Source organism: Balaenoptera acutorostrata, chromosome 7, assembly GCF_949987535.1.
Source record: "Balaenoptera acutorostrata chromosome 7, mBalAcu1.1, whole genome shotgun sequence".
Taxonomy (NCBI): domain Eukaryota; kingdom Metazoa; phylum Chordata; class Mammalia; order Artiodactyla; family Balaenopteridae; genus Balaenoptera; species Balaenoptera acutorostrata.
In genome coordinates, this window is record NC_080070.1 from 6,755,829 (window position 1) to 6,883,418 (window position 127,590).

Below are 127,590 nucleotides of genomic sequence, written 5' to 3' on the forward strand. Positions count from 1 at the left end.
AGTTTGGGAAATAGCAAGAAAGTATTTCTTCCCATGGGATTAATAATGCCATTGTTTTCTTTGTTACCTGAAATTCTATATCTTTTTTTATTATCCATTCATCTATATTTTCAAATTTATTGGCATAAATTTATTCATTGAATTCTCTTAAAATTTTTAAAATCTCCTTTGAATATATAGTTACATTCTTTTTTTTAATGCTTAGTATTTTTATTGTGTTCACTCTCTTTTTTATTTTGATCCGTATTAGCAGAACTTTATTAGTCATTCCAAAGAATCAGCTTTAGTTTTTAAATTTTGATATGCTCATTTGTGCTCTTTTATATCTCAATAATTTCTGTTCCTTTCTTTATTATCTCCTTTCTTCTCTGTTCTTTGGTTTTACTCTGCTCTCCTTTTTAATTTTTTTGCTTTTTATTTTCAAGTATACATATTTAAGATTATGAATTTCCCTCTAAATACTGCTGTAGCTTAATCCAAAAGTTTTTATTTTTTCGTTGTTATTCAGTTCTCAATATAGTTTCATTCATTAGGGGAATTACAAACTACTCTGCTCTGATTTCTGATAAAACATGAATTCCCTGAATTCAGATGTATCTTTAAAATTTCAGTGAGAAGTTTATAAATTGGAAGAAGACCTAAATGTAGTTCAAGGACATACGCAGTGTGGGAAGGGGTGGAGGCCCTGGTTTATTCACACAACACTGACTTGAACTTCACAGCTGTTCTAACTGAGGTGCTTTCCCTTCAGCCCCTCCTGCAGGGCCAGGGCAGGGTGATGTGCAGAAAGGAAGGGAAGGGGGATTCAAGCCTCAGATTCTCAGAGCCGCCAGCAGGGCCCTGCTCCCTGAAGAACTATCAGCTGCCTTTTCACCTCGCCCGCCCGTCCCCTGTAATACAGGCCAGCTTCCTGCTGCTCTCCTCCCCTAGCCCTTGAGTTCTGTTCCATGCGTTCTGGGTCCTTACGTGTATCGCCGCTTTATTTTATCCTGTGTTTATGCCCTGTGCGTGGGGCTCATCCACCCCCCTAGACTGAGATCTTCTCTTACAAACACCACCGCACAGAGCTGAACACACAGGAGGTGCCTGGTGAAGAGCTGTATAAGGAATGCGATAAAATGGGATGAAATGGAAAGGGGAGGGATAGAGTGGCATGGACAGAGCCGGTCCTGTCTGTGAGCAGAGGCGTGACTTTACACTGACTACTGCAGGAAGCACCTTGCTCATGAGGACTCTTTTGTGTTGACACCATGGCCTCAGTGTCCCTTGTGAGATATGAACTTGCCGACAAAGAGTAGCCACGGGCAAAAAGTTGTAAGGTGAGAAATGCTGGTCTTGAGCGTGGATCCTGTTCTCTGGGCTGCCCCCACTGCACCCACGCCCCAACCCTCCCACCTTACAGTCTAACCAGGACCCCTTGCCCGCCACACAGTCCCCCGGGCCTCCTCTCCTCTCACGGCGCCAGGTCCCCAGGACTTCCTGAACTGAGGTTCCAATAATGTATGAAGGTCCGTTCTTGGCCTCAACATCCAAGTTTTTCTGATCAAAGCCTCAGGACCTCCAGATCAGGCTCCCTCTCTCTTCCAGAGCCATCTTGTTCTAGAAAGGCTACCTCAGGTGCCCTAACAATGGTTTCCACGCCCTCTCTCTTTGGGAACCAGGACACCAAAAGAGAGCTTGTGAGCTCTGGGTTTTCAGGGGTGAAGATTGGGAGATGAGGTGTTGCCATCAGGAATAGAAGTGCAGAAAGGAGGATGAAAAGATAAGCCAGATGTTCTAGAGAGTTCTCCCACGGCTGGTCCTGGTCACAAGCCAAGGTATGGGAGTTCTCATCACAGAGCCGTGGAACACATTCTACAATGTCCCATTCCATGATCAGTGGTATTCTATTTCCTAAAAATTTCTTCTAATTTGGATTGCTTTCTCCAGGCTTTGGGATCCCCAAATTACCATGTTGCAGAAGATGGTGATGAAGGCAAAGAATATCAACAGTGTCACCATCATCATCTTTACCACTTTTCTAGTTATCCTTCTCCATGAAGCAATTTATATTTTGGAAAATTCTCTTACCTCCATTGTTTTAATTGTTCTTCCAAGATCCCTGTGATACGGTCCAATTAGATATTACAATTTCTGATAAAATATTAGGAACCTGAGGTTCGAAGGATGTATTAAGGTCACACAGTTGGTTATGGAGTCGATGTCTAGTCCAGGCTTCTATTTTACCTATGTTCTCCTTAATTCTCCAGAAAACAACTAGTATTCTAAATAATATTGGCAACAAGGCATTATGGGCAGGAACCAAAGTGATATTGACAAGCTAGAATCCTGCACTAAAACCAGCTGAATAATTATTTTAAAAATTCTTAAATGATAGCTCTTCCAAAAATAAATTTAGAAGAACAGACTGGAGGTGTTAAAAAATAGGATATTTTCACTGTATACTAACCTGGAAATTTTCTGTGAGCTAACACTGAAGACGAACCAATGATGCAAAAAAGCTTTCATCAAAAATAAGCCCCTTTAACCCAGACTTTATTATCAGAAGCCCAGATCCGACAGGAAATAATACTGCCAACTGTTTGTGTTGAGCAGACAACACATAGAAACACATAGCCAATTCAGGGACTAGATCTTGGATGGTATTGACAATTTGGAGTATTCAGGGGAGTGTAGCAAAGCATATTTTTAAAGTGTATAAAATAACTATACAGAAAATAATGAAGGAACTGAATAAGAGTTTCAAGAAGAAGATACTTGGTAAGTAGGCAGATCTGAAGAAATTTGCTGGCTGTGGATGTGGAAAGCAGAAAACAGACAAAACGGCACATATTTCAGGATTTCTCCACCAAAAGGAGAATCTAAATAAGGTGTTCAAAAATGGAAGAGGGTACCATCAGCAAGAGAAGGTTACAGTTGAACAGAGACCTTGTAAAGTTTGATGATTTTAACCATGTGTAAAACGAGGTTAGGTCTTGCGTAAGAGAGTAATGTAAATGAATGTTAATGTGTTTCTCATTTTATAGTTGATAATTCTGATTTCAGTCTAACAACAAGTCATCTATAGCATTAAGACAATATAGGATTACTGCAGGATTTGAGAGCCAAACTTTTTGATCTGCCCCCTTCACCCTCAAAGGTAGCTCTTCTGCAAATATGCTCCAGTGCTTACATTTACATTACTCTTAGGAATCACTTGCTTAGGGTTTTATTAATTATGACTCCACAAACCCCTGGTTTAGCACATGTGAAATATTTACTAATACAAGATACATGGTTGTAGGGAACGGAGCATGGGGTGTGAGGGGGAGAAAGGAATGGGCCTGAGAGAAATGAATGCACACGAGGAGGTCAGGTTTGGATCTCTGTTCCGAGTGATAGGAGAGCCATCTCACCCACATGACCCTAAGGAGACCTTATGAAGGCATTACCCTCTCCAGTCAAACTTGACATGCAGGCTTGAAGGTTGAGTGGTGAGGTGCTGAATGGGGAAAATTGCACCCCATAGCCCCATCTGGCTATGAAGGATTCTGTTGTCTGGTCTTCCGGGGATATTTGCCCATTTTTGCACTGTGTTATTTCATGAGGCTCAAGTGAGAAATGGAAAGGACCATTAACATTTCTAAATGGTTAAACAAGGACGAGAATAAAAACAAACACATACCAAAGAAACGGTTATTGCCCAAAGTGCCAGTAAGCAATATCACCCAGAAACAAGGCTGACAGATTCCATCACGAACTCCTAACTTGAACAGCTGATGGTGAACATTTACCAAACTATGCCCACCTGTTCAGGGATCGCTTGTCTCTGAACCAGCCCTGCAGAGTGACAACTGCATTCCGACCGGCTCTCTGAGGATCGAGTCAGCTTTGATGGGTTTGTGAGCTGGGGACCGTACTCCTCGGTGAGCCGGGGTCTCAGGCTCCCTGGATATGGTCAGAAGTATTGGGGAGCTTTAATGTCACAGTAGGAAGAGGCCTTAGATCATTGGCCCCAACCCTAATTTTAACCATAAACAAATGATGTTCAGAGGCCTTATGAGTCTTGCCCATAAACCACAGTGGCAGCCTGACGCCCACAGTCTTCATCTTCTGCCCTCAACCCGTGTTCTTTCCACTCTACTTGTGTATTAACAGGAGGCACAAGTACTGAGGTGACAGTGGGAAAGTCCAACACTGAGGGGGCTCACAGGGGAAAACCAGCGACGCTGAGCTGACGGAAAAGTCCTAAAGCCACTCACAGGCATAATGAGTACTGTGGTGACACTCAGAGAGGGAAGATCTAATGTAATAGTAGGAAGAGGCAGAGACGATGTTAGGGAAAGTCTAGAAAAAAGTCCTTATATATCTTAATGCAGTAGAACAAGGGCTTTTGGAGTTAATACACTCCCCTTTGTTAACCCCAGTCTAGTTCTCCAGGTAGGAATTCAAGTTCCTGTCATTGTGTGAGTGTGTCTCACTGCCAGTGGGTCATGTTTATAGGAAAGGGGGCCTTGCAACCATCTCTAACCACCCTAGCTTAACAGTCTGCCTGCTCCCTGAAATGTCTTCCATCTCTTGGAAAAGGAAATCATGGCCCAGTGTCCAGAATAAATTAACTTCTGAAGCAAATTCCTCCACAGAGGTGCTAATCCTCAGAAAGGGTAAGACCTGAAAGCAGAAGAGGCTGGGAACAGGCTGGGGGCCGAGCACCACAGTAGGTGGGTGTGTGAATGTATGTGTGTGTGTGTGTGTGTGTATGTGTGTGGGTGTGTGTACTTCGGTTGCAGCAGTCTCTAAGGAGCAGCCTGAGCAGAGTCTAGAATGGCCTTTCCAGAAAAGCTAGTGCCTCTGCTCTACTCTTTGTGACCCTCAGACTCATCAATTCTGGAATCTGTCAAGACTGGAAACCAGGATTGAAGGGAAGTGTGTTCTCCTAAGATTGGGTACTTCAGACTCCCTGATGTAGTGGGGTAAGGAACTGAGGTCAGGAGTGTTAAAAAAGGCATTGTGAACCTAAATGTCCATCAACAGATGAATGGATAAAGAAGGTGTGGTACATATATACAATGGAATTCCACGTAGCCATAAAATAAAGAATGAAATAATGCCATTTGCAGCAACATGGATGGACCTAGAGATTATCATACTAAGTGAGGTAAACCAGACAGAGAAAGACAAATATCATACGATATCATGTATATGTAGAATCAAAAAAAAATACAAATAAGCTTATTTACAAAACAGATTCAGACTCACAGACATGGAAAACAAACATGGTTACCAAAGGGGAAAGGGGGGAGGAATAAATTGAGAATTTGGAATGAACAGATAGACACTACTATATATAAAAAAGATAACCAAGAAGGACCTACTGTATAGCACAGGAGACTATATTCAGTAGCTTGTAATAACCTATAACAGAAAAGAATCTGAAAAAAGAATATATATGTATGTATAACTGAATCACTTTGCTGTACACCTGAAACTAAGACAACATTGTAAATCAACTATACTTCAGTTAAAAAAAAAAAAGACATTGTGCAAGAAAGAAGGGAGGAAGTGAAAGAGACTGATACTGGGTAACACAGGATTGGGCGGAGTAAGAAAAAAAGAGGAAGGGAGAGGAAAATGGGAGTTCACGTAGATAGATGGTAACTTCCCTCTTGTCCCAGTTTCACTTCCTTAATTTAATCTCCATGTACCAAATCAAGATTATGCAACTCAGCTTTCTCATGTGTCTGTTGCTCAAGAGACCCCCCCCCCCACTATAGGTCACAGTTCATACTTCTTGGCCTGGAATTGACAGATTTACATCAGGCTGCAAACTTTATTCGCAGCCCCATCTCTTTCTATTTTGCTACCTTATAAAGGACACAGCGATAGGCTTGGGGTCCTGAAAGTTCTGTTCCCCGCTCCGGCCCCAAACACATTCTCTAAGCAACATTGTTCAAGTTATTCAATTTTCTGAATCTTATTTTTACTTCTTTAGATATGGAGATAATAATCTTTACTTCCCAGTGTGGCTGTTAAGTATTAAATGAGAAGAAGATATGAAACGCAGTGTTCAGCCAGAAGTAATTACATGGTAGCGTAGTTCATGCCACCACGTAGCGTAGTTCACCTGTGCACTTTTTCCCACCCGTGCAATGCTTACTTCTACCTTCAAACCATCGTTCATGCCATTTCCTCCCACCTGTCTGTTTGTCCCCAAAGCTCTCCACGTACCCCATCCTCCCATCCTTCAGAGAAAACCTCCTACGCGGCAACTGGAGATCACTGATCATCGTCCTCCCCTGTCAATCAGACACTCCCTCCTTGGCCACCTCTTTTCCACAGGTGTCAGTCCTTGTCTTCTCATCAATATATGAGGACACCTGTAGAGAGGAAGCCACGTTGGTGTCTTCTTTTTTCCCTTACATCATCCTCTGACGCGTGACAGGCACATCAGAGATATCTGAGTCTACTTACTGTTTATGGAAATGGCCACCTACTCTGATCCCCAGAGTCATGGAAACTACCCCGATGAGCTACTTTGCAGACTTACTGTGTACTAGGCCAGCGCTGCTCAAAGTGTGGGCCACGGACCAGCAGCAGCAGCATGACCTGGAAACTCGTTAGAAATGCAAAGTCCTGGGCTCCCTCCCAAACTTACCGAACCAGAAACTCCGGGAGTCCAGCAATCTGTGTTTTCACAAACCCTCCAAGTGAGTCTGATGCAAGGTAAAATCCCAGAACCACTCGGCTAAGGCATTTTCTATAGAAGGTCTTTCACCTCGGATTAAATCAGCTAACGGGAGACCATAAACGGGATAGACAAAGCACATCTGAAATGTAAAGGTTTTGGGTGAGAAAGTCAGCATTGAACCCTCTCATCTGAGATGAACCTAAAAGAAAGAAAATGTAGAAGTGCTTTGGGCAATCAGGAAATGTCCTAGATGTCCTATGTAGGGAGAAAGCCAGAAAGTTAAGGTGCCTCAGAGATAAAGCCCCTTCTTCTGTTTATAGTTGGGTAGAGGACACATGATGGTAACCCAACTTCAACAATAAAAATGATGACAATGCCCTAGGGCAGCACTCCTCAAAGTGAGGTCCTTGGGCCAGTAGCATTAGTATCACCTGGGAACTTGCTAGAACTCCCACTTTTCAGGCTCCACCTAAATCCTACTAATTCAGAAACTCCAGGGATGTTGCCTAGTCCTATGTGTTTTCCCAAGTTCTTCAGGCGATTCTGATGCCGTCTAAGGCTTGGAAACCACGGTGCTAGGTGCTGGGGTTACATGCTTTACATATATTTTTCCATTTAATGCTGACAATCCTATCAGTAGTTTAAGTTTTTTCCCATTTGAAGATGAAGGAAATTAGGGTCAGATTTGCCTAAGGACACATAGCTGGTTAATGGCCCAACAGGAATTGAAACGGTCAGATTCCAAAACCCCATTGAGTATACGGAGGATGTCTTTTGGTCATCGGTGGTCACTGATGGGCCCTGGGTAACTAAAAATGACGGAGCGGTTTGGGGGGACAGGTGGAAGACAGGAAGTTAGAACTAGAGCAAATAGAGCAATCTGTACAATTTCAATGGATAATATTCAAATTCAGGACCTGGTAGCAAGTTAGATCTGAGGTGCCCATCTCTTTTAAAATATCCTGCACATCTGAGAGCAATGGGTCATAGGCTACACTAACCGAACCTTCCAGCCTATACCTGGTGTTTGAGGACTTGAAGCGTTAACTCTTCGCTTGAACTACTTCAAGCCCCTTTGACATCCTTCTAAGTCTCTCCCTGTGTGTTGTTTTCTTTGCCTAAGCACCCTCCTGGTGCAAGAGCTTTACTCAGAAGAGAGCAGTGACAGTTCAAGGATAGTGGGCTGCAGCTGATGTTTGGCAGAGGGGATTTCAGTCCCTTCAGATCATACCAGATAAATAGGCTTTCTGCCCTCTGGCAGGGTGGAGCTTGCCTCAGGAGCAGCTCGGGGTCTTGTGGTTTCCTTTCACAGACAGAATCGCAAACAGTTATTTTTCACTCTTGGTTAAAAAGAAACACCCAGACACCAAGTTCTTCTCAAGACATAGTTGAACTTAGAACGAAAAGTGAAAAATGAAAGTCTTATGCAGGAAGTGGTTGGAAAGGAAATGAAGGGCTGACAGGGTGCTGAGCACTGGGGAGGGTGTTAGGAAATAGATTGGGGCAGAGAGTTCAGTGGGCTCACCTCAAGGCTCACAGCCAGGGTCCTTCTCCAGCTCACTTGAACCACAATAGTTCTGTTTCCGTGCACTGAGGGGGTGGGGTGGGTGGGGAGGCAGAGGATGTGAGAGAGGACATTGAGGAGGACCCCAAAAAAGATACCCAAATGCAGATGATGTAAAGCAGGATAAGGGACAAGGCCTTTGAATCCATTCTTCACATAACTCACAATCGGGGCCATGGCACTATGACCCAAAGTCAATCTCAGAGTGAGTTTCCATTGTTTTGCAAGAAAACATTCAGGATCCAAACTTGACAAATGCCTGCCTCAATCTCCAGCCTCATTTCTACACAATCTGACTTCCTGCCTCTAGGTTCTAGCCATCCTTGCCTTCCTTAATACCTGAGAGTTCCATGCTGTCACTTGCCTTGGAATATGCTGCTACTTATTCCTGGAAACACCTCCAATCCCTTTCCTCACTCACTCTTCAAGTTCAGCTCAAACAATTTTACTTTTTCTTAGAAGTCTTTCCCGGCTACCCCCTCCCATTAGTTTAGTTTATCCTTTATACATTCCCAATGGCACCCTGGCATTTTCCTTCATAACATTCACTATGCTATAGTCTTTGTTCAACGTCAGGCTTGCTGAAGAAAGGAAGAGGTGATGGTGAAAGGTAGTGATGGTAAAAATCTTGTTTTCTTAAAAGATAGAACCAGAATTCTTCTGGAGTGCAAGTATCTATTCGAGAAAAACACCATGGTTGATACGTTTGGAAGGAAAATGAGACACCAAACCAGATACAGCTAGGACCAGGGAAATCAACGGTAAAAGAATTTCTTTGTTTTGGAAATGAATAAGATCACTCATGAAGAAATGCAAAAATTCTAAATTAACTGTTATCAAATAGAAGCCAGCAATAACTTAGATGAGAAAAATTAGTCCCAAATATGCAAAGAAGGTTCAATATCAGGAAATATTTTCATATAATTTAATGTATTATAAAGCTGTGGAGCAACATAATCCAATTATCACCTTAGCGTTGGAAGGTAATTTGGTAAAATTCAGCATCTAATAACTGGTTACTTTTTAAAAATAATAAAAATTTCCATCTCAACCTCAAAGCCCACACCTTATTTAACTGGAAGCATTGAGGTATTGCCACAACAGTGAGAAACAAGTTAAGGAGGCCTACTATATTGGGATTATTGAACATTCTTCTGGATACTAGCCACAATAAACTAACAGTGGACAAAATTGGATGGTTTTTTTCAAAACTCCAAGAGGAAGAGGTAAAATGATCATTTTCGGCCACATAAAGAACTTCTACAAATCAATGTCAGAACGATTAACAACAGAATTTAAACATGAGTAACAAACATATGAGAAATAATAAAGGAAGACATAGTTCTTTAATATACGAAAAATAACTCGACCACATTCATGTTGAGTAATGCATATAAAAAAATCACATGAATACAAGTTTTCATTGATCAGATTGGCAGATAAAATTATAAACAAGGATATAGGGAAATAAACAGAATGCTGGTGTAACTAGTTTGGTTAAAATTTTTATTGTGGACAATCCATTAATATCTATCAAAATTACAAATGCATCTACCAATTGTCTAGCAATTCCAACAATTAAGCAATTAAAAACATAGCTGGGGCTTCCCTGGTGGCGCAGCGGTTGAGAATCCGCCTGCCAATGCAGGGGACACGGGTTCGAGCCCTGGTCTGGGAGGATCCCACATGCCGCGGGGCAACTGGGCCCGTGAGCCACAATTACTGAGCCTGCGCGTCTGGAGCCTGTGCTCCGCAACAGGAGAGGCCGCGATAATGAGAGGCCCGCGCACCGCGATGAGGAGTGGCCCCCGCTTGCCGCAACTGGAGAGAGCCCTCGCACAGAAACGAGGACCCAACACAGCCAAAAATAAATAAATAAATAAAAAAAAAACATAGCTAAGCAACATGGGCAGGAGACAGGATACTGTCAGGAAGCAGCTGAGATAGGACCGCAGTTCACTCTATATCCTCTTTCCCAGCCTCACATGCAATGTGATCATTTTTACTAGTATGAACAGTCGGATTTGCTGTAATGGATTTTCAATTCAGATAATGAATTTGGGGTAAAGCTGTTTATAGCAAATGTTCAAATTGATACTGTATAGCAAATGTTCAAATTGTGGGAGTTTGGACTGTGAGGGACACCTATCAGTACCTGTAACTGAGTCTAGGATAAACCCAGACACCCACGGTAATCAAAGGGAAATGAAAAATTATTTTTAGAAATACTGAAAAAAGTAAATTGTCTGGCTATAAAATGAATTCTTTAAAATTTATTTTATTCCTCCATACAAAATAGAAGCCCTTTAGAAAACAGAGTGAAAGGGGAAATTATGACAGAATAGCAACACAAAAACTTAAGTTCTAAGGAATAAACTTGGTAAGAAATATGTGTGCTCTACATAGAGACATAATATTCTAGTGAAAGACATAGAAACTGCCAGACATTTTCCCACAATGTTGTAACACTTTACACTCTCACCAACAATGCAGATTTCTGATTGTTCCACATCCTCCTCTGCTGTCTATCTTTATTTTTTATTTTTAAAATGTTTACTTTTTTCCTCCAGCTTTATTGAGATACAGTTGACAATAAAACTGTAGAAATTTAAAGTGTACACCTTGATGATTTGACATAGGTACATTTTGTGAAATGATGATCACAATCGGGTTAATTGCCACATCTATCATCTCCCATAGTTACCTTATTTGTGTATGAGGTGAGAATGGTAAAGATCTGCTGTCTTAGCAAATTTCAAATAGACACGGCATCATTATAGTCACCACGCTGTATGTTAAATCCCCACAACTTATTTATCTCATAACTGAAGGCTTTTACCCTTTGACCAGCATCTTCCCAAACCTCTAACCCCTGGTAATCAATCACCACTATACTCTCTGTTTCCATGAGTTCCACTTTTTCTTTTTAGATTCCACTTATAAGTGAGTTTATACAGCATTTGTCTTTCTCTCAGTTAATTCACGTAGCATATGCCTAAAGTTTCATCCATGTCTTTGCAAATAACAGGATTTCCTTCTTTCTCATGGCTGAAAAATATCCCATTACATACAGCTTAGACATATTTATCCATTCATCCATTAATGGACACAGATTTTTTTCCCATATCTTGACTAGTGAATAATGCTGCAGTGAACATGGGAGTGCAGGTATCACCTCAAGATTCTGATTTTGTTTTCTTTGGATGCATACCCAGAAGACAGATTGCTGGATCATGCAGTAGTTCTATTTTTAATTTTTTTAGGAATCTCCATACTGTTCTCCATAGTAGCTATACCGATTTACATTCCCACCACCATGTGAATTCTCCACATCCTCACAAACACTTCTCTCCTGTCTTTGTGATGATAGCCATCCTAACAGGTGTGAGGTGATATCTCATCGTGGTTTTGATTTGCATTCCCCTGGTAATTAGTGATGTTGAGCACCTTTTCATGTACTTGTTGGCTATTTGTATGTCTTCTTAGAAACGATATCTATTCAGGTGCTTGGTCCATTTTTTAATTGAGTTATTTGTCAGGATACTTATCCAATAACTTTCTTTTATAAACCAAAAATATTTTGGTTATTCAAAAGAGCAATATTTTAAGCTTTTATTCTAAAAAAATGTTTTTATATAAGTACTTTAGTGAATTTTACATGTGATTTAGAAAATTGATGGGTTTTGAATTTGATATTGCATTATATCTGTTTTCATATAAAACAATAAGAAATAGGTCCCTGTTAGTATTTTGACACAGAATGGTTTGTTTTTAGGAAGAGATTACTGATATTAAGTAGAAGACTGCATAGCAAAGGATGTGGAAGAATGCAAAACAGTGATAATAGTTAGTGTGTGACAAAGCAGTGGTGTCCACCCGTGTCCCGGGACTCCACTGCGTTTCCCAACCTCTCTTATACTGAGGTCGGGACCTGTGATTTTTTCTCATCAGTGGTTGGGAGAGAAACCAAAGTGCATCACTACTAATCTGAGATATTTAAAGGCTATCTAAGTCCCACATTTTCTCTGCCCCTGCTGTGGTGAACGTCATATAAATAAGGGAATAAAAGCATTTGAGTGATTTCAGCTTTAACCCCTTGGGTCATTCTTCCTGAATGTAGAGACTCAGATTATTATTGTAGACACTGCCTAGATCATTGCTTCCCAGGGGTGCCTCCCTGACATTGCAGAGCTGGGCAGGAAGGAAAAGCAGGGAAATCACGAGTGAGTTATTTCCAAATGCGCTGATGGACATGACTGTTATAGTCAGACAGACATGGGCTTCTCCCGGGTTCCCCTTTCTGTACCCTCCCCGCTCTGCACAGTGCCCTGTCCTGTGCGCCTCACACCCACGCTCTTTCTGCCCCCAGCCCAGCGGCACTTGCCTTTAGGACAGTCACTGCTGCGGTGTGGATGAGGTGTCATTCCTCCTGGGGGGAGTTGAGGGGTGTTCATTCAGGCAAACCTGTAACTGCGGGGACGAGCCCGGGTGGGAAGCAAGCAAATCTACCAGCATCCCTGGCGCCCCTTTTTTTCCTGTCCAGTTTAAATGATTCAAACATTGGTTTTTTCACTATTGAGAAAAAACAGTCCACGTGACAACAAATTATTCATTAAATTTTGCCATTTTAACTATTTTTAAAAAGAGAATCACAGGCATGTGCTGGGGTTCACTTGCACTGGGGAAACTCAGTGGAGATTCAAGAGAGGAAGAAGCAGACTAGGTTTCCTGTTTTCTGGGTTTTTTTTTTTTTTTTTTTCTCTTCAAGCTGAACGGGCAAGTCACAGATTTCACTGGGGAGGCTTCTGTTTCTTTCAACAATAACTCAGGTAAGCCCACACTCAAGAAAGTTCTGCAGTGTTGATTTCTAGCTCCCAGGCTAAAGAAAAAAATTTTAAACAAATTTGCCCTATTTTCAGGGAAACAATTTAGAGTGATGGCATTTGGCTTAAGTGAAGCCAGTTTACAGGACCTGTAAACTTCATGGAATTTAGATTAACCATTACTGGCAAAGAGAGCTTCCTCTGCATAGAGCCAATAAAAAGTGCTAACTGGGAAGAATTTGGTCATTAACGCATGCATTTTCTCTGCCTTGTCGCTTGGTACAGGCTGCCAGTTTTAAGTTATTTCTCTCTGTGTAGGAAAAGGAACTAAATGGCAAGGCTTCTTCATGGAAAGAGGAAAATTCAAGTAATTAACGGATCAAATGAAGTGTATTTCTGGTTTAAAGGACAGTGTACTTTTCTGGAGTCGTGTTCTTAATTCATTGAGCCTCTCAGCAAGGACTCAGCGTGGAGGGAGGGGTTGGGTGAGGTGGGGAAGGAGCGAAGGAAAGAGCAGTCTGAACCTGGGACCCAAGGCAGACCTAGAAAGGAGGCAGAAGGAAGGGAAGGTGTGTGGCCACGGAAAGCAAGAGTGGGCAGGGAGGTCCTGCAGGGAGGAGGGAAAGTGGAGGAGAGGTGGGCATGGAGATAAGAAGTAGGTGGGGTGACAAGCGAAACCCATTTTCTGACTCACTGGGTTGACTCTGAGCAAGTGACTAAATTTCTCTGTAAAACAGAGATAGTACTTCTTTCCACCCACCTCCTCAGCTTTTTGTAGACAAATGAGGCATGGTTGTGAACGTGCTCTAGAAATATAAGGTTCTGTCATGAGTCGTAGCTCAAAAATGATAGTTTTTTAATTGGTCTCTGGTCTCTCTGTCCCTCAGGAACTGCCATGGGCCAAAAGGAATGCAGTCACTCTGGTAAGAAAGTGACTTCCTGTGTGTGCCTGTTTTACCCATTCTGTGCCTATTTTGCATAAAAATCATGCTATCCTCTTGAAGCAAAGTATAAGCGAGCAGCAGTTTCTTCACTGGAGAGAATCATTTCACAATGCTCATTTCAGTATTTTCCTGGTCCAACCATTTCACTGGTGGTCGGGACCACACCTCTGCCCAGCCACGGTCAGAGGAGCAGTCTCTGGCCCTGGAACAGTCAGGTTACTTTCCCCACCTGGAGATGGAACCCACAGTCTTGGCTACACGTCTCTCATCTCCAGAAAATTTGCCTTTTACAGGGCCAGAACTGGGTGATATAGGCAAGCTTTGAATGACAAGGTATGATTTTAATTCTAACTCATCCTCCAAATATGTTTTTCTAGGAGCCAACATGGCAATGCCCTGCAGACCTAGAGAAATCTAGAGTTTTAAAAACCATTATTTTATTTGATAACAGAGTTAGCTTCTATTTCATAAATACCATACATTGTGAGAGTGTCTTTTCCCAGACTTTTCCTTATCATTAAAAATATTCCATTGGTATGATCAGTGTGGTAATAACAAAGCAAGCTTGCTCTATTTTTTTTCACCTTTGCTTTTTTTTAATTGAAATATAGCTGATTTACAATGCTGTGTTACTTTCAGTTTTACAACAAAATGATTCAGTTATACACACACACACACACACACACACACACGCACATACATATGAATAGATTTTTAGATTCTTTTCCATTGTAAGTTATTACAAGATATTGAGTATAGTTCCCTGTGCTGTACAGTAGGTCCTTGTCGGTTATCTATTTTATATATAGTAGTGTGTATATTTTAATCCCAAACTCCTAATTTATCCCTCCCCTGCCTGTTTCTCTTTTGGTAGCTGTAAGTTTGTTTTCTATGTCTGTGAGTCTATACCTGTTTTGTAAATGAGTTCATTTGTATCATTTTTTTAGATTCCACATATAAGCGATATGATGTGGTATTTGCCTTTCTCTTCTAAGTAAACTTGCTCTTAGCAGGACCATATACAAAGAGCCAACAAGCTCAACATGCCAGAGGATCGGAGCTGAGAGTCATTCTGGTGGGCAAGACCGGAACCGGCAAAAGTGCTACAGGGAACAGCATCCTGGGGAAGCAAGCATTTGAGTCCAGGCTGAGTGCCCAGCCCTTGACGAAGACCTGCAGTAAAAGTCGGGGAAGCTGGGGAGACAGAGAGATGGTTGTTATCGACACACCAGACATGTTTTCTGGGAAGGACCCCTCTGATTCCCTGTACAAAGAGGTACACAGGTGCTACTTACTCTCCGCACCAGGACCCCACGTGCTGCTCCTGGTGACACAGCTGGGCCGATTCACCACCGAGGACCAGCGGGCTGTGCAGAGGGTGAAGGAGATCTTTGGAGAGGATGCCATGAGGCACACAATTGTCCTCTTCACCCGCAAGGAAGACCTCAAGGGAGGCTCCCTGATGGATTACATCCATGGCTCAGATAACAAAGCCCTAAGCGCGCTGGTGGCTGCGTGTGGGGGGCGAGTGTGTGCCTTTAATAACCGTGCTAAAGGGAGCAGTCGGGATGAGCAAGTGAAGGAGCTAATGGCCTTGACAGAGAGCCTAGTGATGGCGAAAAGGGGTGACCACTACAGCAATAGGTTGTACAGCCTAGTAACAGGGTCTGAATGTGGAACTGTGCAGTCAGAGGAGAGATTACAGGATTTCAAAGAGAGCTTTATAAAGTACATGGAAATTCAGAGACGTTCAACCGTGGTCAAAGCCCTAATCCTAATAGTGATGTGTATTTTATTGTGTATTCAGGTGTTTGTCAGATTGCAAACTCTGTTATTTTGTGTATTGCACGGAATGTGCAATTTCTTTTACTGCTTACTGTTTAGCATGTGCAATTTATTCTGTAGCTTACTGTTAATTATACCCCAAAATTTAATGATAATTTTTAGAAAGACCATTAGACTGGAATGCAAGACTCCTATATTATAGTTACAATCAGTGGTTCTTTATCCACTGTCATTTAGTGGGTGAATCACACACTGTACCTCCCCTGTAAAATACAGTGCCTGACAGCACTAAACGTTTGAGATTCTGTGAAGTGCTTAAGTCTTAACATCATTCTATTTGTTAGGGAACCAAATGATTTTAAAAGTTACTGTTTGTTTTGAAATATATCTTTTGAAAGTTGTAAACATAAAATTCCTCTCATTTGCAAATCTCTAAAGTCAGTTTTATGTTCCTAAAAACTCCTTTTCTTCATTATACTATTACTATTTCTACTGAATATAACAAAAATAACAATAAAATTTCTACTGGGTGCAGTAAAATAACAAGTAAGCTGTAAAGTTCCTGAGATCACATGTCTTTAAGTCTGTGCTATGGTTTTACCCTCAGAAGATGGTAAGTGAACACGTGGCTCGTTTCTGTAACACAACTAATTCATGCTCAACAATCACACACGGACACACTCACACATCAATAGTCTGTTTTATGTGCATCAAATTTGCTTAACATTGAAAGAGGCTCAGCCAGATTTTATCCCTGGTACCCATTCCCAGTTAGCATTGAAACACACATAGAGGCTTACGCTTCACACAAGATGATGGACTGAATATTTTTGGGCATCATCCTGTTAAATGCAACTAGAATTTTTAAAAATAAACACAATCTTTATGACTGATGAGCTCACTAGAAAATTAGGAAAACTCCAAGAAGGAAGCAGACAATACACATAAAAAGGATGTGGAGCTAAAAGGGGAGTTGAGAGCCATGAGGACAGGCAAACCCAGAAGGCAGGGCTGACCTACAGACAAACGCCTACGTCAATCCCCAGATGAAGAAACTCAGCCTTGGGTTGTTGGTAAAGTTAGAGAGCTGATTCTGAGGTCTCCGATCCCCAGACCCAAACCTATATTAAACCTTCCCTAATATTATAAATTCTAATGTTATAAATTAATATTTAAAGTCTTTTTTAACCAAATGTGCTGTTTTTTTATTTCTTCTTATGCTCATTTTTGTATGCTGTGCTTTTCAAGGAATTTTTCCATTATACTTAAGTAGTTGAATTTATTTGCAGAAACATAAAATATTTTATCATCCCTTTAATATGTACAAGAACTAAATTATTGGGTTGGCCAAAAAGTTCGTTTGGGAACCCAAAAGAACTTTTTGGCTAACCCAATACTTGTTCCTCTTCGAATTCTGATATTGGCAATTTATGATTATTTCTTTTTGTTTGATCAGCCTGGCTAGAAGTTTAATTTTATAAGTTTTACAAAAATCTAACTTTGATTTTCTCCTTTATATTTTCTCTGTTCCATTTCATTGCACGGTTTTAAAAATGTCTTTTGCCCAGAATTTTTTAATTTCAAAGAAGTTCAACTCATCAATTTTTTCTTTCATAAATCATGCTTTTAGTGTTTTATCTAAAAAGTCATCACCAAACCCAAGATCTCCTAGATTTTCTCCAGTGTTATCTTCTAGGAATTTTATAGTTTTACATTTTACATTTATATCCATGATCTCTTTTGAATTGATTCTTGTGAAAGGTATAAGGTCTGTGACTAGATTCTTTTTTTTTTTTTTTTTTTTGCATGTGGATGTCCAGCATCATTTATTGAAAAGTCTGTGCTTTTTCAACCTAAGTGTCCACTGACAGATGAATGGATAAAGAAGATGTGGCACATATATACAATGGAATATTACTCAGCCACAAAAAGAAACGAAATTGAGTTATTTGTAGTGAGGTGGATGGACCTAGAGTCTGTCATACAGAGTGAAGTAATTCAGAAAGAGAAACACGAATACCGTATGCTAACACATATATATGGAATCTAAAAAAAAAAAAAATGGTCATGAAGAACCTAGGGGCAAGACGGGAATAAAGACACAGACCTACTAGAGAATGGACTTGAGGATTCAGGGAGGGGGAAGGGTCAGCTGGGACAAAGTGAGAGAGTGTCATGGACATATATACACTACCAAATGTAAAATAGATAGCTAGTGGGAAGCAGCCGCATAGCACAGGGAGATCAGCTCGGTGCTTTGTCTTTTCGTTTTGTTTATGGTTTCCTTTCCTGTGCAAAAGCTTTTAAGTTTAATTAGGTCCCATTTATTTATTTTGTTTTTATTTTCATTACTCTAGGAGGTGGGTCAAAAAGAATGTTGCTGTGATTTATGTCAAAGAGTGTTCTGCCTATGTTTTCTTCTAAGAGTTTTATAGTGTCTGGCCTTACATTTAGGTCTTTAAGCCATTTTGAGTTTACTTTTGTGTATGGTGTTAAGAAGTGTTCTAATTTCATTCTTTTACATGTAGCTGTCCAGTTTTCCCAGCATCTGTTATTGAAGAGGTTGTCTTTTCTCCATTGCATATTCTTACCTCCTTTGTCAAAGATAAGGTGACCGTAGGTGCAGGGGTTTACCTCTGGGCTTTCTGTCCTGTTCCATTGATCTATATTTCTGTTTTTGTGCCAGTACCATACTGTCTTTATTACTGTACTTTTGTAGTATAGTCTGAAGTCAGGGAGCCTGATTCCTCTAGCTTCGTTTTTTTTCTCAAAATTGCTCTGGCTATTTGGGGTCTTTTGTGTTTCCATAAAAATTGTAAAATTTTTTGTTCTAGTTCTGTGAAAAATGCCATTGGTAATTTGATAGGGGTTGCATTGAATCTGTAGATTGCTTTGTTGCCCCATATTTTCATTGTTCCTCTTTTTTTCATTTTTGTGTGTTGATTTTTTTCAAAATTATTCCATTTCCTCTCCTCTTTTGCCCTTTTGTTTTTTAAGTGGTTGCTCTAGAAACTAAAGTATTTATCCTTAACATATTATCCTCTACCTTGAATTAAGAGTGGACCACTTCAAAGAAGATATTAATAAAAGAACCTTATGAAAGTGTACTTGCATCTAATCTCTACCCTTCCTTTGTGATATTGTCATTTTTTGCTTCTTCATATGTTAGAAACTCACAATAGGTTATTAATATTTTGCTTTAGTCAATTTCATTTTTAAGAAACTAAGCAATAATCATACAGTGATGTGGATAAAATTGATGACTGATTAAAAAAAGAAAAAAGAAAAAAGAAACAGTAAAAAACAAAAATAAATAAATAAATATAGACAGTTGTTATTTGTCAAAGATAGATGAAAGTAAAAAGAAAAGAACTTTGTCTTGCAAGGCAAAATGAAGTCACGAGCACAAGTTTATTTTGACTTTGATTTTGATATCCCAGCTTATAACTGGGACTGTACACTGAATCTTAGAATAAAAAACAAATTAAAAAAATAAAAAAATAAAAAAAAAGAAACTAAGCAATAATCAAAACAGCAGTCTTTTCATATTTCCCACATATTTAAATTTTCCAGAAAACTTTATTCTCTCCTGTTGATCCAAGTTTCTATCTGGTATCTTTCTCCTTCAGCCTGAAGAATTGTGGGACAAATTCTTTTTGCTTTTCTATCTTAAAATGTCTTTTTTCAATCTTCATATTTGGAGGGTAGTTTTGCTGGGCTGATCTTTCATTTTCCTTCAGCATTTTAAATATATTGATATTCCAATGTTTTCTGGTTTGCATTATTTCTGATAGGAAATTGTTATTCTTATATTGTTTCCCTGTGTGTAATGTGTCTTTTTTTCCTCCCCTAGTTAATTTTAAATTATTCTCTCTCTCTCTTTCTTTTTTTTTTTCGGTTTTTGTTTTTAGCAGTTTGACTGTAAAGTGCCTGGATTTTGGTTTTCTTTGTATTTCCCACATAAAGTTAAAATTTTTGGATTTATGGGTTGAAGTTTTTCATCAAAATTTAAAAATTTTGGTCATTATATATTCAAATATTTTTTCCTACCAGTTCAGTCTTTTCTTCTCCTTCCTGGATTCTAATTACATTAGACTGTTTGATACTATCCCAGTGATCACTAGTGCTGTGTTTGTTTATTTTTTATATTTTCCTTTTATGCTTTAGTCTCAATAAATTCTCATGGCCTGTCTTCAAGTTCATAGGTCCTTTCTTCAATGTTCAATATGTTATGAGGTCCAGCCAATAAATGTTTTGTTTTCCAAATATTTTATGTTCTATTTCCAGAATTAATGCTTTTGATTTTATATGTCTCTCATGAAATTCTTCAACTCTTAACCCATTATATTTATTTTTCTATAACTTCTTTAACACTTTTATGATAGCTATTTTAAAGTCCTAAGTTCCAATGAATGAGTCATCTGTGGTTCTGCTTCTAATGTTTAATCTTTTGATTATGAGCTGTATTTTCCTGACTCTTCATATGTCACATAAATTTATATTGCAGACAATAAAACTGAAGTCTAAAGCTTATGTTTCCCCGGGTTTGGTTTATTTTATGGATAGTGCAAGTTCATTTATCTGTCTAGTGATTACACTGATCACATCATTGGCTCCAATGCTTGAGTTGAAATGAGAATGAGCCACCATTAAATCGATTAAGTTCACTTCAGATTCATACTACACATAACAATCTCTTATCTAAGCAACATTTTATCTAATCAACATTTGAACTGAGAAAGGTGTAAGGCTCTAATTTCAAATGGCTTTACCTCACTAGCAGGGCCTAACGGGATAGAATAATTTCTCATTATTTTCTTGACCCTTCCCCATTGCTGCTTTCTTAGGAAAAAATATTGTGATGAGAACAGGAGGAGTTTTCCAGATAGACAATTTAGCATTGCCTTTAGGATCATACAGATTCCAACCTATTTAGATAACCCACATTGTTGTCAAATGAGCATCTGACTTCTCCTCCACTCTGCAAAATCTGTCTGTGACAAGCCAATACCTCCAAATGTTTATATCCACACCAAGTACTTACCCCAGGTATAGAAGGCTCCCCAGCTCTCTCCTCACCTATAAAGGGCTCTTTTATATCTAGAATTCAGTTCCTCAGTGCTTCCTTGCTTCCACCATCCTTTGACATACAGAAGTATATTTTCATTCTGTCCAATTCTTGTTCTCAGTGTGGAAGCTGAGGGCTTTTGAATCTTTCTCCAACTTAACCAGAAGCAAAAAATCCCACATTTTAATGGATTCTTTTTCTTTTTCATATTTTCTGTAGCTTGTCTTTAATAACAACACACTTTTCAGCTAGCATTCCACTTTTCAAACATTTGTACTGTTTTCCTCTTAATGGTTCCAGAACTATAAGGTCTCTGGTGTTCTATTCTCAGTCCTTTTTTCTTCATATCCTACACATTTTCTCTGAGTGTTTTTTGCCCATTCATTTGTTTTTTGGCACGCTGGTATTGCTTCAAATATACCCCCTCCCAGTCCTTTCTCCTGGTCTTTTATTAACTGAAACTCATCCTAAGTTCTTGCACAAGTCTCAGTTTGTGTTAACATTTGCATCTCTCTCACTTGGAACTTTTATTTTCTATCTTGGACTCCAGTGTCCCATTGTACATAACATTGGAATATGAAACACACAACGTTTTACTTCTGATTTGGCTTATAAACTTCCATCTCCTTTTATGTTATGCTATCAAACTAGGAAGCTTGCCCTGGTGCTTGTCCTATGAAACTGAATCCTGGATGACACCTACTTCACTGGTACTTCTAACAAGTAAAGCTTGGTGGCCACAACCTCTCTCTCTCCCACAAAAAGAAAGTAGGATCTACATGACACTAAAATAGTCCTTCTAAATGCTGGTGCATAGTGGGGCCAATGTCTTTCAGATAGTCAATATTTGATTGAAGATATATTTCCCTATAATCTCCTCTCCTGAGATGATATTTGGATAGTTCTTATTCCTTTCTAGCCCTGGGGATGCTGATAGTTGAGCTCTTGCCATATCTAGAAAAGGCAGGGAGACATCAGGGATGAAGAATGATCCCAGAAAATTTGAACTTCTTATTATTCTGTTCTGAAGGTCTGTTCAGGAAGGATGTTTTTCTTCTGTGTCATTTTTACTGGATTTATAAGGATAGAGAAGAAAATGATAAACATGCAAGTCTGAAAGGAGAAGAAGGAAGAATGGAAATAGGGAGGAGAGGAAGCAGGAGCCCTGGATGGTTCTGAGACCCAGGAGTCTCAGGGCCTTGGCCTTGGATAGATTTCCACAACCGATGGCAAGTCGGAGAATACCAGGGGACCAAGCCCAGAGACAATGGCAAATAACCAAAAGCTAATCAGAATGCAGAGGAAAATGGCGACAGACAGTTACTTTGGAGTAGGAAGGCGATCCCAGAAAGCACTAGTAGGGCTGTGGGAATGTGAGACAGGGAAGGGAAAGGAGCCGCCCCAGGTTGTGTTATTGAGCATGTTACCACTGTAGACAATGGTGAGGGGGTTCCCACCACAGACAATTGGGTCTCCGTCCTGCCAGGGACCACAGCAGTTGGTCCAGAATATACCTCAGAGTTATCCCACTTGGTGGGCAGTGCACAATTTAATAAGCAAGGAAACTGGGGCATTTATCCACTAACTTCTCACTGTCACAGATTGAGGTCTGCTCCTGGGGACCTTAGCTCTCTGATGACTTCAGGCTGCTCTGTGCACTAGCCAAGCATCCTCTCGTAACCAGGTAAATCCTCAGGCAGAGAGTCACAACTGGTTGAAGGAAGACACCACATGCGTGCATGAGAACACTGAATGGCGAGGAGATGTCAAAGAGGCACTGAAAGCATCTTCATGAAAGGTACATGTTGGGTGTCAAAGACTTAGTCAAGACTGGTCTATGTGGCCTGGACTAGGGTGCAGCCAGTGAGGAGACATATGCACCTCAGTCCTAAGGAAGTACTCACTCCCAGGGCCCTTCACCTGTAGGGTTGGCACTTGAGAGACCTTGGCAGTGAGTGCCTCCTTCAACTTTGTGCCCTGGACACCAAACTTGCCTCACACTAGTCCTGGCCCTGCTGATCTAGTGGGAGAATGAGAGACTCCTGGCTTCAACGATGCTGAATGGAAACAATGGGAGCGTCAGTCACTCGAGAGATTCTGTACCTGAAATAAAGAATGGAAAAGAGTGGAAGTTGGGTCTCTTTCCTACCTGAAGAAATGGGCTGGAAAGAAAGAGATGAAAAAGCAGGCCCCATTCAGTAGAATAGGGCTCAGGACAGCCCTCCTTCCCACACACAGGGACAGTCAACTCCAGAAAGTTTGAGTTAGGTTGGTGACCTGACCAGTCCTAGGGCCAGTCCTTTTGTAGCCTGTTCACCACACCACTGGCTCTTTTGCTGACCTCACTCTCACGGCCCTCTTCAGAGAAGACAGAATAACTAGAATTGCTGATACCAACACAGATGACCAGACTAAGCCTCCTCGTAAGGCTAATTTAGGAATTGTGTAAAGGTATCCATCCTCAACATACCGGCTAGCTTCAAGTCCTTCAGTACCTGAGACTTCCTTTCTCAGATAAAACTCTGCTTCTGGATTTTTCTGACAGACTGGACCCCAGAGGAGCACTGGCCACATGGGTGTCCAGTCAATGGACAGCTGTTGAGAAAAGCTACCATGTTCTTTGTTCTGGGCCAGGAGGCTCTCTGGACTTATTTGATATGGGGGAAAAAATGCCTACAGGGTAAAAAGTCATTGAAGATTAGGTCACTAAACAGTTCTAGAAGGAGAGTCAGGCCTCGGGGTCCTACAACACCCTTCCCTTCCTCAGGTGTGACAAGATATTTGGTATCGAGGGGCCCTGCTGGAGATACACACCACTTGAGTCACAACAGGAGGGAGGTTTTGTAAGGGAAATGCTTTAAGCCCACAATGAATGTTCCTGTCTCTTTAAGTCGTCACCACCACCTAACCCTCCCTCTGCGCTTTCCAGAGCTCTGAGTCTCAAAGGCCTGAGACTTCCTCTGCGCACACTGGGAGAAAACAGCCTGCCGCACTCACAACCGAAGGGAAAGCAGAGATCAGGGCTTTCTCAGATCACCTGTCAGAGTCTGTCACCAGGAAGGGCGAGCCCCGGCAGGGGACAGGAGCTGCGACCAAGCAGAAGGAACATGGCTCTGAGAGCATTTACTGCCTGAGCACCTGGGTTCCAGCAGGTACCATGCGGGTAAGTAAGAGCCGGAGTCATTAAGATGGGGCGTCCAGATCTGTAAAGATGTCACAGGTTTCCAGGAGAGGAAGTTCAAAAGAAGGTTTATGAGCCTCTTCTCCAGGCTGGAGGACACACATTCCTGTCTCCTTCCACACTCCCTCCATACAGTAAGAGAAGTGTGTGCTGGAACCATATCTAGGAATAAAATACATTTTAAAAGGCATTCAACATTGCCCAAACGGCATTTTCAGCACAGGCAGAAGATATTTCTGTGGCCCCCAAAGCAGTCTAACTTCAGAGCAAGTTACAATGTGGTGAGTCAGGATACCATCAGAATTCACCCCCCAGATTCTCCCTCTGTCCACAGGAGGGGACGCTCAAGAAATTTAAGATGTCCAGAACTAGGTCTTCAACCCCTCTCCCTGCATGACCCCTTACATGTCTGCTCCCTAATTCAGGTCGCTCCCACACCAGCTGCAGGGACACCTCAATTTCATCATCTGTACAGTGAAGGGGTCTGAATAAATAGCTCGTTTCCAAACTCTGATTTGTGAACTGATTACATCAGATACATCAGGTTCATAAATCGGAATTTCTGAGCATGGTCCCCCCAGAATGGACATTTTTAAAGAACACTCAAGTAATTCTGAAAAACAGCAAGTCTGAGAGGCACTGAACTACATGAACTTTGAATTTTCAGAGTGTTCCGAATACAGGATTCTACATGTTTTACGTAGTTCAATAACTAAGAACAATTTGTCGTCCCAGATTGCAGTGGGAGCTCACCTCCTTCCTGAAAATTATTTTAAATGATTTTAACCCCCATTTCAAACTATATGGAAAGTCCAGTCACCTACTCAAGAGTTCTGTGGATTCCCTGTAACTCACTTCCTCATTTCCAGCTTTGACAAGGACATCTTGCTTTAGCTAAATTCTTCTTCTTGGCTCTGAACCTTGTGGCTCTTTCTTCATTTCTGCTCTGGTGTCAATTATGGGAGTTTGTTGATTTCTAGACACAAAATAACGAATCACATTATGTGATTTACCCCTGGGGTAAACTTTACAGAAAGCTTTGGGCGGGGTGTAACCAGGGGCAGCGGCAGGAGAGTTACTGCAGAAACACCGACAGCTTTGGTTTGAGTTCCAGGCAAAGCTGCCATCTGAGTCCTTTGGCCAGAGACAGGTTATTCAGCCAACCTCTCCCTTTGCTTTTGCTCCGTTGTTGGTGCCAGTAGGGGGTGAACACAGTTACCTGTAGGAACCAGGTGGGCGACATGAAGAGGTAGAATTTGAAATGGACGTTGAAGCACAGGACAGGACTCAGGCAGAAATGTGTGGTGGGATGAATGGTCCTAGGAATGAACGCACGAGGTGGGTTGGAAAAGGCCCTGAAATCTGCTGTCTGTGGAGGGGCTGACCGGGGAGGGGATTAGGTGGAAATGAGGCTGGAGTAGACGGAGGAGAGACTGTGCTCTCGTGTTCAGGCGCTCGTGTGATCAGGCAACCTTGACCACAGAATGTTTAATTGTATTAAATAATGTTTGAGTGGGTAAGCTCACTTTACCTTGAGAAGACTCAGGTTTGAGGCAAGAACATAAAGAGCTGGGGGGAAGCATCCCAGGCTCACCATATGTAGACATATTAGGACGAGCCAAGTCATGTGGTTCTCTGAGAACAGGAGCTCTCCAGACCAGTTTGGGAAATACGTCAGTCCTCCGATTTCCAAAAACAAAATTCCAATTTTCTTCTTGTTTGTTTCCCAGGCCAACAACCCTAAGGTAGGTCCTAAGTCAGCGAGCAAACTTTCTTGTTCTCAGGGTTTTCCAAAGCCCCCCACCCCACCCCCAGCTGCTGAATCTCCAGGGAAAACTTATTTTCTACAACCTACATCACTGACATAGAATTACCTGGGAAAATGAACATCAGAAGCTTACTCATTGACATAGAATAAGTGTTGTCATCTCCCCTCCGCTCTGTGCATTTCGAGGCCCTGAAAAGACAGCACAAGCTCACCAAGTGTTCTCACAGTATTGTCCCAACCACAGACCAAGCTCTTCCACTGTCTTCCCTAAATTCTGATGCTCGGAGAGGGCAGGAACTATGACTTTTTCACTGTGGTGTCACCAGCTCTTTGGACTTTGCCTGACACATTGGAGGGAGTTATACTTATTTGATGAATGAATGATTGAAAGAGTTCCAAATGGTGTTTGGGACTCTTTCAGTTAATCATGAGAGGACAGAAGACAGCAAGAGATGAAGAAAACGCCTATGGTAAGAACACGCCTCACAACGCGTGTTTGCCCCCAGGTGTGAGCTCTGGGTAGTAAGGGGGACGGGCTATCTCAACACTGAACAGAGAGAAGCCCCAGAGGTTTCTCAATGCTGGGATGAAACAGCAAGAGCCCTGGGGCTGGCATTTGACCTAGATCTCTGCCCCTGACCTGCTGTGAGATATTGAGTTCTTTGACTAACCTGCACCTCCATCCCCAAGGTAAAATGAATAAACCTCCTCTGATCTCCACAGAAGGGGATGTAGAGGGAATCCAACTGTACACTAGAGGGAACATGATCCACCAGGTAGAAGGTGTTAGGGAACAAGGATGGAGGGTTAACCAGGTATCTTATTAGGCAGCAGGTTTAAGAGAGAGGAGAGGAAGAGGAGGGCAAGAGGGAGGGAAGAAGAGATGGTCTCATCTTATCCTCCCAACAGCCTTATGAGGACAGCGCTACATTATTGATCCCATTTGTGCAGAAGAGGTTTAGCACTTAGGTTAAGCAGCTTCCCAGGGTTACAAGGCTGGCAGGGGTGGGGCTGTGATTCAAACCCAGGGTGTGGGACACCAGACAGCCCTCATGGCCAGGCCCACTGCCCCTCCTGCCTTTCTTCAGTGGCAGGGTATCTGGGAATATATGGCAGAGGCCACTGAAGTTGTCAAAAACGGTCCAGCTCTGCACAGTGTGGATGACAAATAATTTACAGCCTTTTATTTGAAGAGGAAAGTAATCTACTGAGAGTCAAGTGATTTTCTAAGGGTAAAACGTGGCAAATCAGAATTGGAACTTATTTTTCCTTACTGTCCTATAGGAAGAGTTTCCTTAACCGGATACAGAGTCAAAATACCAAAATTTCTCAAAAACTGTCTAAGTGAATATATATATATATTCATATCAAACACATACATCTCCTCTCACGTTTTCTTTTATCTCTTCAAGCTTAAAAATTCCTTGATCATGTACTGATGAAGTTTCTTTCATATTTCCATGCCCTGCTGCCTGGATCTGCTGCATTTTATCTAAAGAGTTTCATATTTGGCTTACTTACGAGAGTTGTTTTTGGCCATGATGAGTTTTTCAAGCAGAAGATTTCAAACAATGCATACCCTCTTACATAGTCTTGTACAATATTCAGTATTGTACAATATTCAATATTCTTGTATAATATTCAATATTCAACTGCCTGGCTGGGCAGACGCCACTACTCTTTCCAATGGATTGAATTCCCTAGAAGAGGAATTCCTGTAAGTCCTTGGGGAAGCCAGAGCTAGGCTATGACCCAAGACTCATTTTTTTTTGAAGCTTTTTTTAAATTTATTTTTTTAAATTTTTATTGGAGTGTAGTTGCTTTACAATGTTGTGTTACTTTCTGCTCTACAGCAAAGTGAATCAGTTATATGTATACATATATCCCCTCTTTTTGTAGATTTCCTTCCCATTTAGGTCACCACAGAACATTGAGTAGAGTTCCCTGTGTTATGCAGTAGGTTCTTATTAGTTATCTATTTTATACATAGTAGTGTATATATGTCAATCCCAATCTCCCAGTTCATCCCACCCACCCCCGTCCCCCCTTGGTATCCATATGTTTGGTGTCTACACCTGTGTCTCTATTTCTGCTTTGCAAATAAGTTCATCTGTACCATTTGTCTAGATTCCACATATAAGCGATATTATACGATATTTGCTTTTTTCTCTTTCTGACTTACTTCACTCTGTATGACAGTCTCTAGGTCTATCCACATCTCTGCAAATAGCACTATTTTGTTCCTTTTTATGGCTGAGTAATATTACATTGTATATATGTACCACATCTTCTTTACCCATATTCCTCTGTCTATGGACATTTAGATTGCTTCCATGTCCTGGCTATTGTAAATAGTGCTGCAATGAATATTGGGGTGCATGCATTTTATCTTTTTGAATTATGGTTTTCTCCGGGTACATGCCCAGTAGTGGGATTGCTGGGTCATATGGTAGTTCTATTTTTAGTTTTTTGCGGAACCTCCATACTGTTCTCCATAGTGGCTGTATCAATTTACATTCCCACCAACAGTGCAAGAGGGTTCCCTTTTCTCCACACCCTCTCCAGCATTTATTGTTTGTAGATTTTTTGATGATGGCCACTCTGACCAATGTGAGGTGATACCTCATTGTAGTTTTGATTTGCATTTCTCTAATAATTAGTGACGTTGAGCATCTTTTCATGTGTTTATTAGCCGTCTGTATGTCTTCTTTGGAGAAACGTCCGTCCACTTAGGTCTTCCACCCATTTTTTGATTGGGTTGTTTGTTTTTTTGGTACTGAGCTGCAGGAGCTGTTTGTGTATTTTGGAGATTAATCCCTTGTCGGTGGCTTCGTTTGCAAATATTTTCTCCCATTCTGAGAGTTGTCTTTTCGTGTTGTTTATGGGTTCCTTTGCTGTGCAAAAGCTTTTAAGTTTAATTAGGCCCCATTTGTTTATTTTTGTTTTTATTTTCATTACTCTAAGAGGTGGGTCAAAAACTATCTTGCTGCGATTTATGCCAAAGAGTGTTCTGCCTGTGTTTTCCTCTAAGAGTTTTATAGTGTCCAGCCTTACATTTAGGCCTGTGATCCATTTTGAGTTTATTTTTGTGTATGGTGTTAGGTCTTTTTTTTTTTTTGGTGCTCTAGGAGCCTTCATCTGATAGTGGCAATGTTTGCCTTTTCTGATACAACTGCATTTGCACTTGTTTATTCCAGCAATAAAATATTTTGAGAGTTTTTCTAAATTTGTCTTTTACCTCTTTTTTTTTTTTAAGTAGTTGTCTTCCAAAATGATGTAGTGTTTTGTTTTAATTATTATTTGGTGTCTTAATTATTTTTATACCTTACATTCAATCTCATTCTTGGCCCAATTCTTGTTTATTTTATGTTTCCTTTCACTCTTTATACCATTAATTTTAGGCACTCCTTTTTACTTTGGAAATTGTGTTAAATCGTGTATATCCCCTGATTTACTACATCTGAAAACACCTAAGATCTATTCTTCCACATGCTAGCGAAATAGCTCATGGATACGCTGAAGAGAACTGCTTACCACTCCTCAAATATCACACACACACCCCCAAGAAGAGACACCCAACCCCAACAAACAAAAGACAAGGGTAGTCACTCTCTGACTCCCAGCCCTGGGGAGTTTCTGGAAAGGAGGAAAGCTCCATTCTAACCTGTTCCACATCTGGGCTCCAGCTTTTCACGAAGGTAGAGAAGTCCTCCTTCCTGAAAAGCCAGTGATTCTTTCTTGTGCCAAAGAAAATAACTAATTTTCTCAGTAGGTCTCTTTGTAGGTGCTTTCACAGGGAGACTCAGATCAGCAGGGTCTGCGTTAGAGTGAGAGGTACTGGACTCAACAAGAGAGATGAAACGTTGATCTTCCGGGAATGGTGGCCGGAGAGCACCGCACGCCCGCGGAGGCAACAGGGGCCTTTAGCAACGGGGGAACAGGCGGGATTGGGGCCCGTGTTCTTCTCTTTCACGCTCCGAACATCACTTCTTTCCACACGTCTTAAAGAGGAAGCGGCAGGGGGCGGGGCGCTCGCGGGCTCCGACAGGAAGCATCCCATTAGGGGGGCAGCACGCTCCGAGCTCGCTGCTCTCCGGTTTCCGCGGCAGCAGGTTCGCCCCAACCGGAGGGGGTGTCCCCAACTGCGGGGACAGGGGGCGCACTCCGTTAGCCCCATTTTCCTTCTTGCCCTGCAGCCGTGCCCTGGAACCTTCGGCCGCGCGCTCGCGCCGACCCGCCGGCACCCAGGCCGCAGCGCCGCGCCTGGTAAGGGGAACCCGGCGGGGGTCCCAGCGTCCTGGGTGGAGACCCGGGGTGGGGGGTGGGTCCTGGAGCCCGCGGTTGAGTTAGGGCTACTGATTTCTCGTGGGATCTGACACCGGTTACCAGACTTCTGGGCTCTCCCATCAGTGAAACGGGGCGCCGATGGTGAGCGTTATGGGCAACCGCGGATTCCTAGTGGGAGGGAAGTGGCTTCGGGAACCGCTCACCCCGCGTTCACGGCCCATCGCTTTCCACAACGCGGAGGTCTTTTCCGTCTAGTTGCCTACTTCTTAGCTCTTCTGACTTTCATAAGCTTCACGGGGTTTCATAAAGCTTCACTAAGACTCTCATCCCATTTGACAGATGAGAAAACTGAAACTCACTAGGTGCCCAAACTAGGAGGGGCGTACGTCTCAGTTTTAGCTCTTAACTTCCCCCGTACCAGCCCCACCCCCCATCCCTGACAAGCACCATGCCCCCGAGAGGCCTGGGTACCGGGAATCTATTCCTAGGGCTCCACAGGACAAGTACGGGATCATTATGTTCCCACCCTCACTGAGCCACGTGCTCCAAACGAAACCTCTCAGTGAAATTGTTCTATTGGTCTTCTGAAAACCAGCCCATTCGCCCCCAAATACCCCACACTTTTCCTACGACACGATGTCGAACTCGAACCTATGGCAGACAGATTCCAGTGTGTACAGGAACCATCCCTTTGTCTGCTAAACCTGCTGTGAGGGCCGCATTATGAAATCACAATGCTAAACTCTGAAACAAGTGATACCAGGAAACAGAGGGAGGGGGCAGATGAGCAAAGGAGAATATGAATAAGGCAGACAGAAAATATTTTTATCTTTCCTAAAACAGCGTGAGAGAGCCTGCTTTCCAAGGGTTTGATAAAGTAAGGTACCGTCAAGATAAAATCAGGTTCGTATAATGTAAAAATCAGGAGGTACATTAGGCTCATTTGCTCCAGCCTCCTACCTAAGCTAGATCCCCTTGCTGTTCCTGTCACATACTCTTATAATCTCTGCTCGCATACTGCCCGCGACTCTCTCATGATTCCTGATCCCGCCTGGGGGAAGATTAGAAGGGTTTTTCTTGTGGAGAAGAAATCTGCCTCCATTCCTGATTCTCCCACTTCTGTCTACTATGTGATTGACACGTGTCTCATTTTTTCCGGTTTAGGATGCTTCCCGATCTTTTTCTAGGCTTGATTCTGTCCTTTTAATATTCTATGACTCATTTTAGCATCTCCATCAATATCCTTTCTGACTAGCCTCTGCACACTTTGTTATTTGTTAATATCTGCCCAAAACAATCTACTCCTCGGTGGGACGTGTCTCCCCCGGCAGCCTGACCCACTCGGAAGACGGTTCAGGAGGACCGTGCGCGCCTCTGCTAATGTAACCTGAACTTTGATTGGCTTTTATGACAGCCACAGAGCTCCATTTGGGTCACACTGATCATCAAGTCATGGGAAAACACCAGATTGCTTTAAACTGAAATACTTCCATTCCGAGCAACTTCTGCCCCCTGCGATTTTATCTTTGAATAATCTTTTTTTTTTTTTTTTGAAAATGTGCACTCAAGATTTTGCAATACAGTTCTCTTTGTTAATTTTAGGGTAAGCTTCCAGCCTGTCTGCCTCAGTTTATGTCCTGACCATGGATGGCAGCATGGTATGTGGTGTTCCAAGAGGTTCATTGACTTTATAATCACTTTTCCACCCTGATAAATCTAGGAGAATACACAGGCAAAATGAGCCATTCTTCGGTCTTAGCTCCATGGCAGTTGTGTGATCGTGGGCAGGTCAGTTTCCTAATATTTTAATAGAAATTTTAATACCTATCTTGATCACATCATAGGGAATTTAGGAGAACAATTAAAAGAATGGACATGAAAGAAACGTGAAAATTACTAATGGCTGCACAGAGGATTATTACCATGGTGAAGTTCATTATCAACATTGTCACCACTGTCGTCATCGTCTTTACCACATCGATATATTGATTCCAATATATAGAAACTGTCATCTGAAGTAGAAAAGATGTCAGAGAATTTGAGCAGTTTTAGCAAAAGCTGGAGTATTATTTACCAGAGGCAAGGACAGCATGTGGGAGAATGTGGTGAGGAAAATGCTCTTCTCTGGGCTTAAGGTAAGGAAAGTGGTGCAGAAGGAAAAGGAAAGGAAGGAAGGAAGTTGCCTTAATAAATTCTAATAATGTGACAAGGGATGGTTTCCCTAGTGACGGCCATTTCTATTCTTCCCTACTGAGTGAATAGAAAAATGTGAAAAAGGTAGAAATAACAGAATCAACCTGAATAGCAAATAAACTATGAAAACCGTTTTGAATTCAATGTTAATCAATAAAATGCACCTTTAAACAAATTAAGACATCCTAATATATGCCCATCAGGGTGACCAAAAATTAAAAATCTAATATCACCAAGCGTAAGTGAAGATTTGGGGGTTTCTCACCCATGACTGCTGCCAGTATGACTCAGCACCAGCTTCTTGGAGTCATATTTGGCAGTATCTTGTCAGGTGGAAACTATATATCCCAGAGAAATCGTCCATGTGCACAAGGGGACGTGTGGGGGGATTCTCCTGCAGCATTGTTTGTAGTGGCAAGCACGTATTTTGGCACACCAAATGTTTGTTAATAGAGAGTTGGATAAAGTGCTACGTAAATAATGTCACTGACGTAAAAGATTAAAATACCAGAAAGTACTATATATTACCTGTACATACATGTGTATCTCAGAATATTGGTTGCCTCTGAAGGGAAGAGGGAGAATGAGACGGGTTGGGGGGAGTCAAAAAATAAATAAATGGAACTATATGCGTAATGTTTTAACTTTTCCAATCAAACCGAACAGCAGCAGTAAAAATGCCAAAATACTTAGATCTGTTCATTGCAAATAGTGGGCATTTGTTTCATTACTCTGTGTATTTCTCCCCTTAAAATGTTTGTTTCATAACTGCATAATCTTTAAAACTGAATAAATAAAATACAGTCTCAGAGATCATCTTAATTATAGTGGCATATTGCATGCTTGCCTTTTCTAATGCATGCTTACCTTTTCTAGCACCAAGAAGAATGACACGATATTATGCCTCATCTGAATGAAACTTTTATCCCGATAGTTTTGCCAGTTTCTGGTCATATCTACCGGAATTTTTTTTAAGTGGGTATTGGGAGACCCACAAGGAAGGACACTTGGTTTAAAACTGAGCAGGAAATGAACTTATCTTGAATTTGTCCTGAATGTGGACTCTGTCCCTCAGTCATGGTACCAGCTTCTCCCCACCAGCTGCTCAGAGGGGAGGGAGGATGGTGGCCGTGCTCCGCCCTCTTTCCCTTCGTCCTCTCATGTCCATCCTCAAAGGAGCCGTGGATCCCCCAATTCCACACTCCCATTGGAAGGTACATTGTACTTTGCTCTTTGCCACTGGGATATCCATCTGATACAAAGAGTTTCTGGGACTGGAAATGGCCAGTACTTCAAACAAACCGATGTCATTTACAGCAAGGCAATTTTTATTCTCTAGTCTAGCAAGTTTGCTTACTTTGATTCCAATAATAATAGTAACAATAAAACAATTTTTAAAATCCTGCTTCTCATTCAATAAGAGAAGACTTTCTTTATTTCATGCCTTTTCAAGTAGAGGGGAGATAATCAACTGATTTGTTTTCAAACATTTCATGCTTTCCTATAGGATGAGGAAAAAGCAAGAGTTCATTGAGTTAATATAACCTAGCATCACCTGGGTTGCTTAAGGTTATAAATGGATATTGGAAAGTAAAATATAAGTTAGAAAATTAGCAATGGAAACAGCTCATCTAAGGATAATTATTCTCGGCTGTCTGAATTGGAGGTGTTCTTAGGCCTTACCAAGTCCCATATGGACACTTGCTTTTTATTCCTTTCCTTTTTTTATTCCAGAAGAGAATGGAAGGACTTCAGAGGAGCAGATACGGGACTATGGCTGAAGGTAAGAAACCCTCCAAATTCTCAAGAGCTCTAGGCATCAGGGAAGAGTCACTGTTTTCTCTCCTCCTCTCCCTCACCTCTAACACAGTGACAGAAAAGAAACCCAGTTATTTTCAACTGCAGAAGAAAAAGGCAGCTATCATGTTCTTTATCTTCCCTACCATCATCACACCCACACACACCCGAGTGTGAAGCTCTCCCCTGTGCCGTGATGTATGGGAAATGAGGAAATGAAACTTCAAGTCAGAAGTCAGGGGACTTGGAAACGAATTGTGAAAATGATATCCTTCCCTGCCTGCACTCAACTGAAAAGAGGAAAACTTCCCCATAGAGATTTAGTAATCATGTTTGCAAAAAAAAAAAAAAATCCAGAATACTTAAGAAAAGGAAGAACCAACACAGAGTAAAAGGAATAACAATAACAGATTTTAGGAGACTAAAATGAACTTAATTCATTTGAGCTCATAAGAACTCCAGAAATCCTTGGATTCTCACTCTCTTCATCCCTTGAAGATTTTAGCTCTTGATGCAGCGTCACCCTCGACAACACCAGTTTTGTTATAATTTCCCATAATTCTATCAGCCAAATCGGTGATCTTTCCAACACATGTATTTCTAATGGTCTTATCATCTCTTCTTCAGCCACCGATCCAGGGTCATCTATCAGACTCCGTCCTTGACTTTAACGACAAGCCTTCTGTAGGCTCACTTCCGACTCCCCACCCAAAAAGCAGACACTCAGGGACCTTCAGCTGATCCTCAGTGGGAGGTCACTGGAGCTCTGACATCTGAGACTTCCTTTGCCCCCAAGGTTCAGATGAATGTGATTAGCAGTCTGTGTGCCTGGGAATTGGTGGGTGGAGAAGAGGTGATAATAGTTTCTCATTTGTGACTTCTCATCCTCCCCCTCTGTCTAATCTCACATTTATTTAGCATGAAACTGGCCTAAGCACCATCCCTGGAAAAGCACAGGGACCACTTTTCTTTCTGAAAAGCTGTGTTTTCCCTTGTCCTGATGAAGTCCTTGGAGCATCCGTCATAGTGTAGCAGTTCTTACTCTTGGCTATGGGTGCAAGTTCGGGCTCCCAGTGTGGGCTTCCTGCCATTCAAGAGTTTCCTAAAGTTGTATGCAAACATTTGTATGTATTTAAATATAACTATTTGGCAGGGAGAGAGGTCCATAGCTTTCATGAGATACCATGAAAGGTCCGTGACCTAAAAATCTTAAGAATCACTAACTTTACCTACAAGGACCTACTGTATAGCACAGGGAACTCTGCTCAATATTCTGAAATGACCTAAACGAGAAAAGAATTTGGAAGAGAATAGATACATGTATATGTATAACGTAATCATTTTGCTGAACACCTGAAGCTAACACATTGTTAATCAACTAAACTCCAAGATAAAATTTTTTTTAAATCACTGACTTAGCAAAACATGGAAAACTCTTTTTTTTTTTATTAGGCAGAACAGAACACACGCGGTCTGCAGCCTCGTCCTCACTGAGGATCGTCCTGGTGGGCAAAACAGGCTGCGGGAAAAGCGCCACCGGGAACAGCATCCTCGGCCAGCCAGTGTTTGAGTCCAGGCTGGGGGCCCAGTCGGTGACCAGGAAGTGCCAGGGGGCCACGGGCACGTGGAACGGGAGGAGCATCCTGGTGGTGGACACGCCCCCCATCTTTGAGGCGAGGGCCCAGGACCAGGAGGTGTACGAGAACATTGGGGACTGCTACCTGCTCTCGGCCCCGGGGCCTCACGTGCTGCTGCTGGTGACCCAGCTGGGGCGCTTCACAGAGCAGGACGTGGTGGCCGTGACCAGGGTGAAGGAGGTCTTCGGGGCGAGAGCCCTGAGACACATGGTCATCCTGTTCACCCACAAGGAGGACTTAGCGGATGGATCCTTGCATGACTACGTAGCCAACACAGACAACCTGAGGCTGAGGGGCCTGGTCCGGGAGTGCGGGCAGAGGTACTGCGCCTTCAACAACCGGGCGTCCGGCGACGAGCGGGGGGAGCAGCTGGCCGGGCTGATGGCCGTGGTCGAGGGGCTGGAGAGGGAGCACCAGGGCGCCTACCTCAGCAACGACCTCTTCTTTGATGCACAGCGGCTCCAGCAGGGCGGGGGCGACCCCCACGGGGAAGGTCACGTGCGCTACCTGGCCAAGGTGCGGTCGCATGTTGCAAAGCAAAAGCAAGACCTGAAAGAGGCCCAGAGAAACCGTGTCTTCAAGGCACTCCTCCGAGTCAAAAACTGGATCACTTCTCACATCAGAATATTTGCTGTTCTTGTTATATGCTTTTTGATTTTTCTTGCCATTTTAATTAGCTTGTGTAGTACTCACGAATGCTGAGCATTTTCAGAGGATACCTGCCATCAGCTTCCATTTTTTCAGAGTCAGCGTCTTTATCTATGTTGATAAGGAACTTTATTTGCTTTTTACATAATTTCACTTTCAATGTCCCTTCCTTGCATCAGACACACCATCCATTTTCTTCAGTTGCTTTTTATTTTCCATCCACCTGACCCATCCGTAGATCAGTCTAGAGCAGCCTGTTGCCTGATGTCTGGAAACAGTTCTTTTACACAGGCATACCTCGGAAACATCGCAGGTTTGGTTCCAGACCACCACGACAGAGTGACTATCAAAAGTATCACACCAGGCTTCCCTGGTGGCGCAGTGGTTGAGAATCTGCCTGCCAATGCAGGGGACACGGGTTCAAGCCCTGGTCTGGGAAGATCCCACATGCCACGGAGCAACTAGGCCCGTGAGCCACAATTACTGAGCCTGTGCGTCTGGAGCCTGTGCTCCGCAATAAGAGAGGCCGCAATAATGAAAGGCCGGCGCACTGCGATGAAGAGTGGCCCCCACTTGCCGCAACTAGAGAAAGCCCTCACACAGAAATGAAGACCCAACACAGCCATAAATAAATAAATAAATAAAAATTGTATAACTTTAAAAAAAAAAAAGTATCACACCAAGTTCTTGGTTTCCCTGTGCACATAAAAGTTATGTTTATGCTACACTGTAGTCTATTTAGTGTGCAATAGCATTTTGTCCAAAAAACAATGTATATACCTGAATCTAAAATTACTTTACTGCTAGCCATCATCTGAGCCTTCAGTGAGGCATAATCTTTTTGCTGGTGGAGGGCCTTCCTCCATGTTGATGGCTGCTGACTGATCAAGGTGGTAGCTGCTGTTGTGGGGCAGCTGTGACAATTCCTTAAGATAAGACAGCAGTGGAGTTTGCCACATCAATTGACTCTTCCTTTCACAAATGATTTCGCTGTAGCACATGATGCCATCTGATAGCATTTTACCCACCGTAGAACTTCTTTCTACGAGTGGGTAGAAAGAAGAATTGGAATCAGTGCTCTCAAACTCTGCTGTTGCCTTATCAATTAAATTTATGTAATATTCTAAATCCTTTGTTGTCACTTCAACAGTGTTCACAGCACCTTCACCAGTAGATTCCATCTCAAGAAACCGCTGTCTTTGCTCATTCCTAAGAAGCAACTCCTCATCTGTTAAAGTTTTATCATGAGGTTACAGCAATTCAATCGCATCTTCAGTCTCCACTTCTAATTCTAGTTCTCTTGCTGTTTCCACCACATCTGCAGTCACTTCTTCCACTAAAGGGTTGAGCCCCTCAAAGTCGCCCATAAGGTTTGGAATCAGCTTCTTCCAAACTCCTGTTAATGTTGATATTTTGACCTCTTCCCATGAATCATGAATAGTCTGAAGGGCATCTAGAATGGTGAGTCCTTTCCAGAAGTTTTTCAATTAACTTTGCCCAGATCCATCAAAGGAATCACTATCTATGGCAGCTATAGCTTTACGAAATGTATTTCCTAAATAATAATACTTGAAAGTCAAAATTACTCCTTCATCCATGGGCTACAGAATGGATGAAATCTCAAACTGCTTAGAACTGCTTTTGCTGCATCCCATAGGTTTTGGGTCATTGTGTTGTCATTTGTTTCTATGTATTTTTTTATTTCTTCTTTGATTTCTTCAGTGATCTCTTGGTTATTTAGTAGCACGCTGTTTAGCCTCCATGTTTGTGTGGCTTTTACAGTTTTTTTCCTGTAATTGATTTCCAATCTCATAACATTGTGGTCAGAAAAGATGCTTGATACGATTTCAATTTTCTTAAATTTTCCGAGGCTTGATTTGTGACCCAAGATGTGATCTATACTGGAGAATGTTCCGCATACACTTGAGGAGAAAGTGTATTCTGCCACTTTTGGGTGGAATGTTCTATAAAAATCAATTAAATCTATCCGGTCTATTGTGTTATTTAAAGCTTGTGTTTCCTTATTTATTTTCATTTTGGATGATCTGTCCATTGGTGTAAGTGGGGTGTTAAAGTCCCCTGCTATTATTGTGTTACTGTCGATTTCCCCTTTCATGGTTGTTAGCATTTGCCTTATGTATTGAGGTGTTCCTATGGTGGGTGCATAAACATTTATAATTGTTACATCTTCTTCTTGGATTGATCCCTTGATCATTATGTAGTGTCCTTCCTTATCTCTTTTAACAGTCTTTATTTTAAAGTCTTTTTTATCTGATACAAATATTGCTACTCCAGCTTTCTTTTGATTTCCATTTGCATGGAATATCTTTTTCCGTCCCTTCACTTTCAGTCTGTATGTGTCCTTAGGTCTGAAGTGGGTCTCTTGTAGACAGCATATATATGGGTCTTGTTTTTGTATCCATTCAGCCAGTCTGTGTCTTTTGGTTGGGACATTTAATCCATTTACATTCAAGGTTATTATCAATATGTATGTTCCTATTACCATTTTCTTAATTGTTCTGGGTTTGTTTTTGTGGGTCTTTTTCTTCTCTTGTGTTTCCTGCCTAGAGAAGTTCCTTTAGCATTTATTGTAAAGCTGGTTTGGTGGTGCTGAATTCTCTTAGCTTTTGCTTGTCTGAAAAGCTTTTGATTTCTCCATTGAATCTGAATGAGATCCTTGCTGGGTAGAGTAATCTTGGTTGTAGGTTCTTCTCTTTCATCACTTTAAGTATATCCTACCTCTCCCTCTGGCCTGCAGAGTTTCTGCTGAAAAATCAGCTGATAATCTTATGGGGATTCCTTTGTATGTTTTTCTCTTGTTGTTTTTCCCTTGCTGCTTTTAATATTTTTTCTTTGAATTTAATTTTTGTTAGTTTGATTAATATGTGTTTTGATGTGTTTCTCCTAGGGTTTATCCTGTATGGGACTCTCTGTACCTCCTGAACTTGGGTGACTATTTCCTTTCCCATGTTAGGGAAGTTTTCTACTATAATCTCTTCACATATTTTCTCAGACCCTTTCTTTTTCTCTTCTTCTTCTGGGACCCCTATAATTCAAATGTTGGTGCATTTAGTGTTGTCCCAGAGGTCTCTGAGATTGTGTTCAATTCTTTTTATTCTTTTTTCTTTATTCTGCTCCTCAGCAGTTATTTCCACCATTTTGTCTTCCAGCTCACTTATTCCTTCTTCTGCCTCCATTATTCTGTTATTCATTTCAGTTATTGTGTTGTTCATCTCTGTTAGTTTGTTCTTTAGTTCTTCTAGATCTTTGTTAAACATTTCCTGTATTTTCTCAATCTGTGCCTCCATTCTATTTCTGAGATTCTGGATCATCATTACTATCATTACTCTGAGTTCTTTTTCAGGTAGATTGTCTATTTCCTCTTCATTTATTTGGTCTTGTAGGTTTTTACCTTGCTTCTTCATCTGTGACATTTTTTTTGCTGTCTTATTTTTTTTTTCCTTTTTTATATGAGTGGGATTGTGTTCCTGTCTTACTGGTTGTTTGGCCTGAGGCTTCCAACACTGCAGTTTGTAGGCTGTTGTGTAGAGCTGGGTCTTGGTGCTGAGGTAAGGACCTCTGGGAGACCTCACTCCGATGAATATTCCCTGGGGTCTGAGGTTCTCTGTTAGTCTAGTGGTTCGGACTCAGAGCTCCCACCGCAGGAGCTTTGGCCTGACCGCCAGCTCGTGAACCAAGATCCTGCAAGGCGTGTGGGGCAGTAAAAAAAAAAAGAGAACAATAACAAAGTAAAAGATAAAATTAGACTAGGAAATTAACAGCTATATTAGAAAAAATATAAAAATAAAAATATAGATGAAACAACAATCAGAAGGTAAAACAGAAACACAATAGTAAAAAAGAGGAGGATGAAAAGAGAAAAAAAAGGTGGAAAAGACCTTGGCTGTGGAGGGCGGGGCCTAAGCAGGGGTGAGGTTTGGGTGGTGGGTGGGTCCTATGCTTAGGACCCACAGGGTTGGTAAAGGCGGGGGGGGAAGGGTGGGGCGAGGGGTGAAGGGGGTGGGGCTTAGGCTCAACAGAACAGAAGGGACCCAGGCATGCCTCCTGCCTCTGGTCTCAGAGGGCAGGGGACCCCACCCGGTAGCCCAGCAGGCTCCCTGTGCCCAAGTGGCTGGGGCAAATGCCCTCTGCTCCTTTCCCGCTCCTCCAGTCCTGGAGGACCCCTCCCGCCTGCCTCTTTTATTCTCTCCCAGCCTCCCTCCTATGCCTCCAGGACCAACCCAGCCCAGAGGGGACCTCTGTGGGCATAGGACCTGGCCCGAGAGCTGGGCAGACTTCCCGGGCCGATTGGGCAGGGGAAATGCTGGGCCCACTCCCCACTGATCCGAGCCCCTGAGGGTCCCTCCAGGTGTGGGAACCCCTCTGCCCTCTCAGCCACCCCCCAGGGGCACTGGTCCTGTCTGGCCTCCACTTCTCCTCCCCCCTCAGTCCTCCCATGTCCTACTGGTACCCTTGGGGGTTCTTACCGTCTCCTTGGGCGTCAGTGTCCCCCACCAGCGACCAGCAGGCACCCTAGTTGTGGAGAGATGCGAACTCTGCATCTCCCACACCGCCATCTTGACTCCGCCCCTCCTACCTTGGCTTTTGACATGCCTTCCTCACTAGGCTTAATTATTTTTAGCTTTTGATTTAAAGTGAGAGACATGTGCACCCTTCCTTTCACTTGAACACTTAGAGGCCACTGTAGGGTTATTCATTTCAATATTTTTATTTCCTGGGTGTAGGGAGACCCAAAGAGAGAAAGAGACAGGGGAATGGCTGGTCGGAGGAGCAGTCAGAACACACACATTTATCAATTAAGTTCACTGTCCTATATGGGTGCGGTTTGTGGCACCCCTAATCAATTATAACAGTAACCTCAAAGACAACTGATCACAGATCACCGTGATGGAGGCGGGTATGGGGAAGTCATTCTGGCTTATACGTGATTTAACTTGAACTTTATGCTCGCTAGAACAGCCTGTTTTGTGGCATATTAAATGTACATTGTACATCTGCTTTAACCATTAAAGAAAAGAATGCATTTAAAAATCACAATGGAGGCAATTTCCTGGTGGTCCAGTGGTTAGGGCTCTACGCTTCCACTGCAGGGGGCATGGGTTCGACCCCTGGTCAGAGAACTAAGATTCCACAAGCCACGCAGTGCAGCCAACAAATAAATAAGCAAAAATAAAAATAAAAATGGAATTAACTGTGGTTCAGGCATTCAAAATGGAGCCGGGTGGCCATTGTGAATGTGGTTTCTGACACACTCTGGCATCACTGAGAGCTTGAATCTGCTGAAATGTATCAAGCTCAAGGATACCACCAGCTGTTCTCAAAATATATCTTCTAGCCACTGCCAGCTGCACCTTTATGGCTTCAAGGTCCCCCTTGTAACTGTGAAACCATTTTGGACCCCAACCAAACCTTGCTTAACAAGCACCTTTACTTCTTGCCAGCTTCAATTACAATTCTTTGCCTTTATAAGCCCCCCATTTTGTAGTAGCAGAACACAATTTGTAGCAGAACACAATTCAAATGCTTTTGGATCTGTGTCTCCCAGGCTATAGTTCTCAGTTTGGCTCAGATAAAACTCTTTTCTATTCCTATTGTAGACTGTTTCTGGATTGCTCCCATCAACACCATAACAAATATAATAATATTGAAAAAAGTTATGAATATTGTGAGAATTACCAAAATGTGACATAAAATGAGCAAACACTATTGAAAAAGTGGCATTGATAGACTTGCTCCATGCAGAGTGGCCACAAATCTTCAATTTGTAAAAACCACAATATCTGCAAAGCACAATACAATGAGGTCTGCCTGCATATTTTTCTCTAGTTTTCTGCTTGTTAATGGAAAAAAGTAAATGATAATACTAGTTACTCCATCATAGCCGAAACCAGAAGACTCCTCCCTCATTTCTTCTTTATGCAAAGTATTAATTGAAGACACTAGACATTTGTACTATTGATTTCCCCACATTCTGAATTTTGCTGCTTACATCATTATGATGTCATTTAACGTGTTCCTCTGCCTCACCCTTTTTGTAAACTGGAAGTTAGTTGTGGTTGGTTTGATCAGACAGATCAGAATAAAGTTCAATTTTTTTTACAATGTTACTCAGAGATGATAGTCTATATTTCCATAGGGGGTACTCAACGTCTGGCTTTCCCTCTTTTTATGTTAGCACTCATTGGTGATCATTGTGTAGATCCATTATTTTAATAGGCATTAAAAATGGTGATATCCTATTCTAAAATTTCTTTTTCATTAAGTAGCTAGAATATTTCTATTAGGATATTCTTTCCTTCTTCATGTATTTAGTAACCTGAAGTATAGTTTCTGCAGGAAAGACAAAATAAATGCTTGATAAACACCAGGATATATTACAAATGAATAAATGATTTAAATGTTAGCAAAAAGGAAAATTTTAAAGTCCTAGAAGGAAACAGAAAAGTATTCCACTACATGTAATCTGTACTTGTGGAAGGTCTTTCTAATGGTGACTGAAAAGCCAGAACACACAGATAAATTTATTGATTAATTTGCCTATATAATAGTGATACATATCTACATTACAAAAGTAAAATTTGAGGGACTTCCCTGGTGGCGCAGTGGTTAAGAATCCACCTGCCAATGCAGGGGACACAGGTTCAATCCCTGGTCCGGGAAGATCCCACATGCCGTGGAGCAACTAAGCCTGTGTGCCACAACTACTGAGCCTGAGCTCTAGGGCCCGAATGTGGCAACTACTGAGGCCACGTGCTGCAACTACTGAAGCCCGCACACCTAGAGCCTGTGCTCTGCAACAAGAGAAGCCACTGCAATGAGAAGCCTGCGCACCGCAACGAAGAGTAGCCCCCACTCGCCGCAATTAGAGAAAGCCTGTGTGCAGCAACGAAGACCCAACACAGCTAAAAATAAATAAATACATTTAAAACGTTAAAAAAAACATTTTTTAAAGTAAAATTTGAATGACAAGCTAGAAAATAGTATTTGTAACTCATCTAATAGGCAAATGTCTAGTCTCTCTAACATGTAGAGTTCCTAGGAAATTGAAAAATAAAAAACCAACAACCCATTGTAAAAATGGACAAAACAATATAAAGAGAATCAACAGAAAAACAAATATATTAAACATATGAAAATAGGCTTAATGCCACTCACATGGAAAGAAGGGTATATCAAACAATTCTTAGATGTGATTTCTCTCCTATTTTGTTTTCAAAACTCGAAAGTATGAGACAAACAGGTGCCTTCGTATTTCATTAGTGAAAATACAAAACGGCATAACACATGTGTAGGGAAATTTAGCAAAGAATGCAATGTTATTTCAAATAGCAAAGGCTGGAACAATCCCCAAAGGGCCATCAACTGAGACATGTGAAAAAATAACCCCCTGCATAACTACACAAAAGACTACTATGCAGCTGTATAAAATGAATAAGCAAGCACTCTAGATACTGATATGGGAAAATCTCCATGACATATTGTTACATGAAAAGAACAAGATGTGGAGCTGTAAAAATAGTACACTACTTTTTACGTTTAAAAAGGAGAATAAATTAAGAATATATACTCAGATATGCTTATATTTGCAGAAGGAAACAGTGTAAGTATACTCAAGAAATAAAGTGATTAATTTTAGAGAACTGTGGGAGAATCAGGTGGACAAGGTAGAACCAAAATCTCTTAATATATGCTTTTCCATAATTTTTTATTATGGTAAAAAACACATAACATGACATACACCCTCTTAACAGATTTTTCAGGGTATAGTATGATATTGTTATCTATGAGAACAATGTTGTACAGACCTCTAGAACTTTTTTATCTTGCATGGCTGTAACTCTGTACCCATTGAACAGCAACTCCCCATTTCCTCCTTCCCCTAGCCCCTGGCAAATACTATTATACTTATTGTTTCTAAGAACTTGACTACTTTAGATATAAGTGGAATCACATAGTATTTGTACTTCTGTGACTGGCTTTTTTCATTCAGTATAATGTCTTCATTGTTCATCATATACTGTAGCATTTTAACAAGATTTCCTTCTTTTTTTTAATCACTGAACAACATTCCATTGCATATACATATATATAGTATATAATATCTCTTCACACCTGTTACAGTGGGCTATTATCAAAAAGACAAGAGAGAAATTGTGTTGGCGAGAATGTAGAGAGAAGGCAATCCTTGCGTGCTGTTGGTGGGAATGTAAATTGGTGCAGCCACTATGGAAAACACTATGGAGGGTCCCCAGGAAATTAAAAATAGAGCTATCATATGATCCAGCAACCCCACTTCTGGGTAAATATCCCAAGGAAATGAAATCAGGATCTCAAAGAGATATCTGCACCCCTATATTCATTGCAGCATTATTCATAATAGCCAAGATATGGAAACAACCTAAGTATCTACTGATGGATGAAATAAGATGTGGTAAAAACTTACAATGGAATATTATTCAGCCATTAAAAAAAAAGGTAACCCTGCCATTTATCACAACATGGATGGAACTTAAGGGCATGATGCTAAGGGAAAAAAGCCAGACAGAGAAAGACAAATACTTGTGATATGACTTATATGTGGAATCTAAAAAAGCCAAAGTCATAGAAACAGAGAACAGAATGGTAGTTGCCAAGGCCCAGGGGAGTGGGAGAAATGGGGAGATGTTGGTCAAAAGATATAAACTTTCAGTTATAAGATGAATAGATTTTGAGGATCTAATGTTCAGCATGGTAACTATAGTTAACAATACTGTATTATATACTTGCAAGTTGCTAAGAGAGTATACCTTAAATGTTCTCACCATCAGAAAAAAAGGTAATTATGTGAGGTGATGGAGGTGTTACCAACCTTATTGGGGTAGTCATTTTGCAATATATACATGTATCAAACTCTCATGCTGTACCCCTTAAAGTAATGCAATGTTGTATGTCAATAACATCTCAATAAACCTGAAAGAAAATTCTTTTGGATAAATATCCAGAAGTAGAATTTCCCACTTTTTGAATTTTGAATCATTTGAATGTATTTTTCTATTCAAAAATTAAATTTTAAAAGGAGTCCCCAATCTTCTTTACAGTTGTATTTTTTATATTTACATTTTTAATTTTATTTTTTAAACACAAAAGAACTTGAATGTAAAACGTATGCTGGGGCTTCGCTGGTGGCGCAGTGGTTGAGAATCTGCCTGCCAATGCAGGGAACACAGGTTCGAGCCCTGGTCTGGGAAGATCCCACATGCCGCAGAGCAACTAGGCCCGTGAGCCACAGTTACTGAGCCTGCGCGTCTGGAGCCTGTGCTCCGCCACAAGAGAGGCCGCGATAGTGAGAGGCCCGCGCACCGCGATGAAGAGTGGCCCCCGCTTGCCACAACTAGAGAAAGCCCTCGCACAGAAACGAAGACCCAACACAGCCATAAATAAATAAGTAAATAAATAATTTTAAAAAAACATATGCTGTGTTGTAGGTATGAGAGAAGGCTGCCCCAATAACCAGAGTTATTATTATACCTACATATGATTATTCATACGGAATTTAATTCTCAGATTGAACCTCAAGACTTTTACTATCTGTTTTATTTTAACTCACAAATACAAGAAGAAAACATGGATTTTTCAGAAACTATCACCCATTAAAACCTTAAGTCTAACACAAATATCAGAAGCCCTAGAAATCATTAAAAGATTTTTGTACTGGAAGGAATTAAGTAGTTGGTAGCTGGATTAATTCCTTCCTTCATTCATTTTTTTAAGAAAGGAACATATTATAATGTAAACAGTTGAAATCAGAGCACATTTTGAGGAAGACAAATGAGACTGTAATATTTTGATAAGTTCTTGCAGTGCCTAGGCCACCAAACATGACCCCTGACAGCCTTAGAAAAACTTTAGCTTGCAATGTCGTTGGCTTTGTGCAAAACCATTTTCTAAAATATTTGAATCTGAATGTTATCTTGATTTTTCTCTTGTAACTAAACATATCTTACTTCCCTAAGGACAGATGGGTGCCTCAGACAGACTTTATCCACGTTCACGTGCTTAGAAAGACAAAATAGTAAGCATGTTCATAAATTTTGAACTACTATTCACATTCCAGATGTTACTGTTTAGATTCAGAGCGTCAGTGAGCCCCTTCTTCCCTCCATAGCTTTGACTCACAGCCATGCACACAAAGAACTGGCACCGCAGCCTGCAGCTCCTGTCTTCCTAGCAGCACTGCCTGGGCCTCCAGAGGCAAGAGGCTATGGCAGGAGCTGATGACCCTCAGAATGTCTGATTTGACAGAGGAATTTCTACCTTCCCTGAAGCAGACAACTTTTTCAAATGGGCGAGGACCATCCATGGCACAGCTGGCCAGTGTATGAAGACCTGAGGTGTATGCTCTCCCTGGAGGTACCCAGGGGCTATCTGTCCACCACAGTGATGGTCCTCACACCCTGCTACCACCCCATCGGGGACACACAGGGTAACATCTGTCTGAACATCCTGAAGGACAAGTGGTCCATCCTGTACGATGTCAGGACCATTCTGCTCTCTGTGCAGAGCCTGCTAGGAGAACCCAGCACCCATAGCCCTTTGAACATATGCTGGTAACCTCTGGGAAAACCCCACAGCCTTTAAAAAATACCTGCAAGAAACCTACTCAAAGCAGGTCTCCAGCCAAGAACCCTGACCCAGCTGTCTGGCTGCTCTCCTTGTATTGTCTTTTTAATATTTTCCTTAGATGGTCTGTCCTTTCCTTGATTTCTGTATAGGACTGTGTAACTGAAACTGTGCTGTTGAGATAGGCTGGGACCTGGGACGCTTTACCAGAGTGCTTGCACTTGGACCTGGACAAACAGCTACTGCAGCAACAGCATACAAAGAAACTATAAGGAAGTAAAAATAACTGCACGCATGTGCAGTCGAAGTCGGGGCAATTATGAACAATAAGATACACTTCTGAGTAGGGTACTGGCATGACCCCTGCACACAGCATCACCAAGGGGGAGGGCAGACCACCTAAGCCACCCCTCCAGCCCGACCCACCGATCTGCCTCTACCCTCACCCCATTTAAGGGACCAGCCTGCCCTCCTCGGAGAGTGAGCAAGGGCACCTGTTTCTTGTTCTCACTCCCTCCTGCTGTAGCATGAGTCCCAATAAAACTTTGCCTGAATTTCTCATCTGGCTTCTTATCAGTTTCTATTGATTAAAGTGTCCAAGGACCTGGGTTGGTAACAGTGTCATCTTTGTTTTGTTTCTGTTTTTGTTGTTGTTTTGTTTTGTTGTTTTTTGAGATGATTTTTTTTTGAATTTTATTTTTTATACAGCAGATTCTTATTAGTTATCTATTTTATACATATTAGCATATATATGTCAATCCCAATCTCCCAATTCATTGTTTCTGCTGTTTAATTTTAAGTCTCTGTTTGAGCCCTTGTGATGAATATATTAAATCAATACATTTTGGATTTGGAAAACAAAAAACAAAAAACGAGTCAACTGGGCCAACTATCACCTTTTCATCCAAAGCACAGAGCCCCCTAGTGCTGGGGTGAAGAAATGCAGCAGGAATCAAAGGTCATAATGGCATTTCCCAAACCACCTCCCTGAATGGGAGAGGGCTGGTCCAGAGTGGTACCCAGCTAACATCCAGACCATGTGAGACTCAGAAGAGTAAGCCTGAGGAGGAGAGACTAACCTGAGTCTGCCAGAAACAGATCTTCTCTGGTCAACTTAGAGCATGGAAACAGGGAGCCCCAAGCAGACTGCACATGGGCACAGGGAGACCCAGGAACACAAGAGAGGGGATGTGGCATCTGCTTCCTGATCTGAGGCAAAGAAACTGTTGCAGAAACTCGGCCTCTGCTCACCCGTGCCGAATAGAAACGCGGAGACAGGGTTTTGGGTGACGTAGAAAAGAGTAGCTTTTATTGCTTTGCCAGGCAAAGGGGGCCACAGTGGGCTAATGCCCTCAAGACTGTGCGACCCACCCTGGAGGGGGTAGTGAGGAGTTATAGTGTTCAAGGAGCAGGGTGTAATCAGCTCATGGACAATTCTCGGATTGGTTGGCATCAAGGTGAAGTTTCAAGCATCGTCAACCTTCTGGTTCCAACCAGTCTGGGGTCTATGTGGTTGTGGTCAGCAGTTTTCATCTGGTGGGTCAGCTTCCTGTACAAACAACTTAGGAATGTGTGTCAGGCCTTTATCTGTGTCTTTTTAGGGAACTGGGAGTTCCCTGATTCTGCGATGTGGCAGAATTATAGTCTAAATTGTTACCAGTTCCCCAGCCCAACAGCTATTGTCTCTACATCTTCACATTTGCCAATCATTCACTCTTGAGTCAGCGTTTTGCTTCAGAAGACAAGGACTTTTGTACACAGTTTCAAAACACTAGTCCAATGTCTGGATCAGTGGATGTCAGGCTTTCCCCCAAGTTCTTCCCCCTAGATTACTCCTCATTCTATGAGAAGGAGTGAATACTCTTCCCAGGGAGTGGAATTTAAATACGTATTTCTCTCCTTTGGAAACTGAGGTGCAAGCAATTCTCTCTGAAAAGACTAGGGGGTTCTTGGAAAGCTGTTCTTTGAACAGTCCCTCTCAGAAGCCAGCTGCCATGCTATGAGAAGCTCAAACTGTATGAAAAGACCACACACATGTGGGCCCTAGGGTAACATCCCCGGCATCACTGACCAGCCATGTGAGTGATGCAACTTGTACATTGCAGCTCCACTGAGATCCCAGGTAACTGCAACTCCAGCCAACATTACATGGAGCAGAACCAGCCAGCCAGCCCTGTCAATCCACAGATTCTTGAAAGATAATAAAACGTTGGAAATGTTATAAATAAATTATGACTATATTAGATTATATATTACATATAAATTTAATTGGCAAAAAAGATCAATGCTTTTGTATTATCCCCAGGACCTCAACCGTACAATTGGATGTGTATGTTCCTGAAAATAAGGGTACGCCTTATTTTATTAGAGTAAATCTGTACCTGACTTTGGTGGATATCATGAAACTTTAGCCACAAAAGTGTCTACAGACAATAAAAATTCAGAGCTATAGAATGTAAAACTACTGCTGTGCTGATAATAGCTAGCACAGATGTTGACAAAACAATAGTTTCCAACTGTGGATAACAAACATCCTTCTACACTGCAACAAATGAAGCAAGTGCAGTAAAGCAACTACCAAAAAATGACCCCATTTATGATGAGTTTGGCCTTCTAGCCAAACTCTTGTCAAAGCAAAAATTTGCTTGTTGCCACTTGCTATGTGATTGTAAATTTCACTTTGGAACTGGTCTTGTAATGCAGTCTATTGAAAGCTTTCATCCAGCCATATTAGTACTACATGGGTTTGGAAATCAAGGAGACAAAGGGAGGTGTGGGGTGTAAAAAAAGATATTTTCAAACCAGTGGCCTCTAATTTTACAGACTTTGGTTGGTGCCCAGATGAGGAGGGGCACAATGTAACTGCATTCTACCAGCTTTGTTTTGCATAGACACAACCTGTAATCAAATGCAGAAATACAGCCGCTTTCTTAGCAAGAATTTTCTTAGTATTTCCAGTGGAATCAGTAATTTACAAAGCAGTTCTAAGTGAAGTACCCAGTGAAGAGCCAAGATTGGAATGACTTTTAGAAATCCAGCTCTAAGAAACGAACAAGTACTCTTCTCAAGCTGCATGAGAAACCACCCCAGAATACGAAACCACAAAGGCAAAATAACAAGCCTTATAAACAGCCCCTACAAAATACAGAAGAATGAGGCCAAAAGCTGCAAAACAGGAAGCACATCACAAAATATCTTCTCTCAGTCAACATCATGAGACCCTGAGATAAAGGGGGAAAAAAGTCAGGAACCTAGAGAAGAAACTGAAAGTGTTACTGACCAGCGTTCTTGACCTTCCCCAATCAATAGAAATTGACCAGAGGCCAGACGAGAAATTCAGGCAAGACTTTAATCGGGGCCCCTGCTGCAGCAGGGGGGAGGGAGAACAAACAGCAGGTTCCCTTGCTTGCTCGCTCCCCGAGGGAGGGGCAAGCTTGTTTCTTATATGGGGTGAGGGTAGGAATGTGTCTGGGGGTCGGGCCAGAGGGGTGGCTTAGATGTTTTGCTCGCCGCTCTGGTGGCGTTGCGTGCAGGGGGCATGCGCAGTACCCTGCTTTTGCTCCCGACACCCTGTTTTTGCTCCAGGCTCTTCAAAAGTGGCAGTTGCGTGGGTTTTGGGGTTTTTTTTTGGTCTCTTTGTATCCTTTGGGTCCAGAATTTGCCCCAACTGCGCATGCACGCAGTTATTTTTAGTCCCATATAGTTTCTTTGTATTTTGTAGCTTGAGGAGAGGTGTGTCCAGATGCAATGTTTGCAGCATTGTAGCAAAGGGTCTCAGGTCCCAGCAAAAGGTCTCAGGTCCCAGCCTGTCTCAAAAGCAATCAAACAACTTGAAAAAACAGGCAGCAAACAGAAAAAAAAAAAAAAAAACAGTTGGAGAAAATTCAAAAAGAGACAGACCTTCTCCAGGAGCTAGAAGATTTAGAATTGAGTCTTTTAAATATTCATAGAAAACAAGTTGGATACCAGAAATAAGTACAAATATATCTCCTTGTTAAACCTGATGGAGTACCTCAAACATTCTTTGGCCCACATTTGATGTTCATCTTAGTTTATTTAATATTCTGAATACACGGGAAATGTTTCAATGTTTGTTCAATTGATTTTTCCAACCTTTCAATATAATGTGGGAAGGATGAGGAGTAAGGTCTTTTTGTTTGTTTAACTAAAGCTTGATGAACTAAAAGAGAGATGTCATTATCTACTAAGTGACAGAATCTCATACACAGGAGTTAAAACGACTTAAATTTTTGTTTTTTTCAAGAGAGGAGACCAAGGAAAAGAGAGTGACCAAAAAGGGAGAAGAATTCTGTGTGCTGACTCTTGTACTCCGCAGAACCTCTGGTAAAGTTTCTAAAACTGAAAAAAGAAAGGAAAGGCTGAATATGAATAATTGTGTGTGAATGCTGGTTTTTTAAAAAACAGTAAAAACACTGCATTAGAGTCATAGGCTGAAATAGAAACAATGCAAAATTTCATAGGAATGAGGAAACAGAGAGAAAGCTGAAGAAGAAGTAAAGAGAACTCTTGGAAATAGTGGGGAGGACTTTGAACTCTTACATTTGTGTCATTATAGCTTGGACCAAATTTCACCAGTTCATCAAGGAATGGGGGATCTCAGCTGACATCTGAGTGACAAATTATAAATTGAGGGCTTTGGACGTATTAAATATCAGGATATAATTTAACAAGGAGTCTTCTGTCACCAAGGATTTTATAATATACTTGGGGATACACACAAGAAATAGCAAGCACTGATCTGGCTGTGCATAGAACATGACAGAATCAAATAGGGGCACATGAGTCAGCCTTGGGTGGGTCAGGAAACTTTCCTTAAGAAAGAGATGAGATTTAAGATGAATCCTTAAACCTCCATGATGAATTGGGGTAGTCATCCACAGCGTGTGTGTATGTCTGGGGAGGTGGGGGAACTGGGAGAAGTGCGAGAGCTGCTGTAGGAAGCAATTCAGGCAGAAGGGCAGGATGCTTGGGTCTGACTATAGGAGTGAGAATAGTGGGGATCTAGATGGATGCCCCAGCATTAAGAGCTTTGCTTAAAATACCAAGGAGTCTGGGCTTCCCTGGTGGCGCAGTGGTTGAGAATCTGCCTGCCAATGCAGGGGACACGGGTTCGATCCCTGGTCTGGGAAGATCCCACATGCCTCGGAGCAACTAGGCCCGTGAGCCACAACTGCTGAGCCTGCGCATCTGGAGCCTGTGCTCCGCAACAAGAGAGGCCGCGATAGTGAGAGGCCTGCGCACCGCGATGAAGAGTGGCCCCCGCTCGCCGCAACTGGAGAAAGCCCTCGCACAGAAACGAAGACCCAACACAGCCAAAAATAAATAAATAAATAAATAAATATTTAAAAAAAAAAAATACCAAGGAGTCTGGAATTTGTGAGGGCAGTTTAAGAAGCATAAAAGGATAATCAGCAGAAGAATATCGACTATATTTCTTCCCGGTTTATCGAGTGTTTTTATCATTAAATGGGTGTTGAATTTTGTCAAACTTTTCTTCTGCCTCTATTGAGATGATCATGTGATTTTTGTCCTTCATTCTACTAATAAGGTAAAACACATTGATTGATATTTATATATTGAACCAACCTGGCATTCCTGGGATAAATCCAAGTACATACTTCTTTTTATAAGTTGCTGTATTCTATTTGCTAGTATTTTGTTGAGGGTTCTTATGTCTATATTCGTAAGGGATATTGGTCTGTAGTTTCCTTTTCTTGTAATGTCTTTGTCTGGATAATACTGACCTCATGGAAAAATTGTGAAGTCCTTCCTCCTCTCTTATTTTTTTAAAGTGTTTGAGAAGTATTGGTGTTAATTCTTCTTTAAATGTTTAGTAGAATTCACCAGTGAAGCCATCTGGTTTTTCTTTGGGGGCAGTTATTTTAATTGCTAATTTAATCTCTTACTTACAGGTTATAGGTATATTCAGATTTTATTTCAACTTGTGTCACTTTCAGTAGTTTGTGTCTTTCTAGGAATTTGTCCATTTCACCCAAGTTATCTAATACATTGGCATACAGTTGTTCTTAGTTTTTCCTTATATCCTTTTCATTTCTGTAAGGTCAGTAGCACTGTATTCTCTTTCTTTCCTGATTTTAGTAATTTTAGCCTTCTATTTCTTGGTCAGACTAGCTAAAGATTTGTTGATTTTGTTGATTTTTTTCCCAAAGGACCAAGTTGTAGTTTCGCTCATTTTCTTTATTGCTTTTCTATTGCCTGTTTCATTTATTTCTACTCTGATCTTTATTATATCCTTTCTTCCACTTGCTTTATGTTTAGTGGCTCTTCTTTCTCTGATTTCTTAAGGTGGAAGATTACTTTATTGATTTTTTAATAAAGGCATTTACAGCTTTATATTTCCCTCTAAGCATCATTGTGTTAGCTGCATCTCATAAGTTTTGGCATGTTTTCATTTTCATTCATCTCAAAATATTTTCTAAATTCCCTTGTGATTTCTTCTTTGACCCATTGGTTATTTGGGAATGTGTTGTTTAATTTCCACATATTTGTGTCAACAAGAATTCAACCTATTTTTTAATTGGATGGTTTGATTGTGGTTTCTTTTATATTGAGTTGTATGATTTCTTTATGTATTTTGGATAATAACCCCTTATCAGGCACATCATTTACAAATATCTTCTCCCATTAAGTAGGTTGTCTTTTTGTTTTGTCGATGGTTTCCTCAGCTGTGCAAAAGTTTTTAAGTTTAATTAGGCCCCGTTAGTTTATTTTTGCTTTGTTTCCCTTGCCTGAGGAGACAGATCCAAAAAAATATTACTAAGACTATGTCAGAGTGTTCTGCCTATGTTTTCTTCTACAATTTTTATGGTTTCCAGTACTACATTTAGATATTTAATCCATTTTGAGTTTGTTTTTGTATACAGTTTGAGAAAATGTTCTAATTTCATTCTTCTACATGTAACTGTCCAGTTTTCCCAATGCCACTTATTGAAGAGACTGCCTTTTCCCCATTGGATATTCTTGCCTCTTTTGTTGTGGATTAATTGACCATATGTGTGTGGGTTTATTTTTTGGCCCTCTCATCTGTTCCACTGATCTATGTGTCTGTTTTTGTGCCAGTACCATACTGTTTTGGTTACTGTGGCTTTGTAGTATAGTCTGCAGTCAGGAAACATGATACCTCCAGCTTCGTTCTTTTTTCTCAGGATCTTATCTTGTAGGGTAGCTCTGCAGATAATAAATTCTTTCCACTTCTCTTTATCTGGGGATGTTTTAAATTTCTTCTTAATTTTTGAAGAACAGTTTTGCTAGATAAAGAATGTGGGGTCGATAGTCTTTTCTTTCAGCACTTTGAATGTACCATCCTATGGACCACTGGCTTCTATGGTTTCTGATGAGAAATCAGATGTTAATCTTGTTGAGGATCCCTTGTATGTGATGAGTCACTTCTCTCTTGCTGTTTTTAAGATTCTTTGTCTTTTGTAGTTTGATTATAATGGGTGTGGGTCTCTTTGAATTTATCCTACTTAAAGTTCATTGAGTTTCTTAGATGTGTACATTAATGGTTTTCATCAAATTTTGGAAGTTCACAGCCATTATTTCTTCAAATATTCTTCCTACCTCTTTCTTCTCTCCTCTGGCAATGTACATCACATTGCTCAGCCCACACATTCCCCACCTCATGCAGGTCCAGTGTCACCTGCTCAATCATGGGTAGCACTCTGGGATCTGTTCCTGCCTTCAAGCTGAAGGGAAGCTCTGGGAAGAGGCACAGAATGTCTTCTAGACTTTATTCTTCCCATGTACCTGGCTCTAATACTGGTTACATCTGTTTGTCCTTGCTGTAATGACATGCTCAGAGTAGAAGATTCCTGAACTGGCAGAGGCCTAGTGAAGTGACTGTCACCCAGTTTAAAGGTCTTCAGGCATCAAAGATGCAAAAACTTCACCAGAGTCAAGGTATTTAAACATTTTCATTTCCTCTCCATGGAAGCATGCTCTTCCCCCAAGTCAGAAAAATAGGAATCAGAAGGAGGACGTGAATTCATAATATAATTCATCTTTATTATTTCACTCAACTGAATATATTTACACACACTTTCCAGAATTTGTCATATTAAGGGTTATGCAGACTACAAAAGTATTAATGGTGACAGTCCATGCTCTTATAAATGGGTGAATCTGGAGGTAACCTGATACTTTGAAATTTTAAAAAAGCTGATGATGACATAGATCATGTCCTCAAAGCATGTGTAAAGCGGTTAATATTGAAAACATCTGACCTTCCATCTAACTGGGAGGAGACTCCATAGTTCTCATATGTCACCCACACCAGGCAGCTCTCAATATAACCTGCTCAGCCATGAGCAGGACACCACCATCTTGGAACCGTAAGAAGCAAACTTAAGTAAGGAGGCTGCATGCCGATGGGTGGGGGCAGAAAGGCAGAAAGAAGCTGGAACGTCGATGCCACACTGGTCCCAGGCTGCCTACTCCTGGACTTCTTAATGTAAGACACTATAAACCCCTAATGTGTTTAAGCCATTATTATTTGACCTCTTTGAGTTTTAACCTAATTCCTAAGCCTCAGGGACAAGGGGAGTGGGGGAGGGAGGGAAAAAGAAAGAGAACGAGAGAGAGAAGTATAAAGGAGTTTTCAATAGCTTTTTCTAGAGGAAATCTAGAATTTTACTTAGAATTTTAAATTTTTGCAAGATTGTCTAATCTTGGCAATTTTACCATGCTTCTAATTTTTGTTCCAGTCTATTTCACTGGGAATGATTGGCAATAAAATCTTCTGATACTTCACAGACTCCTGTTCATTTCCTCAGGGACAGCAAAGGAAGGTAGACTAGGTCCCACTTTCCATTCCAGCTTGGACTGGGGAAAGAAGTAAGGAGTAGCCATCATGTGATGAAGAAAGGAAGGCCTGAGTGCTGCCGCAGTGGAGACGGAGAGCTCAGGGCACCTGGCAAGCAGTGCTGGGCATCACAGAGGCCCACACGAGTCCAGCTTCTCCATTCTGCCACACCCAGGAGTTGACTGGACATTGTCTTACCTTCATGTATCTGAATCCTCTGGTTCTTATGTGACTATCTGTATTCTGACCTCAGGCTGGCCTTGGCCTCAGTCCCAGTGTCTGTCCTGACTCCGATCTGCCTACACAGATGAACTCGATTCTGATCCTTAATATCAGCCTAATCTCTGAAGCCTTTTCCCAGATTTCCCCACCTTATTTTTTCTTTCTCCTTTATTATCCCCTACTACCTGCCACAGCCTGACAATTTACTTACAAAGAGCTGAAGCACCACAATGTGATATGCATTTACCTCTCAAGCCCTCAAAGTCATGGACCCTCTTCCCATCCCACCAGTCTTACCATGCCCACCCCCCATGCTCGTAGCCTGAGGGTATCTCTAACTTAAAGAGACCCCAGGCATTTCAGCTTGCTATAGCAACTTACCTTTTAAATTATTTACTAATGTGGGGCTTCCTACAGTAACCTACCCTTTAAGTTATTTAGTAATTTTACAGTAACGTACTTTTAAAATTATTTAGTAATTTTTGGGGCTGAAAATTTTTCATTATTTTGCCTACATTCCCCCATGGATGGGGATATTCATGCTCTCCACGGCGCTTTATCAGGTTACTGACCTCTGACAAAAGCTCTCTTGCCTGCTCTTCCCTGGCTTGGCCAGTTTCTTTGTTATTAAAAGCACAATATCTCCCCTTACATTTCTCAATGATGTCCCTAAGATATCTGTTATCTGTGTTTTTGACATAATCTTCAAGCTTCCCAGTCTCTAAGTCTTCCTTCCGGGTAAACAGCACAATCGTGTATTTCATAACTTCCTCTCCAAAGATGGTCTTTAATTCCGCCACTGCCTTTTTGTCCTCTTGAGTGATCCGTCCTAGCTGTAATACCAGGACCAGAACCGTACTCCCTTCTTTATAGTAGGACAAACAGCGTCTGACCTCCTCATCTAGCTGGGATGGACCCCCTTCAGCTCCGGACACCAGGCAGGGCAAGGGAGTGTCCACAACCACAACATCCTGCCCATCCCACGTCCTCCAGCCGCTCTGGCATGTCTTGGTGACCAGCTGTGCTGCCAGCTGAGAGTGGAACTCCGGCCTCCCGAGGATGGTGTTCCCACTGGCACTCTTCCCAGCCCCGCTCCTCCCCACGAGGATAATACACAGGGACTCTGTTGAAAAGAAAGCAGGAAAGATTCATGACCACGCGCTGATCTGGGTACAACTTTCATCTCCAGACTATTGCCATTAATTACAGCAGAGGATTCTCAGAAAGTTCCATCTCCAAGCACTGGAACAGCCTGTCAAAATTACACAGTCTGTAAACTCAGAAGCAGGACGTGGACCACAGTCTCTGCTCAGTGCTCATCCGTTGACACAGCACTGTACCCATCTCTGAATTTACTCTGCTTCCTTTTTCTGGTAGCTTCTCTGACTCCCTGACACCCTGTGAGTGCCAGTGGCTTTATTACTCTTCACCTGCTTAGCCAGGTCCTGTCCATACACCTCATCTCTGTCTTCTGTTCCTGCTCTGACTATGCCTTCCTACTGCCAATTAATGCTAACTGTGGCAAAATCTCCTTGATGTATTTGAAAAATTATTCCATAGAATTGACTTTTCATGAAAAAACAACTACATGTGTCATTAATGGATTACCAGTTCCTTCAGCTGGATCGTGCTAAAATTCATTTCTTGTTAAAACCACATTCGTCTTTTTTTATTGAAGTACCGTTGATTTACAGTGTTTCAGGTGTACAGCAAAATGATTCAGTTATACATATATACATATATATCTAAAAACCACGTTACTCTTAATTGTGTATAACTGTATCTTTCATCAATGAGTCAAAAGGCACTCCCTGGTTATAGTAATGAATATCCACTAACACTGTTCTGTGGGGGGTCAATAATGGAGAATAAATTTCCCTATAAATGAGATGATAGATGCACAAAGATCTTACAATATGTGTTATTGGGGTTTTCCTTATGACTTTGCACTTGTACTGTGATCTCTCTCTTCCATTCAGGTCTCACAGTTCTCGATTGTGAGTTTTTACCAAGTTACTGATATCTGCCTCAAAACAAAGAGAGAGGAAAGCCCATCCCACGTTCTTCCTTCTGGGAGAAATTATTCAATTGCTTATCCTGAACCCACAATCTCATAGTTAAACATACAGGATTTAAAAATAGATTAAAAGTCCCTCTTCCATGCCCTCGGAGGGTGTGGTTCTCACCCCCTCTGCAATCTGGTCTAAACTCCCCATCCCACATCTAGAGGTGTGAGCCCTCATCTCCATCGAGACCACACCCCTTTGTCCTCTCCCAAGTAGACGCTCAGTTCTACCTCCTTGCTTCCAGCTGCTAGTGCACTCTCTGGAGCTTTGTACTCAGCCATCCAAACTCTACCCGTTCTCCAAAGCCTGCTTCAAATCGTGCTTCCTCCACACAGCCCCTCCTGACTTCCCCACATGTCTGTGCTTTTAGGAGGCTGCCCAGCACCTGGATTCCCATTAAGAATGTGAAAGCGCACAACAAACAGACCTGCTCCTTTTGCTCTGATGTTCTTCCTAGGTGAGGATCTTTGAAGCAGAAGAGAATGGGATGAGTAGAATGGGAAGAATCTCAGCTCAGGTCAATAGAATTTGTAGCACTGAGTGGGCTACAAGGGGGCTTCTGCTTAAGCAGTAGGTAAGGTAGTGTGGCTTAGGCAGCAGGTGAGGTGGCGTGGCTTAGGCAGCAGGTGAGGTGGCGTGGCTTAGGCAGCAGGTGAGGTGGCGTGGCTTAGGCAGCAGGTGAGGTGGCGTGGCTTAGGCAGCAGGTGAGGTGGCGTGGCTTAGGCAGCAGGTGAGGTGGCGTGGCTTAGGCAGTAGGTGAGGTGGTGTGGCTGGACTAATAAAGTCCACCGAGTGCCATGTGGGGCATGACCATCATGAGCATTCAGGCTCCCTGCCCTTGTCCGGTCAAAACAGCCCCCCTTCTCCAACAGAGGGAAGAGTAAAGAACCAAGAGAGTAAACAAAGAGGTCAAGAAAGGCGGAGGGCAGGGAGGAAAGGAAGAAGGGGGGGGGGGGTGGGGAAAGGAGAGGAGACCGGAGGAAGAAGGGAAGGGTAAAACCAATGAACCAGGACTATCTCAGCACCAGCACTGAGCGCTAAGCCCTGGGCAACAGATACGCTGTGGGGAAGACAAGAGACTGGAAAAGGCCAACTCCTTCCCTCAAGATGTTCAGCAACCAGTTGAAGAGATGGGAGAAAAGTCGGGAGAAAATTAAAGACCAGGTCAGGACAGTGCATGCACAGGCACATAAATTTAGTAAAATTTGAGATAGAAAGGAGAAAGAGTCAGTTAATAGTAAGAGACCTGTCCTTTTGACCTCCGCTGTGCCCTTCAGAAAATAAAGTTCTTGTACATTTATATCTATTTTTAAGTATGCAGAAAAGGTTTTCTAGACATCGTTTACCTTTCCCCCTGAAGGAGCAAGGCTTGCCCCCATTCTGCTGCACCGTGCTCACAATTTTTTGCAGGAGCTCATCCACCTGGCACCGCTCCTCTTCTCCCGTTGCTCTATAGTTGAAGATGCTGCATCGGTTTTTACATTCCCTGATGAGCTCGTCGAGCCTTTTAGCTCTGGTTTTTAAGAACGTATCTAGATCCTGATTCCCTAGATCTTCTTTCCTGGTGAGGAGAACAATCATGTACTCAACAAATTTATCTCCAAAAATGCTGCGGATGGTATGCAGCACCATGCAATCTCTCTCATTGAAAGAGCCCAGTGGGGTCACCAGCAGGAAGGCGTGGGGACCTGGAAAGGTGCTGTTCAAAAGGTCTTGTTCAACATCCTTTGGAGATGAGAAGTCTGGAGTATCAATGATCAAAACTTTCCTCCCTCTCCAGGTTCTGCTCTCGGACTTACACCTCTGGGTTACTGGCTGTTCACTGTATTGGGTCTCAAAGACCCGCTTCCCCAGAAGGCTGTTTCCAGCTGCACTTTTCCCCACACCGTGCTTCCCCACGAGCAGGACCTTCAGTGCTGACGGCCCGTGGTTTGGCTCACATCCTGTAGCCTGGTGATGATCCTCCCCTGACCCTGGGACAAAAGTACAGATTCAGAGTCTCTTCTTACATTTGAATGCAGAGATGTGGACAGGTTTTAGGATTTCTCATACATCTCTTTTGAGATTTTAAAAATCTCTTGTCAGTTTTTATAGAGAATGGCAGTGGTCCTCTGAACCAGTAGAACTCTAGACCCAGTCAGAAGCTACCCATCAAAATGAAAGCCATGAAAAGGGCCATGAACAACTTAAGAGAGGTGTAAAGGGCTTAAGATTTCCCAGGAACATGAAAATGTTAAACTTGGCCTTCACTGGTCTTGAGCCTCAGGATTCCTCTTATTTTGCTACCGAAGTTAACTACTGGGGCGTGAAGTTCGTGGGCTAAGGCAGAACTGGGGAGGATGAGTTTAAAATGCATCTTAGTGGGGGGCTTCCCTGGCGTTCCAGTGGTTGGGACTCTGTGCTTCCACTGAAGGGGGCACGGGTTCGATCCCTGGTCAGGGAACCGGGAGTCCCACATGCCGTGAAGGGCGGCCAATCAAATAAAAAAACAATAATTAAATTTTTTAAAACTTAAATTAAAAAATGCATCTTAGTGGTATATTCATAAAATAGAATACAACTCGGCAATTTAACAAAAAGTGATGTACTGATATGCAGCCTGGATGGATCGCCAAAACATGCTAAGTGAAAGAAGCCAGACACAAAACCACATGCTACATGATGTCATTATCTGAAGTGCAAGAACACACAAAATTAATCCATGTTGATAGAAGTCTGGAGAGTGGTTCCCTTTGGGGAGGGACAGTAAGAACTTCTAAGGTGATGGAAATGCCCCATATCTTTATCTAGATGATGGTCACATATGTGTAGATATGTAAAAAACCCTCGAGTTGTACACTTAAGATTTGTGCATTTCACTCTATGTAAATTATACCTCGGTAAATTACTGTAATAACCTACACCACAAAGCTGTCTCTCCACACATACACTATCCCCACCACTTCTCCCATGATCCCAAGTCAATACCAGACCCACTGGGCACATGACAGAGCCCACAGTCACAAGGATAGTCACTGAGTCTGTATCATCCAGGGCACTATCAGAGTGGGTGACACTCAGCATCTGAGCCCCAAGTCCGGGAAGGGGAAAGAACACAGCATTTAAAGAAAGCAGCTGAAACGCTAGTGACGCCATGTCCGTGTTATGTTGCCTTGGGAGAGTTTCTACTTTCCCCCAAATCACCTCACACAAGCCCACATCCTATAAAAAGTCTTCGTCAACACCCTCATTCTGAGATGCTCCTTGGTCCCCACGATGTGCTATATCCTCACTGCCACAAGCCATTCCACCCAGTTTTGTTCAGTAACAGGAATATTCCTGGGGGTCTTGGCTGACGGGCATCGACAGAATTTTAACTCCCTACTGCTGTCTAAATTCACGTATTTCTGGCTAAATTTACTCAACTGTAAAACAAGAATAATGAAAATAACACCTTCTTTATAGGATTGTTATTAAGGGCTATATTGTGAGGTTGTTATGAGGATTATATATTATATGCTACGAGGATTGAATAAATTATATATATATATATATATATATATATATCTCCCAGCATATAATGCCAGTTGCAATAATTATCATTAAAATTGTAATTTTAATCTTAATTATTATTTTGGGAAGTCCTACAAGGACAGCGATCTCATCTATCTTATTCACTGTGAAATATTCAGTTCTTGCACAGAGCTGGCCCGGAAATAACCTGAAAGTCCAACAACAAAGAGATGGGTGAATTTGTCGCGTATGCCCATACCATGTACCACATTACGTCCACCGAACAGAACAAGGTAGATCTATGTGTACTGACTTGTGCAGTGTGCACAATGCACCATTAATGGCAATCATCACACAGATACTGAGCTCCATCACTGAATTCTGCATGTGTTATTCTGTTTAGTGTTATCCATGAAGGAGTGATTTCTGCCTCCCGGTAGGAGTCCAAAATTGGGTAGTGCTGGATCCCAGGCTGGGGAGAAGAGGCTGAGTCAGGAAAGAAGCTGCAAGAGACAAGCCCAGCTCCGTAACATTTCAGGGAAGGCCGGGGACACCCGCGCGGTGTCCAGAACCTCTGCTGGTGCTGCACCTACTCACAAGTGTTAGCAGTTCCCTGGGAGACAGATTGTGGGCAACAACCTGAGCTAGGGCTCCAGGGTGCATTTTTGTTCTGACTTATCTAGATAATATTTCCACTTCATTTTGATGCATGATGCATTCAAAAGAATACAGATATGAGCTTAACATTTTTTTAAGAATTATCTTACCATGTGGGTGGTCCTCCCTCTGAGATGTAGCTTCATTCTCTCTCAGGTCTTCAGGTTAATATACAGTTATCTCCCTGGGTTGAAGAGGTACCACTGAACTATGATGTATACCCAGAAAAGGATATTGACAGGGAAGCTCTTGAACAAATACATTTATACAAGATTCCCTAACACTACAATAGTCCTACCTCAGTGTAAAATAATTACAAAATAATTTAAAAGAAACAGAACCCCAGTATCCTAACACATATTTTTTCTGTATATTCCTTTCTAGTCTTTGTACATATGCTTACATATTTGTAAATAGTTGTATGTGTATATATACAACTTTGTGTGATAATTTGATTAAAATATTTGTGTGAAAAAATAAAAAGAATTTTCTTACCATGTGGACGGTCCTCCCTCTGAGAGGTAGCTTCATTCACACAATCCTAGAAAGAAAATAAAGGAGAATATGATGCACACAGATCTAAAATCTCAACTTTTCACAAAGTAAAGGAATGGAGACACAAGTATATAGTTCAGAGTAATTCGATGATTAGGATGTGGTCAAATGAAGGTCATGGTCATGGTCATGGTCATGCTCGCTGCTGGCATGTGTAGTCCTGTCCATGATGAAGCTGACCCTGAGACCCCACTGCTGCTGCAACAGGTTTCCCAGAAGTAAGAAGGTGGGTTTTGCTCTCACTCAGAGAAGCCCCACAAATGCCATCTAACCCAGGCATTGTTCCTGAAGCACTTTCTAACTTTACTTCTCCGCAGTCCCCAGTAGTAATAGTAATTCTTTCCAGAGTCTCCCAGAGTTCCTGCTATTCCTGGAGAAAATCCAGAAGCTTAAGAAAAGCTTCTGGACTCCCTGGAAGAAGAAACTAGTCAAGTGATGGCTGTGTGGTGCATCTGAGGGACAGGGGAAGGGAGAAAATTGGAAATCAAGCTCCCCATGTATCTCCAATGTCTTCTTCCCTTACTGCACCCCCAGTATAGAGATGAAGCTTCTTCTAACGTGAGATCCAGTAAAATTTGGAACCTTCCCCATCCAGATGGGCAAATGGAGACAATGAAGGATGAAGAGCCAAACACATAATTAACATCCTCTTCACCTGCCTGGGGAAGCCTCACTCCCAACATTTAAATTGGCATGAAATCAGAAGTTTTAAAATCAACTAAAATATCACTCTGGCTATTGTGTGTGAAATGGATGGGGGTGGGGAGGGTAAGGCACAAGAAGGAATGAGGGGGAAATTGTTATGCGAATATGTGTAAAATAGTACGGGCAAGAAAAGAGGCTGGCCTGGACCAGATGGTGGTAGTGGAGACAGAGAGAAGCAGGCGGATTCCAGGTGCCTTAATCACACAAGACGATGATCTCCTGGAAATCAGATGCAAGCTGGCCGTGGTATCAAAGCTGACATCTGGGCTTAGGTTTGAAGAGCATGATAAGCCGGACAGCCATGGACAGAGCTGAGAGGAAAAGTGAAGTCTCAGAGATTCAAGAGGGAAAAACCAAAGTCTGGACATGTCAACTCTGAGATTCTTTAAGAGAGCAATGTCAAATAGCAATTGGATGGACAAAGGAGTCGGAACTCAAGAGGAAAGACCTGGACTGGAGTTACTAATTTGGAAACTATTAGCAACAGATGAAGCTCAAAGCTGTAAAAACGTGGAATCACCTGAGGACACAAGTATAGAGAAGGGAGGAAGGGCGAGGTCCAAGCCCTGAAGATGCCAGCTGTCAGGTCATTAGAGGAGGACTCAGCATTCTCTGGAGGAGCAAGCGAGGACGAAAAAGCAAGAAGAGGATAGTTTTACTGAAGCCAAGGGAAGAGAGGGTCTAATGAGTCATTTATGTGTCCAATGCTATGAGGGGTAAAGTCAGATAAGCTCTTAAATATATCCAATAATTTGCCAATAAAGTATAATACTCAAAGTAGCCTCATCTTTCCAGTTTACGGATAAATATCCCTTTAAACAAAGCCTATGCAACATTTCACTTATTTGTGCCTTTATCCCGCTAGCTCTAACAACAGAGACCCTTGGAGACCTTCACAAGAATCCTCACCTGGAATCTACTGTCTTCATTTCTGAAGCTCACCCAGTATGGTCCTTGGTTCTCATCCACCAAACACTTGACCTTGCAGAGGAGGTCCTTCACCTGGGCGTCCCGCTCATCCTCGCCTGCCTTGTTGTTGAAAGCGCAGTATCGGCCGCCATAGTTTTGAACCAAGTCCCTAACAGACTCGTCACTTTCAATGTAATCTTCCAGCAAGCCGTCCATCAAATCATCCTTCCAAGTAAAGACTAGAATGATGTGCTTCCTGGCTTTAGCTCCAAACACCTTCTGGATGCCCTTGATTGTTTCTCTGTCCTCCACCTTATAATGGCCGATGGGAATTACCAGAAGCAAGGCGTCGAGGCTGGGAGCCGAGAGCTCCAGGCAGCGCTCAATGTAGCCCTCCTTGTCATTGGCACAAGTTATTGAGGAGAAAAGGTCAGGGGTGTCGATGACCACAACCTCCCTCCCCTGCGTGGCCCCACTCTCTCTCTGGCACGTTTTCGTCACCATCTGCTCACTGAACCTGGACTTGAACACAGCTTTGCCCAGAATGGTGTTTCCTGTGGCACTTTTCCCTGCGCCATGTTTCCCTAAAAGAAGAAGCCTCAGTTCCGACACGGCGCAGCCCGGCTCTGACTCTCTCTCCTGACACAGGTTTCCGCTGGTTCTGTTGGGACGAAAAGCAACACAACAATGTTCAACTCACAAGCAGAGTGGATAGAGGAACAACAAGAAAGTACTTTCTGTTTCTTTTTTTTTGTCAATAGATTGAAGTTTATTTATTTATCATATACGTCAGTCATGTCTGACAACTGAGAAAATGCTATTTACACAAAACACCGTAGATTAAAAATACATAGTATTTGTATTTTTATACAATAATAGGGCCCCAGAATACAAGCAAGGAAAATAAAGGATACAAACTTGAAAAATAAAGAAACACAGCTGAAGAAAGTGAAGGAGAAAAGCCCCTTTTCTGCGTAGCTCTTTGAAAGTTCACTCCTCTTTCAAGAAGAGTGTCACTGGAGTGTGAGGAAGGAATCAGAGAAGGAAGCAAAGGAAGCACGTACACCTGCCCTCAAGAAGCTTCACCTCAGAGGAAACGTACGGCTGAGGCAGGGAGAATCTCATCAGGGCCAAGGATGGAGGCCTGGGTGCCTCCTACAAGCGTCTGGATCTCTGCACAGTGCAACAGGCAAAGCCCAGCTCAGCTCAAAACACGCACCTCCAAGGTTATGCCAAGCCGAGAAGTCCAGTCACTGTCGGGACGAGCCTCTTCTGACCCTGACACACCCCCATATAAAGAAAGCCTCACCCTAACTCCCCATATCCTGACTCTCCTTACTGTCGTCATAGCACTGTTTCTATCTGGTATTATTTATTGTGTCTACTTTTTTCATTTTCTCTTTGCTGTCCTTAGTATGAAACTCTCTAAGAGCAGAGACCATGCCCATCTTGTTCTGTGTCCCTAAGTCCTAATATTGTGTCTGGCATATAGTAAGTGCTCAATAAATGGTGTGAAATGAGTGATGGTGAGAGTGGGGGATGTGAGGAAAGGAAGAAAAATTGTTTTTAGACGTGGAGAGGGAGACTGAAGCGACGTCACTTTGAATAGTAAAAGAGAAGTGACTTTATGTTGTTTCCCAACCAAGGGAAGAAGTAGTATATTTTTGTACATTAATTTTTTTTTTAAGACACTAGTGAGTAAATAAGGTAAAGGAAGCAGAGATCTCCAGCAGGTCAGAAAAAGGAATTTATTTCCCAAGTACACACTGTTGTTTTATATGGTTCCCCATCATGGTGTGACGAAATGGATGAGCGTTTATTGTACTCCTTCCAGCTAATGACACCATATCGAATCAGAACTAACTCTCTTTCTCTTTCTCTTCCCCCCTCCCCCCCTCTCTATACATACAATTGCCCACCTGTACCATTTTCTCCCAAGGGTACAGAAAATACTTTTGAGGACAAAAGGGAACCAAAGCTCTCCCCTCCCTCACTCTCTCCCTGATAACCCACATTTCCCTCATCATCTCCCAGACCACTCTGGAGACCCCAGCAGAGCAAAAGAGAGAAAAAGAAAGAAAGACTGCTTTCCTTTTGCACAGCAAAGGAAACTCTAAACAAGACGAAAAGACAACCCTCAGAATGGGAGAAAATATTTGCAAACGAATCAACGGACAAAGATTAATCTCCAAAATATATAAACAGTTCATGCAGCTCAATATTAAAAAAACAAACAACCCAATCCAAAAATGGGCAGAAGACCTAAATGGACATTTCTCCAAAGAAGATATACAGATGGCCAAGAAGCACATGAAAAGCTGCTCAACATCACTAATTATTAGAGAAATGCAAATCAAAACTACAATGAGGTATCACCTCACACTGGTCAGAATGGGCATCATCGGAAAATCTACGAACAATAAATGCTGGCGAGGGTGTGGAGGAAAGGGGACCCTCTTGCACTGTTGGTGGGAATGTAAGTTGATATAGCCACTGTGGAGAACAGTATGGAAGTTCCTTTAAAAACTAAAAATAGAATTACCATATGATCCAGCAATCCCACTACTGGGCATATACCCAGAGAAAACCATAATTCAAAAAGACGCATGCATCCCAATGTTCATTGAAGCACTATTTTCAACAGCCAGGTCATGGATGCAACCTAAATGCCCATCAACGGACGAATGGATAAAGAAGATGTGGTACATATCTACAATGGAATATTACTCAGCCATAAAAAGGAATGAAATTGGGTCATTTGTAGAGACATGTATGGACCTAGAGACTGTCATACAGAGTGAACTAAGTCAGAAAGAGAAAAACAAATATCGAATATTAATGCATATATGTGGAATCTAGAAAAATGGTACAGATGAACCAGTTTGCAAGGCAGAAATAGAGACACAGATGTACAGAACGAACGTATGGACACAAAGGGGGGAAGGGGGGTGGTGGTGGGATGAATTGGGAGATTGGGATTGACATATATACACTAATACGTATAAAATAGGTAACTAATAAGAACCTGCTGTATTAAAAAATAAATAAAATAAAATTCAAGAATTTTTTACAAACTTAAAAAAAAAAAAGAAAGAAAGCTTTCTCCAGAACTCTTGCTGAGATTCTAAAGCAGCCTCCACCTTCTTCTCAGGATATAGCCCAAGGGGACGTGGCTTCAGGCATCCAAGCAAAGCTTCCAATGATGTAGGGATTTGTCCCACATCAGGGGCAGTTCAGGTGCACAGAAAAATGGTGGTCAGAGAAGCTTCCGGAGCCCGGCCTGGAGAGAACTCAGTCCCAGCCCAGCAGGAGGAAGGAAAAGAGTTCATGGGTGAAAGCCCAGGAGGCTTAAATTTAGATAAAATCAGAAAGAGTGTTTTTGGCAAACACTGACCACTTTCAATGCTCAGTTCATGGAATCCTAATTGTGCAAGAGTTGGGAAATATCGGGAGAGTGAATGTGGAAAATCAGTGTCCAAACGGCCAGCTTCCCTGCCCGCTTCTTCTCAAGGAGTCAGGCAGCTCCCGCTGACTTCCCCGGGGTGAGGGTGGGAGTTTGCTTTGTGTCACAGTCGTGAAGTCAGAGGACGCCGGAGGAGCGGGCCTACCCCCCTTTCTCTTCCAGGCCTTCATCTCAGCCCTGGGTGGGGCGAGCAGCCCCCTCCCAGACCCGCCTCTTCCTAGGAAGGCTGCCCACAGGCACGACTCCCCGGGGAGGGGGGGGGGGTGACCTCTGTGCCCCCCCCAGGCTGGGGAGACCTGCGCTGGAGCGGGAGGAACATCCCAGAGCCCCTGAAATCAAGCCCTCCAGATGGCTGTCTCCCCGCCCTGCGTCGGCCGCCTTCCCGTCCTCACGTCCATGTGTCCAGCACAGAGACCACCACCACGCACGCACGTACCTCGGGCCTGTCCCCTGACCTGTCACGGTCTCAGAACCTCCAGGTTCCGCCTGCATCGCTCGGCTGGGTGAAGCGGCTACTCTATCTCCTGAGGATGGAGCACCGCGCGGGGAGAGGAAAGCAGGGGCTGGACCAGCTTCGCAGGGTCGGGATCTTCCTGACATAGTGTTTCTGGGGAGGAAGAGGTTTTTAGAAATAGGTTTCCAATGCAGTCGGAGGGGAAGTTCAGAAGTGATGCCAGACCACAGGGTGAGAACGTCTGGGGCACGGAGGTCCGAGTCAGGAAGGGACCGCGCCCACGTACCCGGCGCGGCCAAAGGCTGGTGGGAGGGGGAGGGCGGAGGCTCCGCTGGGGCTGAGGGGACCCGGGCTGAGCCCCAGCCGAGCCTCGGAAGGGTCCCTCGAGAAGGATCGCTGTGCCGACAGAGAACAATCTGGGGCCTTTCAAGGCTTTGGGCGAGCCGGGGGCGGGGGGGCGGGGGGGGTTAGGGCCCGGAGCAGGTGTTTCCGCTCCCAGCAGGTCCCCGCCTTCACCGCTCAGCCCCGCCCTTTCCCGAAACTGGGGTGAAAAGCGACAGACATAGTTTACCGTCTCCCACCAGCTCCTCGCCCTGCGTCTGCCCTGCAGCAGCCCTTACAGCTTCAGCGCCTCTCCTGCCTTCCAGAGGGCTCTCCCCGAACGCCCCCGCCGGACAAACTCGGGGCCTCGGACCAACGTTGCTTCCCAGGAGAAAGTGTTCTTTCCCGGAGCTAGCCAAACATTTGAAATGCTAGAACTTTGATGCTTTCAAAGAGTTCATAAAACGAAACCCTATTGTGAGCCATAAGCGTTCAAAGCTTCCTTCTAGAGAAGGAAGTGAAACACAGAGAAAGACCTTATTTTATTTTATTGTGCTAAAAAAAACAAAAAACAACCACCACACATGTAACATTGAATTGACCATCTTAGCCATCTTTAAATGTACAGCTCAGCAGCTTCAGGTGCATTCTCGACATTGTGCCAAGAGTTCCAGAACTATTCCATCCCCCAGCCTGAAGCTCTGGACCCATTAGATGCTAATCCTCCTCCCCCCTCCCCAGCCGCTGGTAACCACCGTCTACTTTCTGTGTCTATGATTTAGATACTTCCTGTTACTGGAATCAGGCAGTGTTTGTCCTCTGTGACTGGCATTTTTCACTTAGCTTAATGTCCTCTGTGTGAGAGGACTTTCAGTCACGGTGCAGAGGCCCTTGAGCTCACACTGTCACGCCAGGCTGGGTCTATGAAATGTCTGAGGTGGGGCTGAGCCTTCCAGAGACCCCATGGAAGGAGGAGCAGTGTGGGCTGAACTGGGATTTGAGGGGCTGCCGTGTCTCCTGGGGTCCCCCTCCCCTCTGGTCTTCAAGTTCAGTCTGCTGGCACTGCTGCCAAGGGCTGGGGTGACACGGCTACACCTTGGAGGGGAAACCGAAAGAGGGTCTCCCATCCCCCCACCCCCTTAGTAAGGAGGACCAGGTCCAGGAAGAATCCCCACCCTCCATGGGGCACTAGGTCAATTCACATAAAATCAACACATCAAAACCATCAGACAGAAGCCTGCCACATGGCCAGTCAATCATCCCAGCTGTGTCACTCCCAGAAGTGGAGGTCAGGTCAAGGCAGGGTCACAGGCCTGGTGGGATACCATTTCCCCAAAACAGAGAACACAGTAAACTGAGATCAAGAAAAGCTCCCTCCTTCTTAGATGAAATAGGAAGCTTTGGGGAGCACTCTGAATAAAACCAAAGCCTCAAATAACTCCTCGATGAGTTAGCAGTTGATTATTTGCTGAGTCGACGATTTTGCAAAATGATCCTCAGCACATCAGCTTTTGGAGAATGGACTTATGTGGGGAAGGCGGCTGATTGTGGCTGGGCCCCAATCTAGGGAAGTGTGGGGCTTTCCTGCTCCCTAGTGGCTGTGTGGGTAATGACAAGGGCAGCAAAACCACTCCCCAGGTGGCTCTTGCAAGGACTCTGCAGGTAAGACACCCCTCTTTCCCCTCCCCCTCCCAGACTCTCAAAGGGGGCGGGAGGGAGAGGGACTGGACTTCCAGAAAGTACACATGTAACATGTGTACTTCCTCCTGGAAGGCACAAGTTATGCGAGCAAGGAGGAAGCTACCAGGACCCAGCACTGTCTCAGACACAGAGGTTCAAAGACTCTCCAGACGCATCCCTGGCTCAAGGAGCTCAATCAAATGACGGGAAAAGAGACTAAATCTATGGCTATGAAAAGTGTACATGTGCTGCCATAGAAGCGTGTTCAGGAGGCCATGGGAGCAAAGAGGAAGCCTGTCAACCCCGCAAGATGGAGAAACAACCAAGTGGGAAGCAAACTTATCAACAAACCCATAAGCCAGCCCTTTACTGTGCCAGGGACTTTAATGGAGGAGATTAGCGGGCACAGTAGAGGCAGAAGCTACACGGGGGAGCTTAAGCCTACCCGCAGTCTTGAAGGGCAGGTAGAAATTTCCCTGGGAAGGACACTCAGGCAGAGGGGGAGTGGCAAATGCCACAGGCAGTCAGAGTGATGAGAGCAGCTTGGGCATGTGGAGGAAATGGGGTCAGGTTGCCAGACCAGTGAGAGGCTACTGCAATAGTCCAAGCTAGAAACAAGGACATGAACGAAAACAGTGACAGTGAAAGTGGATGTGGAAAAAGGAACAGATTTATGATAGATTTAGGAGCTAGAAACAGCACAAGAATAAAAAAGACTCATTCAGGGTTGCTCTTACAAGTGTTCCAAGTTGTCACATCAAAGGGAGTGCTACTCACAACATAGACATTTCTTATTTCGAAAAAAAAAATTTATAAGTTGTTTTATTTCCAAGATAGGACATGTGTGCTTACTACAATTTTGGCAGATGGCAGTAAAAGTGTCTTGTAACTAAATTTGTATATTTTGACAGTTTTCAGATGGAATTAAAAGTCTTATTCAAACAGACTCCTTGTTTGTTAAAATATTTATTATTAAGAAATAATATGCAACCCTGAACCAAGATTGTGAAGTAGAAGGACGTGCTTTTGCTCCCTCTTGCGAGAACACCGAATCACAACTAGCTGCTGGACAATCATCGACAGGAGGACACTGGAACTCACCAAAAAAGATACCCCACATCCAAAGACAAAGGAGAAGCCACAATGAGACGGTAGGAGGGGCACAATCACAGTAAAATCAAATCCCATAACTGCTGGGTGGGTGACTCACAGACTGGAGAACACTTATACAACAGAAGTCCACCCACTGGAGTGAAGGTTCTGAGCCCCACGTCAGGCTTCCCAACCTAGGGGTCCAGCAACGGGAGGATGAATTCCTAGAGAATCAGACCTTGAAGGCTAGTGGGATTTGATTGCAGGACTTCAACAGGACTGGGGGAAACAGAGACTCCACTCTTGGAGGGCACACACAAAGTAGTGTGCCCATCAGGACCCAGGGGAAGGAGCAGTGACCCCAGGGGAGACTGAACCAGACCTACCTGCTAGTGTTGGAGGGTCTCCTGCAGAGGTGGGGGGTGGCTGTGGCTCACCATGGGGACAAGGACACTGGCAGCAGAAGTTCTGGGAAGTAGTCCTTGGCGTGAGCCCTCCCACAGTCTGCCATTAGCCCCACCAAAGAGCCTAGGTAGGCTCCAGTGTTGGGTTGCCTGGGGCCAAACAACCAACAGGGAGGGAACCCAACCCCACCCATCAGCAGTCAAGCGGATTAAAGTTTTACTGAGCTCTGCCCACCAGATCAACAGTCAGCTCTACGCACCACAGGTCCCTCCCATCAGGAAACTTGCACAAGCTTCTTAGATAGCCTCATCCACCAGAGGGCAGACAGCAGAAGCAAGAAGAACTACAATCCTGCAGCCTGTGGAACAAAACCCACATTCACAGAAAGATAGACAAGATGAAAAGGCTGAGGGCTATGTACCAGATGAAGGAACAAGATAAAACCCCAGAAAAACAACTAAATGAAGTGGAGATAGGCAACCTTCCAAAAAAAGAATTCAGAATAATGATAGTGAAAATGATCCAGGACCTCGGAAAAAGAATGGTGGCAAAGATCGAGAAGATGCAAGAAATGTTTCACAAAGACCTAGAAGAATTAAAGAACAAACAAACAGGGATGAACAGTACAATAAATGAAATGAAACCTACACTAGAAGGAATCAATAGCAGAATAACTGAGGCAGAAGAACGGATAAGTGACCTGGAAGACAGAATGGTGGAATTCACTGCTGCAGAACAGAATAAAGAAAAAAGAATGAAAAGAAATGAAGACAGCCTAAGAGACCTCTGGGACAACATTAAACACAACAACATTCACATTATAGGGGTCCCAGAAGGAGAAGAGAGAGACAAAGGACCCGAGAAAATATTTGAAGAGATTATAGTCGAAAATTTCCCTAACATGGGAAAGGAAATAGCCACCCAAGTCCAGGAAGCACAGCGAGTCCCATACAGGATACACCCAAGGAGAAACATGCCGAGACACATAGTAATCAAATTGGCAAAAATTAAAGACAAAGAAAAATTATTGAAAGCAGCAAGGGAAAAACGACAAACAACATACAAGGGAACTCCCATAAGGTTAACAGCTGATTGCTCAGCAGAAACTCTACAAGCCAGAACGGATTGGCATGATACACTTAAAGGGATGAAAGGAAGAACCTACAACCAAGATTACTCTACCCGGCAAGGATCTCATTCAGATTCGATGGAGGAATCAAAAGCTTTACAGACAAGCAAAAGCTAAAAGAATTCAGCACCACCAAACCAGCTCTATGACAAATGCTAAAGGAACTTCTCTAAGTGGGAAACACAAGAGAAGAAAAGGACCTACAAAAACAAACCCAAAACAATTAAGAAAATGGTCATAGGAACATACATATCGATAATTACCTTAAACATGAATGGATTAAATGCTCCAACCAAAAGACACAGGCTTGCCAAATGGATACAAAAACAAGACCCATATATATGCTGTCTACAAGAGACCCACTTCAGACCTAGGGACACATACAGACTGAAAGTGAGGGGATGGAAAAAGATATTCCATGCAAATGGAAATCAAAAGAAAGCTGGAGTAGCAACACTCATATCAGATAAAATAGACTTTAAAATAAAGAATGTTACAAGAGACAAGGAAGGACACTACATAATGATCAAGGGATCAATCCAAGAAGAAGATATAACAATTATAAATATATATGCACCCAACATAGGAGCACCTCAATACATAGGGCAACTACTAACAGCTATAAAAGAGGAAATCGACAGTAACACAATAATAGTGGGGGACTTTAACACCATACTTACACCAATGGACAGATCATCCAAAATGAAAATAAATAAGGAAAGAGAAGCTTTAAATGACACAATAGACCAGATAGATTTAATTGATATTTATAAGACATTCCATCCAAAAACAGCAGATTACACTTTCTTCTCAAGTGCGCACGGAACATTCTCCAGGATAGATCACATCTTGGGTCACAAATCAAGCCTCAGTAAATTTAAGAAAATTGAAATCATATCAAGCATCTTTTCTGACCACAACACTATGAGATTAGAAATGAATTACACGGGAAAAAACGTAAAAAACCCAAACACATGGAGGCTAAACAATACGTTAGTAAATAACCAAGAGGTCACTGAAGAAATCAAAGAGGAAATCAAGAAATACCTAGAGACAAATGACAATGAAAACACGATGATCCAAAACCTATGGGATGCAGCAAAAGCAGTTCTAAGAGGAAAGTTTATAGCTATACAAGCCTACCTCAAGAAACAAGAAAAATCTCAAATAAACAATCTAACCTTACACCTAAAGAAACTAGAGAAAGAAGAACAAACAAAACCCAAAGTTAGCAGAAGGAAAGAAATCATAAATATCAGAGCAGAAATAAATTAAATAGCAACAAAGAAAACAATAGCAAAGATCAATAAAACTAAAAGCCGGTTCTTTGAGAAGATAAACAAAATTGATAAACCATAGCCAGACTCATCAAGAAAAAGAGGGAAAGGACTCAAATCAATAAAATTAGAAATGAAAAAGGAGAAGTTACAATAGACACCGCAGAAATACAAAGCATCCTAAGAGACTACTACAAGCAACTCTATGCCAATAAAATGGACAACCTGGAAGAAATGGACAAATTCTTAGAAAGGTATAACTTTCCAAGACTGAACGAGGAAGAAACAGAAAATATGAAAATATGAACAGACCAATCACAAGTAATGAAATTGAAACTGTGATTAAAAATCTTCCAACAAACAAAAGTCCAGGACCAGATGGCTTCACAGGTGAATTCTATCAAACATTTAGAGAAGAGCTAACACCCATCCTTCTCAAACTCTTCCAAAAAATTGCAGAGGAAGGAACACTCCCAAACTCATTCTATGAGGCCACCATCACCCTGATACCAAAATCAGACAAAGATACTACAAAAAAAGAAAATTACAGACCAATATCACTGATGAATATGGATGCAAAAATCCTCAACAAAATACTAGCAAACAGAATCCAACAACACATTAAAAGGATCATACACCATGATCAAGTGGGATTTATCCCAGGGATGCAAGGATTCTTCAATATACACAAATGAATCAATGTGATACACCATATTAACAAAATGAAGAATAAAAACCATATGATTGGGCTTCCCTGGTGGCGCAGCAGTTGAGAATCTGCCTGCCAATGCAGGGGACATGGGTTTGAGCCCTGGTCTGGGAAGATCCCACATGCCGCGGGGCAACTAAGCCCTGAACCACAACTGCTGAGCTTGCACGTCTGGAGCCTGTGCTCGGCAATGGAGAGGCCGCGACAGTGAGAGGCCCGCGCGCCGCGATGAAGAGTGGCCCCCACTCGCTGCAACTGGAGAAAGCCCTCGCACAGAAACGAACACCCAACACAACCAAAAATAAATAAATAAATAAATAAATTTATTTAAAAAAAAACCATATGATCATCTCAATAGATGCAGAAGAAGCTTTTGACAAAATTCAACACCCATTTATGATAAAAAACTCTCCAGAAAGTGGGCATAGAGGGAACTTACCTCAACATAATAAAGGCCATATATGACAAACCCACAGCAAACATTGTTCTCAATGGTGAGAAACTGAAACCATTTCCTCTAAGATCAGGAACAAGACAAGGATGTCCATTCTCACCACTATTACTCAACATAGTTTTGGAAGTCCTAGCCACAGCAATCAGAGAAGAAAAAGAAATAAAAGGAATATAAATTGGAAAAGAAGAAGTAAAACTGTCACTGTTTGCAGATGACATGATACTATACATAGAGAATCCTAAAGATGCCACCAGAAAACTATTAGAGCTAATCAATGAATTTGGTAAAGTTGCAGGATACAAAATTAATGCACAGAAATCTCTTGCATTCCTATACACTAATGATGAAAAATCTGAAAGAGAAATTAAGGAAACACTCCCATTTACCATTGCAACAAAAAGAATAAAATACCTAGGAATAAACCTACCTAGGGAGACAAAAGACCTGTATGCAGAAAACTATAAGACACTGATGAAAGAAATTAAAGATGATACCAACAGATGGAGAGATATACCATGTTCTTGGATTGGAAGAATCAATATTGTGAAAATGACTATACTACCCAAAGCAATCTACAGATTCAATGCAATCCCTATCAAATTACCAATGGCATTTTTTACAGAACTAGAACAAAAAATCTTAAAATTTGTATGGAGACACAAAAGACCCTGAATAGCCAAAGCAGTCTTGTGGGGAGAAAACGGAGCTGGAGGAATCAGACTCCCTGACTTCAGACTATACTACAAAGCTACACTAATCAAGACAATATGGTACTGGCATAAAAACAGAAACATAGATCAATGGAACAAGATAGAAAGCCCAGAGATAAACCCACGCACCTATGGTCAACTAATCTATGACAAAGGAGGCAAGAATGTACAATGGAGAAAAGGCAGTCTCTTCAATAAGTGGTGCTGGGAAAACTGGACAGCTACATATAAAAGAATGAAATTAGAACACTCCCTAACACCATACACAAAAATAAACTCGAAATGGATTAGAGACCTAAATGTAAGACCGGACACTATAAAACTCTTAGAGGAAAACATAGGCAGAACACTCTTTGACATAAATCACAGCAAGATCTTTTTTGATCCACCTCCTAGAGTAATGGAAATAAAAACAAAAATAACCAAAAAAATAAACGTGCTGGACCTAATGAAACTTCAAAGCTTTTGCACAGCAAAGGAAACCATAAATAAGACGAAAAGACAGCCCTCAGAATGGGAGAAAATATTTGCAAACAAATCAACGGACAAAGGATTAATCTCCAAAATATATAAACAGCTCATACAGCTCAATATTAAAAAAACAAACAACCCAATCCAAAAATGGGCAGAAGACCTAAATAGACATTTCTCCAAAGAAGACATACAGATGGCCAAGAGGCACATGAAAAGCCACTCAGCATCACTAATTATTAGAGAAATGCAAATCAAAACTGCAATGAGGTACCACCTCACACCAGTTAGAATGGGCATCATCAGAAAATCTACAAACAACAAATGTTGGAGAGGGTGTGGAGAAAAGGAAACCCTCTTGCACTGTCGGTGGGAATGTAAGTTGATACAGCCACTATGGAGAACAGTATGGAGGTTCCTTAAAAAACTAAAAATAAAATTACCATATGATCCAGCAATCCCACTACTGGGCACATACCCAGAGAAAACCATAATTCAAAAAGACACATGCACCCCAGTGTTCATTGAAGCACTATTTTCAATAGCCAGGTCATGGAAGCAACCTAAATGCCCATCGACAGACGAATGGATAAAGAAGATGTGGTACATATATACAATGGAATATTACTCAGCCATAAAAAGGAACGAAATTGGGTCATTTGTTGAGATGTGGATGGATCTAGAGACTGTCATACAGAGTGAAGTAAGTCAGAAAGAGAAAAACAAATATCGTATATTAACGCATATATGTGGAACCTAGAAAAGTGGTACAGATGAACCGGTTTGCAGGGCAGAAATTGAGACACAGATGTAGAGAACAAACGTATGGACACTAGGGGGGAAAGCGGTGGGGGGTGGTGGTGGGGGTGGGATGAATTGGGCGACTGGAATTGACATGTATACACTGATGTGTATGAAATTGATGACTAATAAGAACCTGCTGTATTAAAAAAAGAAAGAAAGAAAGAAAAGAAATAATATGCCTATTTATACATTTATTTATTTATTTATTTTTGGCTGCCTTGGGTCATTGTTGCTGCACGCGGGCTTTCTCTAGTTGCAGAGAGCAGGGGCTACTCTTCATTGTGGTGCGCGGGCTTGTTGCGGAGCATGGCCTCTAGGCGGGCGGGCTTCAGTAGTTGTGGCTCGCGGGCTCAAGAGCGCAGGCTCAGTAGTTGTGGTGCACGGGCTTAGCTGCTCCACGGCATGTGGGATCTTCCTGGACCAGGGCTTGAACCCGTGTCCCCTGCATTGGCAGGCAGATTCTTAACCACTGCGCCACCAGGGAAACCCAATATGCCTCTTTATAAACATTTAACTTGAAGAAGAGATATCATTTTCTCATTCACATAAAGGTTAGTGGTCACCCCAGGTTGACCGGCTGTGGGATGTCAGAGGTCACAGCACTTTCTAGTGGCCTTTGTGCAGCTGGGGCTGTGAGAGACCGGGGTTTTCCGGGAAGACAAGCGCCTCAGCTTGGGGACACTGAGTCTGAGGCACTAGAGGCAGGGCAGGCAGAGAAAGCCAAAAGGTCATGACTGATTCCTGTTTCCCATGTTATTCACGCCAACCCTCCCACTGAAAACAACTAAAACAAAACAGGATAAAGATGGGTATGTATGTATAACTGAGTCACTTTGCTGTACAGCAGAAATTAACACAACATTGTAAATCAACTCTACCTGAATAAAATAAATTAAAACAACAACAATAGCAACGGCTGCAGCAGACAAAGGCGACCAGGCCGGGAAGACTGTTCAAGGCTCTGATAACAGGGCAGCGAGGCCAGAACTAAGACTGAACCCACAGCTGAAACACCAGGAAGGATGTTCCGGGCTGGGGCGAGCTTCTGGAAAAGTACTGGAGCCCATCAGAGTCAGGGTTGACCCCCCCCCCGCCACCCCACCCTGGGGAGAAGGGAGGTGGGGCGCTATCTCCCATGGTGGTTACATTTCAAAGGGATGGACCGCTCCCACATCCTTGAGAAAGATAGATCTGGGTTGTAAAACTGGCAGGAGGCTTTTAAAAAGAGTTACATCTCAAAGGGGCAGAGAAAGAGTTTGCAATTACAAGTTTTCTAAAGTAAATGCTCCAAGGAAAGGGAGGTCAAGAGTCAGGAAGAGGGCAGTCTGGGGCTGTCAGGCGGAGGAGAACATGAAAGTGCTGGGAGAAACGTGGCGCCGATTCATCAACACCACGCCTGCGCCTGCGCCGCTGAGGGCGCCGAGGGGAGACACACAAACCTACCGGCGGAAGTGACTTTACTCTAGGATCACCATCCTCAACGGGCTCTGACGGGGCATCTCCCTCTGTGTCGTAGTGCATTCACCTCCCCCGCCTCCCAGCCCCATAACTCTCCTACCTGCCCCTCTCCCATCTTTGAAAAAGAATATGCTCCCACCCCGCTTCCCCCTCCAGCTGCCATCTAATTTCTCTCCCCTTTCCGGCACACGGTGCTGATGTAGGTGTCTCGACGCAGCGTCGCCTTGGGAAGAGGCGTCTCTCGGGGCTGTCGTCCCCTCGCTGGGAGGGAGGCCGGATGGTGAATGCCAAGGGCTGCTGCTACATCCGCAGGTGCTATCACCACATCTGGCAGGACTTTTCTACCACCTTGGTATTCTCAGAAGGACATCTGTCCCTGCCATCCAGGCTGCTGGCTGGCGGGGAGGCCAGAGCAGGATTTTTAATGAGCAAGAGGAAGGCGACATGGGTGCACCAGTAACAAGTGGGGCCGAAACACAAGTGAGAAGCCAGGGACTTCCCTGGTGGCGCAGTGGTTAAGAATCCGCCTGCCCATGCAGGGGACACGGGTTCGAGCCCTGGTTCGGGAAGATCCCACATGCCGCGGAGCAACTGAGCCCGTGCGCCACAACTACTGAGCCCACGTGCCACAACTACTGAAGCCCGCCTAGAGCCCGTGCTCCACAAGAGAAGCCACCACAATGAGAAGCCCGCGCACCGCAATGATTGCTCACCGCCCCTGCGCAGCAACAAAGACTCAAGGCAGCCAAAAATTAATTAATTAATTAAAAAAAAAAAAAGAAACAGGTGAAAAGCCAGGAGCCAGAAGGGACCTCAGAGGCCGATTGCTTCTTGCATCTTAAACCCAGGTGCTCCTGCTTCATTGGCTGAGGGCCAGTGCCCGGCTCAGACAGACCACAGCCCAGCCATGGCCCACCTTCCAGAGCATTTTATTTATTTTTTTAATATTTATTTATTTGGCTGCGTCGGGTCTTAGTTGTGTTACGCGGGATCTTCTTTGCGGCACGTGGGATCTTTCATTGCAGCACATGGGCTTCTCTCTAGTTGCAGCGTGCAGGCTGGAGAGCGAATGGGGCTCAGTAGTTGCAGCACACGGGATCTTCTCTGTGGCACAGGGGATCTTTCATTGCAACACGTGGTCTTCTCTCTAGTTGCAGCATGCAGGCTCTAGAGCATGTGCACTCAATAGTTGCAGAGGGCGGGCTCTCTACTTGTGGCACACGGGCTCTAGAGCACACAGGCTTAGTTGCTCCGTGGCATGTGGGATCTTAGTTCCCTGACCAGGGATCAAACCCGTGTCCCCTGCATTGGAAGGTGGATTCTTAACAACTGGACTGCCAGGGAAGTCCTCCAGAGCATTTTAGATAAGTATGGATAGATAATGAAGAACAATTCAACACTCCTAAGAACTTTTGAGATAAACAAAAACATCCCCAAGAGCCTAGCTTTCAGCCAGTGGCCTTGGGGTCCCCACAAGCCTCTCTCTTTGGTGGCCAGGACTGAGTCAGCACCTTCTGAGAAGCAGAGAATGAGGTTAACCACATTATATACTTGAGAGTCGTTAAGAGATTAGATCATAAATGTTATCACTACACACACACAAAAAGGTGAGGGGCAGAGGTGTTAACTAACCTCATTGTAGTAAACATTTTGCAGTATATACGGTTATGAAATCATCTCATCATACACCTTAAACTTACATATATAATATGTCAAGAATATCTCAATAAAGCTAGAAAAAATTAAAAATTAAAAAGTCACCCCTCTATTTAAAAAAAAATAAAAAATAAAGTTCACCGCAAAGGTGTGACACCCAGGTCCCCTGACTTCTGGTCACAATGTTTTCTGTCTTTCATTACATGCGTTCCAGAAGCCTAATGAATTATAAGAGAAGCCAGGCATCAGGCATCCAACCTTCCTGCAGCTTCTCCAGGGCCCCACAGAGCACCTGGAATTAGTTGTTCATCAGAAGATGTTGGAGACTCTCCTAAAAATAACCCACCAAGTAATCACAATCTGCATCAGTGAAAACAGGAAGCAGGTTTTAGTATCTTGCTTTTAGAAAGGGGGAGCTTGCCTGGGGAGGTACAGAAAAACCTGCGGGGTCCCAGCTGGCAACAGTGGAGCAGGTGTCTGGCCACTTCCTGCAGCTCTGGGCTTCCTCCAGAAGTGACCCCTTGGTCGCCAGCTGACGGCATCACCCCTCCTTGCATTTGGAGGACCTGTGGATCCAGAGCACTCCTCAGGCTCAGCGCCTCTCTGCCCTCTCCCACCAAGGGGATCCTGGCTTTGGCCCCGAGCATCTTCCCCGCAACCTCCAATCCCGCCCTGCCTGGAGCAGCCTTCCAGGCACACTTGGTCTGCCTTTGCCCTTCTCTCCTCCAACTGCCCAGGGCCCAGAAACCCGCTGGGCTGGGCCTGTTGCAAGAGGCTGGCTTGGGTGGACCCTCCTTTGGGTTGGTTCAGGCGTTTCCCCTTGGAGCCCAGCACTAGGCTCTCTCCACACCCACCTCCTGCATCCTCTCTCCATCTCCACACCCACCTGCATCTTCTCTCCATCTCCACACCCACCTGCATCCTCTCTCCATCTCCACACCCACCCTCCTGCATCCTCTCTCCATCTCCACACCCACCCTCCTGCATCCTCTCTCCATCTCCACACCCACCCTCCTGCATCCTCTCTCCATCTCCACACCCACCCTCCTGCATCCTCTCTCCATCTCCACACCCACCCTCCTGCATCCTCTCTCCATCTCCACACCCACCCTCCTGCATCCTCTCTCCATCTCCACACCCACCCTCCTGCATCCTCTCTCCATCTCCACACCCACCCTCCTGCATCCTCTCTCCATCTCCACACCCACCCTCCTGCATCCTCTCTCCATCTCCACACCCACCCTCCTGCATCCTCTCTCCATCTCCACACCCACCCTCCTGCATCCTCTCTCCATCTCCACACCCACCCTCCTGCATCCTCTCTCCATCTCCACACCCACCCTCCTGCATCCTCTCTCCATCTCCAGGCCTACATTCTTTGCATCCTCTCTCGGTCTCCTCCACACCAGCCCTGTACGTGGTTTTACTTTTGTGCAATGAACTTACAGCACTTCCCTCAAACATCTTGTACATTGCCTTCAACCAAGATATACCTGTTACAGCTGAGGCCTGAGACCCAAACAGATTGGGGTCTTTCCAGCCCAATTGGACCTCCTCAGCTCCCCTGTTTCTGGATGGCACAGTGCCCACCGCAGCTCACGGGCTTCCTCAGATCTCATCTGGCCCCAGGACGATTCCAGCCAGAAAGGAGGGATCTGGGCCTCACCAGGTGGGACTGCAGTATATGGAAGGGGAAGATGAGGTGCGGGGGGCACTTCAGACTCAGCACCCCACCCAATTCCGGGGGACTAACAGCTGGAAGGTGGCACCAGTAGAAGGGTTTCAGGCACTAAGTCCAACCCAAGGAACATTTGCCTCCATTATATTCACTGTGGAAGTGAAGAAACGTCTGGAGCCCCAACTTCCATTTCTATAACCCCTCAAATTAGAGAAACAGAAATTGCTCATTTTATTCTTCCAGCCTCGAGTGAAAGTTCTGGAGGGTTTATTGGGGCCTTTTAGAAGTCCTGGAAATCTCAAGCCACTGACAATTCCATTTCCATACCCCTACCCAGGTTCAGAACCCTAGGGCCAGCCATGCCCCTCCAGGCCCTAGGGTCCCACTGATATTCCCCATCATGCACCTCCTCCACCTGCTGGGTGGGAAGCAGGTGGCCAGGAGGGGGTGGTGCCTATGCTCAGCTGGGACAAGGATTGAGGGGTGCAGCCTGGAAACGGACATCGAAGGAAGTGCTTTGGAAAGAGGGGGACGCAGCATACTGAGTGAAGTAAGCCAGAGAGAGGAAGACAACTATCATATGATAGCGCTTACATGTGGAATCTAAAAAGATGCAAATGAACTTATTTACAAAATAGAAATAGACCCACAGACATAGTAAACCAATTTACGGTTACCAAAGGGGAAGGGGGGAGGGATATTTTAGGAGGATGGGATTAACATATACACACTACTATATATTAAATAGATAACCAATGAGGACCTACTGTCTAGCACAGGGAACTATACTTAATATTTTGTAATAACCTATAAGGGAAAAGAATCTGAAAAAGAATAGATATATGTGTGTGTGTGTGTGTGTGTATATATATATATGTGAATCACTGTGCTATACACCTGAAACTAACATGGCATTGTAAATCAACTGTATTTCAATTTTTTTAAAGTTAGCAATAAACAACAAAAAAAGAAAGAAAGAGCGGGACGCTCCCCAACAGGCACTCGCGCCTTACTTCGGGCAACCTTTGGGGTGCAGAGAACCAGACAATTCCTGTTAGGAGCCAGTTTCCCCAAGATCACAGCTAGAAGTGGCAGAGCTGGAATTCTAACCCCGTTTTAACACCAAGACCCATGCTCTTCCTACCACAGCCATTTCTGTCTAGTGGCCACTGAAAAGTCAGCGGAAGCCTCTTCAATCCAAATACCTGCCTCTATCAGTCCCATGGCATCACCCCCTGCCCCACCTTGCCCAGAAAGAAGACCCAGAGTGTGGAGCCCAGAACCTGTCTCTACTGGAAGTTGACATTAACGCTGCATTTCTTGATGTGATCCCTAGTCATTTCTAGTGTTCCTCAGAATTTTTCAAATTAGGGCAAATACGGAAATTACTTCCAAAAATTCACTCGCAGTGTTCTGTTACAGCTGGGCAGCAACCTCTGAAGTACTGGCAGGGGGCTCAGGGTCCCCCACCTGCCCTCTTAGTATTCCAGAGGCACCGCGCTGCCCTCCCGGATCATAGTCACTCTAAAGAACTGGGATTCTCTCAGAAATTATTTATGTCATTTTTCCTTTTAAAAACATTTAGTTCAAAAACAACAACAAAGACCCTCAAAGCATTCCAACGTAGAATTGCCATTCTAGAGGTCAAAAGTCGGTTCATACTCAACTATCTGACGGACAGCAAAGAGGTCTTTGCTGCAATTTTATTTCCTCAGTAGCATTTGGAAAACTTTTCAGATTTTCCAGTTAATGTATCCGTAAGTCAATCCGACCACAAAATGATTTGGCTCAATTATCTAATTAGATCATCTTTCCCCATCTTGAAAGGACTAGTATATTGACATCACCCCCTATGTAAATTAAGCAGGGCATCCTCTCAGCCCCTCCCCCTTCTCAGCCATCCTGATCTCTTGGACAAAAGGAAAGGGCTCAAAACCAACACTCCCAGTCAGCCCCAAACACCTCCTCTGCCCCAAAACATCCACAGCACTTCAGTTTTTTCAGGAGTCTTAAGAAGGGAACTTTCAAAAGGCCAGAAGGATTAGGCACAAACATACCTCAACTTGTTATTACGGAAGTTTTCCAACACACGACAATGGTAGACAGAAGGCTGTAATGAGCCCCGGTCCCCTCTCGCCCAGCTTCAAATCATCAACACACAGTCAACACTGTTTCATCTCTAACTGCACCTTCTCACGCCCATGCCCCAGACGACTCTGAAGCAAATCCCAGAGAGCATTTCATTCCCTATGTATCTCTGAAAGCTAAAGATCCTTTTATTACGTAAGCACAATAACCTAATTGTAACTGAGAAAAAATTAACAATTCTGTATTATCGAGTATCCGATAAGTGTTCAAATTTCCTCAATAACATCTACATTTTATCAATATTTTTCATTGAAGTATAGTTGATTTACAATGTTGTGTTAATTTCTACTGTACAGCAACGTGATTCGGTTATACATATACACATTCTTTTTGTATATACTCTTTTCCATTATGATTTATCACAGGATATTAAATTTAGTTCCCTGTGATCTACAGCAGGACCTTGTTGTTTATCCATTCTATATATAAAAGCTTACATCTGCTAACCCCGACCTCCCACTCCATCCCTCCCCCAAGCCCCTGCCCCTTAGCAACCACCAGTCTGTTCTCTATGTCTGTGATTCTGTTTCTGTTTCATAGATAGGTTCATTTGTATCATATTTTAGATTCCGCATGTAAGTGTAACATCTACATTTTAAAGATTTGCTTACAGATGAAAACAGCCCACAACTTTTCAGCTGGTGATTGTTTTTCCCGCTCTTATTACGTGCTTCCTTCTCTCGCATCCTGTGGTCGACTCAGCCAGCCGATGGAGTTAGCGTATCAACCCCTTTGGGGTCTACTCCCTTTTTAAAAGTCCCTCTAAATACTTTCATGAGCAAACTTTCATTGCCGGCTTTTTGGCTCATTCTGTTTGGAAAGTTACTCTATGTTTTCTTCTTCTCCCTTCTGGAAACTCAGAAAAGAAACATGTGTCGAATTTCATTACCTCCAAGTTTCTCTTCTCCCCTGTGTTAGCCATCAACCTTCACTTCATCTCTAAGGGGACAGTTAACTTTACAACTCTTCTATTTTTTTTTTTTACTCACTTCCATAGGGCACTCTGAAAAGCCTCATGGTTCTATTTATTCATTCAGCAAGTATTTACTGACCGCCTACATGGTCCCTGACTTGTGCATTATAATAAAAACGTGGCCAGGCTGGCCTTAGAGAACACAAGTCCAATTCACTCAACATCAGTTCTCCAAATGTGCGCTAGAGGGCGCCACTCTCCCATTGGCCTCTGTTAGAAAAGTCTGCCGTGACTAACTCACTATGCAGCCTATGTAAGCTCTCTATACCTCAGCACATAGTCAACCAAATAATCTCACACAACTTTCCCCTTAAAAACGAAATAAATTCCATTTATTGGATGCACAGACAAAAAGAGAAATTACATAATTCCCCCAAATAGGTCCCTTTTTCCATTAGACATCATAGACAGAAAGCCTAGGGCTTATAGGTTTTGCAAAATTATAAAAATGTTGCAGACTATTTTTTCATTGCAAAATACCAAAAGAAAACTGAAAAGTTGAAATCAATTAATGTCTACAGAGAGCAACACATCAACTTTGCTGTTACATGTAGTCTCAAAAGTATTTCATTACATTTGAAACTATTAATAAGTTTAATTTGCTATATTATAAAATTTCCTGAATATGCCCCAGTAATGGCCAAAAAACCCGTGTCAGTTAACACAACAAATATTTATATAGCACCTGACGTGTGCCAGGCATTGTACTGTTCTTGGTGCTTACATCTGAAGGGGGAGATAATGAACAAGCAAACAAATAAATAAACAAGGTCATGTTTGTGATAAATGCAAGAGAGAAAATAGAGCTGGTTGATGTGAAAAAGAATATATGGGAAGTTATTGACCTAGAGTGTTTAGAAAAGGCCTCCATGAGATGACAGCTATACTCATACCTCAGTGACAAGAGAGCCCTGGGAATATCTGGGAGCAGAATATTCCAGAATATTCCAGGAAGAGGGATCAAAGGCAAAGGCCTAGTGGGAGGGAGACGCAAAAGGGAGGAGATATGTGGATATATGTATATGTATAGCTGATTCACTTTGTTATAAAGCAGAAACTAACACACCATTGTAAAGCAATTATACTCCAATAAAGATATCAAGAAAAAAAAAAAAAGGGCAAAGGCCTACCCATGAAAGTGTGATAAAGAAGAGTAGGAAGACCACAACAAACAAGTGCTGGAGAGGGTGTGGAGAAAAGGGAACCCTCCAGCACTGCTGGTGGGGAGGTAAATTGGTGCAGCCACTATGGAAAACAGTATGGAGTATCCTCAAAAAATAAAAATAGGGTTACCATATGACCCAGTAATCCCAGTCCTGGGTATATATCTGAAGAAAATGAAAACATTAATTCAAAAAGATACATGCACCCCAATGTTCATAGCAGCACGATTTACAATGGCCAAGATATGGAAGCAACCTAAATGTCCATCAACAGATGAATGGATAAAGAAGAAGTGATGTATATATACAATGGAATACTACTCAGCCATATAAAAGACTCAAGTTTTGCCATTTGCAGCAACATGGATGGACCTGGAGAGTATTATGCTCAGTGAAATAAGTCAGACAGAGAAAGAAATATACTGTATGTTATCACTTATACATGGAATCTAAAAAATAAAACACGTGAATGATATAACCAAACAGAAACAGACTCACAGATATAGAGAAATAGTAGTTACCAGTGGGAAGAGGGAAGTGGGGAGAGGCAAGATAGGGGTAGGGGGACAAGAGGTACAAACTACAAGAGGTATAAAATAAATAAGCTACAAGGATACATTGTACAGCACAGGGAATATAGCCGATATTTTATTATAATAACTTAAAGTATAATTTATAAAAATTTGAATCCTTATGCTGTACATCTGAAACCAATATGATGTTGTAAATCAACTATACTTTAAAAAAATTTTTTTTATTAGAAAAAACAAAGCAGCAGAGGAGGAAGGTATAGTGTAATGGGAAGGGGGGAGGATTGCACAGAACAGACAACAGAGGTAACCATAGAAAGAAGCTCTGTTTGGGCTTCCCTGGTGGCGCAGTGGTTAAGAATCCGCCTGCCAATGCAGGGGCACAGGTTCAAGCCCTGGTCCGGGAAGATCCCACATGCTGCGGAGCAACTAGGCCCGTGAGCCACAACTACTGAGCCTGCGCGTCTGGCGCCTGTGTTCCGCAACGGGAGAGGCCGCGATAGTGAGAGGCCCGCGCACCGCGATGAAGAGTGGGCCCCGCTTGCCGCAACTAGAAAGAAAAGCCCTCGCACAGAAATGAAGACCCAACACAGCCAAAAATAAATAAATAAATAAATAAATAAATAAATAAATAAAAAGAGCAAGGCACAGAAGGAAGGTTCTGGAGTGAGCCTTGGCCATGACCAGGCCCAGCCCCTCACCAGGAACAGGAGGAAAATCGCTCATCCAAGTCTCGGCAACGCGGTGGCAGGCCTGGCGTAACTCCACTCTCCAGAACCTTCTGCTGCAGAAGACTCCTGGGCTGTGACGTGTCAGCGGCCAGGCCCACCTGCAGCAGGAGACAGTGGCAGGACAATGACGGCAGCCCCTGCCCCTCCGTGGGGCTTTGCAGCGCGCACAGTGTAAATATACACTCATCCGATTCTCACAACCCACGAGGCAGGAGGAGCAGATAAGAAGACCAGAGCCAGGAGAGAGATGCGACCAGCCAGGGCCTCTGGGTGGGGATGGGCCAGCCCTGGAGTGGCCCAGCACTCAGGTGCCGAGGGAACCACCTCGAAGGTTCTCAGCAGGTCTGCCTCGCTGTGCATTGAGCAAGCTGCCGGGGGGCTACCCCAAGGGGCCCCGGTATCCACCACTCACACCTGAGTAGTGGTCATTATCCGTGTGGGGGAGCTCGAGCTGACTCACTGCTGTGGCTTTTGAGCTACGTGACCCGGAACGTAACTCCTCAAGAAAAGATGGAGGCAGAGCTGGAGGCCACCTCCCTGCTCCCAGCGGAGCCCCAAATGACCACGCCTCACACGAGCTGATGTTGCGAGAACACTGATTCCCCTTGGTCAGCTCCAGCAAGCGTCAGCAACCTATGGAGACGTCCAGCCTGGACACCCATTGACACACTCCTGCGGAGTCGATGGGGGGGCTCTCTCCTGCCCCACTGCCCCAAGGAGGGGAGAACCCAAGGCCTCCTGCGGCTGTTATTGCCCAGGAAAGCCAGCCCACAGCCACTAAGATACACTCACCAGAGGACTCACGTCCCTCTCCCCGTTCACACCTCCCATCACCTCCCACCCCACAGCCTCCAGCACTGGACCCACCAGCCAGTCGGCAACTACTTCCTGAGTGTTATGAGCCCAGCCCTGTGCTAGACCCTGCTGGGGTTCAAGACGGAATGACACAGCCCTTGCCTTCAGGGAGCTCCCAGTCTCAGCGGAGGTTTCACACACACACGTGCGTGCGCACACATGCACACACACACACACACGGGAAACAGGAGTACCGTAAGTCCCCTACACATGAATGGGTTCTGTTCCAAGAGCACGTTCGTAAGTCCAATTTGTTCGTAAATCCAGCAAAGTTAGCTTAGGTACCCAACTAACACAATTGGAGGGCAGGCTGCAATTTCACTCACGCCTGACGCTGATGGAATGCACGTTCGCATCTTTGAAAGTTCGCAATTTGAAGGTTCACAGGTAGGGGGCTTACTGCATAAGACTCCACACGAATTTCAGGCGTGTGATAGTGTGTTAACACAGGGACTGTGTTAGAGAAGGGCGGAATGTGGGCCTGGTGGTTGGGAAGGCAGCCTGGTGGAGAAGAGGGCTTAGCCGGGGGGAGGCAGACGGGCACAGCCCAGATCAACAGCAGGGGAAACAGAGGCAGGACCGAGGAGGGAGATGAGAGGAGAAGGGGCATCTGTGAGGGTCCCCCGGGTTGGGCCAAGGATCAGAGAGAAGGAAGTTCCAGAAGCACAGGGCCTCATTTCTCTGACCTCCCCCAGAGCGGCCTGTTATCCCTGAGCCAGGCATATGGCAGACGGTAAGAACCTACATGCAAACTGCACTGGAGACGGGAACCCATGGGGGCCTCCTGGCAACCCTGACCAAACCTCAGCTCAGCCCTGGGACCTCTCACCTCAACACAACTCCCCCACGCCCCCCAGCACTCACGTCCCTGGGATTTGACCTACATTTCACGACTAAAGGCCTCTCCCCACCTCCAAGGGTTTCACTAACTATAACCTACCTCATGAAGTCCGGTTGTCATCAAAACCCAGCCCGGCCCTAGTCGGTCCCACCTTTTCTGATGGGTGGTCCAGTCTGGGGAGCTCCAGGCCAACCTGCTCAGGTGTGAAGCCCGGAGGAGCCCTCGCCCTGCTGCTGGCCCTGCACCACCCTCCTCTTGTTCCGCTGTGAAGTCCGGACACACAGAAGCTTGTCTGCCAGCCTCTCCCCCTGCCCGGAGCCAGCGGGCCCCAGCAGGGAGGCTCCACTTCCTCCCCAGCCTTCCCCCAATCCTGCCGAGCCGGCAGCCAGGTACAGCCAGAGCAAGCAACCGCAAACCAGAGAAGACCAGCCCAGCCCAGCGAGCTTCCAGCAACATCTGCGGAAGGGAAGTAAGGCTCCAGCCTGATGCGCTGCTTGTTAGGTCTGGGAGAAGAGAGTGACTAAAAGAGGCCCCTCCTCAGAATTCTTTATTCTTGAACAAGGGAAGGAAGGGCAGGGGTGGGGGAGGGCAGGGGATGAAATGCTACTCGAATGTAGGCCCTGACCCGGGGCTCTGTGTCAGGTAAGGAAGGAGTGGCGGGTTAGTCCCGGGGCCAAGGATCTCGGCCTGGGGTCCAGGAGCTCCTGGGGTTGCTTGTAGATTCTTGCATCTACGTGACTATGTGTGTCTTCCTGGGGAGACGGTTCATAACCTTTGCCATCTTGTCAGAGGGCTTCACGACCCCAAAAATGTTAAGAACGTTGCTCTGAAAGGAGAGCGAAGCCTGCAGGTATGTGCACACCTGGGGGAAGGTCTTGCCTCTGGAGCCGAGTCTGCTACCAACTGGCTGTGTTCTCCTAGGCAATTCACCTCCCGTCTCTGGTGGGCCAGGCGGGAGCACAGAAGCACGCTCCCCACACAGGCACCGGCCCCGCTGCCACGGGAGCGTGAAGGCTTACAGCCAGGCAGCCAGCACGAGCTCTTCTTCGGCTGTGACTCCCAGCAGGTCCGGGGAGTTTTTCCACCAGGGCACAGAACCTGCCTCCAATTCCAGGCTCCATCGGTCCCTCTGCTGTCACCTCCCGAGGTAGGTCTTCTTAGGGGACGTGTCCTCATGCCGGGGCACAGGCCCAGGGCCCCATTCCTAGTCACTGTGTCAGGTGTGCCTTGCACACAGCCCAGAGGTCCTGTACACGCCACATCTGTTCACAACGACAAAGAGACCAGGGTCAGGTCTGGGGCGGGACGCGGCCCTGCCCAGCCCCTGTCAGCCATCTCTCCAGGGCTAGGAGGGAGCAGTCATGGGCCCCCTGCACCCAGCCAGGGCTGTGAGTCCTCTTAGCCCCTACCAAGCACCCAAGGATTACTAATCCCATTTACCAATGAGACAACGTGGGTTCAGGGCACTTGGTGACTGGTTCCAGATGTCCTGGGTCCCGATTTAATCTCTTAATCTCCACCACTAAGTACTAGTCCACAGTGCAACAGCCACCTAGGGGCAGCAGGCAGAGGACAACTGATCGCTGCGAAGCCCCGTGGCTCTAAGGAAGGGCAGAGGGCAGGGATCGGTCTCCAGCACTGAGCACGGGACTGGGCTGGAACAAGGGCTCTACGAGAGCAGGCCCTCTGCCAGCCCCCAGCTTCCTTCCTCCCAACCCACTACCCAGGATGCCATGTCCCCTTCAGACACCCACAGCCCCTAGCGATGCCCCCGCCCAGGCTCACATTCCCACATCCCCGAAGCCCCATCTTCCCACCTGCAAGAGCCTCTCTTAACAATGACACAGTAGAAATGAAGGGTCTTGGGGTCCAGAACCCAAAACGAGGTCCAGGCTTCTACCGCCGCACTGCCAGCTCCTACGTGTGATTTAGGGCCAGCTTGGGTGAGCCTCAGTGTCCTTGTCTGCCAAATGGCTGAGAAGCCCGTGCCTCCGAGCATCAACTTGGAACCTGAGGCCCGGGGGACAGGTCCTGGCTCTCCCCTTTCTCACTGCATGACCTTGGCCAAGCCTCTTGGGGGGCCTCACTTTCTTTTGCCCGGATGACCCCAGGACCCTCGAGGCTCCCGCCTGTCCCACTTCCATCTCTCCTCACTGCTTCCGGTTGTCCCTGAACTGCACTTGAGATCACTGGGCTCTTCCCATTAAACATCTCAGTGTCCCCTCTCCCTGCCACAAAGTCCTTTGTAGAGCAAATGTGAGCCTCCAAGGTAGGACCCCTGCCTTGGAAACCTTCCACACCCTTGCTCTCCCTATTCGTCCCCAGGACCCAGTTCAAACCATCAAACTGCCTTGGGCGACACCAATCACCTCGCCTCCCAGAGCACTTTGCAGTCTGTCCCCACGAGAGCCGATAGCCGGCATCACCCTGTATGAGCGAGCACCCCAGGGGACAGGGCCTGTGGCTGTGCTCCTCCCAAGAGCCCTGCGCAGCACACTGCTTGGCACACTGGGGCGCTCAATTAATGACGTCAACCTCTCTTGTCTGCTAACAGCAATTATAATCCTCACAATATCCCAGGGAGAAGGAGCCCTCATCGTTAGCCCCAATTCACAGATAAGCAAACTGAGTCATGAAGTGAAATGACTTCTCAAGGGTACCAAATAGTAAGTGCTGGTGCCAGGAGGCCCTAGGGGCTGGGGGTGGGCCTGAGGATTGTGGAGAGTACCCTCTCCAGGTCGCTTTCAATTTGACATTCAGGGAATGAAGATCTAGTAAGAAGCTAGTCGTAGACCTAGGAGCTCAGTACGCCCCACCTCCCTCACCTGTCCCCACCTGACCCCGAACAAGCCTGAGATGGGCTCTGGCCGGCGCCGGGTCTCACCTGCTCTAAGCCGGGTGGGCCTGCGGAGGAAAACCAACGCAGGGGCCCAAAGCAGCCGTGTGCAGCCAGCCAGAGGGTCCTGGGGAAGGAGCGGAAGGAGGCGGCCCACTCCTTTGAGACCCCAAGCCAGCCCTCCCAGTCTCCCGGGATCCCAGCCAGAGAGGGGGCCGAAGCCCAGCGCCATCTCCAGAGGTCACGGATGCGGCTCTGGGGCAGAAAACAGCCGGAGGCAGCAGGTCCAGCGCGCATCAGAGCACGCGGCCTAAATGGGCCGCCTGGCCCTCGGGCCCGTGGCCGTGGCTGCGCTGGTGGGTCTTGAGCGAGCCTTCGCGCGCGAAGCTCTTGCCGCAGCGGGCGCAGAAGTAGGGCCTCCGCTCCCCGAAGACGCCGGGGCGGTGCGGGTGCGGCGCGGGCATGCGCGCGTGGGTGCGCTGGTGGTTGAGCAGGAAGCGCGGCTCCCGGAAGCAGCGGCCGCACTGCGCGCATTGGTGCGGCTTCTCGCCGCTGTGGATACGCTGGTGCGTTAGCAGGTTCTGCTTGAGGCTGAAGCAGCGCCCGCACTCGGGGCAGGGGAAGGGCCGCTCGCCCGTGTGGGTGCGCTGATGCACCTCGAGGTTGTGCTTGACGCTGAAGGCCTTGCCGCACTCGGGGCACACGAAGGCGGCCGCGCGGCCCACTCCGGCATGCGCCTTCTGGTGCCGCACCAGGCTGGGCTGCTGCGAGAAGGTCTGGCCGCACAGTGGGCAGCGGTGCGGCTGCTCCTCTGCAGGGTGGTGGATGACCAGGCCTCGGTCGTCCCCCAGGCCCTCCTCCCCGTCCCCCGCAGGGGACCTGTCCCCGGAGGACGCCAGTTCGGTCATGGGCACTCCCGGCTGCAATCACTGGCCCCTGGGGAGGCGGAAGCAGAGAGAGTACTCAGGGGGCACCCGAGGATCACCCAGGCCCCAGCCTCAGGGAGGACACTCCCCTGGGCTCCCATGGCTTCCAGAACCCGCCGCTCTCCAGTCCTGTTCGAGCCTGTGTCCCCCTGCTGGAATGCCCTTCTTTCTCCTCCACCCCTAATCACATCCTACCCCTCCTTCAAGGCCTTTCTAAAATGACACTTCCTGCTAGAATCCTTCCTTGACCTCTCCAGCCCCTCCTGAGCCACGTGACCCAACCCTATGACCCTCACTCATCACACAGCACGCTGGTCTGTCAGGCCACCTCTGTCTCCCTGCCCTGTGAGCACCTTGAGGACAGAGCTGCTTCCTTTTATGCCCCACATCAAACACTGTGCCTGCCACACGAGGCATTGAATAAATGCTGATGAGTGATATTCAGGGACTCCTAGTATTTTAAGTTATACTGAACCTGGATGCATCTTATCTCTCCAACCAGATTCTCAAGAAGCGCGGTAGGGAGGTGCATCCCCAATCTGGAGGGAAGGGTGGGTCAACAGTGGTTTAAAGATATTTTTGCAAAGCTTCAAAAAAGAAACAAAAGCCCTGTAAACTTGAAAGTAACCTCAGTTAAACATTAAGGCAGCAGCTCTTTGTTTATCAAAATGAGGCATGCCTGTAAAAGGTTTGCAAGTCACTGAACCACAGTGTGAGCTCCCAGAGGGCGGGTCTCAGCTTGATTCCACTTGGCATCTGGCATCGCCCCAGCAAAGCCTGGCCCAAGGCTGAGGAACACTCAAAGCGCAACAAACACCCCCAAGTTCAGTTCCATCCCGTTCACACTGGTTCTCCTAAGGATCCTCTTTCCCAGGGCACTGTGTTCCTCTTAAATTGTTTCCCACTGTCCTCACAACAGCCCTGAGGAAGGGGCAGGCTTATTGAACCCCATTTTATAGATGGGGAAACTGAGGCTCAGTGAGGCCCACTTACTTGCCCAGGGTCACACAGCAAGGTGAACCAGGACTAGGCCTTAAGTTTCCTCACTGTCAAAAGCTCTTTTCAACATAGTAGCTGCTCACCAGCTAAGTTCCCCTCAAAACACACACACACACACACACACACACACACACGACCACCACCCTCCTGGCCACCATCACAGAGCCATCAATACCCAAAGGACCACTGCTTCTGGGGCACTGTCTGTGGCCACCACCCTCGTGCCTCCCCCAAACCCTAGGCTCCTGCTCCCGCAGAGCGCTGAGGCCGGCTCGGAGGGAATGAGGGGGCCACTCCCCTGCATTCCCCCACCCCCAACTGGGAAGCTTGCTGGCTCTTCCCCTGGTCCTCCATGCAGACCTTCTCCACACTTCCAGATCTCTCTGCTAACCACGGCCTCAGTGGACCTATCGGCAGAGTGGGGTCCCAGAGGCACCCGCTCTGTCTCCCCCTACCCCCAGGCTGGGGTGGAACAGCACTCACCCAGGGGAAGGGGACAAGTTCTACTTGCAACAGACCCCACCCACAAGTCTTTCCCCAGGCAGCTGCATGGACGTTTGCGAAGACAGATAGATCATCACCGTCCCCTTGGCCAATCTCAGCCCGGCCTTGTCTCTGGGCAGCCTCCCCACTCTCCCAGCTATACCCCTGACCAAGGGCCCCGCCCGCCGAGAGGGTCCAAGGCCATGGCCCCCCTGTCTCCCCCAGGTGCCTCCATCCCATCCCACACTCACAGACCAGGCTGCGCCCCAGTTCCTCCGGCCTCCAGCAGTGGCTCTTTCCTCGAGTCTGCGCTGCCCAAGGCAAATACGGTAACTCTCCGCAGCGCCTCCCGCGCCCCTTCTCCCTCACCCTCATAAAGACGGCCAGCCTCCCGCACCGCTGTTCTTTTCAAATAGCGGCATTAATCAGAAGAGTTGACCCCACCCACCCGACACCCCCCCCCCCCCCCCGCGCACAGCCTTGCCAATTCCTGGGGCCGGAGCGATCCTGGAGAAATATGGTAAACTCTGCGTCGCAACCCCACCCCCACTAAAATATGTAGGCCTCCCACTCTGCTGCAGCAACCCACCCCATTCCGCTGCAAGCCCCGGCTCCCTTAGGGAATTCATGCAACCCACGCCCTCCCGCTCCCGCAGCGCCAGGGGGGAACCACGCAACCCTGGATAAATACATAATTAAGTCGCGGCGCTCGCCACTCCCGGAAAGGGTCTGCGCGGCTCCCGGCAAATACGGTAGCGCGCCTGCAATGACCCGCCCCCAGGGGCCGGCACTGGCCTCGGTAAATACGGTAATCTCCCGCCGAGGCCCCAGCCCTGGCCTGGCCCGGGACTCACGTGGCGCCGCCTCCCCAGCCCTCCGTCTCCTCCGCAGCGCCGCAGTCGCCGACGTCGCCGCAGCCGCACAGCAGCCCCGTGAGGCTGGGAGGTCTAACTCGCCAACAACCTGGCTCGCGGAACAAGGAGGGCTGCGAGCCCAGAGCCCGCCGGGACAGGAGAGGGAACCAGGCGGGGGCCGGTCCGGGGGCAGAACGCCCCAAGGGCCGGGTCGCCCCAACTCCCCCCGGGCCCCCTGCCCCAGCCATTCCCGGTTCAGGATTCCCCGAGGCCCCAGTTCAGCAGTTAGAGCCGCATCTTCACCTCCCTCATCCTACGGCAGGGCTAGCCTGGTCAGGCCCGCAAACTGACCCCAGCGCCTAGGAAACTGGGTCTGGGGGCGCTGGAGGGACAGAGCCTTTCCTTGCAAGAGAGAGAAGGGGGTGAACGCAGGAACGCCCCCGGCACAGCCTTTCTGAGCTGGGGTTTCATGGGTGGGAGACAGAGCCCACCCTACCATATGGCTCGGGTTATGCTATTAGGATGAATGGGGGAATAGAGGAGACACTTATACCCCTATGGTCCAGTCCTTTTCAGAAGTGAGCCCATCATAGTCAAGACAAAGATATCCTGTGAAAGAGCCATTTATAACACCCAGGGGAACCAGCTGACGAGGACAGGGCGGGGCTGAATTCGTTTCCAAATGCCATTTAATAATACCCCTTACTTATATATTACTTCTCTTATTACAATGTCCTTTGTCATATATTATCTCGCGGGAGCCTTCCAATAATCACGTGCCGTCTAAGTTATACAGGTATTATTATCCCATTTCACAGATGGGAAAGTAAAATAAAATTGAAACACAGAGCGGCTCCCCTACCCTCCCTACTCCCCTGCGACCCACAGCTCTAAGTGGCAGAGCTCAGTGGAAAGGTAGGCCCAGCTCACTCTCCCTGGTATCACTCCGGTATCTCGACCTGCAAACAGAAACGGTGTGCGGACCGGGATGAGAAGTAATCACCTCATCCAGAGTGAGAAAATGCCTCCAAATTTACATTTTATAGACAAAGAAACTGAAGCTGGAGAAGGAAAATGATTTTTTAAATTAAAAGTGCTAGAGGAACATCATTTAGCCTTTTTCTTCCCCGGCCCTCTGTAGCTGCCAGGTGGATGAAGCAGCTGGGATTCCAGAAGGTCCAGGCAGGGCTCCTTACAGCAGACAGTGGCTATGGCTGTTACGGTGGCATTATCCCTGATGAGGGGCTCTAGCAGACACAGGCCTCCCAGCCTCAGGAGGTCCCTCCTGCAACTCTGCAGGCGCCCAGTGTGCCTTTCAGAGCCTGGGAAATGAATTCCAGGTGGGCTCCAACCCTGGGAGTAAAACCAATCCCTTTCTCCCGACACCAGACCTGAAGGTCAGGCCTACCAGCTTTCACAGCGCGCCCCGTGGACCAGTGCATCCCAGCAGGTCCACCCTGGGTCACTCTCAGCCTCCCACCCCTACCCCCATCCATGCTGCTCCTGTAGCCCCTCACCGAGGTATGTGGAGCTTCATGAGTGAGACATCCCAAGGAGATTGGTATTTCAAATAGAGGCAACAGGGAGGGAATTCTGGGAAGCCCAAAGAAATGAATCCACCAGGATAGATATTTTACCCCAGGGCGCTCCCCTGGCATTGACAAAAGGACCCCCTAACCACTAATGATAACCCATACCCACACTCCACCCTGGGGCCTGTGGAGAGCCATGCCTCCCAGCTCTCCAGCTCCTGTTGCAAAAGTTGTCACCTGCCAGAGGGACCAGCTTTCATCCCTCCCACAGGCTGCAGGAGAAATGGGGACACTTAGTAAATGACCAGATTTTTTCAAAGGCGAAATCGATAATATACCTGAGGATGTCACCTACATTTTTAGCAGCATTTTCTAGGTAACCTGTGCCAACATAGAAAGGAACACAGCTAGGGACAGGGGGAGGGGGAAGCAGACGACACCACCTATAACTCATCTCTCTCAGTGGGAATGCCAAGGGCTCTGGGAGGCCTCCATCCCCTGCTCTGCCTCTGTGTGTGTGACTTCTGCTGAGTCACTTCATTTCTCTGGTTTCATACACATACACTCCCACACGCATCTCCCCTTCCGTCTTCACGTGCTGTGGTGAGCACGATAGAATGGAAGCGCGGAAACATTCTGCAAATGCAGCCGTGCTTCTTCGCACGGGCAGGGCCAGAGGCTGGCATGGCGATCCCCACCACTCCACAAGGCTCATGTGACAGCTGCACTCCGGCCCCTAACAAAGGCCTGGGCTTCTCACAGCCAACAACAGCTGGCCCGTGACCTCATTCTGGGAAGAGGCATGTGCAGCTCAGCTGAGTCCTGCCCAGGGCCCTGTATTCCCTCCCCCACCTCCAGGGTACACCGGCTGGACAAACGATCCCCAGGTACTCTTCTGGACCCGCGTGGTCCCTCGCAGAGATCAGCCTGGTCATCCTCTGGCTCCCCCGGCTCTGGGCTGCATCCCCAGGGCCTCTGCACTCAGCTAGGTGACCACGCTGCCCCCCACCAGCTCCTCCCGTCTCCCCAGATTGGACAGTGATCCCTAACATCCCTCCCTAAGGCACCTGTGCTGACTTCAAATAGGGATTTAGCTCACTTTTGTTTTCCCACCAGGTCCTGAGCTTCAAAGGGCAGGGACTGCGTTTTCAGCGTCTCTGTATCCCAAGTGCCCAGCATATCATAGGCCCTCGGTCAATGTCTGCTGAATGAATGAATGCACGTCTGCAGATTCCACCTAAGAGTGGTGGAGGGAAAAGGTGGCCCCTCGGTCAGCAGGTGTGCCGATGTAATGTAAGGGATCAGGGGCCCCAGACATGGCTCTGAGGGCTGGGAGGCACTGCGAGACCTGAATGGTGATGTGGGGCTCTGGGCACGAGTTCACATCTGCTTCAAAGTTCTTTTTCCGTGAAGTTAAAACCCAAGATGTGACCTAGGACATCAGTTCAGCCTCTAAGCTTGCAGTGTGCTTGATACCAGTTAATTTCTATGGCGACTGAGCTCTGTTTGGGGAAAATCCTTTTCTTCTTCTTCCATGGTACAACTTCCATTGCCATAAATGCCGTGCAAGTAGTCACACGGGGAGGTTATTTTTAAAATGACCACAGCTATCATTTATTGCCTGCTGTGTGCCAGGTACTACACTACATGCCTTACATAGGTCCCTTGCCCAAGGTCCCGCAGCTTACATGGTAAAGCCAGAATTTAGCCCCAGAACTGACTCTACCCACTATTCCCAACGTCGAAAGAAAGCTCGTTCTAGATTGGGGTGAGGGGCAGGGGTGAGAGAAAACATTTCTACTTCTTCTCAATAGGAGCATTATTCCCAGGGCTTTACTGTCCAATAGCCACGTGTGGCTTTTTAAATTTAAATTAATTAAAATCAAATAAAATTGAAAGTTCAGGTCCTCAGCCTCACCCGCGACAGTTAAGGGCTCGACAGCCACACGTGGCTGGTGGCCATGGTTTTGGGCAGCACAGATACAGAACGTTTCATCATCACAGAAAGTTCCCCTGGACAGTGCTGCTCTAGGGTACCTCCCCCTCCAGATCTGAGTGACCCAGGAGACACCATTCTCTTTTTAATCCAGAGGTCAGCCCATGGGGACCCATTCATATCCCTCCCTCCGCTAGGATCTAGTAAGAGCAGTGATATGTGAAAACATACTATCTTCGGCCACAACACTCCTCCTCTTGCCAAAGGTCAAGGATAGTTCTTTACCAAACCCAAATTACTTTAAAAAGAAAAAGCAAAGGTCTCGGCAGCTCTCTACGAAGTCCCTGCTGGTCCCCCTCTCTCCCCTGGTCAGGGCACCTCTCCCTGCAGCTCCCTGGGGCTGGGCAGCCGGGAACAACACCCTCCCGAGCAGGCTGCCACTTGGCCAGCTGACTCGAAGCTCACGTTCCTTGCCAAGGACGAGTATTTTCCCGGTACCTGTCATTTGTCTTAGCTGCCAGGCTGCTCCTAACAAAGGACACAAGGGTGACGAGGGCAGTTCCTGGAACTCCAGCCCCACCAAGCTCATCTGGTGTGTTGCAAGCTTGGCCCTGGGTCCCCACCGCAGACAGGAACTTACCTGGCTGTGGACAGGCTATAAATAAGTCTTTTAAGATCTTGGTTTATTTACTCATGGCTGTTTTCTGTTCCCCCATGCAAGCCTTTCATCTCAGCATGCTCCGGGACATTTTGAACTGTAAACCACAAGGATAGGTCTGACCTTCTTGTCTTTGATTTTTATGGCGTGTCTTTTCCTAAATTTTCTCTGACCTAGTTTATTTTTAAATGAAAGGGAATTAAAATTGAAGTTGACAATGCCAGGCCTCCCTCGGCGAAGACTGCCATCGTGACAGCGGAAGAGGTTTAGGCTAACAGGAGACCTGGGACCTGCCATCCACTTGCAACGTGACCCGCTGGACTAGTCCCACCGTCCCCCTCCCCTATATCACTGCCCTGCCCAGGTCCTAACTCGAGGTGAGATGGTGAATAAGAATGCCTTGCTGACAGAGCTGGGGCTGGGAACGATTTGTTGAAGAGTTGACCGTATAGATTGTTCCAAGCTGTGTATCAAAATGAGTTTCCACGAAGGCCCAGGAGCTCCTCAAGGGCGGGGTCTGTGACTGCTAGGGGCTGCATTGTGTCCCCCGCAAATTCATATGTTGAAGCCCTACCCTCAATGTGGTGGCATCTGGAGATGGAGCCTTTGGGAGGCAATTAAGAATTAGGTTTAAATGAAGTCCTGAGAGTGAGGTTCGCCTGGTGAGATCAGTGTCTATGAAGAGGAAGAGAGAGACCAGGTCCTTTCTCTCTCTCTTTTACTTCTCCCCCACTCCTTCCCACCTTCCCACCATGTGAAAACACCGAGAAAAGGTGGTCGTCTGCAAGCCAGTCTGCAAGCCAGGAACCGTGCCCTCACCAGGAAAAGAATCTGCCAGCACCTTGCTCTTGGACTGCCAGCCTCCCGGACTGTGAGAAATGCATGTCTGTCATTAAAGCTCCCAGCCTGTGGTGGCGTTATGCTGGCCCGAGCCGACCAAGACAATGGCTTATTCATCACAGCGTCCCTGAGGTCTGACACAGTGCCTGGCATGCCGGAGGCTTGTTTAGTAAATCATTGCTGTGCCACCCTGCCATCCCAACCTGGGACGTGCACCTCGCTAATTCTTCACTCTGATGGACTTGGCCTTGTCCCCATTGTGACCCAAAGCACCCATTTTTGAAGAGGTAGGTCACCTGGGGTCAGTGAACAGGTGTTCATTCTCACGACTTTGGTGGGAGAGGGGAGCTGCAATCAGACCTCATTAACCCCAAGTCTTACCAGTGCAGCTGCTTGATTGATCTGATCATTAAACACAGGCCATTTGGGAACGATAACACTTTCTATTGTATGGAAACTCCTGCTCAGCTGACCTCTTCAGTATCTGCCTGCCCTGCCCCTCAGGAACCTGGTTCAACAGGGCTCCAATGCAGACATGGTACCTCTGGGATGTTTCCTGGAGGAGCAGGGCTTGCTCGAGTTGGCCTCAGAATTTGAGGCAGCAAGTACCCCATCATTAAAGTGGGTTTTGATGAGATCCCAAGCATTTTGCTTCCCTGAGCAGGGCAGGCTGGGGGAGGAGCCGCAGGAGAGGGGCAGGGCATTGCAGGGAGACAGGGGAGCACCTAGGGCTGGGTCAGAGAGCGTGCTTAGGAAAACCCTTCTGATTTGGCCCCCGGCTGGCCCTCAGACCTGAACTCCCAGACGGGCACACCTCACCCATTCGTGAGGTTTCACACAGCATGGTTTGTGACCTGGAGGCCTGGACCACGAGTCAGCGGCCATGGCTGAACATTAACCACCACCAGACTTGTGTTACCCAGCTAAGCTGGATCACCTCCATATGTCTTTTTGTGATGCTACAACACTTAGAGCTCCTGCCAGATGAAAGGGATTAAACAAAACCTGAGAAGAGGGGTGACCGGAAGCCAGGGTGACAGCACAGCTCCTGGAGAAGATAACACTTCTCTGAGTTCAAGGGAGAACCAGGCGGGCCCCTGGAGGCAGGAAGGCACAGTTTCTCCTCCTACACAATCACCCTAGGGTTCCCCTTTTTCCTCCCACTTCCCAGCTATCCAACCCTGGTACCCCAATACCCACCCCCTCTGCAATCCCCTCCCCTCCTGTGGGAAGAACATGGTCCAAGGCTACAGCCGGGCTGGAGCCCTGGGCTCTTCTGCTAGCACTAGGGCCCCAGCCGACCCTGCTTTTGGAAGGGTATGAGGAGTGACTTCTGAGGGGCTAGAGATCAAGGGGGGTATGTGGGAAGTGATCAGATTGTCTTGGAGAGGGAACAGGGGAAGAGAATACTGCCCTCCACCCCCAGCAAGAACTGGCCATGGGGACTGGCTACGCTCATGGCCAAAGCTCCCTGCCCTCGTCCTGGGGCAAATGGATCCCTCCAAGCACACAAGGACCCAGAGAACAGGAAGGGTGGCTTAGAAAGGAGACCACAGGAGACAATCAATCCTTCATTTCTCTCTTCTGCAACACCGGCGTTGATAAGGGTCCCGGGCAGTGCCCACCGAGTCAGAGGAGCACATTCGCTGCTCTCCTGCTGCAGGTCCCTCCCCAAGGTACCAAACCCCAGCTGAGACCACCCCGCCCCCCGAGTCCCAGCCCCTGACCATCACACACACACACACACACCAGTCCTAGGGTCAAGCCGGCCACCACAGCACCCTGGGCAGCGGGGCACTCAGTGTTGAGGACCATCAAACCATTCCCTCCTTCCAACAACATGTCTCGAGTAGCCATTAAGTGCTGGGCACTGGCCTCGCACGGGCACAGACGTGCCCCTCCCCAGCCCCAGCTCCCATCTGGGTATCACTCAGTCTGCTGAGACTCCCCCACAGGGACGCCCCTGGGCAGCTGAGCGCGGCTGGCTGGCGCTACAGCTGACCAGTCCAGACCTGCGCCCTCTCACCCAGGGAGCCTCGCCCAGGGCCGTCGACAGCCCCCGCACTCAGTGCCCGAGGGCTGCGGTCCCACCTCCGAGGAAGGACACAGACGGGCCTCAACCATCACAGACACATCCAGGCTCCAGGGTGAGGATGTCTGATCTTACCTCCTCCCTCAGCCCTTCCCGGAACTTTTTCCGGTCCCCGTTTTGGGATGCTTGTGGAATTCTGTTCTCAGGTCTGAGAGCCTTGAAGAAAGCACCTTGTGATAGGGCCTCACCCCCTGGGGTTCTAAAAGCCACCATTCCTGGTCATTCCCCACACGCACCACGCAAGCATCCTACCCCGCCCATGGGTCTGCTTGGGTCCAGGCCCCCTAGAGCGCCGCGCCCTTGGCGCTGGGGGTGGGCGCCAGGGCGCCCCGGTGAACGCGCTGGTGCTTGAGCAGGTGCTGCTTCTGGCTGAAGCCGCGGCCGCAGGAGGCACACAGATAGGGCCGCTCGCCCGTGTGGTTGCGCCGGTGGCGCGTCAGGTTCGGCTTCTGGCTGAAGCGGCGCCCGCACTCGGGGCACGGGTAGGGCCGCTCGCCCGTGTGGATGCGCTGGTGGATGGTGAGCGCCGACCACCACGAGAAGCTCTTGCCGCACTCGTTGCAGATGAACTGGCGCGGCTCGCCCGGCCCGCCCGCCCGCGCCCGGCCCCACGGCACGTCCCCGGGCCCCCGGGCCGGCGAGGGGCCGTGCGGCAGCGGCGGCAACAGGCCGGGGGCGCCCTGGGCGGGCGGCTCGGCGGCGGCGGCGTGGGCTTGCTGGTGGGCCCGCAGCGCGGCGCGGCTGGGGCGCGGCGCGGCCGGGGCGCCGGGCAGGTGCGTGCGCTGGTGCTTGAGCAGGTGCTGCTTCTGGCGGAAGCTGCGGCCGCAGTGCGCGCAGGGGTGCGGCCGCTCGCCCGTGTGGTTGCGCAGGTGGCGCGTCAGGTTGGGCTTCTGGCTGAAGCGGCGCCCGCACTCGGGGCACGGGTAGGGCCGCTCGCCCGTGTGGATGCGCTGGTGGATGTTCAGCGACGACCACCACGAGAAGCTCTTGCCGCACTCGTTGCAGATGAACTGGCGCGGCTCGGCGGGGGCGGCGGTCCGGGCCCCGGGCTGGCGCCACCAGCTCTGGCAGAGCCCCAGCCAGGCCCACTCGGGGCGCCCCCGCCGGGGCCCCGGCCGCGGGCGACAGCCCCGATGGGCCGCGGCGTCCCGGAGCAGCGCCTGCAGCCCGGCGCGGGCGCCCTGGCGGTCCCGGGCGTGCGCGCGCTGGTGGATGCGGAGGCCCACCTGGTGGCGGAAGCAGCGCTCGCACTCGGGGCACGGGTGGCTGGCGGGCCGGGAGTGGGTCTTCTGGTGCTTGAGCAGGTGCTGCTTCTGGCTAAAGCGCCGAGCGCACTCGGGGCAGCAGAAGGGCCGCTCGCCCGTGTGGTGCCGCTGGTGGCGCGCCAGATTGGGCTTCTGGCTGAAGCTCTTGCCGCACTTGCCGCACGGGTACGGCTTCTCGCCGGTGTGGGTGCGCTGGTGGATCTTCAAGGACGACCACCAGCTGAACCTCTTCCCGCAGTCCGGGCACACGAAGTGACCCTCGCCGGCAGAAAGAGCGGGGCTCAGGGGGCTGGCGGTCACCCCCGGAGCCCGGCCTGCCGGCCCGCCGTCCTGCTCAAGGGGAGGGCCCCACCTTGGACCCCCAGTCTCCTCCTGTCCCCCCCAGGCTCGAGGCTTCCCCACGGTCTGGCATGGCGGGAGGCTCCGACGCTGCTGGAAAATGTTCTCCTTATCCTTCTGGCAAAGCGCGGCCTGTGGCCCCAGCGTCTGCAGCAGCCATTCTGGCTTCTCTTGCTTGATCTTCATGACCAGCACATCTCCTGCCGGAGGCGAAGGGAGAGAGACGGGGCGAGTCATTTGGTGTTCCGTGGGGTGGAGGGAAAGGGCGGGAGGGAGGGAAGAAGCGTCAGGAGGGCAGAGCTTGGCAGAAAATAGGGCGGGAGAAAAGGATGCAGAAGGAAGAAGAGAGGAGGGAGGGTGGAAAGGACAATAAAGGGGGGATTGGGGTGTGCAGGAAGGCAAAGAAAAAAGACAAGAAAGAAACGATAGGTGAGCGTTGCTGTGCCAACGACCCCGCCGCCCGCCTCCTCCACCCTGCGGCCCAGGGGATGCAGAGAAGGTAAAGAAGCCAATCCAGGGAAGTCTTCCGACCCAGGAAGCAAGCAGAAAGTGGCCAAGTTTCAAAACATCTCCTTCTCTTCCTAAGGGGATGGACGTGCAGGACACTTGCTGGACGAGTGCACGTCCAGTCCCCCCCCAGGGGTTGGGCAGCCAAGCCCCGCATCACTGCCAGGCCTCCCCGGGGCAGCAGCCGTGGTGCGTGAGCACCTTACCTTCTTGGCAGCCTCACCTTTCTTCAACAAAACCATGCACAAGAAAGTAGGCCAGAAAGGTCTCAGCGCCCAGAATAGGTGTTGCCTCGTCCTTGTACTAAACGAATCCTACACACCAGCAGCACACTCTGCTGCTAACCCACCCCTTACACTGTGCTCAGGTCAGAAGGGTGCTTTGCTTCTGGGCTCATGGACATAAGCCATGATGGAAAAGGTTTGCTATAGACACTGCATACAGACTGATTCCATTTATACGTAGGTCAAAAGCTGCCAACTAATGGATGAGTTAGAGGGGTAATGGCCCCCTGATAGAGGGCACTGTGGTTGGAAGGGGGCCTGGGGCACTTCTGGGGCTCTGGCAACATTTTCCTTCTGGATCTGGGTGCTGGTTACATGGGCGTGTTCACTTGGAGAATTTATACAGCCCGCGACCTGTGCACTTTTCTGTGTTATACTTCAAGAAAAAGTTTATGTTCAATAAAAAATAAATGAAACAGTTGTGAACAAAGAAGAGAAACTCTAAACAACAGTTGCCAATCCACCTGCCAATGCAGGGGACACGGGTTCAATCCCTGGTCCGGGACGAGTCCACACGCCGCGGAGCAACTAAGCCCACCCACCACAACTGCTGAGCCTGTGCTCTAGAGCCTGCGAGCCACAACTACTGAAGCTGGAGCGCCTAGAGCCCGTGCTCCTCAACAAGAGAAGCCACCACAATGAGAAGCCTGCGCACCGCAACAAAGAGTAGCCCCCGCTCACCGCAACTAGAGAAAGCCCCTGCACAGCAACAAGACCCAACACAGCCGGAAAAAAAAGAAAACCGCTGCCAATATTAAAAAGACAACAAAGTAAACCCCAAGGAAGTAAGAGGAAGGAATTAATAAAGACAAAAGCAGAGATGATAGGATAAAGGGAACACAAAGATATAAAAAGGATTCTGATAAATCCCAAAATACCATTTATAGACATTATATCAATTTGAAAAATCTATGTAAAATGGATGATTTTGCAAGAAAAATAAATTAACAAAACGGACTCAAGAAAAGGTAGAAACCATGTCTATAGAAACAATTAGAAGAGACTGAAAAGAAAGCTAAAGTTCAACCTCGAAAATGGGTAACAGGCCCCTGAACCGTACAAAGAGGTTCTACTAAAACTTCACGGGAAGGACTATTCCCAGCTTACATAAACTGTGACCATGACTAGGGCAGGGGGAGGGGGGAAGCTTACATGTTAACATGACCCAGAATAAGACAAGGGTGGGGTAGGCAGGAAATTATAGGTTTATCGTTCTTTGAAAGTAGATGCAAAAAACAAACAAGCAAAAACACTGGCAAAGCAAGTTCGGCAGTGTTAAGAGAACAACCTATCCTGGCTTTGCTGGATCTTCTCCAGGAAAGCGAAGATGACTCAACACAGTTCATGACATTAACCTTTTAAACATTAGAAGCCTTATACTATCTCAATAGATGTGAAAAAGTCCCATGATAAAACGCAACATCATTTCTGGAGGGAGAGAAGGAAAAGGGAAAGGAGGGAGGGGGAAAGACAAAAGGAAGGAAGGAAGCTCTTAGCAAACTAGGAACATAAGGAAATTTTCTTAGGTTGACAAAGGAGCTGTATTAGAAACTGCAGCAAATGTTATAACCGAAGGCAAAAGATTAGAAGCCTATTCAAGTTAGGAACAAGGTGAAAAAAGAAAGATATATATAAATATTGGAAAGGAGAGAACTGTCATTTGCTGATAATTATTAACCTAGAATGTGCATGAGAATCCACTGATGAAGTTTTAGAAATAAAAGTTTCAACAAAACTGCCAGATAAAAAACATTAAAATTCATAACTTTTTAAAATGGCAATAAAGTAACTGTAAGTATACCTAATATACAAGCAAAACATAAAGAAAACAATTAAACTTTACTGAAGGGATAAAATGTAAATAAAAGAACAGGTACCTCATATTCCTAGATAAGAAGCTCTCCATTCCGAAATGTTTCAGTTCAGTGTAATCCTAATTAAGTAAATTATAACATTTACTATATGTGTAAATCACCCAGAAATTCTAAAAATGAGCAAGGAAGAATTTGGCTTATGCAACATTAAAAGCTAAAATACTATCACCACACACCCATTAGAATGGCTAAAATCCAAAACACCGACAACACCAAACGCTGACGGGGCTGTACAGCAACAGGAACTCTCATTCATTGCTGGTGGGAATGCAAAATGTTAAGGCCACTTTGGAAGACAGTTTGTCTGTTTCTTACAAAACTAAAGATACTCTTACCATACGATCCAACAAATCACTCTCCTACGTATTCACCCAAAGGAGTTGAAAACTTATGTCCACACAAAAACCTGCGCACAGATGTTTATAGCAGCTTTATTGATAACAGTCAAAACGTGGAAGCATCCAAGAGATGTCCTTCATTGGGTGCATGGATAAACAGTGGTACACCATACAATGGAGTATTATTCAGTGATAAAAAGAAATGAGATCTCAAGTCATGAAACGACATGGAGGAAACTTAAATGCATATGACTAAATGAAAGAAGCCAATCTGAAAAGGCTACACACTGTATGATTCCAACTATATGACATTCTGGAAAAGGCAAAACTGTGGAGACAGTAAAAAGATCAGTGGTTGCCAGGGGTTGAAGGGTCAGGGGGAAAGGGACGAATAGGCAGAGCACAGAGGATTTTTAGGGCAGTGAAACTCCTCTGCCTGATACTGTAACGGTAGGTACAGGACATTAAGCATCTGTCCACAGAATGTACAACACAAGGAGTGGACCCTAATGCAAACTATGGACTTTATTTAATACAAATGTGTTAATAAAGGTTCATCTATTGTAAAAAATGCACCGTTCTAATGCAAAATGTTAATAACAGGAGAAACTGTACAGAAGGGTATAGGGCAGTCTTTGTCCTTTCTGCACATTTTCTCTGTAAACCTAATACTTCTCTAAAAAATAAAGTCCATTTAATAAAAGTCTTGACTGATGCAGTTGTATTGACGTGGCTGTCCCGTAGTGAGCCAGGTGAGGTGAGGCTGTGAGAGTCCCTCCCACCAAAAAAAAAGAAAAAAAAGCTAAAAACAATCATTAAAAGTGTAGAATACACATAACTGACAGATACATCAAAAGAACAGAAAAGTTTGATATGCGATACAAGGTAGCATTCCAAGTCAACAGTGAAAGGCTGGCCTATTCATCAATTTAGGACCGACTAACTCTCCATTTGGGAAAAATATTCAAGTTAGATTTGTAGTTCATACTGTTTACAAAAATCAGTTCCAGATGGATTTAAGTGCTGGTTTACAAGAAGCAAATACAGTATTAGAAGAATTAGGAGAATTTGTTTAGAATCTAGAGGTAATTGATAATCTTCTTAAACAGGATGCAAAACATAAAAACTAAATTTAAAACCCCTGTACGACAAAGGACACTGCATATGAGCGAACTAGAAATGATTGTGCGGGGCAGCCTTTTCCAACAGAGCTTTCCACAGAGTGAAAACATTTTACATCCGAGCTGTCTGATACATGCGGCCTCTAGCCACAGGTGGTTACAGAGCACTTGGAATGTGCCTAGTACCACCGAGGAACTGAACTTACTTTTTTTAATTTAAATTAATTTAAATCTAAATTTAAATTTAAATAACCATATGTGGCTATTGGCCACCTACTGGACAGCACACGTCTAGGAGAACATATGTGCAGATATATGACAGACCAAGGATTAATATCCAGAGTATATAAAGGACTCCTATAGACAGGATGAAAAGAGGTGCACCCTCACTAGTAATCAGCAAAGTGCAAAATAACAGTGTAGCATCTTTTCACCCATCACAGCAGCAAATATTGAAGAGGTTGATAATATCCCGACTTCACAATACACATGGAAATTACATAGGAGGGTAAGTACAACACGGATATGCTGGGGGCCTAAACGAATTTAGACTCTCTGAGGACGACTTGACAGTGCTTATTAAAATTATAAATGTGTACAATCTTCCACCTCTTCCACCCAGCAATTTCACTCCAGGTGTTTATCCTAAGAAATACATATGAGTCCAAAGAGGAACGTCTAAGTATATTCACTGAAGTGCTATCTGTAATTAGGAAAAAGGGGGAAAACAACCTAATTACCCGTCAATAATAGTGTAATAAAATTTTCACTCCCTTCATAATGTGGAATACTATGCAGCAGTTGAAAAGAGCTATATAGGCGAATGTGAAAAGATTTCGAAAACATTTTAAGAGAGAAAAAAAAATTGAAAATCAGTATCAGTCGTCTGATCCAACTTATGGAAAATAAAACCATCCCTCTCTGTGTACATACACATGCCCGATCCAGGACGGTTCATGCCAAACCCAAGATGGTGGCCACCCTGCAGGTGATATGGACCATAGCAGGATTAGATGGGGAAGTCAAAGGGGACTCACACTTTCTATGTGTTATTTGAATATTCTCATAAAAATTCAAACATTATAATTTTTAAGTCTTTAAAATATCTTCGGAAATAAAGAGAAAACCTCCCCTCTAATCCGGTGGCCTTTAGTTTTGAGGCCAAAGAGCTCTGCTCCACTCCACAGCCTGACTGGCCACATGGGGGCAAAGAAACCGATGTGTTGCCCATGAGGGCGGAGGTGGGAGGGTGGGAGTGTCACAGAAAGCACCTGCGAGGGGCCAGCTTTCCACCTGGCGAAACAACGCCGTGAGGCCTCCCCAGATGCTCGGTTGTGAGAGGTCATTTTATCAGGAGTAATAATTTGAAAATGAAAGTGGTGATTTAAATTGTGTACTGGCAGGAATCGAAAACCCATGTGTAATGAGTTTCATTGATTCTAAGAATGTTTCCTTAGATGCACTGAATCGTTGGCCAGCGGAAGTATTTAACAGGGCTAGCTGTCCAAATTGGTGGTCATGTAGTGAATCCAAAATATACTCCAGTCAGCGGGGCACCACTGTCCCCAAGTGACAGGGCACCCATTAATGCCCCAGAGCGCCACAAAAGCCACCGCCTTTCCCTGATTAAACCTGGCCTTGATATCCAGCACGGTGGCTGGGTTGTATGAGGAGGCCCTGAAGGCCAGGGGTGGCGCGTGTAGACCTGTGACGTGTGTTGCTGGGACTTCAGTCGTCACGGGCACCTTCCCGTAGGGATCAGGCACTGATACAGAGGAAAACAGGCTTCTGCCTGCCTGTTCCAAAGGTACTGGTCCTCAGTCAGCATAAAAAGCATCAGTTTTTATCTAAATGGTTCAGATAAAATAAAAAGCTGCTGAATGGAGAGCTATTGCTTAATGGGTAGTTTCTGACATTATGGGAAAATTCGAGAAATGGATAGTGGTGATGGCTGTACCACAACGTGAATGTGCTTCATGGCACTGAATTGTACCCTTAAAAATGGTTAAAATGGTAAATTTCATGTTATGTATATTTCACCACAATTAAAGAAAACACATAGAATAAATATAAAGTAAAAGGTACCTGAAAGAGGTAAGCTCCCAATTATCTGAAAGCTCTGGCCTTCCAGAAGAGTCATTCCTTCAGCCTGGCCAGCAGGCGTGGCAGCCTGTGGAGGCTGAGCTCCCGGGGGCCCCCAGGCCCCAGTGGCTCCAGGGTCCAGGCCAGTGTTTTTCTACCTCTTCCCGAAGCTGAAGCTGCCGTACGGGGCAGAGAAGGCCCTGGTGGAGCCCATCTCTCACGTCTGAATTAGGATCTCCCTTATGAGTTTATGTAGGCAAAAGGGTCCTTCAGCTGCAATGTTTGGAACTGTCTGCCCTAGGTTTTCCTGTAATTACTGTAATGTCAGCCACACACACACACACACACACACACACACACACACACCCACCCACCCACCCACCTCGAGTGCTCTCAGCGTTCAAAGCGACAGCCCAGGGCAGGGGTTGGGGGGGACTGGGAAGTGGGGTGGCCGAACTCACTGCCGTCTGTGTCAGGACCCAGCCCCAGAACAGTGTGGCGTCCATATATCATACTGCCTCCTTTGAGCTGGTGTTTTGTTTCTTTTTTATCCAATTGCCTGATTTTTGTCTCATCTTAGTTCCACTGCAGTGATTGTCCTGGGAGGGCGGGGGCTCTGGGGTCTACGGGGCAACTCCCCTGGAAGGGGTGGGACGTAAAGAAACCTGGTGACTGCTGAGCGAGGGGCAGAGTTCCTGGGCCTGGGCCGGTCCCCTCTCCCGGGGCCAGAGCCACCGTGCAGCCCAGCTACACCCAGAACAGCGCCTGCCACAGAGGCTGAGAGTGGGTCTCAGACCAGGGGCTGCTGCATCCCAGGAGCGGGAAGCGGGCGGCTGGGGAGGGGTCTCCACAGGGCACTTCCCACTCTCAGCGGCGCCTGCCCCCTGCCCGGGAGACACCAGCACTAACTGCTGTGTTTCCTCACCACCGGCTCCAAGTGCATCAGCTGACACAGACCGTGAACTGTGTGACCCCGGGAAGCTTAATGGACCGAACTGGAGACACTCTCCTGCCCAACCAACAGCGGGGCTTGTTGCGGCCACGTGTCCTCCCCAGAGCGCTGGCTTTCGGTGTGTGATCAGCGCCAACACCAAGCACTCCCTGATCTAGCGCTTGACAGACACCTGATCTTCCCCCAGCGGATTTCTGCATGGGGGTGGGGTGTGTGTGTGTGTGTGTGTGTGTGTGTCCGTGTCCCTGCCTGGCAAGCACAGGCTGGGCTTTGTCAGTTCTTAGCCCCGCCCCCATCTGTGTTTGCTCCATCCTTGGACGTGACCTCAGTGTCCTGGTCCCACCGTATGGTTCTACAGGCCACCAGCAACTCCTGCTCAGCTACAGAGGGACGGGGACGACGGGGCTGGGGAGGGGGCCGTGGTGGGCTCCCACCTGCCCCTCTTCTCTTACCTGTGCTGCTGTCACCAGCCAGGCCACTCTCCATCCCCGGAGGCCCCTCGGCATCAGCACGGCGGCTCCCGGCCCGGCCGTCTGTGGGTGAGATGGGAGCAAAGGAAAGAGAGTTGGCCTGTGGGACAAGGACGAATGCCACTCACAGGAGGCAGTCCCTCTTTTCAAAAGCTTTTCTATGACCTCTGTCGAAATGAGCAGGATTTTTTTTAAAAGCACATATACCTGCTAGGCAGGTAAAATGTGTATAATTCCCATTTTATGAAGAATAAACTGAGGCCAGAGAGGGCTGCTGACATGCCCCAAGTCACAGAGGTGGCCGAACGGCAGAGCTGGGCAAGGTCCCCGGGCTTCTAACTCCCAGACTAGAGCCTCATGCCCACACTCTCATCATCTGCGGGGTGAGGTGTGAAGGATGCCACAAGAGAGAACCAGGAAACTCAAATAAGTTGAGAGACACCCCCTACCCTGCAACGTGGTCATGAGGACACCCTGGAGGGAAGAACCGTCCCTCCAAAATCGCCAGCCCCCCATCTCTCAAAGCCCCCGTCCATGTTCCAGTGCAAACCCTTCTGGGGCCTCACAGCCACCGCCCACCCCCGGGCAAGAACACACGTGGCCAACCTGGGTCCTAGGGACCTGATCCCTCATCCACCAATCTGGGGCTCATCTTTTTTTACTCTTCAGTCTTTTGAACATCTCCCGACTGGCTCATTTGGTGCCTGGAACGTGATCGGGACGGGCCCTGCTGCTCTGAGCCCTTGGCGCGGCCCCTGCCCCTTCCAGGCCCCAGCCTAAATGTCACCTCCTCCGAGTGGCCCTCTCTGGCAACCCCGTGTAAAGTCACAACCCTAACCCCAGCTCCCATTCCTCCCTGACACTTTTCACCACGGGACAGGATATTTACTTTTCTGCTTATTCCCCGACAGGAATGGAGGACAGGACTTCCCGGGCTCACTGCCGAGTGCCAGGGTCCGGGACAGAGCCCGCACGTGGAGGGCACCAAAGAGCCGTGTGTGGCACCAACGTGCTGCTGGTTACGTGCGCCCAGAGATGTGGCAGCTGCACGTGGTGCTGCGGGCGGCCCCCCCCCCTGAGGACGGGGATCTCGTTTCCTCCGCCTGTACCCCGACCCCCTGCACTCCCAACAGGCCCCAGCCTCTGCCCCACGAGACGGGAGGCTGGGCTCACGCTGCAGGACCAGGAACCTCTGCTCGGCCACCGCTCGGGCTCGGGGAACCCAGCCTCCCCTTGCTCCACACCTCGGGCCCCGGAGAGCCTCCCAGAAACCCCATTCTAAGGGTCTCCCCGCTTCCTTCTCCCAGGTCCCTTTCCAGCGGCTACTCCGGGGACAGGGACCCAGGCTGGAGATGTGGACCCTGCCCGGAGAGGTGGGGGGCAGGGGTGTCAGGGAGATACGAATCTGAGAAATAGAAAACTCACCCTCCCTGGGGCAGAAAGGGAAAGAGAACCCTCCCCTTTCTTTCAGAGTATTTTCTTTAGAGAACTTCTGATTGAAAGTTCTTTCTCTGCCCCTTTGAGGTGTATATAAATCTTTTTAAAGCTCACTAAGCCTCGTGCCGGCTTTACAACCCAGGACCGTCTTTCTCCAGGACCTGGGAGCCATCTCTCCGAAATGCAAACATCAAGGAAACAGCGGCCAGTGTCCCCTGCCCGTGGGAGGTGGGAGCCTGACTCTCCAGCAGCGCCGGGCTCCGGGCTGCAAACCTCCTTCTGTCATCAAGATACAAGCAGTGGATGTTTCCTTTGCACAAAGGCAATTAGCTGTCACGCGTGGCCACCCAATTCCAGGCGAATTTAGGGTGAACCCTGTGTGACAAATGGTGCCGTCAAGTCCTCTTACCCGAGGACTGGCTATGCTTTCCCTGGAGAACACGTGTGCAGTGGGGTTGCCCGTGCTGGACTGTGTAACAGGTGAGATTTCTGTCTATAGTCTCTTAGCAAATTGCCTGTGATGTGCACCACATTCCAGTCTAATGCTTATTCAGTTAAAAACGTGTTTTCTTTCTCTCCTACTTTTGCGGGGAGTTTTTCTGAGTTGGCAGGAGATTTGGTTTTTAATTCTATTTCCCCAAAAGGGGTCTGTTACGCACTCCTGCTGTGGGTTACTATAGACACTGAAACCTGCCTGTGGTGCAGAGAAAAGGGGGCCACAAATGAGGGCAGGAGAAGGCCCCCCTCGGGGCCCCTGATGGATGCCAGTGCTCCTGCCTTAGCACCACATTTTCCTTCCAGGTCACTCTGCATCCCAGGCCATGGGGTAGCCTCTCACCAACTGGAGAGTTAATGTCTGCCTAAGGAGACTCAGAGGACTGGTGAACAAAGAGGCCACTCTGATATGGGGAATCTCAGACAGGGGGGTGGAGGCTTGGGCCACAATTCAGGGCGAGGACAGCGGGTGGGACTTGGGCTCATTCACAAAACCCCTACACAACACAACTGAAACCCCTTAAGCCAAATCAAATCAGTCCTACTTGATCCATTCTGTCTTAAGAGGTATTACGAACTCAAAATCGCCTCAGGTGGCAGAAGGGCTTCAATTCTTGGTGACCAATTCACAAGGAGTCACTGAGCTGCACCAGAGCTCATGGTCCGAGAAAGAACAGAAGTCGAAATGGAAAGAAGGGACCCTCATGGGCCCGAGGGGAAGAAGGAAGAAAGGAGAGGGCAGGGGACAGGAGGAGAGGCACAGAGGACAGGAACAGGGGGCAGGGGCTATGTCTTGGGGGCCCATCTCCACCTGTGTGCTCAGGTGGGATGTGTCTGGAAAACAGGCCAACAGGTGTCCTCAGACAAACCCCTGAGACAAGCCGAACGGCAGAAGGTCCCTGCATGTGGCAGCGTCTTTCCAGGCCGGCCAGGCCCCCGCACACCCCACCCTGATGCACCGCACTGCACACCTCTTCTCGCCCCACCAGACACATCACTCAGCTGACTGGAGAGAGAGATGCCCAGGGACACGGCGAGCAGGCCGCCCAGCAGAAGACCCCGGCCAGAAAACAGGAGGCAACGGGGGCCGATCCCCATCCACCAACACCCACACCAAGTCCCTAAGGCCCACCTGGTCTATCACCCAGCTCCCCGACCCCAAGCTCTGATGACCTTTCCCCTCCCTGCCCAGCAGGTCCCGTGGAGGGCGGGACACACGCAGGGGGTGGGTCTCAGGACAGGGCCCCAGTCACCTCCTCCTTCCCAGCCCCTGGCTCTGAGTCAGGCCGCAGTTGGGATGAGAGCCCCTTGACGGGGAGGCTTTGCGGGACAGCTGCCATGACAACTGCCGCGTCACACAAAGCGGGACTGTGGCCTGGGGCAGGTGCTGAGGTCTGGGGGCAGGGAAGGTAACAAAGGGGCTTTGATCTTAGCAGAAATTTGGGGGGAAGGCAGACAGCAGCTGGGGGTGGACGAAGGCCACGGGCCAGGAGAGGCGGTGCAGGGACACGTCTGGGTCACTCCGCATCCTCCGGATCTCAGGGCCCTGGACCTTTTCCACCAGCCAAGTACATCTCTCTTCACAGACTCAGGCCCCACATGGGGAAGAAGGCGATGGCACCTCATGTGTCCTCTGTCACCAGTGGAGCGGGGACCGGCCACGTGCCCTCCACCAGTAGCTCAGGCTTTGAGGGATGCATCTCCCAAACTCCAGCCGAAGGCCCAGCTCACAGGCCCTGCTCAGCTAGGAGCCCCACCCAGGGCGACACCATCTGCCACCGTTCACCTATGCGCACAGGAGGCAGTCTTCCCAAGGTACCCTCCCCATCAAGCTGACCGCCCTCACACCAGTAGGTCAAGTCCCCCGGGGAGCAGCCCAGGCCAGCGTTTGGAAGGGGATGGGCGAGGGCCCGCAGGCTCCAGCTAGCCCTCCCCCTGAGGGCGTGCTCTCGGAGTCCTCCGGGGGGACGCAGGCTCTGTCTGTCCTTCCCTCATTCACTGAGTGGGCAGGGGCTTCCCTGGTCACCTCGGTATTGACTTGGCTCTGGAAAGAAAAAGGGGGTGACCAGCCAAGACTCGGTAGGGACAGGGAGACCGACTGTGAACCAGGCACTCAGCAAGCACCGCCCACTTCATCCTAAGGAGCCACGGCTCAGAGACGTTAAGCAGTTTGCTCAAGGTCACACAGCTAGGAAGTGCTGGAGCCAGGACCGAACGAACTGGGGTGGGCCTGCCCCAGCCAGAGCTCCTGCTCCTGGACCCTGCTGCCCCTAAGAGAAGGTGCAGAGTGTACCAAACCTTAAGCCACCAGGGCCTCCTTTTCAGGAGTCTGGCCTCTAGACCCACACGTTGGTTATTTAAGTGTGTATAAGTTAAGTTTAAAATTCAGTTTCTCATTCACACTGGCCCACGCTTCAAGTGTTCAACAGTCACACGTGGCTAGAGCTACCATAACATCCAGCAGAAAAGAAGATTTCCAGGTTCACGAAGTTCTGCTGGGCGACATGGCTCTAGATATAAAGCTCCAGGATGGCGGTGGCCCTGCCTGCCCGGGCCTGAGACGCAGAAGGTGCTCAGCTTATACTGGATGAATGAATAAATGAATGAACGAATGAAAGAAATGGGAGGACTGAAGACGGGGCCCCTGTGGCCCCAGTGCTTCATCACCAACAACAAATACCTCAGGACAGGTTAATGATGTCCCTGGCCTGGGAAATGGATTTCAGTTAATATCAGTGGATGTTTCATTTAAAATATACCATCATAGGTGGTTGCCAAGGGGGAGGGGGTTGGGGGAGGGATGGAGTGGGAGGTCGGGGTTAGCAGATGTAAGCTTTTATATATAAATGGATAAACAACAAGGTCCTACTGTAGAGCACAGGGAAGTATATTCAATAACCTGTGATAAACCATAATGGAAAAGAATATTAAAAAAAAGAATGTATACATGTATAACTGAATCACTTTGTTGTACAGCAGAAATTAACACAACATTGTGAATCAACTATACTTCAATAAAAAATATTGATAAAATACAGTCATAGGCATACGAGAAGAAACTGATCTAAACACTAAACGCACACAAACACATCCAGAGACGATCATATCTAACATCCAAGGCAGCTAAGTACACAAACGTTCAAAGATGCAAAAATACAGAGATACTCATACACATGAGAATACCTGCAAAATTGCATATGCAAAGTACAGAGAGACTGAAATATTAAAAAATCCACCGCTACACCTACAGATCCAGAGACACAAGTGTGCCAACGTGAACCGCACGAGCACAAATCACTCCCCTTCCACACTGGAGAAAACAGCCATGTGACCCCCTGCTGACACAAGTGTCCTCACAAGCCATGACCATCCCTCCAGGTCCATTGCTCCAAGGAACAGAACTCAGGGGTGATGCAGCCACCGGGAGAGGAAGCGACAGCGGGTGATGGGAACAGTCACTGTTGGGGTACCGGTGGGGTAAGCTGAGGACAGGGGGGCGGCGTGAGGCAGCAGCGCTGCAGCTGGAGGGGCACGGAAAGCCCTAGAAAGAGGACAAGGCTCTGCCCGGCAGGCCACGCTGCAGGGGTCTGGCCAGGAGGAGGCGGCAGGCCGTTCCCCTCTCCCCCGGGAACCTGAGCCCCGCAGGGCTGGCTCCTCGGCCGAGTCGGCCCCACTCGCATTGGCTGCCCCTCTCCTCAGGCCCATGCACGCCTGGACCCGGAATCAGGGGCCCTGAGTTCCAGCCCACCTGCCCTTGGCAAATCACTTCACCTCTAGGCCTAGGTTCCCAATGGCAAAGGTGACTGAAAGCGCCTGCTCCGGGGGTGGGGGGGGAGGCTTGCTGTGAGCATCAGGTTGGGGGAAACACTAGACTTTCTAAACGGTCTGGTATTTTCTCTCATTCTCGTGGCCTGAGAACAATCCACACCCGGAGGTTCTGAGCCCTCTCTCCAAACACCCCACGGCCAGCTCACTCCTCCTAAACCGTTACCCTTCAAGCTGCTTCAGAATCTCTGGAGGCCCCCGGCGCCCACACAGGAACCCCAAACTTTGCTCAGCAACGGGAGCTGGCCTCGCAGAGGAACCGGGCGTGGACAGCTGTCACGGTCAGGGCTCCCTGCAGAGCAGCTCCAGGTACCGCCTCTCCCGGGAGATGGAGACTGGCTGGGGAGGAGGGCCTCCTGCGGTCCAGGCTGTGGGGCGGGGGTAAGGAGAGCAGGGCCGGGGCTGGGCCCTGAGCGCCAGGCGGGGGGCTGGACTACAGAGCCGTGGACGCTTCTGCCGGCTCAGCTCAGGCGAGCCCCACGGCCTCACACCCCGACTTTGCTGCGGGGAGGAGCTGGTGTAGCCTCTGTCTCCCAGGACTGATCGCCCAGCCTCCAGGCCCTCTCCCAAAGCCAGTCCTATGCGAGCCACTCCTGCGCGAGGCCTGGTCCCTGGGCTTGTGCTCTGGCTGATCTCTGGATAATCAGCGCTCTCTCCAGGCATCGGTCCCCCATCCCTGCACCCACCAGACTTCACACCTTCCTCTCCTCCAGCGTTTCTGACCAAGGAGGACACGCAAACCATCCCCAACAAGTGGCTTTAAAATGGTATTGGAAAGGCAGGGCAACTGCTCTTCCCACCTTCTATGGCCCGGTGCCCGAGGACAGACAGGCAGGCCGAGGTCCTAGCCCAGACCAGGTGAGCGTCACCTCCACCCACCACCTAGAAGCCTGCCTCCACCCCACATCCCAGCATAAGGCATGCCCGGCAACCTTCTACAACTCCCAGGACAATCCCCGAGCCCCTCCAGGGCCCCCACCCCATCCTTCTCTCCCATCCACCTCCCTGCTCCTCCCTCGTTCCTCTCCGACTTCCCGGCTCTACTCACTACCAGATCAGGTGTCCCCATGCACCCTCACTGTTACCTCTTCCAAGCCCTCCCCCCGTCCTCCCCCTTCTCCCCATCCCCGCCTTCCTACTCCAGCATCTTCAGACCTCAGCCTCCCAAACACTGTGGTCCTCAGTCCCAGGAGAGGGGACAGCGGTGGGGAGCAAGAGGGCGGGGCAGGCCATCGTCCCACAGAAAGACCACACGTAGCAGCAGGAGCCCAGGACAGGGAGGCCAGAGACCTTGGGACCGGCTTTGCTTCTGGTTAGTCACATGACCCCGGGTCAGCCACTTTCCTTCCCTGGGCCTCAGTTTCCCCATCTGCAAATGGAAATAATGCTTGGTCCTCTGTATAGAACTGTTACATCAAGCAGTGGGAGGGAAACGTTGCGAAAGGACTCCGGAAAATGTTCACAAGGTGCAAGATGAATTCTTTCTAGGTCACTGCATTGCCATCACCCCCTCCCACTACCCAGTTGTCAGAACTGATAGGAAGAGCCCAGTTCAGTGACTTCAGTTTGCTTCCGCCAGCATTCCCTGGGAACAAGGTCCAGGGCCGGCCAGGGCAGCCAGGGCAGCTGCCTTATCCCATCATGCCCGCCCACCTCCCAGAGGTCCCGGATTCAACCCCATGCCAGTCCCCAAGGCACCTCCTTCCAGGACCCCTGCCCCACCTGCCCTGCCCAACATGCACACCTTTGCTGGGACTGTCACTCCCCTACCTCCCCGCCCCCAGGCCTGTCCCCCACCCATGGCATCCCCATCCCCAGTCTTTGCTCACCTGTCTCCCTTTAGAGGATAGAACGTCACCCATATTCCTCTGCCCCAAATCTAAGACTCAGGAGCCTGCCAGGGCCTGGGGACCCCCATTACCTGATCGAAGGCAAGGGATGAAACCAACTGCTAACAACACTTTGGACAGCTGTCACATTTTGATTTATAAACACTTTTTCACCCTTGCTGCATTCAAAGGAGCTTGGCAAGGATAAGGAGTGTTTCCCCCTTTTTGGATGAGGAAAGCAAGGCCCAGAGGGGATATTCCCTGCCTCAGAGAAAGTTAGAACTCAGGTCTCCTGCCCACCTGGCCCACTCTCCCCTGCAGGCCACCCCCATCCTAGGAAACCTCAGATTCCTCAGCTTAACCCTCACCAGGGGAGCAGGTGCCTGGACCAGCTCTGCACTTGGCCCTGGGCATCCTTTGCCCCTCCAGGTGGGACTCACCAGGCCTCTCAAAACTGCCACCACCTTTCACTACCGCAGAGCGCAGCCCTCACTATCCACAGGTCACTAAATCATACCAGTGCTGTTTTAATACCTCCAGCATCTGCCACCGCTGCTGCCTTAGTTCAGGCCTCAGCCCTGCTCACCTGGAGACTGAACTGCTCTCATAGCTCATCTTGCCCCTCCAATCCATTCACCACCAAGACTCAAAGCAATTTTCCTAAAATTACAATTCAGACATGTTACTACTTTGCTTAAAACACTTCAGTGGGTCCCCAGCACTTTCAGGTACTGCTAAAAATTTCTTGGCAAGACCATTTAAAATCTGGCCTCTGCTCACCTCTCACTGTACCACCAACCTACCCCATTGTCCCCAGATGCAACTCCCTGACCTTGCCGTGCCTAGGAACACCTGTGATCAGTCTTGGAATACCCCTGCCCAACTCTTCTCTGCCCAGCCCAGATCCAGGATCACTTTCACCAGGAAGCCTTTGTGGATACACCAGGCTCAGTTAGGGGCCCTTCTCTGTTTAACCTGTGCACCCCGCCAACCCAGTACCATCTACATAGTATAATGATAATTTGTCTCCACAAGAAGACTGAAAACATCTTAACACAGGGAGTGTTTCTCTCTCCCCAACACCCAGCACAAGGTCCAGCATGCTGTAAACCATTAATAAAAATTTTAACAAAGGAACATTTAGATAAAAGAAATTTAAGTCCAAAACAGATTAGAAGCATAGAATCATGGAACCTTAGCGTTGAAAGGAGACTAATACCCTCTAATATTTTCATTTTACAGATGAACACCTGGACCCAAAATGCACACCTAATAGTGGAGCCTGGACATAGCCGGCCTCGCGTCGGGGCTATGACCACACCCCACCCCAGGTCTGGTGGACCAAGACACACACCAGGCTCCATCCTCCCAAAGGGCTGGAGGGGGCGGCATCTCTATACCCTCCACCTTCACGAGGGAAGAAACCCCCAGCGCCTACCCCCAGCCCCACTGAGATCTTGGCTCCTATGCCTGTCTTCCTAGAATGGAGGTTTCGGGGAGACCCCTACACAAACACCTCCAATTTCTGTGGTGCTTCCCTCTCATTGTTCTCGCCCCCGATCCTCAGGCCCACTCATTTAATCATTTATTAAGCACCTACTATGTGTCACTCTACGGCGAGCACTGGGGTTCCCGCCCTGCAGGAACTCGATCTTTGGGGGAGGCTGACACCGCTCCCGAATATCGGGACAGGCTCTGGCAGAGCGCGCCCGGAGGAGCCGGCGGGCAGTCCCCGCGGTCACCTCCGCGCCTCTCCCGCTCTCACGCCCCACTCCAGCTCTGACCCGGCCTGCAGCCCCTTCCCACACACGACCCGGGCCCCTTTCCCCGTGAGCTGTGTGGGGGTGGGGAAAGTTCGGGGCTGAGAGCGCGGGGGGCTCGGGGGACCCCGAGGCCGCCTCCAGCCCGAGTCTGGGTGGAGACAGCGCGGGTGGAGCGGGGCCGGACGCTGGCCCCGCGGCACGGTCCGTCCCTTCGCACGCCCCTCCCCGCCCGGATTCAGAGGGACTCGGAGGGAGGGGACGGGAATAAATACCTTTGACTTTGTGGCTAAGGTTAACGGGAACTGCCACCCCGGGGCGACTTGGGCACTGAGCTCCCCGGCCCCGCCAGTCCCGGGGCAGGCTGGGCGGGCACGCGCCCCTGATTGGCTGGCAGGCCTGGCCATCCCCGGGGCCGCCCAGCCATCTGATTGGCTGCACCTCTCAGATGACCAGCTCAGCCCTATCGGAGAAGCCTGTGGGGCGGCTCCTTTGTTCTCTGGAGCCAATGGCCTGGATGGGCGGGCTGACCTCGCCTCCCTAGGGGCCAGCCGCGGCCCCGCCAGGCATTAAAGCATTGGAGTGGGGCACTGGGCCCGGTCTCCCAGGGGAGGAGGGGCGGGGGCAAGGCCGGATAGCTGGTGATCCGACGGCGCGGTAGCACCCTCTCCTTCTCTCCGCGGAGCTCTCCCTCCCCGTCCAGGCCGCGCAGACGCGCGCTCTGAAACCGATCCAGTCGCTCGGCAACTCTCCGTCCGACGCCTGCGACGCGCCCGCACCGCCCTTGGTGCCGGGATCCGGGGGAACAAGACGCATGAACCCCGCTGCGACGATCACACTCGAGTGTGCATGTGACATGGTTATGGCACTTGGCACTACAGCACACCAGATGTTAGAGTGAGATGTGCGAGTCTCGTGCGACGGGAGAGAAATCGCCCTCCGCACTCACGCGGTCCTAGGCACGTCGTAGGCGCGTGATAAATGAACCTGGGGTCTCCAGGAGAGACTTAGACATCATTAAATCCAACCCCTCCCTTTTTGTTGAGGAAAGAGCGGCCAACGTTCCTAGGTCGAGTGTTACTGCTGATTTAGAGGCAGGGTCCAGATGGCCAAGGAGGGTTTTCTGTTCCCAGAGACCTTCAGGAAAGAGAATTTTCACATCTACTCACCCAGATCGGAAGGAAATGCTCCTTTATGTCAATAAAATTCCTCACACTGCTACCTCAAAGGGGGCCGGCCAGCCAGGGCAACTCCCACTGGCAGATTGTCTCCGGAGCTGCCTAGAAACCGCCTTTGGGACAGGAGGTTGATATCGAGAGAAGCTGGCCTCACTCTGAGACTTGCTACAAACCTTACTGTTAAGCCGATTGATCTTATTCTAATCAGTCAGCAGCTGCCTACTAAGCGTTTGCCATGGGCCCAGCTGCTGTTCATTCAGCCTCATAACAGAAACGGGGGACCCAATTCTATCAGTTTTGCCACAATCTTCTTGTGCAGTTTTTACAAAAGGTACTTTCTGTCCCTGGACTTTTGACTTACTCATCTGTAAGAGTTAATAATTTTCTAGTTACAGTCGGCCTTCCGTATCCGCAGGTTCCACATCTGTGATTTCAATCAACAGCAGACTGAAAATATTCAGGGGGAAAAAAAACTCCAGAAAGTTCCAAAAAGCAAAATTTGAATTTTCCCAGGCACAGGGAACTATGTACATAGCATTTACACTGTATTAAGTATTATAAGTAATCTAGAGGTGATTTAAAGTATACAAGAGGACCTGAGTGTGTAGGTTATATGCAAATACAATGCCATTTTATATATAAGGGACTCCAGAATCCAAAGATTTTGTTATCCACGGGGGGGCGGGGGGGGGGGAGTGTGGGGGTGTTACTGGAAACAATCCCCAGAGGATACTGAGGGACAACTGGGTTTTTGCAGGACCCTAATTGGTTCTATCCTCTACAGAAGCATTTGTAAAGTGTAAAACCCTGCCCAGAGGCCAGAAATCACTAGGCCATCAACTCTTTAAATAAAGAGTCTCATTCATCTTATTTTCTGAGTACCTAGTGGGAGTTCAACCAAGACTTGTGGAATTCCAGCATTGTAGTTCCACATCTGCCACTGGCTATGAGTGGGAAAGTCATTTCCACTCTCTGGGCCTGTTTCTTCCTTCCACAGAGTGAAAGACTTCCTCCAGATTGACCTTTCATGACCAAGGGTACTTCAAGCGTGGAAACAATGAAGCACACCTGGGATCCTATTTCCATCAAGCGAAAAAAGGGGAGGCCGCACGTGTCCGTTTGCAAATGAACAGGAAAAATGTCTGGGAGTCCACCCTCAAACTCTTTACAGGATGCAAAGAGAAAAGCCATGGGGTCGGGGGAGTGGGGGAAATAAAGAACTTTTACATTAAAAAATAAATCTAAATTATGTCTGCATTGTTTAATTTTGACAAGATAATTTAATACTTTTGTGATTATAAAAGGAGGAGAAACAAAAACAAAAACAAAAACAAAACCTGGACTCTTCTAAAGAGTCCAGCTCCCGTCAGCAAAGGGCTGACCCCTCCAATGGGGCAGTCCCTCCTTCAAGACTGCTGTCAGCATGTGCCCTGCTGAGCAAGGACTTGGGACCCACTTGGCCCCCTGAGAGACTTGGGGAGGAACCATGGGCAAGTTCACTCTGTTCTTGCTTTACCAGCCCCTTCAAGGCCACTTCCATGGCTTTCCCTGAACTTTGGTCCTCTCCTCACCATCTCTGCCCAAAAGCAGCAGGCAGCATAGCATTAGAGGACCCAATGCCGGGCATTTCCTTTACAAGCAATGATTTTTCGAAAAGTCAGGAACCCTGATCAGATTCCCTCTCCTTCACCCTTCCCCTCCCCCATCCTAACCCTAGCTACCTGAGGACCTGTCCTCTGTTCCCCGCCCATCATCCCCAGGTATCTAGCTACTTTCCTGGTCACCTAGCAAAAAGCACTGCTCCCGTCCCTTGAAGCCCTGAGCTCCCTTAGAGAGACATATTTAAGTGAGGCTTTCTGGATACAATGCTCCCAGGCCCTGAGAGAGAATTTGCCATCAGCTACACAGGTTTTGAAGTGGCTTCAACCCCATAAAGCAACATAAAGCTTTGAAGCTGACTGCTTCCATCCTACACACTTGGAACCCCACCAACCCCTCATCCATCTCTCTCCACTCACGATTTGTGTACAGGTATAAGTCCTCCCAGACTTAGGCCTCTTAGGGGTAAGACTGAGTCTTATTTTTGTAAACCCCCAGTTTCCATCACATCAAGCACACAGTAGGCATTTAATACTTGTCTTCACCAAAAGCAGCAGCACTGCAATCGCCCAATAAACATGCAGCAGTGGTCAAGAGCATCGGTTTTGGGTTGAACACACCCGGGTTTGTATTGCCTCTGGTGATTACCAGTTATATGACCTTGAGCAAATGTTTTCATCTGTAAAAAAAAAAGAGTACCTGCCGAACTCTAAATTGTTAGATAATTTAGGTAAACTTCTTTGCAAGGTGCCATCGTATTAACAAATTGTGGTCGCACCAGGCTCTACGCTAGGTGCTGGAAATCTATGCAGAACTACTAAGACAGACAGGAAAAGGGCCTATCGATACCTGTCAAAAATAGGCACTCAAATGCATATGAAGCAACCAGTGCAGGAAAGCGTACGTCTGCTACAGATACGAGAACCGTAGCAGGCCAGCCAGGGAGGCACGGTAGGACAGAATCAAGTCAGACGTTTTCTCCCTGACAACTGACCCCCAGCAAGGCTGACTTGACCCCTAGAGAGGAAACCCCACTTGCTGAGTGTGCCTGACCCCACCCCGGGGAAGTACAGGCAGGGTGCAGAGAAGCTTGACAAGCCGGCCGCTCGGCCTGTCACCCACCCCAACGCCCAACCCCGTCGGAGCAGAGCCGATGCCCCTCCCTCCAACTCCACAGCTCCCCAGGACAAAGGAACACTCCTGAGCCACCGGTTCTAAAACCAGATCTTTATTCTCTAGTTTGAAAAGGAGGGTAAGTGGTTGTGTTTAGTTCCAGAGAACAAGGCCCAACAGTAGAAATTACAGGGAAGCAGACTTCATTCATTATAAGGAAGAATCTCTAACAATCAGAATTATTCTACAATAGAACCAGGGCCTGGAGGGTGGGGGGAAACTCCCTGTCACCTAAGTATTCAAGCAGAGGCTGGGCATCCAGACGCTAGAAATGCTGAAGAGGAAACTCACCCCCATTTCCCATCAGCTGGCCCTCCGTCATCAATGGGGCAGTCCTCCCCACTACATGCTGAGTTCTGAAGGGAGTGAAGGCAGGCTGCGGTGTTCAGACAAAAGCCCTGACACAGGGCGGCTGACAGCCAGGGGATGCCCTAAGCACTGGGAGGCCGGTGGGTAAAGCAAGTCAGGCAGATGGGGAAATGCCCAGGGCGGGGGACTGGATCTTCTGGGGGGAAGGGGAGCCAAGAACTAACAGTAGATGGGTCTCTCCAAATCTGGGTGCCTGTGCAGGGGCAGGACGGAGGGGATGCGGTGAGGCAGGCGAGAGCAGCTCGGCTTCGCCTCCCAGTACTGGAAAAGGCCCAGGTGCCGCCCGAGGCCGGCAGGTTCTCCCAGGTGTATCCATCTGGTCCACTTTTCCTCCCGGGCGCTCATTCACTAAGGACTGAACCACACGTACTTCCAGAAAACGAGCTGAAGGAACTCACAGCAAGAGACAGAGACATTAAGGCGTTACCACCAGAGGAGAGGGGTCTTCCTGTCCACTGGCGGCCCCTCCGGCCGGAGGGCTCTAAGGGGTGGGTGGAGCCGCTATTGCTACTTTTCCAGGGCGCAGGGCAGTCAGGGCCGAACCTTAGCGAACACCAGCTGGAGGCCGGGGTCCCTGCTCTGCAAGTGGACTCCCTGACTGCAGGGGTAGGGGACCCCCCTCTCTAACGGGGCAAGCTCACCCCTCCTCTCCCCTCCCTGCCTACAAGCAGTAGCACAGGGCACAGTGTGAACGACGTCCAGGCCCGACCTCCCTCGGCCCCCGCCGCCCCTGCCCCCTCAGACATCATGCTTCTTCTGATGGGCCAGGAGCTTCTCCTCGTCGTCAAAGGTCTGGCCACAGATGGCGCAGCAGAAGGCGCCGTCCCGGATGTGGCTCTTGCGGTGGGTGATGAGGTTGGACTTCTGACTGAAGCTGCGGTCGCAGTCGGGGCAGGCGTAGGGGCGCTCGCCCGTGTGGATGCGCCGATGCGACACCAGGTTGGACTTCTGGCTGAAGGCTTTGCCGCAGTCAGGGCAGACGTAGGGCTTCTCGCCGGTGTGGATGCGCCGGTGGGCGGCCAGGTAGGGCTTGTGGCGGAAAGCTTTCCCGCAGTCCGGGCAGACGAAGGGCCGCTCCGGCGCGTGGTCGCGCCGGTGGGCGGCCAGGTGGCTCCCCTGGGAGAAGCGGCGCCCGCACTCCTCGCAGGCAAAGGGCCGCTCGCCTGAGTGGACCCGGGAGTGGGCCACCAGGTGGGTCTTCTTGCCGAAGTTCTTCCCGCACTCGGCGCAGGTGAAGGGCCGCTCGCCCGTGTGCTGCCGCTGATGGGCCCGCAGGAAGCGCTCCAGCCGGAAGCTCCGCCCACAGTCCTCGCAGCTGTAGAGAGAGGGCGGGGCCTCCGCCTGGTGGCCGGGGGGCTCCCCTGGGGCCTCCAAAGGCTCCGGCGCCGGCTTCAGCGGGGGCTCCGGGGCGGGCTCTGACGAGGGCTCCGGGGGGCCGGCGGGAAGCTGGGGGCTCCCCGAGCGGGGGGCACCCTGGGCAGACCCTTCGGAGCGCTTGTGGATCTTGCTGTGCGACAGCAGGTTGGGTTTGTGGCGGAAGCGGCGGCCGCACTCGGTGCACGGGTAGGGCTTCTCGCCCGTGTGGATGCGCCGGTGCGAGGTCAGGTAGGGCTTATTGGTGAAGCGCTTCCCGCACTCGGGGCACTGATGGGGCCTCTCGCCTGTGTGCACGCGGCGGTGGGCGATCAGGTTGGGCTTGTGGCGGAAGCGCTTCCCGCAGCAGGTACACTGGAAGGGGCGGTCGACAGCGTCTCCACCGGGCCGGGGCGCGGTCACCGCCGGACGGCCCCGAGGCCGAGGCCCGAGGGCCTTGGCCGCCGCTTCCTCCAGGGCTTCGGCCACGTGAACCCGCTTGTGAGCAACCAGCTGGTCCCACTGGGCGAAGCTGCGGCCACAGTTGCCGCATATGAAGGGCCGGGCCTCGGGCGCCGGGGGGTGGCAGCGCCGCAAATGGGCCCGCAGCTGCTTTCTCCGCCAGAAGCGTCTCTCGCAGTCGGGACAGGCGATGGGCCGCTTTGCCGCCGAGTGGGCCAGCAGGTGCAGAGCCAGGGCCACCCAGCCTCGGAAGCTCTGCCCGCAGAGGTGGCAGGCAAAGCCCAGGTCTG

At 46.8% G+C, this 127,590-nt stretch overlaps 6 protein-coding genes and 1 pseudogene across 21 annotated transcripts in view; 3 read left to right on the forward strand and 4 right to left on the reverse strand.

Moving 5' to 3' along the window:
• The first annotated feature begins 12,582 nt into the window (after window positions 1–12,582).
• LOC103015134 (GTPase IMAP family member 2-like) lies at window positions 12,583–17,369 on the forward strand. 2 transcript variants are annotated; one of them, XM_007165379.2, is made up of 3 exons: window positions 12,583–13,060; window positions 13,942–13,977; window positions 15,009–17,369. In XM_007165379.2, the coding sequence occupies exons 2-3, from the start codon at window positions 13,950–13,952 to the stop codon at window positions 15,983–15,985; spliced, it is 1,005 nt and encodes a 334-aa protein (XP_007165441.2). In that variant the 5' UTR covers window positions 12,583–13,060; window positions 13,942–13,949; the 3' UTR covers window positions 15,986–17,369. The 2 variants fall into 2 exon arrangements, with proteins under 2 accessions (XP_007165441.2, XP_007165442.2); XM_007165380.2 differs by having other exon boundaries at window positions 15,012–17,369.
• Window positions 17,370–23,833: 6,464 nt separating this feature from the next.
• Window positions 23,834–38,301, forward strand: LOC103004717 (GTPase IMAP family member 5-like). Of its 4 annotated transcripts, none has more exons than XM_057550446.1 (4): window positions 29,996–30,066; window positions 31,808–31,875; window positions 34,015–34,063; window positions 35,530–38,301. In XM_057550446.1, the coding sequence occupies exons 2-4, from the start codon at window positions 31,825–31,827 to the stop codon at window positions 36,414–36,416; spliced, it is 987 nt and encodes a 328-aa protein (XP_057406429.1). In that variant the 5' UTR covers window positions 29,996–30,066; window positions 31,808–31,824; the 3' UTR covers window positions 36,417–38,301. The 4 variants fall into 4 exon arrangements, with proteins under 4 accessions (XP_057406430.1, XP_057406431.1, XP_057406429.1 ...); XM_057550445.1 differs by having other exon boundaries at window positions 30,004–30,066; window positions 31,690–31,875; XM_057550447.1 differs by lacking the exons at window positions 29,996–30,066; window positions 31,808–31,875 and adding an exon at window positions 23,834–24,014.
• A 7,976-nt stretch (window positions 38,302–46,277) lies between these two features.
• Window positions 46,278–47,052, forward strand: LOC103018495 (ubiquitin-conjugating enzyme E2 C-like; annotated as a pseudogene).
• A 7,955-nt stretch (window positions 47,053–55,007) lies between these two features.
• GIMAP8 (GTPase, IMAP family member 8) lies at window positions 55,008–89,661 on the reverse strand. 4 transcript variants are annotated; one of them, XM_007184638.2, is made up of 6 exons: window positions 89,532–89,661; window positions 68,330–68,500; window positions 64,431–65,091; window positions 62,757–62,802; window positions 59,459–60,085; window positions 55,008–57,169 (listed from the first exon to the last, which is right to left on the reverse strand). In XM_007184638.2, exons 1-6 carry the CDS (start codon window positions 89,534–89,536, stop codon window positions 56,493–56,495), a joined length of 2,187 nt encoding a protein of 728 aa, XP_007184700.1. In that variant the 5' UTR covers window positions 89,537–89,661; the 3' UTR covers window positions 55,008–56,492. The 4 variants fall into 4 exon arrangements, with proteins under 4 accessions (XP_007184700.1, XP_057406427.1, XP_007184701.1 ...); XM_057550444.1 differs by lacking the exon at window positions 89,532–89,661 and adding an exon at window positions 71,827–71,870; XM_007184639.2 differs by lacking the exon at window positions 89,532–89,661 and adding an exon at window positions 68,634–68,693.
• A 338-nt stretch (window positions 89,662–89,999) lies between these two features.
• Window positions 90,000–95,428, reverse strand: LOC130708554 (zinc finger and SCAN domain-containing protein 2). Of its 4 annotated transcripts, none has more exons than XM_057549533.1 (3): window positions 95,368–95,428; window positions 92,317–93,204; window positions 90,000–90,694 (listed from the first exon to the last, which is right to left on the reverse strand). In XM_057549533.1, exon 2 carries the CDS (start codon window positions 93,174–93,176, stop codon window positions 92,565–92,567), a length of 612 nt encoding a protein of 203 aa, XP_057405516.1. In that variant the 5' UTR covers window positions 93,177–93,204; window positions 95,368–95,428; the 3' UTR covers window positions 90,000–90,694; window positions 92,317–92,564. The 4 variants fall into 4 exon arrangements, with proteins under 4 accessions (XP_057405516.1, XP_057405517.1, XP_057405515.1 ...); XM_057549534.1 differs by lacking the exon at window positions 95,368–95,428 and adding an exon at window positions 94,932–95,098; XM_057549532.1 differs by lacking the exon at window positions 95,368–95,428 and adding an exon at window positions 94,928–95,098.
• A 6,653-nt stretch (window positions 95,429–102,081) lies between these two features.
• Window positions 102,082–121,524, reverse strand: ZNF775 (zinc finger protein 775). 2 transcript variants are annotated; one of them, XM_057550559.1, is made up of 4 exons: window positions 121,442–121,495; window positions 111,803–111,883; window positions 106,861–106,916; window positions 102,082–104,392 (listed from the first exon to the last, which is right to left on the reverse strand). In XM_057550559.1, exon 4 carries the CDS (start codon window positions 104,376–104,378, stop codon window positions 102,873–102,875), a length of 1,506 nt encoding a protein of 501 aa, XP_057406542.1. In that variant the 5' UTR covers window positions 104,379–104,392; window positions 106,861–106,916; window positions 111,803–111,883; window positions 121,442–121,495; the 3' UTR covers window positions 102,082–102,872. The 2 variants fall into 2 exon arrangements, with proteins under 2 accessions (XP_057406542.1, XP_028022911.2); XM_028167110.2 differs by lacking the exon at window positions 106,861–106,916 and having other exon boundaries at window positions 121,442–121,524.
• Window positions 121,525–125,155: 3,631 nt separating this feature from the next.
• Window positions 125,156–127,590, reverse strand: part of REPIN1 (replication initiator 1) — a 5,284-nt gene continuing 2,849 nt past the window's right edge. For all 5 annotated transcript variants that reach the window (XM_057550489.1, XM_057550488.1, XM_057550492.1 and 2 more), the window contains one exon: window positions 125,156–127,590. This exon is cut by the window's right edge. In XM_057550489.1, coding sequence (XP_057406472.1) covers window positions 126,224–127,590 — 1,367 coding nt within the window. In that variant the 3' untranslated portion in view covers window positions 125,156–126,223.

Bases quoted from the DNA above. Each gene is read 5' to 3' on its own strand.
- LOC103015134 (XM_007165379.2), top strand. From the start codon at position 13,950: ATGGGCCAAAAGGAATGCAGTCACTCTG. The intron at 13,978-15,008 runs GTAAGAAAGTGA...ACTTGCTCTTAG, and splicing joins AAAGGAATGCAGTCACTCTG to CAGGACCATATACAAAGAGC.
- LOC103004717 (XM_057550446.1), top strand. From the start codon at position 31,825: ATGAGCCATTCTTCGGTCTTAGCTCCATGGCAGTTGTGTGATCGTGGG. The intron at 31,876-34,014 runs GTCAGTTTCCTA...TTTTTATTCCAG, and splicing joins AGTTGTGTGATCGTGGGCAG to AAGAGAATGGAAGGACTTCA. The intron at 34,064-35,529 runs GTAAGAAACCCT...TTTTTTTATTAG, and splicing joins ATACGGGACTATGGCTGAAG to GCAGAACAGAACACACGCGG.
- GIMAP8 (XM_007184638.2), bottom strand. The intron at 65,092-68,329 runs GTACGTGCGTGC...TCGTCCCAACAG, and splicing joins GGTCAGGGGACAGGCCCGAG to AACCAGCGGAAACCTGTGTC. The intron at 60,086-62,756 runs GTAAGAAAATTC...CTTTTGTCCCAG, and splicing joins GAGGGAGGACCGTCCACATG to GGTCAGGGGAGGATCATCAC.
- LOC130708554 (XM_057549533.1), bottom strand. From the start codon at position 93,176: ATGACCGAACTGGCGTCCTCCGGGGACAGGTCCCCTGCGGGGGACGGG.
- ZNF775 (XM_028167110.2), bottom strand. From the start codon at position 111,836: ATGGAGAGTGGCCTGGCTGGTGACAGCAGCACAG. The intron at 104,393-111,802 runs GTAAGAGAAGAG...CGCCTCCGGCAG, and splicing joins GGCTGGTGACAGCAGCACAG to GAGATGTGCTGGTCATGAAG.